Genomic DNA, 144,179 nt, shown 5'->3' on the forward strand with positions numbered 1-144,179 from the left:
ATCTAATCCTAATTACCTCCCAAAGCCCCTTCCTCCCCTTAAATGCCATCAACATATTAATTTGGGGATTGTTTCCAATGCAGGAAATTCAAACCACAGCAACATACTTTATGATTTTATTAATCAAAGGTCAAAAACAGTCCAAATTAATCTATGCTGTTAGAAATCAGGGTAGTTGTTACCTTTGCAAGGAGGAGGTTGGCAACTAGGACAGGTAAGGAGAGGACCTCCAGGTGCCAGTAAAGTCCTCTTTCTTGATCTGGGGACTGGTTACATGTGTGTGCTTAGTTTTCAAAAATTCAGACTAAGGCTGGGCGCAGAGGCTCATGGCTGTAATCCCAGGACTTTGGACAGCCAAGGTGGGAGGATCACCTAAAGCCAGGAGTTTGAGACCAGCCTGGCCAACATGGTGAAACCCCATCTCTACTAAAAATACAAAAATTAGCCAGGCGCGGTGGCAGGCACCTGTAATCCCAGCTACTTGGGAGGCTGAGGCAGAAGAATTGCTTGAACCCAGGAGGCAGAGGTTGAGGTGAGCTGAGATTGTGCCACTACACTTCAGCCTAGGTGACAGAGTGCGACTCTGTCTCAAAAAAAAAAATTCTAACAGAGCTGTACATTTAGGATTTGTGCACTAGTCTGTGTATGCTGTGTGCAAACAGACTATTGAGTATCCTAAAAAAATGTTTTAAATATTTAAATATTGTGCATTTCAATAAAAATGTTCTTAAATTATCATTTTATGCTCACTGTATAAAATCTAGACACACATGATCAGGCCTTGGTCAGTGAAACCCACAAAACCATAGAGAGTCCGTGCAATGATTTGCGGCCCCATGCAATGCACACGCACACGGAAGGCAGGTCAGAAACAAATGGAATGTTTGTGTTGGGAGGCAAGGATTCTGGGTAGCTTTTAAATATTTAAGTATTTCATTGAAGAATGTAATCTTTTCAAAGAGAATGAAAAAAGGGCCTAGAGGTATCCTACATTTCCACATAGTGTCTAACCAAAAAGTAACATACAGTCCTCGAAGGAAAAAGCTTTTTATTCACCAAAAAATTGGCCACCCAGAATAACTCCTTCCCAGAGATTTTAGAAATTGTTCAAGTGTGGTTTCTCTAGCAGAATCAGTTATTGAAACTACCGTTTTCCTTAAGGCAGAAAAGTGGAGGTCTATTCGCCACGCTCGCGGTTCAGCCAGGCTTGCGGGGAAGCTATGCCAAGCGGGGAGAGAAGGTGTCGGCGACATGCTGGGCAAACAAGCTGCAAGTATCAATTTGCTGCAAAGAAAGAAGGAAATGTGCGGGCCTGGAGGATCCTTCCTGGTGCTGATAGAATAGAATCAAAGCAGAAACACCACGCTCTAATCCCCACACAGGCCAGGCGTGGTGGCTCCTCCCTGTAATTCCAGCACTTTGGGAGGAGAATCACTTGAGCCCAGGAGTTCAAGATCAGCCTAGTCAACATAGCAAGACCCAGTCTCTATTAAAAAACAAAAAAAAAAATCCCCAAACAGCTGCAGACTCAAGAAATATGGGAGAATTCTTCAGTTTCATTGAGCAGTGAACTCTGGATTTCCCATAATAGCTATTCAGAAGAAGTCCCATGTAGTTCTCGCGAGAAATAAAACATTCCAATATTCACATATCATTGTGAAGATGTAGAATCCGTGTTTAGCAGCCCCTCCCATATGTCATCATCTTGCTCGAAAATCTTCAGTGGCTCCCCTGACTTGTGACCGCACAGCACAGTCTTGCTTTTTGTTTGTTTGTTTTTTTTGAGATGGAGTCTCGCTCTGTTGCCCAGGCTGGAGTGCAGTGGTGCCATCTTGGCTCACTGCAACCTCTGCCTCCTGCTTTCAAGCAATTCTCCTGCCTCAGCCTCCCGAGTAGCTGGGACTACAGGCGTGCGCCACCATGCTTGGCTAATTTTTGCATATTTAGTAGAGATGAGGTTTCAGTGTTTTGGCCAGGATGGTCTCGAACTCCTGACCTCATGATCTGCCTGCTTTGGCCTCCCACAGTGCTGAGATTACAGGTGTGAGCCACCGCGCCCAGCCAGCACAGTCTTAAAAGGTGTCTCTGACTGGGCTCGAAAGCGCAGGTTCAACTCACCATGCACCCGAGACAGTGTCTCCATCAGCTTCCAGGCCAAGCCCCTATTGTACCCTTCACCTGGGAACTCCCTTCACCAACTGGTCTTTCGGGTGAAGGGCTTTCTAAGCCTCAAAGCCGTGGAAGAAACCACAAGGGAAATGTTTGACAGATCTGTGTCACATAAAAATAAAAAATTTCAGTATGATTAAAAAATACAAGCAAAATTAAAACACAAACAATCGGGAAAAAGCTTGGAGAAATGCCACAAACAGATGGTTAGAATCCTTAATTTATAAAGAGCTTACATAAATGGATTTAAAAAGACAAAAATGTCCATGAATAAAAGGGTAAAGGCCATAAACAATAAAATGCAAATACAAATGGCCAATAAATGTTAGCAGGGGGCAGTGTCGGGGAGAATGTTTAATCTCTCTAGGGGCCAAAACAATGCAAAATAGCAATGAAATAACATTAAGTCAGCAAAGATACTGCTCTCTGTTAGCTGAAGTGTAAGAAGATGGCATTTGCACAGGCACTGGGGGTGTGTAAACTAATGAAGAATTTCTGCAAGCCACTTGATGAGATTCATCAAAAGCCTGAACATGTTCCTACCTTTCAACCATTTTTTTTTTTTAAACATTTCCTTAGAAACTCTGGCAAATACTTTGGTGATATTTATCATTCTCCTTTAAAATGTTCATATTTCTTTTGGTTCATATTTCCAATTATTTCCTCTGAAACTTAGTAGTTGAAGTACAGTCAAAGCGGTATGTACAGAGATGTCCACTGCAACATAAATGTGTGGTGATTGAAAGCCGGAAACAACCTCGACGTCCTACAGTCAGGAATGAGTGAGATGATTAACGATGGTTCCTTGTGATTGAAAACATCAGGCAAATAGCCTTAAAATAATCAAGAGAGACCGGGTGTGGTGGCTTACACCTGTAATCCCAGCATTTTGGGAGGCCAAGGTGGGCAGATCATTTGAGCTCAGGGGTTTGAGGCCAGCCTGGGCAACACAGAGAAACCTTGTTTCTACAAAAAAATACAAACATTATCTGGGCATGGTGGTGCATGCTTGTAGTCCCACCTACTCGGGAGGGTGAAGGGGAAGGATTGATGGAGCCCAGGAGGTTGAGGCTGCAGTGAGCCAAGATTTCACTACTGCACTCCAGCCTGGGCAATAGAGCAAGACCCTGTCTCAAAAAAAAAAAAAAAAAAAAAATCAAGAGTTCCAGATGATGTGGGAAAATGCTTATGGTACAACAGATTTGTAATAGAAATTAAGCTCTAAAATCCTTAAAGGCAAAAAAAAATCCTCACCAAATGCGCTGGAAAACACACTATAAATAGTCATCTCTGGGTGGTAAATTTGGGGGAAATTTGTGTATATGTTTCTTTACTCTTTTCTGTACTTTCCAAAACTTGTACAATGAGCAGAATTGCCTTGATAATCACTTAAAAAATTCAAAACCTGTACAAAAAAAAAAATCCTCCCTGATATCCTTTTGGTTTTCCTACTGAAAAGTTCCCTTTATGAATCTTCATAAAGTAGGTTCAATAAATTTTTGTGAATGGATGAATAAATAGCACTTTTAGTCTCTTGAGAATCGTTTCTCACCTTCTGCTTTTATGGCCCAGTTATTTGTGTTCATGTCTTTTCTCCCTTGTGATCCTGGAAGCCTCTTAAAGGCAGAAATCACGTGTCTTCATTAATTCACATCCAGCCAGGGCCTTGCACCCGGGAGGCATTCAACAGTATTATTTTTTAATGAATAGAGAATGCCATATATTTAAGTGCGTGTGTTTTAACATTAGATAAATATATTTTTAAACATGAGATCAAGATTCTGGTTGCCAAGGATTATTTAAGCCCATTCCTTAGGAAGTCAGGGAACTCCCTGAAAGCCAACAAGAGGGGATAATAGGAAGTCAGGGAACTCCCTGAAAGCCAACAAGAGGGGATAAAGATGTCATTCTAGTAGCAACTCTGTCCCAGCCTAGTTGCCATCATATGTTTACGCTAAACACACAGTCTGATCCAAGGAGTCCCCATTCTGCAACCAACAGAGCCTTGGGTGAGTCACTCATCCTTAGCTCTTTCTTCAGTGAGACGAGAGTCCTGGAATATTTCCAGCTTGATGTCATCATGGTTTCTAAAAAGCATCTGATAATGCAAGCTGGCTTAGAATTTCAAGTTGAAAGGTAACTTTAGAACACTGCAGATTGAACAAACAACAAATCTCTATTGATAATCAAATCAATACTGTGCACCAGTGATCTGGGCTTCACTTTATGTACATTTTTTACATTTATTTACATTTTCTGACCAAAAATAAATAAATACTAAGAGGCAAACTCATGACGCTGGCATAAACCATAGAATTCTTGGAGGATTGGTAAAGATTAGCAGCAAGACCACAGTAAATTATTTAAGAGATGAGATTAAATCTTTTTTCTTTTTCTTTGGAGACAGAGTCTCACTCTGTGGTCCAGGCTGCAGCACAGTGAACCTAGCTCACTCTAGCCTTGACCTCTTGAGCTCAAGCGATCCTCCCACTTTAGCCTCCCAAGCAGCTGAGACTACAGGCGTGAGCCTCCGTGCCCGGGCTTTAAATCATTTTTTAAAAGCATGTCTATGAAGGAAGGGAATGGAGAAGGCCCAGGGCTTTTCTCCTCTTGCCCCTTCCTGGATTGGGAAACCTCCAGTCACGTGAGAGAGAGTCTGCTGGCTTACAGTGACCTCTGCAGACTGCAGGGAGTTGCCTGAACATCTCTGAGACAAGGATGGGGAGAGGCCCCTTTTGCCCTCCCTGACCCCTCAAAGTCCCCCCTGCCAAGCAGGACCCTTTTACCCAGAAATGTGGTGCCAATGCACTTGGTGCATGGTATTGGAACCATTTGTTTCTGCTTGCATTGCCCTCATTAGGCTCCTAAACTTCCTGCTGGAAAAGGCCACTTGGGGTGACACGTGCCTGTAGTGCCAGCTACTCAGGAGGCTGAGGCAGGAGGATTGTTTGACACTGTTTCTAAAAAAATTAAAAAGAGAGAGAGAAGGAGGAGGAGGAGGAGGTGGAGAGGAGGAGGAGGCAGAGAAGAGGAGGCTGAGAAGAGGAGGAGGAGGAGGAGGAGGAAGAGTACACTTGGGGAGCTGAGGAGATCTGGGCAGTTCTACACCTGGGCTAAGAAATCAGCTTCCCTGAAGGTCACAGTGAGCCAAGATTGCACCACTGCAGTCCAGTCTGCGCAATGGGAGTGAAAGTCTGAAAAGAAAATAAAAAATAAAAGAGAAAAGAAAGAAAGAGAGAGAGAGAGAGAGAGAGAGGAGGGAGGGAGGGGAGAAGAGGAGAGAGGGAGACAGGGAGAGAGGGAGAGAGGGAGACAGGAAGAGAGGGAAAGGGAGAGGGAGAGAGAGGGAGAGGGAGAGGAGGAAATCAGCCTCCCCGAGTCTCCACTACACCCTGCACAGGGCAGGTGACAGCAACCAACCCAGTGCGATGTTAAGCTCTGGAGCCAGATGACCTCTATCAGTTCCCGGTGTGACCTTGAGCAAATTATTTAACCTCTCTAGATTTAAGTTTCTTTATATAAAACAATAGGGACAAGAATAGTCCCTCCTCTAATAGACTGTTGAGAATATGAAAAGACTTGAAACATTTTAAAAACTTTAGCACAATAACTGGTACATCGAGTTTAATGAGAATTTTTATCTGACTGAGGAAATTAGAGAAAGGAAGCACAGGAAGAAACTGAGGTTTACCTATTTCTTATTTTATAAGAAATTGGATCAGAAATGTGTCACTGGCTTCCCCAAAGGATGTCCCGAGGCCGTCCCTCCCCATGGATGGGTGCCGCTTCTGGCAGAGAAGTGAGGCCCTTCCGAGTCAGCAGAGCGGGGACCGCCCCACCTGGAACCGTGGCCCCTTTTCCTAGTGCCCAGGCGGCCCCCTCCCGCAGTCGGCGCTCCGGCCTGTGCCGGGTGTCCAGGAGGGCTCGCTCGGGCTCCCGCGCGCGCTCTCAGAAGCGGAGAACCGGCGCCGGGCGCGGCGACGGGGGCGCTCTCGAGTCCCCAGGCAGTGATCGGGGCCCCCGGGAGAAGGACGCGGCTCGGGGCCAACCGCAGCTGAGCCCTCGCCCTGCCGCGACCCAACCGCCGCCCAGCCTTGTGGTTCCACGGGCGAGGCGCTTCCTCTAGCTGCCGGTGGCGGGCCGAGAACCAGGGGCATGCAGAAGTGCCAGCGCCGAGGCCCACGCACGACCTGACCTCGCGTGGACTTTGGCTGGCTCCGTCACACCCATACCGCTGGCACCTCCCACCCCACCCCACCGAGGGTGCGAGCGGGTCCCTGCCCTGCCCCGCCGGGGGAGGCGCGGAGGTGTCGGTACGCGGAGGTGTTGGTTCGCAGCGGCGCCGGGGAGCGTCCGTTCGACACCGGAAGGAGGGAAGGAGGCCGGAGGCGCCTTCGCAGCGCGCAGCAGCCCTGACAGATCTGATAAAGAGGAAGGAAGCCGACAACGCTGCAGATCGGGTCTGGCAGCTCCCCAAACTGACGAGGTCCTGCAGCTGTCCCAGCCCTGCTTGCAGAAGTGGCGCCGAAAGGAGGGGAACCGCGGCCCCTGCTGGCCACTTCGGCAGGAAGGCCAGCTTTAGGGACAAGGCCAGCTGATGCCTCTTGCAGCAGGAGGTGGGGGATGCAGGGCTCCTCTGGGCCAGGGACCTCTACCTCCTGCTTAGTGCGAGAGACCTGCCCCACAGGACAACCCAAATGTACTCTTGGCCGGGCGCGGTAGCTCACGACTGCAATCCCAACACTTTCGGAGGGTGAGACAGGAGGATTGCTTCAGGCCAGGGGCTTGACACCAGCCTGGGGAACAGAGCCAGAATCCCGTCTTTTTTTTTCTTTTCTTTTCTTTTCTTTTTAAAGAATCTGTATATTCCAGCTGGACCTCTGCTTACCTGGCAACCAATTACCTTAGTTGTCAGGGGCCAGGGAGCCAAGTCCACTCTTTTGAGGAAAGCAGACACACTTTTAAAGACTGCTGAGCACTATCTGCGTATTGCTATATTGCCTAACTTTGACTGTCATTTACTAGCTGTGGGATTTTGAGCAAGTTTCTTATTTAGAGATATGATCTTGCTTTGTTGCCCAGGCTGGAGTGCAATGGCACGATCGTAGTCCACTGCAACCTCGAACTCCTGGGCTCAAGCGATCCTCCTGCCCCAGCCTCCCATGTAGCTCGGACTAGAGGCTCTCACCACCATACTCCGTTTTTTTTTGTTTTTGTAGAGACAAGGTCCTGCTATGTTTCCCAGGCTCTTGAGCAAGTTTCTTAACCTCCACATACCTCAGCTCATCCATGAAATGGGAATAATAGTCTCTATCTCATAGGATTGTTGAAGAGACTAATACATGTAAGGTGTTTAGAATAGTTCCTGGTATATAATAAGTACGTGTGTTCAATTTAAAAATTTAGATTTTCACGCAGGATGTGGTGGCTCACGCCTGTAATCCCAGCACTGTGGGAGGCCAAGGCAGGTGGATCACTTGAGGTCAGGAGTCAGAGACCAACCTGGCCAACAGGTTACAATTTTTGTATTTGTAAAAATACAAAAATTAGACGGGCATGGTGGCAGGCGCCTGTAATCCCAGCTACTAGGGAGGCTGAGGCCGGAAAATCACTTGGACCTGGGAGGCGGAGGCTGCAGTGAGCCAAGATCATGCCATTGCACCCCAGCCTGGGCAGCAGAGTGAGACTCTGTCCAAAAAAAAGAAAAAAAAAAAATCAGCGTGGGTTGTAGGCTACTGTAAGTAGTTCCTTATTCTAGGGATTTTCTTGGTATCTTTCAACTATTGAGTTCTAGTTTAATTCCACTGTGGTCAGAAAATGTATTTTGTATTTCATTCCTTTGAAATTTGTTGAGGCTTGTTTTATGGGTCGGCATATGGTCTATTTCACTAAAAGTTCCACATATACCTGAAAAGAATGTACATTCTGCAGTTGTTGGATATAGGGTTCCATATGCATCCATTAGGTCAAGTGGTTGCGTTATTCTCTGTTCTGCTATTCCTATGTGTGTACATGTGTATGTGCACACGCACGTGTTTTCCTCCTTGTTCTATCAGTTACTGAGAATTATGTTAAGATTCTCCAATTATGAGGAGGAATTTGTCCTCATAATTGGAGACTATTTCTCTTTTAGCTTAGTCAATTTTTATTTTATTTAAAGGTGTTATTAGACACAGAAATTTAGGACTGTTAAATTTTCATAGTAAATAAATTGTTCATGATCATCAATGTCCTCTATTGTAAAACATCCTTCTTCATTTCCAGTAACACTTCTTGCCTCAAAACCTACTTTGTATGATAGTCACATCTTTTCATTAACTGTGTCAATGAATTAACTATTCCATTCTTTAATTTCACCCTTCTGAGCCCATATATTTATCTCTTGTAAATAGCATATATTGGGGTTTTTTAATCCAGTTTGACACTTAACATTGTTCAGTCCATTTACATTTCATAAATTTACTAAGTGTTGGATTTACAGTTAACCTTTTGCTATTTTTCCAATTTGTCCTATCTTTTGTTCATTTGGTCCTCTTGTCCTTTCTTTTGGATTAAGTGAATTTTTTAAAACTTCCATTTTCTCCTTGAGTCTTGGATTTTTATTCTTGTAGTTCTTGTAGTAGTTAGCCTAGAAATTCTGATATTTATCCATGATTTATCATTTTCTTAAATTGGTACTTTTACCACTTCCCAAATAATGTAAGAATCTTACAAGTCCTTAACTCCACTTACCTTCCTTCCATCACTATTATTTATTTTTTGTAATTTTAGTAGAGTCACGGTTTCATCATGCTGGCCAGGTTGCTCTCAAACTCCTGACCTCAGGTGATTCTGTCTGCCTTGGCCTCCCAAAGTGCTGGGATTTGAGCCACTGCACCTGGCCTATTTTGGTGTTTTAATAGTTTTTTATGGTTGTTGCAGCAGTAGTATTGTGTTGCTGTGACCTATATCTTACCCATCAATTACTCTAAGTTTTTAATAAGTCTTGGCATCTTGTCAGACAAGTTCTCTTTCCCCATCTTCAAATATATGTTGGCTATTTGGGGGCATGACTCTTCCATATGAATTTTTGAATCAGTTTATCTAGTTTCCAAAAACACCTGTTAGGATCTTCTTGGAAAATATATTTATAAATAGTCAGAATTTAAATTTTCATGCTTTTGAGCTCTCCATCCATGAATATGGTATGCCTATCCACTGAACAAATTTCTATTAGGCCTTTCAATAATGTCTTGTACTTTTCTTCATAAAGAATTGCACTTAAAAAGATACAGGGTCTTGCTCTGTCACCCAGGCTGGAGTACAGTGGCACAATCATAGTTCACTGCAGCCTCAAACTTCTAGGCTCAAGAGATCCTCCTTCCCTAGCCTCCCAAGTAGCTAGGACTACAGACTCATGCTACCACTTTTTTTTTTTTTTTTTTTTTTTTTTTTTTTTTTTTTTCTGTAGAGACAAGGTCTTGCTGTGTTGCCCAGACTGGTCTTGAACTCCTGGCCTCATGTAATCCTCCCACCTTGGCCTCCCTAAGTGCCAGGATTACAGGTATGAGCCACCATGCTTGGCTAGGAATTGCACAGTTTGATTTGATCCTCAATCACTTAGGATCTTTATTCTTTTTTTAAAGCACTTTATTTATTAGAATAGGTAATATATTTACCAATTTCTAAAAACTTAAAAGTATACCTTGATAATTTCCCACCTATTTACCTCAGGCACCCAATTCTCTTCCAGAAAAAAAAAAAAAAACAATGTTACCAATTTCTCTATTGGCTTTCAAGGTGGTTACTATTTGTATATAGTAGTTATATTAAATTTTGTTCCTCAATCTTGCAACTAGAAATCCAGCTGAATTATTTTTAGTAGTTGTAAATTATTTTGGATTTTATACACACACACACACACCATCACCATCATCATTACCTGACAAGGGCAGTCATTTTGTTGCTTCTTTTCCATTCCTTATTCCTTTCACTGATGTTACTGCATTGGCTAGGATATCTCTAAATAAACTAGCTGTGAAAGTAGCTGGATAGTAGCTGTGATAGAGGGCAACCTTGTCTTATTCTTGACTTTAACGATATAGCTTCTATTTCATTTGCTATAGGTTCTCAATAAAAGTCTTTATCAGGTTAAAAAAAAGTTACCTATTTTGCTAAGAATGAGTAACATGAATATTTTAATCAAGTTATTTTCTGTACCTATTGAAATGATCTTATGGTTTTTTTCCTTTAACGTATTAAATGTGCTGAATCACCCATAGAAAAAAAAGTAGTCTCAAAACACTTTTACCCCAAGTTGTTGTTTATTTTCATGAGGGGGGAAAAAAGAATCCTTTATGATAGTGAAAATATACTTTATTTTTAATACCATAGCTGCCAGCAATATACTGGTGTTGATGTTCCAAAGAGAAAAGAAAATACATGCATCCTATAATAAGCTTTCATTTGCCTGTTCCAGAAATTCTAAAGAAAATACTCCAATTCTGTTCAACATGATGGCTTGAGGAGCTGAAATTTTTCCATGATAAAAATATACTTTGTGTGGCCCAAACCTTGACTATTTATAAAGGATGGAGTTTTTAAAAGCCCACATATATCAATAATGAATGCTCCCCTCTCTTTGAATTAAATGCTTAATTCAAATTAATGCAAGAAATTGATGAATCATTAAATGATGAACTTTGTATCAAAATGTTCATGAAAAAATACATTTCGATTTCCTCTCCATTTTTACTTTGTAGTTATTTTCTAAATGGGTTTAAGTACACAGAAATCAATGCTATCTACATGCAACTCCGGAGAGATTCAAAACACAACAGAAATAAAGCTAACGTGCCTAAATCCTAGAGTTGATCCACTTAGTGTAAGAATAAATGTCAGAAATCTCTTAATTGTATACAGATTGCTCAAGGATTTAAAGATAAATTGTGAAAGCCAAAATTACCAAGAAATAAAATCTTATTTGAATTTTATCATAAAAGTTAACAGTCCTAGTAAAAGACAACAGAACTGTACAGAATATCTGCATCTACATCAAAAAAAAAGGGAAGTTTTATCAGCTAGAATAGAGAGCTTTCCAACTGTTGAATACAAAAATTTCTCAGAATCTCTTGGAAAACAGATCCATTCAGACTCCAATCTCCTCACTGAAGTAAAACACAAAAGGTGTTTAAATGAAGGGGAATGGATTCACTAGTTGTAAAAATAAAATCAGATTTTTCCATTATGTCAATTCATATACTGCATGACCTGTCTACTATGAAAACTTTTATGTCCCAAATTTCTCAAGATTTTAAACTATGCTCTTTCCACAAACATACAATGGGGTTAAAGCATGTTGCTGGATCGTCCTTTTTACTAGCTAGCTTTTGTCCATTTACCAATTTCCATTTCATTTGACTAACTTCCCTGATAAAGTGGTATCTGTCTTTCTACAGAGAAAAATAATTCTGTCTTCATCAAAATCACAATAGACATGCCTTCCTCGAATTTAGAGGGATGGCCAAGTATAATCACTGGGTTAATAAAAACAGGAGAATATCCAAAATGAAAAATATTTGAGTTTCAAAATGAATTTTCATCACCATATTTTGAAGAATGGAGCTCTCTGTTAGCCCTCCACCGTGCACCACTTGGTCCACTGTTCACTGGAAAGAACAAATCTTACTGCTCTTGAATCTTTTTTATACTTTAAGCTATGAGGCAAGGTTCAGTATCACCAGAATGAATGCCAAGTTGCCACTATTTAAAAAGTAGGTGAAGAGTGATAATGCCTGCCTGTGTACTGGTGCAGATGGGACACTTTCACCCACTAAAACCACTGCAAAATAATTTCTCAATAGATAACTGACTAGTGCTTCTTCCTTGAACCAGATAAATCATACAATATTTAATTACCAAAAAAAAAAAAAAAAAAAGCGGGTACTCAAAACTTTTGATAAGCAATAAAGAGTTTTAAGAAAGGTATGGTAAAGAATCTCCCTAAGCCAAATGGATAGGACATGGAGATTTTCTTATCTTTCATACTAAGCTAATTAATGATAAGTTCAAAAAATGCAGGACACTTATAAAAAGCTGCTTCCATAAAGCCAGTGCTCACTAAATGTTAGCATATCAAAGTGGGAGAAACACTGCCCTTTTAAAGCAATAAACTTAAAATTTCAAGAAACAGCCTATGAGAAATAGCATTTCCTATACAAATTAAGTATAAAAAAATTACCAAAAATGTATTATAGTCACAATCACAGTCTTTGGAGTAGTACTTAGAAAGTCTGGTTTTGTTTTTGTCTTTTAAAAAAGAGTAAATACATAGCAAAGTTTTATTTTCGGCAAGTTCATCCTCCCTTGTTAGAGCACAAATAATTCCTGGTTTAGGACTTCAATTTTAAAAAAACCCCAAAAAACAAAACAAAAACATGCAGAGTGCTAGTCCTCAACATGGCTATTGGAAAATTTAACTCCAGGAAATGCAATGAGTGAGATCAGGCAAAACTACAGTAAAGACACACTCACCATAATTATAACTTAGTCCCAAAGGAATGAACAATCCTCTATACAAGGTAAATGGGGTGAACTGAGAAAGTTGGTGACCTGTGTTTTATCTTTTTTTTTTTTATAGGACGGATAATGCATTCTTTAGGTCATCTACATTAAATGTACTTTAGAAATAAAAATTCACTTGATATTTTGACAAACCCGCCCTTCATTCCTTAGGTTAATTTCTGTGTTAATTTTTACATTACTAATCATTGTACTGCTATAGCTAAATCAACTAAAAATCAGTTTATGTAGTGTTGCTCAAAAGTTGTACAAATAGCAAGCTCTATGATTACCTAAAAACAAGCTTTTTAAAATAAAGAAAGCAATAATGTTCCAAATGAATGGCACAGGGCACAACACATATAATAAACATATTTAGACAGAGTATCAGGTGCTCATCAATTCCTCTTATAAAGATAAAATGCTTGAGGAAGGTCTTGAGAAAGCCCTCACTCCCTCTAAACTTTTAGCTTCTACATGGTGTCAGATGTTACAATTGGTATGAAGGATAAATACTTTTAGGCAAAAGTAAAAATCTATCTACAAAGCAATATAGCAAAATCTGTAGTGACTTTTGTAGAAAGCTCTCTTCTCTGGTGGTAATAGTCGTTAGTACATATCCTGGATAGACTAAATTGAAACAGTATTTCTGATACAGTAACAATCCTTTCCTATACTTTTACTAAATATTACAAAATTCCAAAAAATACATAAATATTCCTTGTACCATGCATTATGCACCAGTTTGGGGCTGCCTGATAAAGTCGTGGCTACTATTTTAACAATTAAACATTGCACCTCAAAAGTTCTGCCATCTGTACACAGTGAATGGACACAACGGTGAGGGCTCCTGAGAGATGGCAAGCTACCTCTAAAGTGAAAAGTTTGTGGTGGAGTGTCTCCAAATTAAAGAGAGGGGAACCCGGGTAGAGAAGATAGGCAGGGTAAAATGATTTTAAAATAATACTGCTTCGGAGTGTATATTTTAAGATAACTACTATACCTTGTCTATCCTTGATCCTAATCTTTAATAACTGCATGTTCGTGCAAAATACAATTTCTGCTCTGTAAGAAGGAGTAGCCTGTTAGGAAAGCATATTCTTAGGGGAAGACATGAAGACATCTCTTTTATGAACGCAATTTTACTTGGTGAGTCTTTTGGCTACGTCACTATATGCTATTTCAACCTCCTTATCACTGGGACAGGTATTGGTGAACTCATCCCTACTGTATGCATTAGTTAGGTATCTCCAGATGCCGGTCATGTCTTTTGGAATATCAAAGTTGCGATATTTTTTGGCCACCACCTGAAATACAAAGAGATCAAAAGTTAACAGACTTATTTTCCATGTCTTGCAAGCTAGACACATCTCAGATTTGGGAGCAAATAATTAATGCTCTAAATCTTTGAGAACTGCTTCTATTTGAAAAGAAGTCATTCTAACCAGTTTTAAATAATGACCAAGACTGCAAGCTACACCAGGGATTTAGAAGTGTGACAGTGACTGCAAATAACTGCCTTGGACACCCAGAAAGACAGCCAAGTATAATCACTGGAAAATACTTCACAACACACATACACTATTTTACATCTATTTTTGTTATCTTAGGTCTTTATTTACAACTAGTGCTTATTGTTATTCTATTTAACAATGTGCCCAGCCCAGTGTCTCATATAATAAATGCTCAATACTTTTTGCCTTGAATAGAGAAAGCCAGGTGTGATCACAGAACAGAATTTGACAACAGAAGTCAGTGTGGCAAACTCCAATTCAAAGTCATGCATGATATCTTTGAATTTTTATGCAGTCACAGAAAAAAAAATTCATCTTTCTTATATTCCTCAATTTTAAGACATAATTTTCCATTTAACTAACTCTAGGGTGTTTCAACTATTGCCTAAACAGCATTGAGTTAAACAACTAGTCATATAAGATCAGAAATGTTTTGAGCACAAAGGAAATGCCATGTTAGTAAATACAATACAAGGCAATGGCAATGCGACATCACCCCCTCAGACCTACCTTGACAATATGCAGTTTGGGCAGCAGGTTGCAATCAGCTAATGTCATTTCATTGCCATCCAGAAATTTACGTGTAGAAAACTTAATGTCCTCCATACTATTTTCATCAATTTCATCAGGGAGAGGAGAATTCAGATATTCATCTAGTTTCTGCAGGGTTTTCAGGAGACCCCTCTCCAGTGCTTGGGGGGGATAAAAAAGGAAAAAGTGAGAATACTGTAAGAACGAAAACCACTCAAGTCCACATGTAGAAGCATGACTCTTTGAGTCAGTAACTAGTGTTTACTCTGACACAAGGTACTGAGAACAATACAGACAAGGCCCCTGCTCTCCTAGAGCTTAATTATGTGATAGGGTGGGGGATGAAACAAGTTTGTTCAGGTAAAAGTATAAATAAGCATAATAATGTCAAACAGTGGTGTTTGTGAAAACTTGCTAACAACAGGCCGGACGCGGGGGCTCACGCCTATAATCCCAGCACTTTGGGAGGCTGAGGCAGGCGGACCATGAGATTAGGAGATCGAGACCATGGTGAAACCCTGTCTCTACTAAAAATACAAAAATGTAGCCAGGTGTAGTGGCAGGTGCCTGTAGTCCCAGCTACTCGGGAGGCTGAGGCAGGAGAATGGCGTGAACCCAGGAGGCAGAGCCTGCAGTGAGCCAAGATAGGACCACTGCACTCCAGCTTGGGTGAAAGAGCGAGAATCCATCTCAAAAAAAAAAACTTGCTAACAACTACATGTCCCACACATGAACACAAATGCTCCAACACATTTGACATTTAAACTGGAAAAATGGATGAGAAAAGGCAAGCACACTAATTCAAATCTAGAGATTAAAAAATCTTAGAGACAGATTATTGCCCTCATTTTTAATTCCTGCTCCCCCAGGAATATTTTGATTTATCAGCAAGAAATGTGTTAAGAAATACCAATTCAAACAATCCAAACAGAAAACCTGGGATTTTCAAAACTGTCTTATAATTCACAGGAAGCCAAGAATAGCATTATCTTACACAAAAAACACAAAGGTCAAAGAGTTCAATTTTCAATACTGAACTAGGAGCCTCTTTTAACCAAATAGATTAAGATGCTCTGATTGTCATGATTCAGATTATCATGATTCTGATTGTCAAGATTCAGAAGAAAGGATAATAGAAGATCTGTCTGTTATTATTCCGTATTTTTGATGGCATTCATTAACGTGGGACAGAGCACCACTGTATATCTGGAAAGTCAAGGTTAGTGGCCCTCAGCAGAAAGGGGGTACGAATGTCATTAAAAATATGGAGTAACAACAGACAGACCTTCTATTATCCTTCTTATCCTTTACTTCCAATCCACCTTCCCGCTCACTCTCAGAATAGATGAACTTACACAGATGACTGTGGTAACTGGTCACAAAAGAAAGTTAAATATCATGAGGTGGCAAACCATGTAGTTTTAAGTCTGAATTCAGTTGTGTCCTTTAAGGAAAAAGGTAAAGGCTTACATGCTGCATCTTAGATATTTTACCAGCAATGTACATATGTCCTAACCCCAAACCTCTTCTTCCAAATTGCAGCCACCCACTCAGCCTTTGGTCCCTTCATGGTAGTCCAGGTAACACATGGTAGTCTTAGTTAGGTAAGGGGCTACAGGCATAAAAAGGAATGAATAGATTTTAGGAGATAAAAACTAACAGAGTTCAGAAACCAAAGTGAATATGGAGAAAGGGGGGGAAGATGCATTCGACAAAATATAATTGAGCCCCTACTACATGCCAAGTCTTATTCTAAGTCTTGTTAAATTCACTGTTGAATAAAGCGTAATAGGTTCCTATCCTCAGAGAGTTTAGATCTTGGGGACAGAGGGTAGTATAGAGAAGCTGGTCAAGAAAGTAAAGACTCCCAGGGTGAATGCTGGTGTCAGTTACTGAACCATTTACCTTCCCAAGGAGAAACAGATTTAGGGGCTATGGAGATGAGTTCAGTTAACATGCTGAGTTTGAGGTGCCTGTAAGACATGTGAATAGAGATGTCCAATAGACAGACAAATACGGTTTCAAGTGTCACAAACTAAGCTGGAGTAATGTGTTTAGAAGTTATGAGAAAATAAATGAACACTGAAACCATGGAGTAAAGGATAAGTAGAAGGCCTAGAGAAAGCCCTAAGGAACATCATTTAAAGGATAGGTAGGAGGAAGAGCCTGTGCAGAAGACGGAGTTTCACCATGTTAGCCAGGCTAATCTCGAACTCCTGACCTGAAGTGATCCGCCTGCCCTCGTCCTCCCAAAGTGCTGGGATTACAGGCGTGAGTCACAGCAACTGGCCAGATTTTTGAATTTTTAAACAATCTTCCATTCCTGAGAAATCCAACGTGGTTGTATTACCTTTTGTTATGTTGCTAGATTTGGCATATTTTGTTTCAGACTTTTGTATCTATATTTGAGAAAGACTGGCTTGAAATTGTCCTTTCTTTTGATGTTCTTATATGATTTTGGTATCAAGGCTCCCTGCCCTCAAAAAGCAAGTTAGAAAGTATTCCCTCTTTTTTGTTCCCTGGAAAAGTATATGCAAGTATGACCTTCCTTCCTCCAATGCTTGGAAGAATTCAACAGTGAAGCCAAATTATAAGAAATTTAAACGATATAAGAATATTCACATACTTAATTCCTCCTTGTGTCAATTTTGTTACACTGTACTTTCTGTAAATTTCTCCAATGTTTTCAAAATTATAAGCATAAATTTTTTCATAATATCCTCCAAAAATCACTTTAATGGAACATCTGTAGCAATCCTCCTTTTCATTCCTAATATTGGTTTTTGCTGTCTTCTCTCACTTTTCTTGATTTTCCTTGTCAAGGACTTATCAATTTTTTTTATTTGTTAGATTTTTCAAAGAACTAGCTTTTAGCTTGCTTGTTCAATGTCATGTTTGTTTTCTACTTCCTTATATTCTGTTCTTTAGTATTTCTAATTTTTACTTCACCAATATTGAGCTCTTTTCTTTTCTAATATAGGCTTTTGGAAATATACAATTCCCTCTAAGTACGGTTTGAGCCATATCTCACAAATGTAGACATTCTGTATTTTCATCCCTTTATTCTTTTTCAATCTGTGGATTATTTAGAAATATGATAGTTAATTTTCAAACATGTAGAAACTTTCTAGCTGTAGCTTTTTTTTTTTCATTTTTGAGACAAGGTTTCACTCCTGTCACCCAGTCTGGGGTGCAATGGCATGCTCTCAGCTCATTGCAACCTCCATCTCCTGGGCTCAAGCGATCCTCCCACCTCAGCTTCCTGAGTAGCTGGGACTATAGGCACATGCCACTGCACCTGTCAAGTTTTTTTATTTTTTGTAGACAAAGGGTTTAGCTATGTTGCCGAAGTTGGTCTTGAACTCCTGAGCTCAAGTGATCCATCCACCTCAGCCTGCCAAAGTGCTGGGATTACAGCTGTGAACCACTGTGCCCAGTTCTAGCTGTACTTTTGTTATTGATATCTATCATATTTTCTTTGATTGAGAAACATTCCACATGTTTTCAATTTTTTGGAAAAATTTTTAGCTTTGTTTTATGGCCCAGCTTTACCATCAATTTTGTTCCATGTGCATTTGAAAAACAAAAGTATATTCTGAAGTACAGTGAGATATGTATATACATATATGAGATTAAATTTGTTCACTGTATTGTTCAATTTTGTCTTCTCATTGTTTTCCTTTTGCGGTTGGTTCTAACAGTTACTAAGGAGGTAAGTTAAGATCCCACTGTGACTGCGGATTAGTCTCTCTCTCTTAGTTCTGTCAGTTTGGCTTTTATTTTCAGGCTAGTTATTTGGTAACACAAATTTAGAATTATTTTATCTTCCTGGTAGATTAACCTTTTTAAATCAGTCTGGAACATGTTTCATTATCTCATAATGCTTCTTTCCTTAAAGTCTACTTGATCCAATGTCAGTGTGGCTTTGTCAGCTTTCTTTAGGTTAGGATTTACACTATTGCATTTTTAGCTTTCCTGGATCCACATTTCATTTATGTATGTGTTTCAGATAGATAGATAGAGATAGATAGATAGATAGATAGATAGATAGATAGATAGATAGAGTCTTGCACATAAGCAACATTGTTTTTAATCCAGTTGGTAAACTTTGTTTTTTCTTTGGAATATTTAAACAATGTATATTCAATGTAATTACTAAAAACTCTGGTTTAAATCTGCCATATACTTCTTATTTGTCCACCTGTTCTGTGTTCTTTTCTTCTCTCCTACCTTCCTATGGATTACATTTTTAAAAATTATTCCTCTATTTCCACCTCTGTTAGCTTACTATACATCCTTTTCTAGTTTTTGTTTCCCTGACTCATTAAAGTTTAATTATAACTGTTGCCACTTCCAGGATAATGCAAAGAACTTGGAACTCCATTAACCTCCTTTCTGTCCTATATGGTACTATTGTTATATATTTAATTCTACTTTTTACAAATTAATTAGTTTATTTATTTATTTATTTATAGACAGAGTCTCATACTCTGTCGCCCAGGCTGGAGTACAGAGGTGCAATCTCAGCTCACTGCAACCTCTGCCTCTGGGTTTCAAGTGAATCTCCCACCTCAGCTTCCTGAGTAGCTGGGATTACAGGTGTGTGCCACCACGCCTGGCTGATTTTTGTAGTTTTAAGTAGAGATGGGGTTATGCCATGTTGGTCAGGCTGGTCTTGAACTCCTGGCTTCAAGCGATTCACCTGCCTTGGCCTCCCCAAGTGCTGGGATTACAGGCGTGAGCCACTGTGCCTGACCTGGTAATATTTTTTACTTAGGTAAATATCAAACAAATTAGAATGTGTTACCTAAGTGATAAGTGACAAGGTCAAAGATCTACCCACTTTATTATTAAATGATAATGCTAGCCATAGTCATGATCAAGTTAGCTTATTTCTTAGAGGAAACATAACCAGCAGAGGGCACTGGAACCCAGTAAAATGAAGTTGAGACATTAGCAGAGCTCAGCTGAAACTACAGAAGTGACAGAGAAACAAGCCACTTAAAAGATCAAAAACACAAAACAATAAACAAACTTTTATTAATTACATTCAGGCCAGCATAATGCATATAGTTAGCTGAAATGTAGTTTATAAATTAACAAGAGAATACAATGTCAGAAACAGCTAGGTCAGTAAGAATTCCAGGAAATGATGAAACACATTTTATGGTTATATTTAAAAGGAAAAGAGAAAAAGGAGAGAGCAGAATCTCAAGGTTGTAAAACAAGGTTTAATATGCTTTTTATTAAAGGCAGTGAATGCATGGCCGGGCACGGTGGTTCACACCTGTAATCTCAGTACTTTGGGAAGCCAAGGCAGGTAGATCATCTGAGGTCAGCAGTTCAAGACCTGCCTGGCCAACATGATGAGACCTCGTATCTACTAAAAATACAAAACTTAGCCAGGCATGGTGGTGCACACCTGTAGTCCCCGCTACTCAGGAGGCTGAGGCGGGAGAATCACTTGAACCCGGGAGGTGGAGGTTGCAGTGAGCCGAGATCATGCCAGTGCACTCCAACCTGGGCGACACAGCAAGACTCTCTCTTAAACAAAACAAACAAAAAACGACGACAAAAAAAGCAGTGAATGCAGAACAAGAACATATTAGAGTACAAGGACTAGTTCTTTGACCAGATTACAATGAATAGAATCAGTCCATGGGGAGGATAATGTTGCCTGAAATCAAACATTGAATTATTGTCTCAAATGCTATTTGAGTGTTCTGACAAGTTTTTGAGCAAATGTTTAACCTTGGACCTGCCGTAAATTAATGTTTTTCCTGAATTTTATATATATATAAATAAAATATCCTAAATTTACAAGGTTTATAACACATAGTATTCCTCAGTGCAAGGCACAGTTGTTCATGCCTGTAATCTCAGCACTTTGGGAGGCCAAGCTGGGTGGATTGCTTGAGTCGAGGGGGTCAAGACCAGCCTGGGAAACGTGGCGAAACCTTGTCTCATTTAAATACATTTTTTAAAGTCTAGCATAACATTACAATGACTCTTTTTTCTATAATTTTGGACTTAGCAAAGCACTTTTGATGAAGTTGAATTGCTATACCTGACTAGAGTGTTAGTAATTTTTCATAGTTAAGAATGTCATAACAAAGATATATTAATGAAAACAAAGAATGATGAATTACTTTGATACAATTATATTTATCAACGTAAGGTATGACCAATAAAACAGATGCAAACAGAGCTATCAAAAAGTACTAAGTAGCACCATTCAATAAACACAATACAGTTTTCAAGACTAATCATCACAAAGGAGTATGTAAAGAAAAAGAAAATGCCAAAATTAACCACTAGAAGGCAGTAGCAAGCCATCACAAAGTAGCTCCCTGTCTGTAGATAATAAGTAGCACTATTATTCTCCAATACCCTTGATGTAGTAATGCTGGTATCTCTAAGAAGCTATTTCAAAAGCTCTCAAAAAATTATTAAGTGCAACAGAGCAACACAATCGGTTTAAAATTAATTATGAAAGTCAAAACACCCTTTTTTGTCTAAGAGAACACAGTAAAATTAGAAAGATTAACACACACCAGGGTCCAAAGTGTAGGGAAATGAATACTTTCATGTTTGTGGGAATATAAACTGGTATAGACTTTTAGAGAACAATTTAGCAAAATAGAGCAAAATTTAAAATGCACAAACTTCTTGAACTATTTGGAATCTAGCTCAAGGACATTCACCAGCAGCACTGTTTATTATAATGAAGAAAAAAAAAAAACTTGAGATAATCTAGATGTCTATCAACATGGAAATGGCTAAATGAAAATCCATATTATAAAATACAAAGCAGAATTTCTAAAAATAGAGGTAGATCTATATTTTGATATAGTAACTGCATAATGTATGTACACAATACATATTTACAGAAATGTTTGCAAAATTACATAGAAAAAAAGGACATTAAATTGTTGAGGTCATGTAATACGATTAAAGAGGGGCAATTAAGTTTTATTAAATTTATTTCTATACCATTTTAACTTTTTCAGCAAGCATGTATTCTCTGTTGTTACATGATTTGAATGTGCAAAATTCAAGGCAGAAAACATTAAATGTAACAAGAGCATTTCTGTTATTGAAAAACAAGATAATTTACAATGACTACAACAAAGACTAAAAATTATAAGCACTGACATGGATAAAACTATATTTTCAAGCTACCTACCACAGTCTTAATAAAGGGTAACCTTATACAAACAAGTTTTAAGGCTAAGTTACACATCAATGGAAAACAGAAAGAAGTAATGGGTATTTAAAGATAATTTAATATACAATGCAGGCTTACTGCTACAATAATGCACAACCATCCTCTGACTTACAACACTTTTCCAGAGAGAAAGGCAGGAGTTGTGGGGAGAGGAGAAGGGAGAGGATCCTGAATAAAAAGGAACTAATCAGGACCTCTAGATTCCTTGCCTCCATCTAAAAATAGGAATTTGGACATCATGAAATATGCCTCAGAGTACATTCAACAACGCTAAGTTCACTTCTCTCTTGTGAGTATTATAAATACCAACGACTAGTTACAGTTGGGACCTTGGCCAATTACATAAATTAATACCACCACAGAACTTTAAAAAAAAGTAAGAGATCTAGGGACAGGTCATGCTTAACACATCCCCACAAAAGAAATTACCCATGAACTTCTCTTTGAATGCCTAAATGGTTACATAAACTTTTACTCCCAATCAACTTGAACATGTTACCAAAATAATTATATATGTGTTATCTATCATCAGTGTCTCCCTTTATTCTTTACATTTTACTTTTTACTTCGTACTCCAACCTAACCACTAGTCCTTCTATTTCAGTTTCACTAGCCCAAAACTGTAGCATTCAGGCATCAAATCCCTGACTTAGAATTAAGTCCTAAAAGGTTTAAAATTGTCTAAACATATTGGATTTTGAAAATATTTAGTAGGTGGTAAAACTAATCAGACTTGTCTACTCTGATTTACACCATGTAAAATGACAAATCCATCTTTGTGTGAATTGTCAGCATTTGGGTGGGGGTTGGGGGAAATAAAAAGGTGAATCACTAATTTCCTAGGATTACTAAAGCCTTTTGATTGCACTAAACAGATGTGAGACCTGCAGCAAACATACATAAGGAGGGCCCATTAAGTTCCAAAGTGATTTGAAATATTATTTTCTAAAGTATCATGGCCTCAACAGGTCCCTGTGGAGAGAAGTTGCTTGGCAACTGGAACTTTTATTTTTTCCAGTAGGTAATTCAATATAAAGCCTTCTAGATTATGTACCATGTATTATATTATGTTGTTTGTTCTTACTAGTTACAGCACTCTGAGCACATGAAGAGTAGGTGGCTACTTAAGATAGTAACAAATTGATAGGGAAAAAATAGAATACAAAGTTATACTTAAATGAGTCACTTTCTAACCTTTTTATTCCCCCCCCACCCCGCCCCATCCTCATCCCTCAAAGCAGAAGCAAACACATTTTATTCCTTTCTCCTCCTCACCAAGTGTCAGAAGAAATTTAACCACCCTCCAACTCCCAAAAAGCCACACAGAAAAATACAAACATAACCGTAACTAAGATTGTTCCAAGAAGTATGCAGCAGGAGCATCTGGGTATAAAAGGGTAATTTTATGAAAAGAACAGTTAGCTTGCATGAAGGAAGGGCAGAACAGAAAAGACACTGTCTGTGGAAAGGAGGGGCTCCAACATAATCACTTACTTAATGTATAAATTGCTTAGACAGAAACATTAGTCAGGAAAAAAAAAAAAAAAAAAGCCAATTACTAAAGAAAATTGCTTCCAAACCATGGCAGCTACCGCAATACATTATTAACAGATACAAGCCAGACCTAAGCACTAACATTTTTCCCTTTTTTCCCTTCACTGTAGAAAAACATTTCATGTAGTATTATTCCAAAAATCAAGAGCAAAAAACATTGGAATTCAATACTATTATTATAAAGTGCTGCAATTTTAAAATTTAGTAATAAAAAATAGCCTGAATAGCTTGGGAATTTGCCTACTGAAATAACATAAGGAAATTAGGAAGTATTTCACTTTTTTATACGACATTTATTCTTGTTTAACTAGCACTGACATTTTCCCCTTTGGTATTCTTGTTCCTTTGCTGACATAAACTTCTCAAAAGAACCCCACTCAAGCTAGGAAACTATCTGAAACTATGATAAATATTTTTAGGAGCTAGCATTTTTGGTTATTGGGTTACTTTCAAATAAACACTAATGTGTGCTACACAGTTTTCCCCAGAAGAGAAGAACTATGCTTAACATCCCGAAGAGAAGAGAAAATGAAATTACTGAATGCTGTAGTTAAGACAAGGTTCACTGAATGGAACCTCTTGCAAAGAGACCTCCCTACACTATACATCCATTTGGTAAATAAGATAATAAAAATAGTGTCCTTTAATAAATAAAAGAAAATTGTATCTGTACTACCTAAACAATTCTCACCATGAAAACATGACTTGAAAATGAAATTCCAGCTTGAAGATGCAGATAAATTTGGAAGGATAGTATGTCTAATTACCCTCTTAGAGCAACTCCAAAAATTGCTCTTTAAGGGTAATTAGCAAAAACAACAACAACAAAACCCTCAGACTGACTTTAGGCTGCAGGCACTCAACAATAAACATTTAGTTTTAATTTAAATTAAGCTCGACCAATCTATGCTAAACCACCACAACCACACAATCCACTGTTTCTGATGCACCATTAATTCTTTGCCTAGCTCCCCTCACAGTAACTTCTCAAAATAATATGAGATCAACTTCACTCAAGAAGCATTTTATCACACACTTAACTATATACTGTGCTACTAGCTAGAAACATGGAAAACAGCAACATAGGGACTTACTCCAGTTTACCATCCAATTTCTGACCAACCCTGAAAGACAGTTTTTATTACTTACGGGAATGGCTGGACTCTAAAGTATTCATTTATAATCACTGTCATAGTAACAGCTTGTTGTTGTTTGGGGTTTTTTTTTTTTGCAGTGTTAATTCAATTTTTTGTTTTTTACCTTCATTAGCCTCTGGCCTTGAATTCTTGATATATGCAGAGAATTTGGCAAAGATGTCCATTCCAGCAGTATTTGATTCTGGGTGTTTTGGTGAAAGCTTTAAGTACCTAAACAGAAAAAGTGATACGGATTATAGATCCTTCAAATATGAATTAGCATAAGTTCTCTCAAACCACCGTGCTAGCAGTTACTAGACGTCTTTTAATAGTTATTACTATAAGAAATACCATCATTTGTTTTCTATGGTATTTTTAAAAAGTGTTTTTTCCTTAGGAGACAGAGCTCTGATGTTTTTGTTCACATATTAATATTCTTGGCAACCACAGGGCATGTGCACTCCACCTCCATCTGATAAATTAGAATGCTGGGGAAATAGTTGACTTGTTCAGAGATTTGTGCCAGGCCAACGGGAGTCTTGGAATGAGATTGCTAGAGCAGTGCTGTCCAAGAGAACTTTCTGTGATGATGGAAGTGTTCTCTATCTTCATTGTCCAATACAGTAGCCACTAGTGTCATGTACCTATTTGAATATGAATTTAAATTAATCACAAATAAAATTAAAACTTCACTTCCTCAGTTGCACTAGTCACATTTCAAGTGCTCAGTAGTCACCAGACAGCACAGCTCACGTGCCTTCTCAAACAGCAGTGCCAACCAGATCCTTAGTATGCCCTGCACTAAACCAGCCAGAGAACCCCAAAGGCAGGAAAAGCGCCTAGGCTGGTCAAGCATCATGATCATCCATAGCAGGTTAAGCACAAAAACAGTAGGAGGCGGATCAACCGCTTAAAACCTACACCTGGGATTTCCCAAAACCTCACTTATATTACACATTCCCTAGAATATTTATGAGGGTAGCACTGAACAACAAAAAACTAAGATGTCAGAAAGCACGCTGACAAGTGTTCTATTGTGTTGTCACATTTTTCTACTTTTAGAACAGACGTAATACACCAGCTTTCTAAAACACACACACAAATACATTTTTCACATGTTTAGATTCAAAACACACATACTCTGTGTATATTTCTTCTTCAAACTGGAAAATATATGAAAAGGCTCAATTATTCATCTTCCCCTTAGCAGGACTCATGTCAGCCCCAGGAGTCAGGGCTAGAAGAATTCAGATTCTTAGCCCCATATTAGGGAAGATTAATCAGCTTGAAGGTCCTGCAAAACGTCACTAGAAAATGGACTTGGGAGCAATAAGACTTTAGAAAGAACCTTACAGTGTACTAATTATTTCAATTCATTTATTTGGACAGATTGTCTTGCCAGCTTTCTTTAAAAACGAAGGGGATATAGTTTTCAAAATTTAGTTCAGTTGCAAGTTGTGTTTCAGCTTTTATATTCATGTATCTTCCATTTACTATTTTGGATTCAGGAAGAGATGTATCTTCTAAGTATTGGGCAGAGTACTATATTGGCAAGGAAGATGTAAAGTATCTATGAACACCTATATGCTCAAGACATCTTTCTTTTTAATAGGTCTACCTAGTCTCTAGATAGCTCTCATTTTTTAAGCTTAAAGATTTATCTTATAAACTCAATTATTTACATAAAGAGTTTTTCTATAAAAAATTACAGTGAATTTCACCTGAATTTAGATATCTATATCTATCTAGACATACATTAACCGCACATCCCCAACTATAGAACCCTTTACCCTCTCCATTTTCTTTGTTTCTGCCTGAGCAGAAACAGTTAATCACAGATCCACCATCCCTGGATTTCCTCTGACTATAGAAATAAGCCTCCAGTTTAAATGTTTGTACTGCTTGTAATACAGGACCATCACTGACTCATTTCAAACAAAAAACAGCGCAGTGAACATAGTGCCTTTTCAATACATCTATGTCTTCCTGTAGCCAAGTTGCCCAAATTCTCCTTTTCCCCAACCACTATTTAGCTGTACCTATTTGCACTAATGAAGTAAGCCTCACAGTTCTCAAAATAATTTACAGGAAAAGGCAGGCTTGAATTACAGATCATTTATATATTCATCATTCATATATACAGTGTAATTCTTACAACATGCCCTGTTGTCCCTCTGAGATGAATTACTAATTTTGTACGTGTGTGTGTGTGTGTGAGAGAGAGAGAGAGAGAAAGAGAGACAGAGAGAGAGAGAGAGAGAGAGAGAGACAGAGGGTCTCCCTCTGTCACCCAGGGTGGAGTGCAGTGGCAGGAGCAGCCTCAACCTCCTGGACTCAAGCAATCCTCCCACCTTGGCCTCCTAAGTAGCTGGGACTACAGGCATGTGCCACCACACTTGGCTAGCTTTTTGTATTTTTTGTAGAGATGCGGTTTCACCATGTTGCCCAGGCTAGTGTTGAACTCCTGGGCTCAAGTGATCCTCCTGCCTCAGCCTCCCAAAGTGCTGGGATTACAGGCCTGAGTCACTGCACCCAGCCTGTACTATTAATTTAATGCACAGAATAGTACAGCTATAAGAGAATGTTCACCTCAGATCTCTCATTTAACCTAAAAGGAAATTATGTTCCAGAAAGTTTACACACTTGGCCCCCAAATCACTCAGCTAATTAAAAGTATTGACAAACTAGGCCAGGCACAGTGACTCACGCCGGTAATCCCAGCACTTTGGGAGGCCAAGGCGGGTGGATCAATTGAGGTCAGGAGCTCAAGACCAGCCTGGCCAACATGGCGAAACCCTGTCTCTACTAAAAATACAAAAATTAGCCAGGCATGGTGGCGGGCGCCTGTAATCCCAGCTTCTTGGGAGTCTGAGGCAGAATAATTGCCTGAGACCAGGAAGCAGAGGTTGCAGTGAGCAGAGATCGCGCCACTGTGCTCAGCCTGGGCGACAAAGCAAGACTCCATCTCAAAAAAAAAGTACTGACGAACTAAAACTGAAATCTCCTGTCCCCAGGTGTTTTTGTTTGTTTGTTTGTTTCTATTACAGATCAGATTTTCTCTAAAAGATAAATCAAATTCTAAACCAATAGGTTCAAAATCAACTTTTTTCCATCTTCCCCAAACTTTACATTGTAATTTATGCATTATTATTAGCTTTAGCAAATAGCTTGATCAAGCAATGGTTTTCAATTATTGTGAGAACTCATTTTAACATTTAGCAAAAGGGAGGCAAGTAATAAAAGACCAAGTGTCAATGACAGAATAGACATGAACACCCAGGGTATTTAGACTTTCAGATTAGTCCTTAATTCTCCTTACATCACAGACTTTTAATAGCAGACTAGCTGGCTGGGCGCAGTGGCTCACGCCTGTAATCCCACCACTTTGGGAGGCCGAGGTGGGCGGATCACAAGGTCAGGAGTTTGAGACCAGCCTGGCCAACAGAGTGAAACCCTGTCTCTACTAAAAATACAAAAATTAGCCGGGCGTGGTGGCATATACCTGTAGTCCCAGCCACTTGGGAGGCTGAGGCAGAAGAATCGCTTGAACCCAGGAGGTAGAGGCTGCAGTGAGCCGAGATCGCCCCACTGCATACCAGCCCGGGTGATAGTGTGAGACTTTGTCTCAGGAAAAAAAAAAAAGGGTAGACTAGCTAAGAATGTTTCTATGCTTTTAGGAAAGATCTCAGGCATTTTCTCCTTTCTGGTGTAAATGTAAAAATGAAGGCTGATTTAGCCTTATAAATTCCTTTTTTGTATGTCTCTCTCTCTCTTTTTTTTTTTTTTTTTTTTGAGACAGAGTTTTGTTCATATTGCCCAGGCTAGAGTACAGTGGCACAATCTCAGCTCACTGCAACTTCCTCCTTCCAGTTTCAAGCGATTCTCCTAAGCCTCCCAAGTCGCTGGGATTACAGGCACCCGCCACCACGTCCAGCTAATATTTTTTGTATTTTTAGTAGAGACAGGGTTTCACCATGTTGGTGAGGCTGGTCTCAAACTGCCAACCTCATGATCCGCTGTGCCCAGACTGTATGTCTCATTTTTTACAAAGGCTTAATAACATTTTATAGCATGCTCCTCCAAATCTATCTAGCTTCCTCCTATTTTATCTTTTTATCAGTAAGTTAGCTAAGTATCTAGGCTGTTTCAGTTAAAAATCCAAGTTTCAAAGTTTTTTAGCAAAGTGGTTTCTTCATTCAAGCAAGAACTAAAAAATATACACAAAAATACTTTCCCCGGGACAAGAAGAGAAAGTTCACTTTAAAACCTATAGTTACATACACCAGTAAGTTATTTAATTTGAGCTTTTCATTAGCCTCTCAATGTTAAGTAACTCTAGAGTAGACAATTGCCTGTATTTATATTTGTCATGATTAAATCAGGAAGTGTTCACAAAAAACCACTCAGTCCTCAGTACATCACATGCCAAAAACATATAATTAGAAATGCCAGATTCCAGTCTACCAGCTTGCACAATTCTTCTCCCTTTTCTCCTCATCCTATTTAGAAACAAAAGTCTTATAAGCAGAGCCTGAAGAAGACTAGCAATAAAGACCTGCGACCTCCTTGTTCTGAAAGGAAAAGGCAGTGAGACAGAATGGTTCCTGGGTGCGCCCTAGAACAATATAGCACAACAGAGGAAAGGAAAATAAATGCAGCTTGTGATCCCAGAAACCCTTCCTCCTCCCACTCATCCCCTAGAAACAAATTCTGCATGATGAAAATTATGCTAATTAATTAGCATTTCACATTCTGGGTCCATAGAGCCCACTAAAAAGAAGGCATTCCCACTTCAAACATGCTGTTTCAATGCATACAAATAAATAAAAATTCATCAGAAGAATTAAGATTCACCTCCTTTTTCAAGGAATTTACTGAATTAAGTAAGGGCGGGCACTGTGGCTCACACCTGTAATCCCAGCACTCTGGGAGGCCAAGGTGGTCGGATCACTTGAAGTCAGGAGTTCCAAACCAGCCTGGCCAACATTGTGAAACCCTGTCGCTACTAAAAATACAAAAATTAGCCAGGCATGGTGGTGCACACCTGTAATCCCAGCTACTCGGGAGGCTGAGGCAGGAGAATCGCTTCAACCTAGGAGGCGGAGGTTGCAGTGAGCCAAGAAGGCACCACTGCACTTCAACCTGGGCAACACAGCAAGGTTCTGTCTCCGAAAAAACAAACAAACAAACAAACAAAAAAGAATTCATTGAATTAAGTTTAATAACCACCTTTGGTCCCACTTGCTCACAGTCAAGTAAACTATCTTTGATTTCTCTCCTACCTTTCCTCTAAACTTGAGCTAGCTTTCAATTTTGTACTCATTAAAGCACAATCCCAATTAAAGACTTAACATTTTCCCTCTTTCACAAAAGCCAAACCCAATAAAATGAGAAGCAGAAAGCAGAGAACAGATGAAACACAGATTTCTGAAGTCATACTGATGTGGCTTCAAAAGTATCCCTGCTCTGCTACCATTAACTGTGAAACCTTGGACAAATTATTTGGATTACACCTTCAGTTTCTTCACAAAGTCTTTGCGAGGATTAACAGAGATAATCCACAAAATAACCCACAAAGCACAATGCATGACGCATAATTAGCACTTGAGTGTTATTAATAACAGCACCAGGATAAGCAACATCAAAAACAATCCTTGGTCAGGCACGGTGGCTCACGCCCGTAATCCCAGCACTTTGGGAGGCTGAGGCAGGCAGATGGCTTGAGCCCAGGAGTTCAAGGCCACAGCTTGGGTCACATGGCGAGACCCTGTTCTCAGACACCAATTGAAAGTGATCTTACTCTCTACAAAAAAATACAAACATTAGCTGGGCTTGATGATGTGCACCTGTAGTCCCAGCTACTCAAGAGGCTGAGGGAGGAAGATTATGAGCCTGGGAGGTGGAGGCTACCGTGAGGTAAGATTACACCACTGCATTCCAGTCTGGGTGGACAGAGCAAGGAGCGAGACCCTGTCTCTAAACAAAAACAAAACGAAACAAAAAAAACACAAAGTAGTAGGAAAAATTTTTACCCCTACAGGGGATTTGGCACATTGTGAACATTTATAACACAAAGATTCCCATGTATTTAAACTGAATGAAAAAGACCATCTCTGGTTACAGTGTTTCTATGAATATGCTCAAATATAATGGGGCTGGAATTTTTATATAAAAAAGCAATATGAAAATGTTTATTTTCAAGGTCCAATTTAAAGCGATGATGTCTTACAGGGCATTACATGCTAAGAATCCAGAATATTCCATATTAACTCTACTATTTCTCTTAATGTCACTTTCCCTCAGAGGGAAATGAGAAGGAATAATGAAAATTCTTTTTTTTCCTTCTTTTTTTTTTTGAGACAGGGTCTTGCTGTATCGCACAGGCTGGAATACAGTGGCATGATCTCAGCTCACTGCAACCTCTGCCTCCCAGGCCCAAGCAATCCTCCCACCTCAGACTCCCCAGTACCTGGGACTACAGGTATGTGCCACCACACCCAGCTAATTTTTGTATTTTTTGTAGAGACTGGGTTTCATCATGTTGCCCAGGCTGGTCTTGAACTCCTGAGCTCAAGCCATCCACCCGCTGTGGTCTCCCAAAGTGCTGGGATTACAGGCATGAGCCACCATGCCCAGCCGAAAAGTCTTCATTGTTGTTGTTGAAGGATATAAGAGAATATGAGGAAATGTCCATTTAACTAAAGTCATACGTATGTTATCAGCACACTAATTTTAAAAACTTAAAAATACTTGGAAGAATTCATATAATAAGCACTTCAGACAATGCTTTAAAACAAAAGTTCCCTTCATAGAGAATGAATAATAATTCAAACTGCTTGCTTCTCCATTTATAATTTAATGTTGATACAATGATCTACAGTGACACAAGAGGAAGATCATTTTCAATTAGTGTCTGAGAGCAAGTTGGCAAATATGGAACTTATCTCAGAGCTGATACTTTTAAGATTAAAAAGGTGCTAGGCATGACAGCTTATATCTGTAATCCCAGCAATCTGGGAGACTGAGGCAGGAGGATTGATTGAGCCCATGAGTTTGAGACCAACTTGGGTAACACAGCAAGACCCCATCTCTACAAAAATTTTTAAAACTTAGCGGGACATGGTGGCACACACCTGTACTCCCAGCTCCTCAGGGGAACTGCTCGAGTCTAGGAGGTCGAGGCTGCGGTGAGCCATAATGCCACACTCCACTCCAGCCTGGGCAACAGAGCAAGACCATGTCAAAAAAAAAAAAAAAACACAGACAAAAAAGGGGATCCAGAAGTGGGACATAGTGGTGCCTGCCTGTGGTCCCACTTATTTGGAAGGGTGAGGCAGGAGGATCATCCTACACAGGAGCCTAGGAGTTTGAGGCTGCAGCGAGCCAAGACAGCACTACTGCACTCCAGCCTGGGCGACAGTATAAGACATTGTCTGATGTTTTCTTGTTTTTGTTTTTAAAGTATGGCTGGGAGCGGTGGCTCATGCCTGTAATCCCAGCACTTTGGGAGGCCGAGGCGGGCAGGTCACAAAGTCAGGAGTTCAACAGCAGCTTGGCCAATATGGTGAAACCCCATCTCTACTAAAACTACAAAAAAAAAAATTAGCCAGGTGTGGTGGCAGGTGCCTGTAATCCCAGCTACTCGAGAGACTAAAGCAGGAGAATTGCCTGAACCCAGGAGGCGGAGGTTGCAGTGAGCCGAGATCGCACCACTGCACTCCAGCCTGGGCGACAGAGTGAGACTCCATCTCAAAAAAAAAAAAAAAAAAAAAAAGTTATGGCCAGGCGCGGTGGCTCATGCCTACAATCCCAGCACTCTGGGAGGCCAAGGCGGGTGAATCACCTGAGGTCAGGAGTTCGAGAACAGCCTGGCCACATAGTGAAATCCCATCTCTACTAAAATTACAAAAAATTAGCTGGGCGTGGTGGTGGACGCCTGCAATTCCAGCTACTTGGGAGGCTGAGGCAGGAGAATCTCTTGAACCTGAGAGGCAGAGGTTGCAGTGAGCCAAGATTGCACCATTGCACTCCAGCCTGGGCAACAAGAGTGAAACTCCATCTCAAAAAAAAAAAAAAAGTTATTTCCACTAAGTTGAATGCATGTTCATAATAGTACCCTATTAAGAGATATAAAGCTTCCATTTATATTCACAAATATCCTAGCTTTGATTTATTGGCATTCTAATTATATGCATAGCCTGGAGGAAAAATGAAGATATAGTTTTCTTAATGTTGGTCTGGAGATACTTTACTAGGGATGAAAGGAAAGTTAGGACTCCTGGGAAGGTAGAGATAAAAAGAAGCTCCAGGCTCTTAGAAGGGCAGGAAGGATAGTAGAGGACAGGCTTTTAGAATTTTAGTAGAAAAAAGAATTAAGAAAATAAAGTCTTAGGCTTAGCACAAGATTGTTAACCAGAGAGCAATTCTGCTCACAACAGATGAGAAGCTAGTTATACACAGAGGCATTGTTGTTCATCAGCCTTCCTGCCTACCATCCCAACCATGCACATCACAGTTCAGCCACTCTCCCAAATATACGTATATTATTAATTATAATATACATTACATACTATTTATGTGTAGTATGTGTATAATATATATGTTTATACTATGTATTTAAAATGACTCTTCTGCTGTGGAACACCTGTCATTCCTTTGTTCAACTGCTGAACATCTTTTTATTTTTTTAAATTAAGACAGTTCAAGCGCTGACTCTTCTCTAAAGCCTTTCCTGATTCCATTCACTTTCCGGTCCCACCACCATAACCACCTCTCCAACCATACTTGACTGTACTTGAGGGCAAGAACTGTGTTTTATTTACTAATATATTCACAGTGCTTTGTAGTCCATTAACCCTTTGCAGAATGAATAAATCAATAAATAAATGAATGGATCAATACTGAGTAACTGGGCCAGGCGCAGTGGCTCACACCTGTAATCCCAGCACTTTGAGAGGCCGAGGTGGGCGGATACCTTGAGGTCAGGATTTCGAGACCAGTCTGGCCAACATGGTGGAACCCCATCATTTAGTGGAGACGACATAGGGACAAAGTTTGAGTGGTCCAGATAATCAAACCAGCCACAGCATTCCCTTAAGCCAAAGCCTAATCCAGAGCAAGGCCCTAACTTGCTTCAGTTCTGTCAAGGTAGAGAGAGGTGACAAAGCTACAGAAGCAAAGTTTGAAGGTAGCAGAGGTTGGTTCGTGAGGTTTAAGTAAAGAGGCCATCTTCGTAACATAAAAGTAAAACATGAAGCAGCAAATGCTTATGCAGAAGCTGCATGCAGCCAGTTATCTAGAAGATCTAGCTGATCTATCTAGATCTTCCTTCATCACCTTCATCAGATGATCTATCTAGAAAATCAGATCTACCTTCATCAATGATCTATCTAGAATTGATCTTCTAGATAGAAGACCATTTTCAATTAGTGTCTGAGAGCAAGTTGGCAAATATGGAACTTATCTCAGAGCTAACACTTTTAAGACTAAAAAGGAGCCACGCATGACAGATTACATCTGTAATCCCAGCAATTTGGGAGACTGAGGCAGGAGGATTGATTGAGCCCATGAGTTTGAGACCAACCTGGGTAACACAGCAAGACCCCAACTCCACAAAAATTTTTAAAAACTTAGCTGGGCATGGTGGCACACACCTGTACTCCCAGCTCCTCAGGGGAATTACTCGAGCCTAGGAGGTCGAGGTGGGGGGCAGTGAGCCATAATCGCACCACTGCACTCCAGCCTGGGCAACAGAGCAAGACCATGTCAAAAAAAAAAAAAAAAAACCCAGACCAAAAGGGGATCCAGAAGTGGGTCATAGTGGTGCCTGCCTGTGGTCCCACCTATTTGGAAGGCTGAGGCAGGAGGATCATCCTACGCAGGAGCCTAGGAGTTAGAGGCTGCAGTGAGCCAAGACAGCACTACTGCACTCCAGCCCCTGGGTGACAGTACAACACACTGTCTTTTTTTTTCTTAAAAAAAATGAAAAAAAAAAAGTATGGCTGGGCGCGGTGGCTCATGCCTGTAATCTCAGCACTTTGGGAGGCCGAGGCAGGCAGGTCACAAGGTCAGGAGTTCAAGAGCAGCTTGGCCAATATGGTGAAACCCCATCTCTACTAAAACTACAAAAAAAAAATTAGCCGGGCGTGGTGGCAGGTGCCTGTAATCCCAGCTACTCGAGAGACTGAGGCAGGAGAATCGCCTGAACCCAGGAGGCGGAGGTTGCAGTGAGCCGAGATTATGCCACTATACTCCAGCCTGGGCGACAGAGTCAGACTCCGTCCCAAAAAAAAAAAAGTATGGCCAGGCACCGTGGCTCATGCCTGTAATCCCAGCACTCTGGGAGGCCGAGGCGGGTGAACCACCTGAGGTCAGGAGTTCGAGAACAGCCTGGCCAAATGATGAAATCCCGTCTCTACTAAAAATACAAAAAATTAGCTGGGTGTGGTGGTGGACGCCTGTAATTCCAGCTACTTGGGAGGCTGAGGCAGGAGAATCTCTTGAACCTGAGAGGCAGAGGTTGCAGTGAGCCAAGATTGCGCCATTGCACTCCAGCCTGAGCAACAAGAGTGAAACCCTGTCTCAAAAAAAAAGTTATTTCCACTAAGTTGAATGCATGTTCATAATAGTACTCTATTAAGAGATGTAAAGCTTCAATTTATATTCACAAATATCCTAGCTTTGATTTACTGGCATTCTAATTATATGCATGGCCTGGAGGAAAAAATCAAGATATGGTTTTCTTAGTGTTGGTCTGGAGATACTTTACTAGGGATGAAAGGAAGGTTAGGACTTCTGGGAAGGTAGAAATAAATGATCAATGATCTATCTAGATAGATCATTGATGAAGGCGGCTACACTGAACAGATTTTTAATGCAGACAAAACCTTCTATTGAAAGAAGATGTCATCTATGATTTTCATAGCTACAGAGGAAAACTCAATGTCTGGTTTCAAATCTTCAAAGGACAGGCTGAGTCTGTTAGAGTCTAATGCAGCTGCTGACATTAGGTTGAAACCCATGCTCATCTTCCATTCCAAAATTTGCAGAACCCTTAAGAATTATACTGAAGCTACTCTGCACATGCTCTATAAATGGAACAATTTAAAAAAACCTGGATAATGGCACATCCATCTGTTCACAGTGTGGTTTACTAAATATTTTAAGCCCACTGTTGAGAGCCACTGCCCAGGAAAAAAAGATTCCTTTCTAAATATTACCACTCATTGACAATGCACTAGTCACCCCAGAACTCTGATAGCAGTATACAGGGAGATCATGGTTGTTTTCATGCCTGCTAACACGACATCCATTCTGCAGTCCATAAATTAAAGAGTAATTTTGACTTTCAAGTCTTATTATTTAACAAACACATTTCAAAAGGCCATAGAAAGTGATTCCTCTGATGGATCTGAGCAAAGCAAACTGACCTGGAAAGGATTTACCATTCTAGATGCAATTAAGAACATTCAGCTAGGCCTGGTGGCTCACACCTGTAATCCCAGCACTTTGGGAGGCCGAGATAGGCGGATCACCTGAGGCCAGGAGTTCAAGACCAGCCTGGCCAAAATGGCAAAACCCCATCTCTACTAAAAAAATACAAAATTAGGTGGGTATGGCAGCAAGCACCTGTAATCCCAGCTACTCGGGAGGCTGAGGCAGAAGAATCGCTTGAACCTGGGAGGCGGAGGTTGCGGTGAGCCAAGATTGTACCACCGCACTCCAGCCTGGGTGATAAGAACAAAAACTCCATCCAAAAAAAAAAAACAAAAACGAATATTCATGATTCATGGGAGGAGGTCAAAATAGCAACATTAACAGGAGTTTGGAGGAAGTGGATTCTAACCCTCATGGATGATATTCACAGGTTCAAGATGTCAGTGGAAGGAGGAACTATGTATGTGTTGAAAATAGCAAGAGAACTAGAATTAGAAGTGGAGCCTGAAAATGTAATCGAATTGTTCTACCTTCATAATAAAATTTGAAACGATGAGGAGTTGCTTCTTATGAATGAGCAAAGAAAATGGTTTCTTGAGATAGAATCTATACCTAGTGAAGATGCTAAGAACATTGATGAAATGACAACAAGGAATTTAGAATATTACATCAACTTAGTTGTTCAAACAGCAGGAGGGTTTCAGAAGATGGATTCTAATTTTGAAAAAGGTTCTACTGTGGGTAAAACACTATCAAACGGGGCGCATGTTCTCAGGACCTCTTGAGATTAGCCTCAGGCAAAGAATATTTATTTAAAAATTTTTAAATGCTATCAAACAGTATTGCATATTACAGAGAAATCTTTCATGAAAGGAAGAGTCCATCAATGTAGAAAAATTCATTGTTGTCTACTTCAAGAAATTGCCACAGTCACCCCAACCAGCAACCACCATTCTGATCAGTCAGTGGCCAGCAACATCAAGGCAAGACCCTCATCGGCAAAAAGATTGACTGGCTGAAGGCTCAGATAACCATTAGCATTTGTCAACAATGATTTTTTTTTTTTTTTTGAGGTGGAGTTTTGCTTTTGTCACCCAGGCTGGAATGCAGTGGCACAATCTCAGCTCACAACCTCCACCTCGCGGGTTCAAGTGATTCTCCTGCCTCAGCCTCCTGAGTAGCTGGGATTATAGGCATGTGCCACCATGCCCGGCTAATTTTGTATTTTTAGTAGAGATAGGGTTTCTCCATGTTGGTCAGGCTGGTCTCAAACTCCCAACATCAGGTGATTCACCTGCCTCGGCCTCCCAAAGTGCTGAGATTACAGGCATGAGCCACCGCACCCAGCCTGGCAAAGAAGTATTTTTAAATTAAGGTATATGCAATATTTTCAGACATAATGCTATTATTGCACACTTAAAACACTACAGTATACTACTATAAATATAACTTTTACATGCACTGGGAAACCAAAAATTTCATGTGACTCATTTTATTCCAATATTCATTTTATCACAGTGGTGTGGAACCTAACCCGCAATGGTCTGGAACCATACCCTTCAGGGTATGCCTATAATTATTTTAGACCCCTCTGTCTCAATAATCCCATTCCTGGAAAATATATCTGGACATGGAGGGCAAGAGTCAAGTTAACCAGCATGAAAGGTTTGGGTCAGTAGAAACAAAACATGTCAATTTTCAGGATGATGAAACTGGAAAAGCCTAAAAGAAACAAATAATGCTTTGAACCTATGCCAAGATTATAGTATGATGCAAAACTGCATATTTGCAATTTAGGTAACTATCATTACAGTACATCCGGGACCTAGACATCTGGAACACCTCAAAGAAATAAGTAAATAAAAACTCTGAATCCTAGGGACACGGTCTGAAAAGTCGAAAATTTCCTTGGATTATAGCTTTAGAAAGTTAACTTTAAAATGAACTGAAATCAAATCTCATAGCAGTCTGTGCCACACTCCTGCTAAGATGATTCTTACTGGGTTCAGCTGAAATGTGTCTTTCCCCACTCCTTCTCCTCTTTAAACTTCTCTCTCAGTTTGAGACCTACTGCCCAGAAATAACCAGTCTTTCCTGACCTATCACACACATCCCAAATCTGTTTTTATCATGTACTCTACAGCTTAGACAAATCCCCACCTTTCTTAGTATGGCTTATTGGCCTAGCTGGAAGCCAATTCTTTTATCTGTGTAACATTAATTATAAGAAACATAGAAGAGAGTCCTAGTCATTCCAAATTAATGCTGTGAGAAAGATCTCTACAGACAAGTAACACAAGCTTCAAAGAAGTGACAATATTTTCATACATATTTTCTTTGATACTCACTTGGGAGGGCATAAGACTTCTTCAAGAAATTCCTCAATCTTATTTACATCCGTTTTGACTTCACTGTTGAAAGTTATAAATGGTGGGTGGGTCCCGGGAGCCAAGTTCTGCAGGTCTGCAGGCTTCCTGTTGGGCAAAATATTGGTCAAAATCAGATCATTTTTTACTCTAAAACACCAGTAATACTTTAAATTCTCAAAGTTGGCCAGGCACGGTGGCTTGCATCTGTAATCGTAGCACTACGGGAGGCTGAGGTGTGAGATTGCGTGAACCCAGGAGTTTGAGACCCAGCCTGGGCAACATGGTGAGATCCTGTCTCCACAAAATATAAAAAATTAGCCAGGCATGGTGGTGCACGCCTACAGTCCCAGCTACCAGGGAGGCTGAGGTGGGAGGATCACTTGAGCCTGGGAAGTTGAAGCTGGAGTGAGCCATGATTGCACCACTGCACTACAGCCTGGGTGACAGAGAGACCCTATCTCAAAAAGAAAATAAATAAATTGTCCAGGCGTGGTGGCTTACGTCTGTAATCCCAGCCCTTTAGGAGGCGGAGGCAGGTGGAACACCTGAGGTCAGAAGTTTGAGACCAGCCTGGCCAGCATGGTGAAACCCCCATATCTACTACAAATACAAAAAATTAGCCGGGCATGGTGGCGTGTGCCTATAGTCCCAGCTACTTGGGAGGCTGAGGCAGGAGAAGAACTTGAACCCAGGAGGCGGAGATTGCAGTGAGCTGAGAATGTACCACTGCACTCCAACCTAGGTGACAAAGCGAAACCCTGTCTGAAAAGAAGAGGAGGGGAGGGAAGGGGAGGAAGAGAGATCAAAGTGGTTCTAAATTTTAAAATATATAAAACTGAATAAGAAATGGTATTTTTCACCCAGGCACGGTGGCTCATGCCTGTAATCCCAGCACTTTGGGAGGCCAAGGCAGGAGGATCATGACGTCAGAAGTTTGAGACCAGTCTGACCAATATGGTGAAACCCCATCTCTACTAAAAATACAAAAATTAAGCGGGTGTGGTGGCATGCGCCTGTAATCCCAGCTACTCAGGAGGCTGAGGCAGGAGAATCACTTGAACCCCGGAGGCAGAGGTTGCAGTGAGCAGAAATCTTGCCACAGCACTCCAGCCTGGGTGACAGAGCGAGACTCTATCTAAAAAAAAAAAAAGAAATGGTATTTTTCGACCGGGCGCGGTGGCTCACACCTGTAATCCCAGCACTTTGGGAGGCTGAGGGAGGCAGATCACGAGGTCAAGAAATCAAGACTATCATGGCCAACAAGGTGAAACTCCATCTCTGCTAAAAATATAAAAATTAGCTGGGCACGGTGGCATGTGCCTGTAGTTCCAGCTACTTGGGAGGCTGAGGCAGGAGAATCACTTGAACCTGGGAGGCGGAGATTGCAATGAACCAAGATTGCGCCACTGCACTCCAGCCTGGTGACAGAGCAAGACTCTGTCTCGAAAGAAAGAAAAGGAAAGGAAAGAAAAGGAAAGGGGAAGGGAAGGGGAAGGGAGAGTACTTTTCCACTAGGTATAATAGCTGTAATAGTATTCTAATAAGAAGCAAAGCTCCACAAAATACATAATTTATGGTAAGAAAATTCTTTGATTTTTTTAACCAAAATACAAAATCCATCATTCTCATTCCAAATTAACTAAGGCACTCATTAGAGACAGGGATAGAATGAGGAGGAAAAAAATATTTTGGAGAGTGAGTCTCTGGTTTCAACTCTGGCCCCAACTAACTGTGTAAAGATGGGTAACTCATGACTTCCTTGGGCCTTTTTTTTCTTTTTCTTTTTGGCAAAATAAAGGAGAAAAGCAGCTGATTCCTGCACTCATCTTCACCTTTATAAGATTCCAAATTCTGGTGCTATTTCTTTCCCATGATTCATCGAAGTCCAGGCTTAACAAGGAAAAGGATCACCAGATTAGACTATCTAATATCAAAATTACTTCAATATATAAAAGATGGCATAATGAAAGGCAAAAAGCAACAAAGAATGGACAAAGTATTATAGTGAGTGAGAAAAGCTTAAAATCTACATTACCTAAGGATTTTGTCCAAATTCATTTCAAAGGTCATCAAAAATATCAAATAGGTATGGGTCAAAAGAAATTGATAAGAGACAGATAAAACAAGTGAACATACAGAAAAATGTAAAATAGCACAACTATAAAGGGAATTTAAAAGTAAACAATAAGATATCTTCCTCCTGTTGATTAGGAAAAATTGAAAATACCACAACACACTGATAAAGATGGTGAAACTGTTATGCTGACAACTACTAACAGCAAGAAATGTTTGCACTATCTTATTAAAAAAGCAAAATGGCTCACCCAAACCCACCAATGAATCTTTGGATCAAAAAATGAGATGACCAGATATGGTGTGTTTCCTAATGACAAAATATGAAGTATATAATATAGCATCATGAAGTATTCTTACCAAAAAAGTTGATTCTGAATCTAATCAAGCCTCCAGGGCAGGCTGGGAGCAGTGGCTCATACCTGTAACCTTAGCACTTTGAGAGGCCAAGGCAGGAGGATTGCTTGAGTCCAGGAGTTCGAGCGAGACCAGCCTGGACAACATAGTGAGACCCTATCTCTATAAAAAAATTTTTTTAATTAGCTGTGTGTGGTGGCATGTGCCTGTAGCTGAGGCTGAGCCCAGGGGGTCGAGGCTGCAGTGAATGGTGATCACATCACTGCATTTCAGTCTGGGCAACAGAGTGAGACCCTGTCTTAAAACAACAACAACAACAACAACAAACGAAAGAAAACAGCCTCTGGGGCAGCTGCTTCTGAAATCGTAAGCCAGGAGATCCTTTCACCAGGTGATCCATGATGTCAGAACTATTCTTATAATACTAAGGCATCATTTGCCTTCTTTACTCTCATTCTCCTCTCATGCACATATAAGTAAAGTTTTCCAAATTTACTTGGCTACTTGGTATATCACAAAGTAATGAATACAGAAGCAGACACAAGAAATCTCTTCCAAGATGTGCAAAAATGTAAAAGAATGCCACTCTTCTCACTATTTTTTGTTTTGGGAAATATAGTTGTTTTACATTAAAAATGTTTTATAATAAGTAGTAGGTTCATTATTGTTCTATATTTAAATGAATTAGTAAATAAATATTTTTAAAATTTCTCAGGGTTTTTTTTTTTGAGACCAGTCACCAAAGCAGGAGTGCAGTGGCACAATCATGGCTCACTGCAGCCTTGACTTCCTGGGCTCAAGCGATTCTCTTACCTCAGCCTCCCAAGTAGCTGGGACCAGAGGCACACGCCACCAAGCCCAGCTAATTTTTTTAGGATCTCACCATATTGCCCAGGCTAATTTCTCGGCTTTAATTTCTAATATAGTAAAATCAGTATATATAACCCACATAACTGAAAGCTGTTTGAGGCCTTCAATAATTTAAGAGTACAAAGGGGTCTTGAGATTATTTACAGGAAATGCAGGGAGGAGGGAAAGAGAGGACAAAGTTAAATGATACCACAAGGAAGCAATTGCTAAATTCTGGATTTGGGACAATCTACCTTTCAGCTGAATGGCATTTTTACCAGACACAGGTGGAGGACTGTTACAGATTAAGAAAAGCTTAAGAGACATCACAATCAAACATAAAAAGGAGAAACTGCTTGGATATTGACTTGAACAAAAAATCAAAAATAAAAAGATGTTTTAGAGATAACCAGGGAAATCCCAAATTGTATACTAGGAACTTCAGGAGATAAGAGCATTGTGGTTAGGGAAGAAAATGTCCACATTGTTTGAAGACATACACTGAAGTAAGTAGGGGTGAAATGACATGATGTCTAGCACTTACTTTAAAACATTTCAGCAAAGAAAATAAGAAAAAAGGGACAAAGTAAATGTGGCAAGGTCTTGATAACTGAATTGGGTTTACGGAGAAGTCTGTTCTATTCTTATGCATGTCTGAAAACTTTCATAATTAAAAAAGCAAACTTATAAAAATGTGTACTTCAAGAAAAGTAATACAACAGCACATTGTTTTAAAGAATGTTTCTCCCTCCTATTATGGCCCAGAGTTGTTTATCTTGTTATTAAGTTAGCCTGCCTGCCTTCCTTCTTCCTTCCTTCCTGACCATAATCCCAGCACTTTGCAAGGTCGAGGCGGGTGGATCACATGAGATCAGGAGTTCAAGACCAACCTAGGCAACATGAAACCCCGTCTCTACTAAAAATATAAAAATTAGCTGGACATACTGGTGCATGCCTGTAGTTCCAGCTACTCAGGAGGCTAAGGCAGGAGAATTGCTGGAAGGTGGAGGTTACAGTGAGCTGAGATCGCACCACTGCATTCCAGCCTGGGCAACAAAGCAAGACTCTGTCTCAAAATAAAAAGGAAAAGAAAAGAAAATAAAATATCTAAATATATCATGAAAGTGAAATACTTCATCATCAGAATTTTCAAGATAGAGTGGAATCAAAAAACTATAACCAGTTTATAATCTATCAATTTCCCTCGGTCTTATTCATTTATTCATATTCTCTCTCTGGCTCCATCTTTCAATTTAGGTTAGAAAGCCTCAGGTTTCTATGACTACATTCCAACCAAAGATACAAAGATTTATTTAATTATCTCAATAATTCAAAAATTTTTAACTCAAAGTCCAAGTTCTAGAGTCTATCTTGCTTCCTAAACAAAGAAAAATAAGACATATTTTCTATCAACTTCTATAAGAACCTAACCTCCAAAAGAAGACTTTTAAAAGTCAAAATCTGATTTGATTTTCAACTCTGATCCTTTCACACTGAACATTTTTTAGTCTGACAAGGTAAAGTTTTTCACAAAATGAAACAAGTTAGCCCTCCTTATTCATGGGTTCAGCATCTATGGATTCAATCAACTGAGGATCAAAAATATTTTTTTTTTTTTTTTTTTTTTTTTTTGAGACGGAGTCTCGCTGTGTCTCCCAGGCTGGAGTGCAGTGGTGTGATCTCAGCTCACTGCAAGCCCGGGTTCACGCCATTCTCCCGCCTCAGCCTCCCAAGTAGCTGAGACTACAGGCGCCCGCCACCACGCCCGGCTAGTTTTTTGTATTTTTAGTAGAGACGGGGTTTCACCATGTTAGCCAGGATAGTCTCGATCTCCTGACCTCGTGATCCACCCGCCTCGGCCTCCCAAAGTGCTGGGATTACAGGCTTGAGCCACCGCGCCCGGCAAAAATATTTTTTAAAAGGCCAGGCGCGGTGGCTCACGTCTGTAATCCAAACACTTTGGGAGGCCGAGGCATGCAGATCACTTGAGGTCGAGAATTTGAGACCAGCCTGGCCAACATGGTGAAACCCTGTCTCTACTAAAAATACAAAAAAATTAGCCAGTCATGGTGGTGGGCGCCTGTAGTCCCAGCTACTTGGGAGACTAAGGCAGGAGAATCGCTTGAACCTGGGAGGCAGAGGTTGCAGTGAGCCAAGATCGCGCCACTGCACTCCAGTCTGGGTGACAGAGTGAGAGTCCATCTCAAAAAAATAATAATAATAATATTTTATAGACAGGTAGGTAGGCAGACAGATCGATACCTGGATCTCCTGTCTCTACAAAAAATACAAAAATTAGCCAGGCGTGATGGCACATGCTACTTGGGAGGCTGAAGTGAGAGGATCGCTTGAGCCCAGGAGATCGAGGTTGAGATGAGCCATGATCACACACTGTACTCCAGCCTGGGTGACAGAATGAGACTCTGTCTCAAAAAAAAGGGCGGCGGGGCAGGGGCAGGGGGAGGCCGGTGGTTGCAGTTGTACTGAACATGTACAGACTTTTTCTTCTCATTATTCCCTAAACACAGTGTAATGACAACTTACATAGCATTTACCCTGTATTAGGTATTACAACCTAGAGATGATTTAAAGTATATGGGAGGCTATTTGGAGGTTAATATGCAAATACTATTCCATTTTATATAAGAAACTTGAGCATCTATGGATTTTGGTATCCACCAGGGGTCCTTGAACCAATCCCCCATGGATACCAAGAGATGACTGTAGACCAGGCACAGTGGCTCATGCCTGTAATCTCAACATTTTGGGAGGCCAAGGCAGGCAGATCATCTGAGGTCAGGAGTTCAAGACCAGCCTGGCCAACATGGTGAAACCCCATCTCTACTAAAAATACAAAATTAGCCAGGCATGGTGGCGCATGCCTGTAATCCCAGCTACTTGGGAGGCTGAGGCAGGAGAATCGCTTAAACCCGGGAGGCAGAAGTTGCAGTGAGCTGAGATCGTGCCATCGCATTCCAGCCTAGGCAATAAAAAAGAGTGAAACTCTGTCTCAAAAAAAAAAAAAAGACTGTTTTTTAATCTTGTCATATATAAATTGTGATTACCTGGAAAACGATTTTCTCACTCCAAAGTCATAAAACAGATCCAATGAACAGTCAATTAAATGCCTAAATGTAAGTTAATAATATAAGTCTGTTTTTCACAAGTAGTTTTTTTAAGAACAGGGTAGATTAGATAAAGGGGAAGATGGTCTTGTTAGATATGAGTTCTAAATTTCTTTTCAAAGAATCAATATGTCAGTATGTCAATTCTTCGCCTTCTACTTTTAAACTTAACTTCCTAGTAAAGCAACCATATTCTATAACCTGCTCCACCCTGACACATTCCGATTACCTGCTCCGTCACAACCACGTTTCCGGCCAAACCACTCACCCGGTCACTCTCTTTAAATTAGCCAATCAGAATTAGTTTAGACTGTGCGGTCTAACCCTAGCCAATGGGGGAAACGACACAGCAGCAGGGGTCACGTGCATCAGGGATAGGAACCCCTTCCCCTCCCTCGTCCAAGTGTGCGCTCACCATTGCTCCATCTGTAAGAGCGCACCCTTCCATATAAGTAACTTGCCTTGCTGAGAATTAAAAAGAAAATTTTATATTCGAGTGCTATTTCTTTTGCAGCACTGAAACTTTATTTATAACAGTCTCAATGCTTTAAAAAAAAAAAAAAAAAAAAAACCCGACCGGGCGCGGTGGCTCAAGCCTGTAATCCCAGCACTTTGGGAGGCCGAGACGGGTGGATCACGAGGTCAGGAGATCGAGACCATCCTGGCTAACACGGTGAAACCCCGTCTCTACTAAGAAATACAAAAAACTAGCCGGGCGAGGCGGCGGGCGCCTGTAGTCCCAGCTACTCGGGAGGCTGAAGCCGGAGAATGGCGTGAACCCGGGAGGCGGAGCTTGCAGTGAGCTGAGATCCGGCCACTGCACTCCAGCCTGGGGGACAAAGCAAGACTCCGTCTCAAAAAAAAAAAAAAAAAAAAACCAAAGAGGGTAGAGGTGGGTTAGGGTATGTGGGATAAAATAAATAACACCTATTACTTCTATAATTAATTATGAAAGTTTTTAAGCTCTCTAAACAAAAAGATTCTTAATTTTTTAAAAATTTTTATTCAACTTTTTTTTAGAGATAGGGGTCTCCCTCTCTTGCTGTGTTGCCCAGGCTGTCCTCAAACTCCTGGGCTCAAGTGATCCTCAGCTGTGAGTGGCTGGGACTAGAGAGCACGCCACTGCACCCGGCTCCCAAATAAAAATATTTATTGGGAGAGGGAGAAAGTTAGCATATCAGAGAAAGAAGAACCAAGGTTGAATAAAAAGGACTGGCTTGAAGTCCCAAATAGAAAAGCTCTGCCATTTACCAGCTTCATGACTAAGTAAATTACAACCTCTTTGGGTCTGGATTTCCTCTTTTATAAGATCTGCTTTGTCTGTAAAGATTAAATCAGGCACGTGAAAGTGAACTAAAAGTATGCAAATGAAAGTCATTACCACTTTTAGTATCACATTAACAAAGTATTATGCAGGAAATAAGATTGGCAGTTTTAATTTTAATAGAGCTGATGGTTCATAAATGGTTACCTAGCATTAACTGATTGGTAATAAACAAAGTCTGATTAATTTAGAGTTGTATATATAACCAAGGAAAGTTTAAAAGGGCATATGATTACCAATTTTCTATTAATATTTGTGATTAGTGAATAGTCTATCTTGTTTCAGTTGAAAGGCTATATATATATATATATATACACACACACACGTATTTTTTTTTTTTAATAAATAAAGCGATAAAACTATTTTCTAGGATTCACTGTTGAGGTGGCAGACAACCATGGCAGGTCCTGATTCCAAGTGAAAAATTTGAGAAGGAACTTTAGTGCCTCCAAACGTGTTAGTAGACTTCAAATAAATGGACAAGTTCTAAATAGTAATCTGATTCACTCACAAGCTATATATGAACCAAAAAGAATCTAAGATTCTTCAACCTGCAGTTCTCCCCTGGCACTCTCAGGCCTCAGGTGTTCTGTTTGACCCACAAAGGCTCATTTTACAGATATTTCACAGAAACGTAACACTGTAAGAATTGCAGTTTGAGATAAATGAAACTGAGCCGATAGGTAATGGCTAAAAATTTCAAGACATCTTTGATTTACTTCCAAAAAGGCCTTCAGTAAATATTCAACACTTGATTAAAACTCATTCAAATATTTCCCTTACGTGACATCAAGAGCAAAGTGCACAGAACTCATGCCTTGCAACAGGGTGCAAATATTCTCCGGTGTTTTGGGGTTTATTACTTTTACCCTCATCATGGTAGTCTTTCAGATGAAATAAATTATTCTGTTGTTTCCCATTTTCTTTCTAGATGAAGAAAAGGAAATAAAAACAAAAACCAAAAGGAAAAGAAAGGAATGAAAAGGAGGAATCCTATAGGAGCTAATGTTTTCAGAGACTTAAGTGGCTTAATTTCTATTAAAACATAATTCAGTACACTTGCAACAGTTGGAGGAAGCTGGGCTGGTGACTTAGTTCCAGCTGCTTGGTATGAAATGAGTGCAGCATAGATATAGGACACTAGAGCTGACTCTTGAAGATGACCTATCTGCAACAAGTTGACTTGCCCAATGAAGAAAAAAGTACTAGATATGTAGGCCTTATCTTTTAAATTGAGCTTCTTTTTTCTCCAGAAAGAGAACAACAAAAAAATTGAGTTCCTTTTTGAAGGTGCTGATTTTCAAGGCATAAAATTAATTCACACATACCAAAGAGACTACTGGACACTATATAAACATACAACAATAACAAAAAACCTCACAGAAGTTAACACCATCGAATCAGAATTATTTATTTCAGAACGCTTTACTACTATTAATTATTCTTTATACTACATTTGCTATATTCTGTTTTCACTGACAAGTCACTAATTGAACGAATTAATCATGTACTCAACAAAACAAACACACCAAGACTCTTTGTCACTAAGAATTTGTCTTTGTCCCAGTTCAACCAGTTAAAGAATTTTACTGATTTGGATTATTGTTAATTTGTCTACTTTTAATGTCAATATGTGGAAGAATACTTAAAAAAAAAAAAGCACCCATGAAAAGATTTCAAATACAGATTTCACAATTCCTTTGTTTTTGTTTTTGAGATGGAGTCTCACTCTGTTGCCCAGGCTAGAGTGCAGTGGCGTGATTTCAGTTCACTGCAGCCTCTGCCTCCGGGATTCAAGCGATTCTCCTGCGTCAGCCTCCCGAGTAGCTGGGACTACAGGCACTCACCACCATGCCCGGCTGATTTTCGTATTTTTAGTAGAGATAGGATTTCACCACATTGGCCATGCTGGTCTTGAACTCCTGATCTCAAGTGATCGCCTGCCCTGGCCTCTCAAAGTGCTGGGATTACAAGAGTGAGCCACTTTGCCCAGCCCAAATATAGATTCTATAATTTTTAACATCTTAATAACTGTTTAGGAGTAAAGTATACTGATAACAGGTTTAGAAAAACATTCACTAATAACTCTATTAATTCAGCTCTTAGCAGCCTCAACAGGATGTATCATCTTTGAAATCGCCTTGAAAAAGAACATAAAGACATAGCAACAAAGTACTCCCTCTCTATGTGTCTATGTCTCCCTTGTCTCTCAATCACACACACACACATATCCCCACTCACCCACCCACATACACACACCCCCTCAACCCACACACATTCACACACACACACTCCCACTCACACACACCCCACCACCCACACACACACCTACTACCCACCTACCCACACACACACAGACACACATACACACTCTCCACAAACACACACACCCCCCACCCACACACATTCACACACACACACACACACACACACTGGGTACACATGTGATTCTGAATGCAGTCATAAAGCACTTGAATTGGACTATTCTAACAAGTGCCTCATGTAGCTCAAGTCAATTTTACAAAGGGGAAAAATGGAGTCTGACTTTCCTGTCTGGCCAGCAGCAGGAAACAGATGATCTCTCTGAAATACAGGCCTGTTTCATTCCATTTAGTCTCTTGGCATGTGTCATTCATGCTGCTGCTACTGAAGATCATGGAAACTGAACTGATTTCTCAAGTTACTGAAGACTGTTTTCAGAAAGGTGGAACCACAGAGACATGATCATGAAAATGAAACTATCTGAAGAGTCCATTTGGGAATCAGATTTTCTTCTGAGTTTCTAACTGCCTTTTAAGATATGCAGAACTATCAGTTTCATAGTTCCATTGTAACATTTTAAACTATTACAAAAGTGAAGTTTTTTTCCCTTCCTTTTTCCTGAATTTAAACATAAGGTGACCGACTCCAAGGAAGACGAGGCAGCTTGCCCAAGGTCCCAGTGAAATCAGTGATAGAGCTCTCTCATACGCAGCCAGGTCTCACTCCTGAAATTTTCTATACTATGCCATGGCTGTTTCTCAACTGATGACATGCCAGAACATCCTTAACTCTGCCCTCAATTTTAATATTTTCACTTATATTATCTGAAGCTTTTGTTCAAATCGTTTATGTAAATCGAAATTCTTTGTGAAGCCTGGGCACTTTTTTTATCTAAACGTTCTTTAAATTGCAATATGAACAGAAAATTAGGTTTGGAAATGACTCCCACCAAAGCACTAAGGCTGCTCTGACAGGCAAGTAATGGGAGATTGTTAAAAGCCTCACAAGGGACACATGAATACTACCAGCATAGCCATTAATGCCAACTGAGATTCAAAGAGAACATGTCATACAGTGCCAGAACTAGAAACGGGCTTGTTCTTATGGATGAAATGTCATGTAACAATCATTTTTTTCAAATCATAGAGTAAGCTGCTAAGTAACTCTCAGAGGAGTTCTATTGTTCTCCGCTGGTTTGTTCTGGAGTCAGTACTTCTCACCAAGATATTAGGCAATTACCAGGAAAAGCCGGAAAATAAGCACTATAGGCATTTTCTCCCCCACAAATTTCTAAAAAGACTCACATTTAATGTTTTAAGATTAAGAATATGTTATGAAAAGTACTACAGGGATGTTTTATTCCTCTGTGATAGCTTTCATATATACTGGTGCGTTTTTGTTGTTTGAACCAATGTTCACTTTCTTGAGGTACCTTCTCTTTAAACTTTTGTTTACGACTATAAGTGTGTAAACCCATAGAAAAGATCTGGACGAGGCCAAGCACAATGGCTAAAATCTGTAATCCCAGCACTTTGGGAGGCCAAGGTCAGAGGACTGCTTGAGCCCAGGAGTTCAAGACCAGCCTGGGTAACAAAGGGAGACCCTGTCTCTTAAAAATAAAAAATTAGCCAGCTATGGTAGTAAATGCCTGTAGTCCTAGCTATGTGGGAGGCTGAGGCTGGAGGATTACTTGAGCCCAGGAGCTCAAGGCTACAAAGTAAGCCGTGATCGTGCCATTGCACTCCAGCCTCGGTGACAGAGGCAGACCCTGTCTCAAAAAAAAAAAAAAGAAAAGAAAAGAAAAAAGGAAAAGATTTGGAAGAATAAAGACCAAACCTAAAATAAATTATCTCTCTGAAGGCGAAGTTGATGACTAGGGGGTAGGGATGGTAAAGACTCATTATCATGTACTACTTGTATAGTTTTAGTTGCCCTAAGAAGCATTTTTTAGATTTACTGGAGACCTATGATTGCTAAAGAAGACCAAAAAATATATGCTTCAATTTCAAGTGCTCTCTACTGTTGATTTTACATAAAGTCCTAGGTAATAAACATATATCTTCTTTGATATTTTCTAATTATGAGGCCCTGAATGCCTACCTCCCATGTGCCACTTTTTATATATAAACACTTAACATATACACTTAAACATATACACTTACACATATTTCCACATATACACGTAAACATATATATACAAATCTGCAAATATCAATCAACCTATAGGAATAATGCCTTTAAAAAGTCTGCAAATGAAAAGTAACAGACAACTCTGAAATAGCTATAATGGGTTTACTTCCTTTTCTGACTCAGATTCCCATCGTTTATGGCGCTATTACTGGTATGTATCACAATTAAAGCACTGTATTAAACTATTCAATGAAGGCTTTTTCAAAGCATGGCAGTCAACTCACTTGCTCCAAGCCAAAAATGGAATAGGAGAAATTCATGTATTTTAGGACACAGTAAGGGTGTGTGCCTGGTGGCACAGTCTGTTTTTAGGAGTTATATTGGGAAACTGAAACTTCCTTTGTGTATACATGTATAAAAAAAACAGTAATAGAAGGGTAACTACATGACTTATTTCATTCTTACAACATCTCTGTCCAACATGAATAAGGTAATGTCTTCCCAAGAGCTTGTAGTTTTAACTCACTATTCCCAAAGTCTTATTTCTACATTTGTATACATAACTAAAGGGGTTCCTAGATGACTTTATGGTTTATTTTCAATAAATTTTAAAGTCTGTAAAATTTCAAATATATGCACTAGCAGTAAGTAAAAATATATTTTAAGGGAATGACAGGAATCTGAGTACACTAACCCAGAACTGGGAATGGAATTATAGCTATCGGGTAACTATCAGCATATGACGCTCAGAAGGGTGACATACATGAATTCTGCCACTTTATCAAGTGATAGGCTGTCAATATTTTTTTCTGGACACTGTTCATGACTTGATATATAATACGGTTTAAATTTGTGTCCTTGCCCAAATCTCATATCAAATTGTAATCTTCAATGTTGGAAGAGGGGCCTTCTGGGAGGTGACTGGATCACAAGGGCAGACTTCCCTTGCTGTTCCTGTGACAGTGAGTGAGTTCTCATAAGATCTGGTTGTTTAAAAACGTGTAACTCCTCCCCCTTCTCTCTTCTTCCTTCTCTGGCCATGAAAGACGTGTCTGCTTCCCCTTTGCCTTCTGTCATAATTGTAAGTCTCCTGAGGTCTCCCCAGCCATGTTTCCTGTACAACCTGCAGAACTGTGAGTCAATTAAACCTCTTTTCTTTATGATTTACCCAGTCTCGGGTAGTTCTTTATAGCAATGTGAGAACAGATTAATAGTTTTAAAAACAAGTATAATAGCAAATCATGTTGTGACACTTGCATCAAGAGGAATCCACTGCCAAACCCTAGATTTTCCCATTAATACAACTATTCTTAACTCTTGATTTAAATCTTTTGGGGAAGGGGATGTATCAATGTTCTTCACCTCAGACCTGTTTGCTAAAGGTTAGAATACACATTCCTGAATAAAACAGAGCTTTCTATTCATCATGGCTCTTCTCAGCCCTCTCCACTATGGAAAATAAGCCATAAAGTCATCCAGGAGAGAAAGCTGCAAACAACTCTTCACTTAGCAAGAACAGACATGGGGCCACAGATAATTGCTCTTATTTTACAATACATTTAAACAAATATGATTAAAATCATGCTATAGAAAATTATTGCTGTTCCCTGAAAAGTAAATTAAATGAAATTGACAACAATGGTATTCAACCTCCTAAAAATCCTTGTCTTTAAAGATCCAGATTATATAGGTCACACGTTTAACACATTTGGGGCCAAGATGATGTCTGCTTAGAAAGTTCTTCATGACTCCATGTTTACACTGGAAAAAAGAAGTCAAGGATTTCACTGTATCACACTAACACTTGGCTCCTGGTGCTGCTCATGAAATTTAAGGTAAACATACAAAAGTTCCTAAAAAAGACTGAGTACCACATGCAGTATACTGACAGCGTGACTTGTCCAAAATAGTTATATACAAGTTAAGTTTGTCCAAAAACCAGCAGAACTTTAATACAATACATTTCCTTTAGAGAATACACGCCATCAAGGTGAAAATAGGATCAAACCGAAAAGACAGTTTAGCTTAAGTTGACTGCAAACCGTGACCATGTCTTACCTTTTCAGGTCAACAGTCGTCACACTAAATACAACTCCTTTGAGCCAAAGAATCATGAAGAGCCTCTGGGAAAAGGGGCAGTTCCCTATGCTTTCACCATCACTGCCAGCCTGGAAAACAGAATTAAACATTAAAAAACAAGGTCAAAGTGATGACACTCAACATGACATGACTTTTTCTGAATTTTAATCAAAAGTACAAGAAGCCAGGAAAAGTTACATTGTGGAAGGAAGAGTAGAAATTTGGGTCTTTATTATTTTGTCTTTTCATTAGCCATTTTTTTTTCTTTTTTTGAGACAGGGTCTCCTTCTGTCACCCGGCTGGAATGCAGTGGTGCGATCTCAGCTCACTGCAACCTTAACCTCCCAGGCTCAAGCAATCCTCCCATCTTAGCCTCTCAAGTAGCTGGGGCTACAGGCACGTACCACCATCCTGGCTAATTTTTAATATTTTTAGTAGAGACAGGGTTTCACCACGTTATCCAGGTTGGTCTTGAACTCCTGGGCTCAAGTGAACTACCTGCCTCAGCCTCCCAAAGTGCTGGGATTACAGGCATAAGCCACTGCACCCAGCTAGCGCTAGCCTCTTTCTTTCCGTAAAAATGATCAGTCTAGGGCCAGGCATGGTGGCACACGCCTGTAATCTCAGCACTTTGGGAGGCCAAGGCAGGAGGATCACAAGGTCAGGAGTTTGAGTCCAGCCTGGCCAATATGGTGAGACCCCGTCTCTACTAAAAATACAAAAATTAGCCGGGTGTGGTGGCAGGTGCCTGTAGTCCCAGCTACTTGGGAGGCTGAGGGAGGAGAATCACTTGAACCCGGGACACAGAGGTTGCAGTGAACTGAGATCACACCACTGTACTCCAGCCTGGGTGACAGAGAGATACTCTGTCTCAAAAATAAATAAATAAATAAATAATAAAAATGACCAGTCTAGTATACTACTGCCCAAGAGAACTTAATGCATGATGGAAATGATCTATATTGCCAAAGTCCAATATGGTAGCCATTAGCAACATGTGGCTAGGGAGTACTTAAAATGGGGCTAGTTCAAGTGAACTGAATCTTTTTGTTTCATTTATTTTAAATTACAGTCATGCATCACTTACTGATAGGGACACAATCTGAGAAATGTGCTGTTAGGCGATTTTGGCATTTTACAAGCATCACAGGGTATGCTTACACAAACCTAGATGATATAGCCTACTACACACCTTGTCTACATGGTATAGCCTAGTGCTCCTAGGCTACAATGTGTACAAACGTGTATAGCACATTACTGTACTGGATACTGTAGGCAAATGGAATATAATGGTATCTGTACATCTAGACACATCTAAACATAGAAAAGGTATAATAAAAATATGAATTATAAGCCGGGCACGGTGGCTCATGCTTGTAATCTCAGCACTTTTGGAGGCCAAGGCAGGCAGATCGCCTGAGGTCAGGAGTTCAAGACCAGCCTGGTTAACATGGTGAAACCCCATCTCTACCAAAATACAAAAAATTAGCCAGACATGGTGGTGCGCGCCTGTAGTCCCAGCTACTTGGGAGGCTGAGGTAGAAGAATCGCTTGAACCTGGGAGGTGGAGGTTGTAATGAGCCGACATCATGCCACAGCATTCCAGCCTGGCAAAAGAGCAAGATCCCATCTCGAAAATAAAAAATAAAAGCAAATTACAATCTTTTGAGACCACTGGCATATGCAGCACCTGACTATAATTTATAATTTAAAACATAAACATAATTTTTTTTTTTTTTGAGACAGAATCTCGCTCTGTAGCCCAGGCTGGAGTGCAGTGGCACGATCTCGGCTCACTGCAGCCTCTGCCTCCCAGGCTCAAGTGAGTCTTCTACCTCAGCCTCCTGAATAGCTGGGATTACAGGCATGCGCCACCACATCCAGCTAATTTTTGTATTTTTAGTAGAGACAGGGTATCACCATGTTGGTCTCGAACTCCTGACCTTGTGATCCGTCCACCTTGGCCTCCCAAAGTGTTGGGATCACAGGTGTGAGCCACCGTGCCCAGCCAAACATAATACGTTTTCATAATTCAAATAGCCACGAATGACTAATGGCAACTATGTTGGACAGAACAGTAATTCCTAGTGGGTACATAACTCCTTGCCTCCGGGCAAAGGCAAAGTCTGTTACGGGTTTTATGAAATGTAAAAATCATTTTTCATTATATCAGACAGTATTCTTATTAAGGCAAAGTAAAAAGGGAAACTTGTAGGTGTGCCTGCCTCCAAAAAAATTCATTATAAATATCCCATATCCTGGCTGAGCGCAGTGGCTCACTCCTGTAATACCAGCACTTTGGGAGGCTGAGGCAGGCAGATCACAAGGTCAGGAGTTTGAGACCAGCCTGACCAACATGGTGAAACTCCATCTCTACAAAAAGGACAAAAATTAGCCAGGCGTGGTGGCACATGCCTATAATCCCAGCTGCTTGGGGGGCTGAGATAGGAGAATTGCTTGAACCTGGGAGGTGGCGGTTTCGGTGAGCCAAGATCGTGCCACTGCACTCCAGCCTAGGTGACAAAGTGAGACTCCATTTCAAAGATAAAAATAAATATCCTATACCCTGTTTTGTTTTTTATTTTTTTTTCAATTAGAGATAGGATCTTACTATGTTGCCCAGGCTGGTGTGCAGTGGTTACTCATAGGCACAATCATAGCAAACTGCAGTTTCAAATTAGTGGACTTAAGAAATCCTCCCGGCCGGGCGCGGTGGCTCAAGCCTGTAATCCCAGCACTTTGGGAGGCCGAGACGGGTGGATCATGAGGTCAGGAGATCAAGACCATCCTGGCTAACATGGTGAAACCCCGTCTCTACTAAAAAAATACAAAAAAAACTAGCCGGGTGAGGTGGCGGGCGCCTGTAGTCCCAGCTACTCAGGAGGCTGAGGCAGGAGAATGGCGTGGACCCGGGAGGCGGAGCTTGCAGTGAGCTGAGATCCGGCCACTGCACTCCAGCCTGGGAGACAGAGCCAGACTCCGTCTCAAAAAAAAAAAAAAAAAAAAAAAAAAGAAATCCTCCCGCCTCAGCCTCCCCAGTAGCTGAGACTACAGGCATGCACCACCATACCCGGCCCATATCCTGTTGTACACATTCCTACAGGGAGCAAGAAAATAACAAAAGATATATTTATAATAATCTATTTCTAATCCTACTTAATGAATGGCAATGACGAGGTAGATTTTCCTAAAAATCAGAATGGTACAAATCTTTTTTAGTCCCATCATGTGTGCCCCAAGGTGCGTTGTTTTTTTTTTTTTTTTTTTAACTTTTATTTTAGGTTCAGGGATGTTATGTGCAGGTTTGTTATACAGGTAAACTCATGTCACGGGGTTTGTTGTACGGATTATTTCATCACCCAGGTACAAAGCCTAGTGCCCAATAGTTATTTTTTTCCGATCCTCTCCCTCCTCTCATCCTCCACCCTCAAGTAGAGCCCAGAAATAAGGCCACACACCTACAACCATCTGATCTTTGACAAAGCTGACAAAAACAAGTGATGTCAAAGACTCCATATTCAATAAACAGTGCTGGGATAACTGGCTAACCATATGCAGAAGATTAAAACTGAATCCCTTCCTTACACCATACACAAAAATCAACTCAAGATGGATTAAAGACTTAAATGTAAAACCCAAAACTATAAAAACCCTGGAAGACAACCTAGTCAGTGCCATTCTGGACATAGGAACTGGCAAAGATTTCATGACGAAGATGCCAAAAACAATTGCAACGAAAGTTGACAAACAGGATCTAATTGAACTTAAGAGTTTCCGCATAGCAGAAGAAACTATCAACAGAGTAAACAGACAACCTACAGAATGGGAGAAAATATTTGCAAAATATGCATCTGACAGAGGTCTAATATCCAGCATCCATAAGGAACTTAAACTAAATTACAAGTAAAAAACAAACAACCCTATTAAAAAGTGGGCAACAGACATGAACAGACACTTTTCAAAAGAAGACATACATGCAGCCAACAAGTATATGAAAAAAAGCTCAATATCATTGATCATTAGAGAAAAACAAATCAAAACCACAATGAGATACTATCTCACCAGAACGGCAGCTATTTTTAAAAAGTCAAAAAATAACAGATGCTGGCAAGGTTGTAGAGAAAAGGCAACAGTATACACTGCTGGTGGGAGTGTAAATTAGTTAAACTATTGTGGAAAGCAGTGTGACAATTCCTCAAAGAGCTAAAAACAGAACTATCATTCGACTCAGCAATCCCATTACTGGGTATATACCCTGAGGAATATAAATCATTCTACCATAAAGACACATGCATACGTATGTTCACTGCAGCACTATTCATGATAGCAAGACATGGAATCAGCCCCAAGTTTAAAAAGGAAAGATGGGCTGAAGGAAAAGGAGAGATGGGAAGGACAGAGAGCTGGAATGCTGGAAGAGAACGTTCTGACATTGCTAGAGATCAACACAGCCTGTTGACTATGACGTCTATGGAGAGTGCCAGAAATAACTCTCCAATAAGTCATTCAAAGATGCTGGTGAAAGTACTGTTTATTACCCTAAAGTAACTCTCAAAAAATTCAGAAGTATTTCAGTAAAATGCTACATCAGTAAAAAGTCATTAATTCCTAAACTAATGGAGAGGTAAAGGGACTTTAAAAAACAAAAACAAAAACAAAAAAACATGGGCTTATAATGAAGATTCTAGAAACCTAATCAGACAGCATGGGACAGTTACAACAGAGCTTGGTTTAAAAAACAAAATTCCGATTATTCTTTATCAGTAACAAAATATACACAGAATTTGAGGGCAGAATGAATCATATTAATTCCTAATACTACATACAACTTGTACAAAAATGTACTTCCTAAAAAAGGCCTAGTTCTTAAATTTTATTGTGATTACAAATAACCTAAGGAAAACATTTAAAATGAAGACCTCAGGGCCTCATATCTAGAGATTCTGATTCAGCAGAACTCCTGGGTTGGGGCCCAGGAAGCCTTATTTTGCTATAGGCACTCAAGGAGATTTCAAAGTAAGGCACCTGCCTGCTGGATACATTAAGAAACACTGGTGTGGGAAGGTTAGGATGATATTTGGTTCTCAGAACCCAAGTCAATTTACAGCACTAAATCATCCTACTATATAACAAACTGGTGTCCGAAGTTGCCTTTCTGATGATACTGACCATTAATAGCATGGAAAGCTGATAACACACAAGTGAATTTACTACAGACAAGAAAATGTTAATACATTACCTTTCCAATTAGCTTGATAATCCAAATTTGAGATTTACTGGAAAAAAAAAAAAAACAGTAGTTTGGTAGACAAAGAACTAGTCTGACTCAAGGTCTTTATCCTCCTCCACTTAATCTATAAAATTAACTAAAATTTCCCAAGCTGCCTGTCATAGCAGTGTTAAAATCATTAAGTTGGTAAAGGAGACATAATAAAGATATTACATGTAGGAACTTAGAAACACGTTAAACTAAAAGCAGGCTAAAGATGAATGGGGACTGGCTACAGAGCAGTCACCATACATAATCTCCTACAGTGGTCTGCAGAGCCAGTCCTTGAGCATGGGCAAAAGAATCTCAGAATACAGAACAGTTCACGAAGACCTGGTCAGGACACAAATGCCCCTTTCCTTTCACAGATGACTGCCTCCTTTCTCTATAATTTTCTAGCAAATTTTCCCAATTTACTTTTGTTTCTGGTATATCAGAAGCTTGTTACACATCTCATACTCCTAATAAGCACTTTCCTTCATGCACACATAAATAAATGCGTATTCTTTAAAAAAAAGTACCTTCTTTACTAACCACTCATGACAAGTCAAATAAGAAACTTCATCATCACCATGAACAACTTTTTCCAAAGTTTTAATAGCATCAGAAAATTGGGAGCTACTAGTCAGATGAAATATTTATTTTTATTTTATTTTTGAAATTTTTAGAAGTATACAAAAGGCCACGCACAATGGGTCCCGCCCATAATCCCAACACTTTGGAAGTCAAAAGCAGGAGGATCACTTGATGCCAGAAGTTTGAGATCAGCCTGGGCAACCAAGCAAAACCCCATCTCTACCAAAAAAAATTAGAAAATTAGCCACCGTGGTGGCACTCTCCTGTAGTACCAGTTATTGAGAAGGCTGAGGTGGGAGGATCACTGGAGCCCAGGAGTTCAAGACTGCAGTGAGCCATGATTATAGCACTGCATTCCAGCCTGGGTAACAGAGCAAGACCCTGTCACTATTCAAAATATATATATATACACACACACACACACATATATATACACATACATCCATATAGATATGTATAATTTATATATATATAGTAAAACTGTGGAAAAATTCAAATTTCTTTTTTTTTAAATTAGATGGAGTCTCGTTCTGTTGCCCAGGCTGGAGTACAGTGGTGCGATCTCAGCTCACTGCAACCTCTGCCTCCCAGGTTCAGGCGATTCTCCTGCCTCAGCCTCCCGAGCAGCTGGGAGTAATAATAAATAATAAATAAGGCACCACCATGCCTGGCTTATTTATTTATTTATTCATTTTTTGAGATGGAGTTTCAGTCTTGTCACCCAGGGTGGAGTGCAATGGTGTGATCTCAGTCACTGCAACCTCTGCCTCCCAGGTTCAAGTGATTCTCCTGCCTCAACCTCCTGAGTAGCTCAGATTACAGGCGCCCACAACCACATCCAGCTGATTTTTGTATTTTTATTAGAGACAGTGTTTCACCATGTCGGTCAGGCTGGTCTCGAACTCCTGACCTCAGGTGATCCGCCCGCCTCGGCCTCCCAAAGTGCTGGGAATACAAGCATGAGCCATGCCGCCTGGCCTAATTTTTTGTATTTTTATTAGAGACGGGGTTTCACCATGTTGCCAGGCTGGTCTCGAACTCCTGACGTCAAGTGATCCACCCACCTCAGCCTTCCAAAGTCCTGGGATTACAGGCGTGAGTCACTGGGCCTGGCGAAAAATTCAAATTTCTAGAATTCTGCAAGTCAAAAACTTTCTCCTTTAATCCAAGTTAAATATAAAATTCAATTTCAACAAAGTTATAGAATCAAAATTACCCTGTTTAGTATGAACTACACTGAATACAGCCCATTGCTACAGCTGACTGAGGGCATTGTGATACAATGGAAAGCATCCTACACTGGGAGCCAGGATACGTTTATTCTACATCCAGTTTTGTATTAGTAACCATAAAAATTAACATATAGGTATCTAACGATAGCATCTGAGAAAAGTATGCCTTTAAAAAATACTTTTCACTGCTTCTAACAGTTATATTCATTGTTTTAAAAATAAATAAAAACTGAAGCACTAGAGAAAGTCAGAGTTCCCTTACCCTTGAACCACTAATTTGCTGCTTATTCTTCTACATTTTTATTTTCTATGTACATACTACTATTTTTCTTTTAATAGAGACGGGGTCTAACTATGATGCCCAGGCAGGTCTCAAACTCCTGGCCTCAAGTTATCCTCCCACCTTGTCCTCCCAAAGTGCTGGGATTACAGGTGTGAGCCACCATGCCCGGCCCATACTACTTTATTCCTTGAAAAATGTGATCACACTGTATGTAACTTGTTTTTATAGTTTATATATTTTATTTCCAACTTAATGTAACCAATCCTCTGGAGGCTGTAATGTCTCTGCCAGAATACTGTCAGAGATGGCCAGGGAGGAAACCAGGGCCTTCAAACCCTGCCAGGCCCCTGCCCCTGGGGTGGGATCAGAGGAGGCCTAACAGAGTCAGGACTTTGAACATCAACCAGTGGTAATGAGGCCACCTCCACTAGCATATCAGGGAGACACACTAGTTTCACCATGTTGGCCAGACATTTCCGTGGAGGGAAAAGGAGAAGAGAGATGGTACTGCTTTGTTATAACCAGGTGGAGACAGAAGTCCAAGTGCTCCACTGGGTTGTCTCATTTTTATATTATTATTTTTATTTTTATTTCTTTTGAGACAGAGTCTCGCTCTGTCGCCCAGGCTGGAGTGCAGTGGCATGATCTTCGCTCACTACAACCTCTGCCTCCCGGGTTCAAGTGATTCTCCTGCCCCAGCCTCCTGAGTGGCTGCAATTACAGGCATGCACCAGCACACTTGGCTAATTTTTGTATTTTTAGTAGAGATGGGGTTTCACCATGTTGGCCAGGCTGGTCTCAAATGCCTGACCTCAGGTGATCCACCTGCCTCGGCCTCCCAAAGTGCTGGGATTACAGGTGTGAGCCACCGTGCCCAGCCCCATTTTTTAGATTTAATACTTCTTGCTTTCAGAATGTGATTTAAAGGAAAAGAAAAATAAACAAACTTAATACTTCTGAGAGACTTCTGCTTCTGGAAGACAGAATTAGATGGCAGTGAGCTTCTTAGTTTTTTGCCTTATACATCTCAGACTTGGAGCCAAAAAAGCCAGCAACCATGGTGAGGAGGCTCCTTATTACTGCCGGGGTGGGGGAATGGGAGTTGCAGCTCCCATTCACTAGTGGAGGGATACACTAGTATCTATTTTTAGTAGAGACAGGGTTTCACAGTGTTGGCCAGGCTGGTCTTGAACTTCTGACCTCAGGTGATCCGCCCACCTCGGTCTCCCAAAGCACTGAGATTACAGGCGTGAGCCTCCACGCCCAGCCTATTTCCATGTTTTGAGATCATCCATCTAAGTGCCATTCCTGAAGGCCTCACTGGATGCTACTGTCCCAATAATTTTACATCTAGAAATTTATTCTATAGAAACAGTCATACAGATGTCCAAAGATACAAGAGAGGAATACTGAGGCCTTACTGTTTGTAATAGCAAAACACTAGAGACCACCCAAGCCCATCAGTAAAAGATTTGTTAAATTTATAGACCACCAACAGAGGATGGAAGTCTAGGCCACCCATTCAGCCTTTGCTGGCATGCGTGAAGATGGAGCCACAGCTTTTTCTGTGGTGTTTACAGTAGAGCAGTAATTATCTAAAAGTTTGTGATCTTGTTTAGGCTGCCCCTTCCCTGGTTCTCAGGCAAGAGGCAGCAGGATTTTGTTGGAATTTTTTTTCTCAGTCCAGGTTGCTGGCTTCTTTAGCTCCAAGTCAGGAATATAGGAGGCAAAAAAGCAGGAAATTCTATATTCCCAGAATACTTCTGAGAAGTCTCTCAGAAGTATTAGATTTAAAAGCAAAATTAAAAATGCATAACATGTGACATATCCATACAGTGGAACATTATTTGACAATTAAAAGCAATGAAGTATGGACACATGCTATAACTTGAATAAACTAAGTGAAAAGAACAAAAGACCACATATCGTATCCACAGATGCAGAACCCGCAGATATAGGGACAACTATAACGGACTTCTGCATCCACAGAGGAGTCCTGGAACCAATCCCCCGTGGATTTCAGGGGACAACTGTATATGATTCCATTTATATGAAATGTCCAAAATAGACAAATTCATACAGACAGTAGACTATTTGCTGCCAAGAACTGAGGATGGAGAAGAGGAGTGACTGCTAATGGGTACATGGTTTCTTTTTGAGGTGGTGAAAATGTTTTAAAATTGGACCCTGGTGGCTGGGCGTGATGGCTAACATCTGTAATCCCAGCACTTTGGGAGGCCAAGGCAGGTGGATCACTTGAGGTCAGGAGTTCAAGATCAGCCTGGCCAATATATAGTGAAACCCCATTCCTACTAAAAAATACAAAAATTGGCCAGGCGCAGTGGCTCATGCCTGTAATTCCAGTACTTTGGGAGGCCCAGGCAGGTGGATCATGAGGTCAGGAGTTTGAGACCAGCCTGACCAACATGGTGAAACCCCATCTCTACTAAAAATACAAAAATTAGCTGAGTGTGGTGGTGCATGCCTATAGTCCCAGCTACTTGGGAAGCTGAGGGAGGAGAATCACTTGAACTCAGGAGACAGAGGTTACAGTGAGCCAAGATCATGCCACTGTACTCCAGCCTGGGCAACAGAGCAAGCCTCCATCTCTCCCCCCAAAAAAAAAAAAAAGGGCTGGGCGCAGCGACTCACACCTGTAATCCCAGCACTTTGGGAGGCCGAAGCGGGTGGATCACGAGGTCAGGAGATTGAGACCATTCTGGCTAGCACGGTGAAACCCCGTCTTTACTAAATATACAAAAAACAAAAATTAGCCCGGCGTGGTGGCAGGCGCCTGCAGTCCCAGCTACTTGTGAGGCTGAGGCAGGAGAATGGTGTGAACACAGGAGGCGGAGCTTGCACTGAGCAGAGATTGTGCCACTGCACTCCAGCCTGGGTGACAAAGTGAGACTCCAGCTCAAAAAAAAAAAAAAAAAAAAAAAATTAGACCCTGGTAATGGTTGCACAACTCTGTGAATATACTAAAAACCACTGAATTGTATATTTTAAAGGGGTGAATTACATTGTATATGAATTATATCCAACAAGTTGTTTTTTAAATATATGCATACAGATCATAAATATAAATATATACATGCTGCAGAAGATTTTAATTTGGATTACACAGGTTTGTTTTGTTTGGTATCTTTAGTAGAGACGGGGTTTCACCATGTTGGCCAGGCTGGTCTCAAACTCTCGACCTTGTGATCCGCCTGCCTCAGCCTCCCAAAGTGCTGGAATTACAGGCGTGAGCCACTGCACCCAGCTTGGATTACATAAAGTTATGATTTCATGTTACAAAAACATATATGTCTATTATGTTTTCTTAAAAATTAGAATACCAGTCTGAGAAACATATAGTGAGATCCCATCACCACAAAAAATTTTTAAAAATTAGCCAGGTGTGGTGGCTCATGCCTGTGGTCCTAGGCTACTCAGGATGCTGAGGCAGGAGGATCACTTGAGCCTGGGAGGTTGAGGCTGCAGTGAACCATGATCACACCACTGCACTCTAGCCTGGGTGACAGAGTGAGACCCCCATCTCCAGAAAATAAAAATAAAAATAATTGGCTGGGCGCGGTGGCTCACGCCTGTAATCCCAGCACTTTGGGAGGCCGAGGCGGGTGGATCATGAGGTCAGAAGATCGAGACCATCCTGGCTAACACGGTGAAACCCTGTCTCTACTAAAAATACAAAAAACTAGCTGGGCCTGGTGGTGGGCGCCTGTAGCCCCAGCTACTCGGGAGGCTGAGGCAGGAGAATGGCGTGAACCTGGGAGGCGGAGCTTGCAGTGAGTCGAGATAGCGCCACTGCACTCCAGCCTGGGCAACAGAGCAACACTCCGTCTCAAAATAAATAAATAAATAAATATAAAAATTGAAATAAAAATAAAAATAATTTTTTAAACTCAAATAATTAAAGAGAAAACTTAATCCCACTGACAGAAATAAACATGAATCTCTAGATAGAGTCTTAGTATTCATTTGGGTTTTATTCTTATAAAAGGAGTATTTTCTTTACCTTGCTGTCTGGGTATTCTTCACTAGCCTCACACCTCTTCCCTTCACACCTCTGTGGTAATTCTTGAATTGCATAATACTGGTATTTAATCAGAAACTGCTGGATTAACTCCTATATTGCAGAATAGGGGTCAATGGCAGATGCCAAATATTTTAATGTTTTACTAAGTCAACATTAAGGAATTGCTCACTTAGAAAACCTAGTTTAATCAGTCTTTAGAATAGTCTGATTTTTAAACACCTAAGAAGAAAAGCTTTAACTTCATTCTTCTCTTTATTTATGTTTATGGAACTGAGGGTAAGCAGTGGTGATGACTGGAGGAAGAGAGACAGAAGTAAGGACCTGAAAGTAAGAACAGGCTCCTGACCATTAAATTATTTTCCTCAACATATTTTCTGGGGAGCGTATAGAGTAATGTGTTATTAAAGAATGAACTTTAAAACTTTTGGCCGGGCGCGGTGGCTCAAGCCTGTAATCCCAGCACTTTGGGAGGCCGAGACGGGTGGATCACGAGGTCAGGAGATCGAGACCATCCTGGATAACATGGTGAAACCCCGTCTCTACTAAGAAATACAAAAAACTAGCCGGGCGAGGTGGCGGGTGCCTGTAGTCCCAGCTACTCGGGAGGCTGAGGCCGGAGAATGGCGTGAACCCGGGAGGCGGAGCTTGCAGTGAGCTGAGATCCGGCCACTGCACTCCAGCCTGGGCTACAGAGCGAGACTCCGTCTCAAAAAAAAAAAAAAAAAAAAAACAAACTTTAATACCCCATTTACCTTTAGTATGAATTCTATCTAAATTAGCTGTCTGAATACACAAAATGGTTGCTTTGATTTAGACTAACTTAAAAGTCACAAAACAATGTGATAAATGAGCAAAGTCACCTGGCTTCTATTACCTATTTCTTCAGTTTTTTGTTGTTGTTTTTTTTTTTTTTTTTTTTTGAGTTGTAGTCTCTCTCTGTCACCCAGGCTGGAGTGAAATGGCACGATCTCAGCTCACTACAACCTCTGACTCCCAGGTTCAAGCAATTCTCCTGCCTCAGCCTCCCGGGTAGCTGGGATAATAGGCACCCGCCACCAGGTCCAGCTAATTTTTGTATCTTTAGCAGAGACGGGGTTTCACCATATTGGCCAGGCTGGTCTCAAACTCCTGAACTCATGATCACCTGCCTCAGCCTCCCAAAGTGCTGGGATTACAGGTGTGAGCCACCGCGCCTGGCCTATTTCTTCAGAATTTTTGCTAAACACATGCTAGAACCAAGTTTGGAGTCCAGAGGTTTTATAAGCTGTTCTTCTACAGGGTCTGCAGAGCATGTGGGAAACCACAGTTCAGAATCATACATACCTAGGTTTGAATCCCGACTTCCCTACTTCATTAGCTGTGTAATCTTCAGTAAGTGACTTAACATCTGTGAAACTTGACTTACTATATACCATGTTATTGTGGGGATCAAGTTAAGTTAGGATACACATAGTTCCTGGCAAATGGTAAGAGTTTTTAAAACGTTACTTGACCCAAAGACACTCCATGCAAAGAACTCAAGGCCTAACAACAGATTCTTCAGTTCAAGCACTTAGTGGTTAGAATCCCTAGATTGCTTTATTCTTTCAGAAAACAAGGAGAGAAGGGAAAAAAATCTAAATATCTTCCACATTAAATTTTTCCAACTGACATAGATTATGGTCCGATGCTTTAAAAAAAAAATAAGTCTACATAAAGTTTAAACAGTTCACTAAATAGAAAAAAGCAAAGATATTCTTTTTTTTTTTTTTGAGACAGAGTCTCGCTCTGTCGCTGGAGTGCAGTGGCACGATCTTGGCTCACTGCAAGCTCCCGCCTCCCGGGTTCATGCCATTCTCCAGCCTCAGCCTCCCGAGTAGCTGGGACTACAGACGCCCACCACCAATGCCTAGCTAATTTTTTGTATTTTTAGTAGAGACAGGGTTTCACCGTGTTAGCCAGGATGGTCTCGATCTCCTGACCTCGTGATCCGCCCATCTTGGCCTCCCAAAGTGCTGGGATTACAGGTGTGAGCCACAGCGCCCGGTCAAGATATTCTTTAATATGTCAAAAATCTCTGGCCATGCAAAGATTATATTATTGTTTCCTGGCCATAACCATGTCACAGAACGAACTCAATAAATAAAGTCAAATGATACATAATGGAAGAATTACTATATGTCCAAGCTCTTTCTGTGTAAATAAAACAGTTAAGCAGAGGATAGTGCAAAGACTTTGGTTGCTACCATTTCTACCATTTCCTTACTCAGCATCACCAATTCATGAAATCTGCTCTTCAGATAAAAGCTTGTACAATTTAGAGAGGAAATGATTAGCTTGAAATTACATCAGGATGCCCAATTACCAGGGCTAGATGAAACTCCAGGACAGACCATTAAGAGTTCATTCACATGGAACATTTACCTTATTGAAGACAAATCTCTCTGCTTGTCCAAAACAAGCTCTTCGCATGTATTAATCTAGTTAATCCTGATATCCTCTTGCTTAGCAGAGAACGGTGGTTAAGATCACTAATTTAGAGCCAGACTCTCAGACAACTCCACTACTGCCTACCTAAGTGACTGAACAACTGGGCCTGTTTTCCTTTTCTATAAAATGGGAATAATAACCTCACTGGATAGTTGGGAGAACGGAATGAGTTCATACATATGAAGGGCTTAGATTAGCACAACACTCAAGGAACGGGGTTGGGGGAGTTGTTTGTTATATACTTTTTCATACTTTTTGATATTTGTAATACGGACATGAATCTTTCATTTTAAAAAAGCAGGCAAACAAAAACCCTCCCATCAAAAACATGAAAATAGAGTAAAACACAAGTTAAAGAATGAATGTGGAAAAACTCTGAAGATAAAATCTTACTCATTGCCTGTATTATAACAAAACATAAAATTAAATAAAAGATAAAATCTATGTAACAGGAGTATATAAGAGTAGGATACGCAAAAACTCTCAAGAAAGTGGGTTTAAAGACTGGGCAAGGTGGCTCACATCTGTCATCCCAGCACTTTGGGAGACCGAGGCAGGCAGATCGCTTGAGCCCAGAAGTTCAACACCAGCCTGGGCAACATGGTGAAACCCTATCCCTACAAAAAATACAAAAGTTAGATGGGCATGGTGGCACACGCCCGTGATCCCAGCTACTCGGGAGGCTGAGGTAGGAGAATCACTTGAGCCCAGGAGATCAAGGCTGCAGTGAGCCACTCATGCCACTGCACTCCCGTCTACATGAGAGAGAGAGGAAAAAGTTTAAAATGTAGATTACCAGGTACCACTTCCAGATACTCTGATTCCATATGTCTGTGGTGGGGCCCAGGAATCTATAATTTTTAATAAGTACTTCAAGTAATTCTAATTTGGATGTATTTGGTGCATAGACCATATTTTCATAAACATTCACACATTGACAGAAGAAAAACACGTTTAAAAAAAAAAAAAGGCCAGGCATAGCGGCTCATGCCTGTAATCCAAGCACTTAGGGAGGCCGAGGTGAGTGGATCACAAGGTCAGGAGTTCGAGACCAGCCTGGCCAATAGGGTGAAACCCTGTCTCTACTAAAAATACAAAAATTAGCCGGGCGTCGTGGTGGGTGCCTGTAGTCCCAGCTACTGAGGAGGCTGAGGCAGGATAATTGCTTTAACTTGGGAGGAAGAGGCTACGGTGAGCCAAGATCATACCACTGTATTCCAGCCTGGGTGACAGAGCAAGACTCCATCTCAGAAAAAAAAAAAAAAAAATCAAAACTGGAATGAAGAAGTTTGCCCCATGGTTAAACTTAAACTTTGAATTCCTCGTGATGCCTTTTGGACTCAGCTCTCTGTAGGCCAGTAACTGGTCACTGTTTGATAGAGTCAAATTTGGTAAATAACAGTCTATTTCCTCCACACTATCATATCTTAAACTTGGACAAACTCAAACTAAGCCAAATAGAATGTCAAGGACAATTTTGGTGATCCAAAGTCCTTTATAGATGAAGTGCTATCGGATGGTTATATATGGTTCAGAAAATAATTACAAATGTTTTTTTTTTGAAACAGAGTCTTGCTCTGTCACCCAGGTTAGAGTGCAGTGGCGCAATCTCAGCTCACTGCAACCTCCGCCCACTGGGTTCAAGTGATTCTCCTGCCTCAGCCTCCCGAGTAGCTGGGACTACAGGCAGGCGCCACCACACCAGGCTAATTTTTTTTATTTTTAGTAGGGACGAGGTTTTGCTATGTTGCCCAGGCTGGTCTCGAACTCCTGACCTCAGGCGATCCGCCCCCCACGGCCTCCCAAAGTGCTAGGATTACAGGCGTGAGCTACCGTAACCGGCCACAAATTTTTTTTTTTTTTTTTTTTTTTTGAGACGGAGTCTCGCTCTGTCGCCCAGGCTGGAGTGCAGTGGCCAGATCTCAGCTCACTGCAAGCTCCGCCTCCCAGGTTTACACCATTCTCCTGCCTCAGCCTCCAGAGTAGCTGGGACTACAGGTGCCCGCCACCCCGCCCGGCTAGTTTTTTGTACTTTTTTAGTGGAGACAGGGTTTCACCGTGTTAGCCAGAATGGTCTCGATCTCCTGACCTCGTGATCCGCCCATCTCGGCCTCCCAAAGTGCTGGGATTATAGGCTTGAGCCACCAACGAATTTTTATTACTGTATTATACTACTAAATAATTTGGCATGTCAGGGGAAAAATAAAAAATAAAAAAAAAAGATTCTGTTGTGATGTTAGGGACCAGGGCTAATACCTGACTAGCAGAGTAGGCTGGATTTTCCATTTAGAACCTATCTAACCACAGGGCAAGTCACTTAACCTCTGTGGCTCTTAGTTTTCTGGAAAAGGCAGGTGGGGAGAGAGATTAATTTATTGAAGTTTTAACTGTAATGTAAACAACATTACATACACAAGACATATCCCTACTCTTAGGGAATCCACACTGAAGTATTTGGGGATAAAATGCCACAATGTATGCAACTTATGAGAGAAAGAGCAAATAATAAAGCAAATAGAGTAAAATGTTAACAATAGGTAAACCTGGGTAAAGAGTATCCTTTCAACTGTTTTGTTTTTGTTTTTGTTTTGTTGGGTTTTTTTTGAGACAGGGTCTTGCTCTGTTGCCCAGACTGGAATGTAGTGGTGCCATCAGAGCTCACTGCAGCCTTGAACTCTCCAGGCTGTAGTGATCCTCCCACCACAGCCTCCACAGTAGCTAGGAATACAGAAAAACACCACTATGCCTGGGTAATTTTTTAATTTTCTTGTAGAGACAGAGTTTTGCTCTGTTGTTCAGGTTAGTCTTGAACTCCTGGCCTCAAGTAATCCTCCTGCCTCAGCCTCCGAAAGCAGTGGGATTACAGAGCCACTGTGTCCGGCCTCTTACGCGTGTAACTTGTAAGTATGAAATTATTTCCAAATAAAGTGTTTTTAAAATTATTAATCTAGTTTCCACTTCAGTCCTAATAGTTTCTAACTATATTATAGCTCATTTTATTGTGTGTCATTTATATATTATCTTCAAGGGCAGATAGATATCAATCTTTTAAAGTTAAAAGCTTTTTTTTTATTCATTCCCCATCCATGTGAGGACCTACACTAAACGCCAGAGATCTGGTGATGAATAAGAGAAGAAATGGTTTCTGCCTTTGCATTACCGATAGCGTTCCAAGTCTAATCTGAATCATTTAAGAATTTCGGAATACCCTAAAAGTACAAAATTTCAATTTAGAATACAGTGAAACTCAAAATATACCCCACAACCTCACCACCATTAAAAAACCACCAGTTTAACATTTTCTCAAAAGTGACATAAACTTCTCCTGATAAATTATGGTTTTGTGAGTTTCAGTTTTATGGGCTTGCCAGTGGCTCCCCCTCTGAGTTAGTAGTTCAGCTTATAACAGTACATTTGATGTTCTCTTGCTTCAGCCTAAGTCACTGTGAATTGAAGTCATTCAAATGTTGAATGGGAGAGATGATTCACCTTCCAGTAGTTTTCAAAGGTTATCTGTTGCTGTTTCTTTTGGTAAATGACCAAGTTATGATCAATTACCTAATATAATACTTTCATTAAAAATAAAAACCATAGAGTGTACAATAGTCTTTAAAAACTAGGTCTTACAAGTCCCAGCGCAGTGGCTCACGCCTGTAATCCCAGTACTTTGGGAGGCCGAGGCGGGCGGAACATGAGATCAGGAGTTTGGGACCAGCCTGGTCAACATAGTAAAACCCTGTCTCTACTAAAAATACAAAAAATTAGCTGGGCATGGTGGCGGGTGCCTGTAATCCCAGCTACTTGGGAGGCTGAGGCAGGAGAATCCCTTGAAGTGGGGAGGTGGAGGTTGCAGTGAGCTGAGATCACGCCACTGCACTTCAGCCTGTGGAACAGTATGAGACTCCATCTTTAAAAAGAAAAAATAGGTCTTACAAAGTTCTCCATCCTCCTTTCCTAGAATGACTTCCTTACTGATGTCCTTGAGGACCCACAGCACTGCTCCACCCCCAGTCCCGTTCATCCTGTACAATAAGGCCACATAAATCTGGACCCTTATATGTGACTACAATCACATTAACCTCTACTGAAATGCTCACTGCCACATCGTGCTTCAGGTCAAGCTCAAGTCTCACTACAAGAATTCAGTTACCTTGCCGGGCGCGGTGGCTCACGCCTGTAATCCCAGCATTGTGGGAGGCCGAGGAGGGCGGATCACGAGGTCAAGAGTTCAAGATCAGCCTGGCCAATATGGTGAAACCCAGTCTCTACTAAAAAAAAAAATACAAAAATTTGCCGGGCATAGTGGCATGGGCCTGTAGTCCCAGCTACTCGGGAGGCTGAGTCAGGATAATCGCTTGAACCAGGGAGACGGCGGTTGCAGTGAGCCGAGACTGTGCCACTGGACTCCAGCCTGGGTGACAGGTGAGACTCTGTCTCAAAAAAAAAAAAAAAGAATTCAGTTACCTGTCCTTTCCATTTCTTTTTTTTTTTTTTTTTTTTTTTTTTTTGAGATGGAGTTTCACTCTTGTTGCCCAGGCTGGAGTGCAATGGTGCGATCTCAGCTCACTACAACCTCCGCCTCCCAGGCTCAAGTGATTCTCCTGCCTTAGCCTCCCGAGTAGCTGGGATTACAGGCATGCGCCACCATGCCCAGCTAATTTTGTATTTTTAGTAGAGACGGGGCTTCTCCATGTTGGTCAGGTTGTTCTCAAACTCTTGACCTCAGGTGATCCACCCGCCTCTGCCTCCCAAAGCGCTGGGATTACAGGCATGAGTCACTGCGCCCAGCTGCCCTTTCAATTTCTATCCCAGCTTCTCAAACTCTGATGTCAACACAACTTATTAGGAGATCTTGCAAAAATGCAGATTCTGATTCAGTAAATCTGGGGTGACAACCAAGATTCTGCATCTCTTACAAATTCCCAGGGAATAGCAAGCCTATACCATGTATTTAACAATTAATCATGATTTGCCTAAAGGGAAACAAAGTACTCAGAGAGAGGACAAGAGCACCTACTTTAGATAAGATGACCATGGAAGACCTCTTAGACATAAAGAATGAGAAGGAAACAGCCATGCAAAGAGCCAGTGTGACAAGACTGCCGTAAGTATATGAGAAAGTGGTGTTGGCAGGGGCCAGATCATGAAAGATTTTCTAGACCAAATTAAAGTGTTTGAATTTTATGAAAAGAGGGAACAATTTATTCATGAACTTAACAAATGTTTACCAAGTACCTACTATGTAGAAAAAAAGCATTTAATACAACGTTTAACAGCAAGGACTGAAGGCAGAGTGCCTGGTTTGATATATTGATTCTTCTACTTAAGCATGAGTGTGATATTGCGTAAGTTACTTAAACCTCTCTGGGCCTCAGTTGCTTTATACGTATAATGATTGGAAGAATACCTGCTTCACAGAGTTATCATGAATATAAATGAGTTAATAGATGAAAAGCTCTTAAAATATTGCCCAGCATGTGGTTAAGTGCTCAGTAAAACAGTATGTGCCAGAGAACATATTCCTGACTTCATGGAGCTTCCACTGGTGGGAGGGGAAAGGGGTTAAGGAACGCCAGAACAGGGTAACAGGATACCACTGAAGGGTTTTGATGGGTGAGGGTATATAAGGGCAAAATCTGATTTCCATTTAAGACAATAAATAACACTCTGCCATATGGAAAACAGGTCAGAGGCATCAAACTGATAAAGAATTGAAGCTGGGTGGCCTCTTGTGGTAGTTGTGGTGAAATGTGCTCTGGATTAGGTAAAAGCAATGGACGTGAAAGGAAAAGTATGGATTAAATTGAATTGGGATAGCATAATCCTAAAGACGTGTGGATGGTTTGGATGTGGAAAGCGGGAGAAAGAAAGAAATCAAGTAACTCCTACCTATCTGCTTTGAGCAACTGGGTCAAGGAAACCTCAAGATGGGAGTAAGGGTAGGCCTATACTTTGCTGGAGGATGGAAAGGGAAATAAATCCCTTTAAGAGATACCACAGATCTATAACCCTGGCATTTACATCTTGAAAATACTTCCCGGGTATGGAGGGCTATAAATCAAAATTAACATTGTTTACCTCAGGACAGATCTGGGGAGAGGTAGGGACAGGAGATTATTTTTATTTTTTGAGACAAACTCTTGCTCAGCCGCCCAGGCTGGACTACAGTGGCACAATCACAGCTCACTGCAGCCTTGACCTCCTGGGTTCAAGCAATTCTCCCACCTCAGCCTCCCAAGTAGCTGGGACTACAGGCACATACCACCATGCCTCGCTAATTTTTGTATTTTTTTGTAGAAACAGAGTTTCACCATGTTGCCCAGGCTGGTCTCGAACCCCTGGGCTCAAGCGATCTGCCCACTTTGCCCTCCCAAAGTGCTGGGAGTACAGGCATGAGCTACCATGCCCAGCCTGGGGGTATTAATTTTATATATTTGTGTCCTATTTGTCTTTTTATAACAAGCATGTTTTTCTTTTCTATTCTTTGTAGATTTAAGAAAATTATTTTTTAATGTTTTTACATGATAATCTTATTACTGTCTCTAATCAGTGCCAAAATGTTAAACTGCTTAAATATAATAGAACTTCTTTTGAATAAATGCTAAATGCAAAGTAGTCATTCAAAAACTACTAGATGAAATAACAAAGGGAATTAATGTCACTTGAGTTCCTTTTGAGTACTTTTGTTACTTGCTTGAAGTATATGCTGAAGATGGAAACAAAGGCTTTAATCTGTAGGAAAATCAAATCTGAAATATCTCAGCCAGAACCACTTTTTAAAACAAACTGTCAGATGTACAATGACCAGACTTTCCATCTAGGCACAATAGATCCATGACGAAAACAAGTTCTGCTTGTTCACATTCACTCATCAAAAGCCTAAAAGGAGGAACAAAGTCTATTATCTCTTCAGAATAACTAATAAACCATATAATTTAAAATATTGACTGTCTGGAGGCAACATCTCTTCTTTTTACAGAGAGGTCATCCTTTTTCTTACAAATTCTTCATCAAAGACATATTCTCTAGTGGGGGAAAAAACCTGAATGACAACAAATGAAAGAAAGAAAGAAAGAAAAATGATCAAAGCTACAGTCCTTTTTTCCTAGTCTGGATCTACCTTGATTGTATTCCCTATAAGTATCAACTACAATAAATCAAAATGTCACCAAAACGTTCTGGAAACAAGTTAAAAGCTACTATTTATTGAGTAGTGTATTTTGCAGTTGACATGCACTATATAAAACTAGTTTTATGTATTTCACAATAACCATATGAAATTAAGGGTTGTTTTCCTCATGTTTCATATGAGTTTCAGATGAGGAAACTGAGGTTCAGAGAAGCTCAGTAATTTGTCATAGGTCATACAACTGAGGAGTGTCAAAACTGAGGTTTAAACTCCAAGGTCCATACTATCTACAACCACTATGATAGTTTCTTGCACCAAAGCAAAGAAGGAGATGCTAGAATCTCACCTGCTTGATCTCAAGATTCTTAGAGAACAACCACCATCTCACTCATAGACATTACTATCAAGTAAGATAAATGACCTGAGCTACGACCCACAGAATGTAGGCCACAAATGTTTTAAATTTTCTAGCAGCCATATTAAAGACGTAAAAAGAGTACTTGCTTTGACAGCATAAATACTAAAATTGGGTCAATTCAAAATAGATCAGCATGGCCCCTGTACAAGAATGATGCACAAATTTGTGAAGCATTCCACATTTTTTTTAAAGTAAAAGAAACAAGTGTGATTAAATATTTTTATTTAACCCAATATATCTAAATTCATTTCAACACATAATCAATATAAAAAGTTATTACATTTTCTTTGTACTACATCTTTAAAATCTAGTGCATATTTCATAATTATAGTACATCTCAACTCAAACTAGACATACTTCAAACACTCAATAACCACGTATAGGTAATGACTATTGTATTGACAGCACCCGTCTAAAGAAAAGGCCTCTGTGGGCACCAACGTCATCAAGACCAGGTTCTAAGGATGATGTACCTGACTCATTAACTCAACATTCAAGCTCTCACAAACTATTTATTTATTTTTTTTCTTTTTTCACTCTGTCACCCAGGCTGGAGTGCAGTGGCGTGATCTCACCTCACTGCAACATCTGCCTCCCAGGTTCAAGCGATTCTCCTGCCTCAGCCTCCTGAGTAGCTGGGATTACAGGCACATGCCACCACGCCCGACTAATTTCTGTATTTTTAGTAGAAACTGGGTTTCACCATGTTGGTCAGGCTGGTCTTGAACTGCTGACCTCGTGATCTGCCCGCCTTGGCCTCCCAAAGTGCTAGGATTACAGGCGTGAGCCACCATGCCTGGCCTGAAACTATTTATTCTTATTTCAAACAAATTTTAATGGTTTATCTGGTGTACTGAGCCACAACAAATTACAATAGAAAATTAATGGGCTGGGCCTCAGCTACTACTCAGGAGGCTGAGGCAGGAGAATGGCATGAACCCAGGGGACGGGGCTTGCAGCGCGCAGAGATCGCACCACTGCACTCCAGCCTGGGCGACACAGTGAGACTCCGTCTCAAAAAAAAAAAAAAGAAAAGAAAAAGAAAATTAAAGGAAATGGGCTATATCAACAGAGCTAAGGTGGCAAAGGAAGAAATACAAAATACACACACACGTGCACATACGCACCCATCCACACATGCACATACACAAAGGAGATTTAGGTTCGAAAAGCACAATAGCTGAGGCCATTTAGCAGAAAAGCAAAAATAGTCTTACATGCCTCAATGGCTCCCGAGGCCATTGCAGCATTACTGAACTTATATTCAGAATGTTGACATTAATTGGCAGTTAAACCCAGCATTTTCGGGGTTTTTTAATACGGAGTTTTGCTCTTGTCCGTCAGGCTGGAGTGCAATGGCATGATCTTGGCTCACTGCAACCTCCGCCTCCTGGGTTCAAGTGATTCTCCTGCCTCAGCCTCCTGAGGAGCTGGGACTACAGGCGCCCACCACCACGCCTGGCTAATTTTTTTGTATTTTTAGTAGGGACAAGGTTTCACCGTGTTAGCCAGGATGGTCTCGATCTCCTGACCTCGTGATCCGCCTGCCTCAGCCTCCCAAAGTGCTGGGATTACAGGCGTGAGCCACCTCGTCTGGCCAAACCCAGCATTTTCAAAAGTGAAGGAAGCATTAATATATTTTAGAAATATTTTCATTTAAAATACATTTCAGAACTCAGTATTATTTTTGCAATTTTTCTATAAATCTAAAACTATTCTATTGGATTCTGTTTTTAAAAAAAATAAATTTGAGGCTTCTAGTAAAACCAGGCAGTTCCTCCTATAGAATCAACTCTGCCTGTCATAACAGCTATAACTTCCAGACAAAAACAACCACCTGAAGGCACTGGACAGTGACAGAAGCAGGCAAATATTGGAAGGCAGTTGGCAGCTGGAGGAAGGGAACCGCACTGGACAAGTTTCCCCAGTTTGTATCTTTTAGCCTTGCACCATGCAGGGCAGCTAAAACCCCAATGGAAAATTCACAGTCCTGCTGACTTTAAAAACCAAAAAACAGTCTAGAGCAACCATCACCACTGGAAAGAAAATAAAAAAGGAGAGACAGAGATGGAGAACCAGCAAGGGGGGGCCCTAAAATCTGCATAAATCTGTCTAAATCTCTAGCTGATCCGTGAAACACACACACGCACAGAGTAGGGTCCACGTAGGCCAGCTAAGAGAACTGAACTGAAATATAAACTGCCACCTACTATGGGGGGACAGTTTTGCAGCTTGAATTCAGCTAAGTTAATCAATCGGCTGCTTTAGAAAAGAAAATCAATGCTCTGAAGAGTGGCATAACAAAATTTATATATATAAATTATCATTTATCATTTGTAATATTCAAAATACAATCCAAAATTACTCCCCATAAGAAGAAACGGAAAAACCTGACCCATTCTCAAGAAAAAAAAAAAAAGGAAACAAGAAGACTACCCTAAGATGACCCAGATTCTACAGTTTGCAGTCAAGGATTTTAAAGCAGTTATGGTAACTATGTTCAAAGACCAAAAGAAAAATATGCTCATAATAAAGGAAGATAGGAAATCTCAGTAAGGAAAGAAATCACACACAAAAACGTAAATTCTAGAACTAAAAACTACAATATCTGAATTATTTTTTCAAATTACTAGATTGGCTTAACAGTAGAATAAAGAAAAGAAAGAAACGAAGAAAGAGAGAGAGAGGGAGGGAGGGATGGAGGCAGGGAGGGAGGGGAAAGAAAAGGGTCTGTGAACATGAAGACAGAACCAAGAAATTATTCAATTTGAAGAACAGGAAAAAAAAGCCTCAAAGACCTACGGGACAATATTAAAACGTTTATATTTTAGAGTTCCAGAAGGCGATAACGAAGAAAACAAATATTTCAAGAAATAACGGCCAAAATTTTCCCACATAAAGACGAATTTACAGATTCAAGTTTCACGAACATCAAGGAGATTCAATATAAATAACGCCACACCTAAGTATATCATAATTGAAATAACAAAAAGCAAAAAAAAGAAAGAAAATCTTCACAGTAGCTAGAAAAAAACAACACACGGCATACAAGGGAATAATAATTTGAATGACTGTTGACTACTCATTTGGAGTAATGGAGACCAGAAAACATGGAACGACTTTTTTTTTTTTTTTTTTTTTTTTGAGATGGAGTCCTGCTCCACCCAGGCTGGAGTACAGTGGCATGATCTCGGCTCACTGCAACCTCTGCCTCCCGGGTTCAAGAGATTCTTCCGCCTCAGCGGCCCCAGTAGCTGGGGTTACAGGCAGGCGCCACTATGCCCAGTTAATTTTTGTATTTTTAATAGAGTCAGGGTTTCACTATGTTGGCCAGGCTGGTCTTGAATTCCTGACCTCAGGTGATCCACCCACCTTGGCCTCTCAAAGTGCTGTGATTATAGGCATGAGCTACCGCCCTCGGGCCGTTTTTTTGTTTTGTTTTTCACACAGGGTCTCCTTCTGTCGCCCAAGCTGGAGCGTAGCTCTCACTGCAGCCTCGATCTCCAGGGATCAATCCATCCTCCCACCTCAGCCTCCCAAGTAGCTGGGACGACAGGCACTTGCCACTATGTCCAGCTATTTTTTCTATTTTTTGTAGAGATAGGTCTCACTAGGTTGCCCAAGAGGGTCTCCAACTCCTGGGCTCAAGTGATCTCCCACTTCAGCCTCCCAAAGTGCTGAGATTACAGGCATGAGCCACTATGCCCAGTCAAGAACACTTTTTTAAATGCTGAAAGAATGGCCGGGCAAGGTAGCTCTCGCCTGTAATCCTAGCACTTTGGGAGGCCAAGGCGGGCAGATTGCCTGAGCTCAGGAGTTCAAGACTAGCCTGGGCAACAACGGTGAAACCCTGTCTCTACTAAAATACAAAAAATTAGCCGGGCGTGGTAGTGTGCACCTGTAGTCCCAGCTACTCAGGAGGCTGAAGCAGGAGAATCGCTTGAACCCAGGAGGCGGAGGTTGCAGTGAGCTGAGATCACACCACTGCACTCCAGCCTGGGCAACAGAGCAAGACTCTGTCTCCAAAAAAAAAAAAAAAAATGCTGAAAGAATAACAACAACAATAAAAATCAACTCAAAATTCTATTTCCAGCAAAACTATCTTTAAAGAATGGAAGAGAAGTAAAGGCATTTTCAGATAAAACTATTTAGAATGTGAAAGTTTGGCATTAAATGACTTAATTTCAGAAACACGGAACACTAATTTGTGTTTATTATATTAAGCCATGATTACTTTATTTAAAAAAGAAGTTACTTAGCTGGGCGCAGTGGCTCACGCCTGTAATCCCAGCACTTTGGGAGGCCGAGGCAGGTGGATTGCCTGAGCTCAGGAGTTTGAGACCAGCCTGGGCAACACAGTGAAATCCCGTCTCTACTAAAAATACAAAAGAAATTAGCCAGGTATGGCAGTGTGCGCCTGTAGTGCCAGTTACTTGGGAGGCTGAGGCAGGAGAATTGCTTGAACCCGAGAGGCAGAGGTTGCAGTGAGCCGAGATCACACCACTGCACTCCAGCCTGGACCACAGAGCGAGACTCCATTTCCACAAAAAAAATTAAAATTAAAATTAAAAAAATAAAAATAAAAAAGAAACATGCTCCTTTATAATTAGTTATTCTCACTTTGGTTATATCAAAAAAAGTCCATCTCTGGCTGGGTGCAATGGCTCACACCTGTAACCCCAACACTTTGGGAAGCCAAGGTGGGAGTTTTGAGACCAGCCTAGACAACATAGTGAGACCCCATTTCTACGAAAAACAAAAAAAATTAGCCAGATGTGGTAATATACACCTTCAGTCCTAGCTACTCAGAAGGCTTAGGCTGGAGGATCCCTTGAGCCCAGGAGGTCAAGGATGTAGTGAGCTATGATCTCACCACAGCACTCTAGCCTGGATGACAAAGTGAGGCCCGGTAAAAAAAAAAAAAAAAGATGCATCTCAAATTTTTTCATTGTCTAGCTCTCATTTTAAAAAAATATCTGCTAACTGAAGATAAATTCACTAACTGCCAGGGTCTTCCTTTGTTTATCAACTAAAGACAAGTGTGTTGGGGAATGGGTGAAATTCTTCTGCAAGTCAAAATGCAGCAACCCACTTTCCTTAAGGGCAATTTTAAAATACACATTATACTGCAGTATAGACTAGATTCAGAAAGAATCCCAACAGTACAAGAAAACAATGAAATGTTCAAGAAATTAATACTCTTCTTCCCCATCTGTGCTTAATTTAGTGGGTGAGAGCTATTTCTGTTCATCAAGTTCTCAGACCAATTTTAACTACACATTCCACCAAGAGTTCAGTAGTAGAGTCAAAAATCCAATTTTTCCCTTTGTAAAAAACCTAAGTTCTGCAGAAAGTTTTTCTTTTTACTAGATTACATTCCAGGTGAAGTGTGAAAAAAAAAAATTACAGTTTAAGTAAACAAAAGGAAAATAAAGAATTCAGAGAGTAAATGAGATATATGGGGGACTATTTTAAAACAGAATTACTTGACATGCACAGAAAATCGGCTGTAAGGATATATATCACAATACTGCTTAATAGCCAAATTTCAGACCTCTAAATGACTAAGAACAACGGATTAATGAAGATGACAATAAATAATGAAAAACTGCAATCATGAAAATGCTATAGAATATTTCATTAACACTATAAATTAGCTCTCAATAAACATGAGTAAATTAATGAATCTTCCTCAGATGTTTTAATTTTGGACTATGTATTTTTAAATGTTCATTAAAATATATTACAAAATCGGCCAGACACTGTGGCTCACACCTATAATCCCAGCACTTTGGGAGGCCAAGGTCAGGTGGATCACGAGGTCAGGGGTTCGCAACCAGCCTGGCCAAGATGGTGAAACTCTGTCTCTACTAATAATACAAAAAATTAGCCAGATGCGTTGGCGTGGGCCTGTAATCCCAGCTACTCAGGAGGCTGAAGCAGGAGAATCACTTGAATCCGGGAGGCGGAGGCTGCAGTGAGCCGAGACTGTGCCACTGCACTATAGCCTGGGCGAAAGAGCAAGACTCCGTCTCTCCATATGTATGTATTACGAAATCAGTTTTTGTAAAAAATTATATATTCAACACTGTATTTCAGCTGTGAAAGTTAACATTCAGAATTCTTGTCTATCTTCTTGGCTGGCCTAAAACTTCAAATATCTGAATAGTATAACAGAGCAGGATGTTTCTTACTTAAATATTTTACTTCCGATTTCAATGCACAGGTTCCTCAAATACAAAGAAGGAAAATTCTATAAATTTGACTGGCTTTAAGAAAAAACAAGAAGAAGAACAGTTCTGTGTCTGCTTTATTTTAGACACAACAAACAAAATCTTTCCTTAAACTTTCTTTCAGGAGTTAATTTGGGAAATAAAACATATTCTTTCTGGTCAAAGAATTCACTCCTGAAATATGTTTTCTTTCTTTGGCAAACTGCCTCCATTCTCATGAAGAATTTGTATTGGCCCTATTTTTATTTGTTATCTAATAGATTGCTTCTAATTATGAGAATTTAATTCTCTGGATCTGATGTTGGAATCTCGGGTCTCAACTTTCTGCGTAAGCCTAAGCTTAAGCCAAGCCTGAGGCTACCTTGGTATATAAAATAATACAAACTAGACTGAACGTCACCTCCAAGAAACACACCCACTTTACAGATGAGATAGCAGATCAATTAGGATACACATAGGACTTGATCCTGGCCTTCCAGTTACATAATTTTAATATTCTAGTTCTCTAAACCAATCTGTTAAGTTTAGACCAATAGCTATATAGTGAGCAGCTAGTTACAAAACCCAAATTACATGTCTCAAGTTCAATAACTGAATACTATTTTTATCTCTGGTATTTTACTATGAGGTAATATAGAACACAATAACAGAAAATACTTAATATATTCTCTCTTACATGCTTATATTCCAATACTATGCATACCAATTTGCCCAAAAACACTAATAAATGCTTACTGAATTAATGAATTATCTCCTATACATAATGGTTTGTGGTAGGGGGTAGATACAAAAGATGAAGAAAATAGTCCCTTTGTCTTTGGAAGAACATAATTTTTTAATTTAAAATATAAAAAGAAGAAAAAAGAAAATAATCCCTTATCCCTGATCTCCTGGAATTTACATTCTAACCTGGAACAAAAATGTAATCAAAGGTGATTCAGATGAGTGGCAGAATACGAAAATGCACTAACTGCCCCAAACAGTAGGCAAGAGTAGTTCTGCTAACGGAACGACAAGGTCAGAGAAGGATTCAGAACAGATTTCAACTTAGGCTTGGAGAACATTTAGGTTTATGAACTGACCCCTAAAATCCCGAAATATGTTAAGCTAAACTTTTTACAGAATTAGTTGTATTCCAAAGTATTTATAGTAAGATACACCATAGATGTGTGTATACAGTTCTTCTCTTCAGAAGCATAGCAGTTCGTAAGGGCTTGAGTGTTTAGGCATGCTTGCAAAGGGCTCTAAGGAGGAGCACAGGAGTTGGAAACAATTATTGTAAGAATGCTTTAAGGGACTTTTCAAAGTCCTTATTTGAGAAGGACATGTGCTGTGACCAGAAACAAATTTACTCCATCATTCCATTCTACTACAATCTCTCTAACCAGCCAATCAGAAGAAATCCTATTACCATTTAGCCACACTGAGATCTGCTTTAATGGTTAAAAATGGAATAAACCAAGAAAATACTAAGTAAAACAGATGTTTCTTACAATTTACAAAGATGAGTCCAGCCTCACAGTAAAAATATGTGACAAAGTCTCAAGGATAAAACCAACTCAAAAAACAAAAAAAGAAGAAGAATTGGTGTGAGGAAAATGACAAGGTCAAGAAATTAAAGAAGCTAATTTATTTATAACCTCCTCTCAAAGGGAGGCATAAGTAGCTATGCTTCATATACAAAGCCACTTTTTAAAAATTTGTGTGCTTGTTTTACAGAAAGATTCCTTATAATTTTTTTATTCTTCTTTTAAAGAGGCAAAGGCAGGCAGACTATAGGACGAATCAGTTTGGTAAGTGAGCCAAAAGTAAGGAGGGAAAAAACAGATCCGAAAGCACTGGCTGATCTCATTAGCTTTGCTTAAGAAACTTTATAGATGTGACTTCACTCCTGGATTACACGTCTATATTTAGTTTATACCTAATATGGATAAAGTCTTGAACCAACAGCCATTTCCTCTCTCCACAAAAAGAAACTTCCTTGCCTTTTTTTTTTTTTTTTTCTATCAACAATGCAAAGTATAGACTCCTCTGAAGGGGGAGGAGGGGAGAAAGGGAGGGGGCAGAAAGAAAAGCACTCAGAAAAATAATCAACAAATTAGTATATGATTTTTATTAAACTTGAATCATTTAGACATTTCTCAATTGGAAAACAATCCTAAAATCAAAATATGTGAGGCCAAGCACAGTGGCTCATGCCTGTAATGGGAGGCCAAAGTGGGAGGATAACTTGAGCCCAGGAGTTCAAGACCATCTTAGGTGACACAGTGAGACCTCATCTCCACAAAAAATTAATTTTAAAAAAATTAGCTGGGCATGGTGGCACTGAAAGTCCTAGCTACTACTCAGGGGCCTAAAGGAGATGGATCACTTGAGTCCAGGAGGTCAAGGTGGCAGTAACCTGTGATGGCACCACTGCACTCCATCCTGGGCAACGGTGAAACCCTCTCCCAAAAAAAAATAATAATAAAAACTTTTTAAAAATGACATTCGAGTCAGGTTCCTTAACGAGTTTATAAATAAACCCTCTAAAGTACTTTATAAAATACTAATTAACCAGGCCCCCAAAATGCAAAGAGGTGAGGTAATGGAAATTTTAGTTTCCTTTCAAATTTTACCAAGAGAACTGAAAGCAACCAAACTCATCTAATGAACCATCTAGGCTCACTAGTTGTTAGTATGTTTTAGAAATATCCTAAAATATACTCTGAACTTTTTTTTCAGGGTGACTGAAAACAGAACATAAGAAACTCTGTTCGGAAAACATTCAAGTTTCAAATAAATAGAGAAAAAGAACATAAAGTTCTTGATTCAAGTTCTGAAATCCCAAAGACGTTAGTACAAATCCCAGTACTGCTACTTACTGGCCCTGCAACCATACTCAAACAATGCTCTCTCTAATTCTCATGTGCTAAACAGTACTGATAGCACCTATTTCAAAGTTTATATGAGGATTAAATTAGCTAACACACATAAAAGGCTGGCACACTGTGCCTGGCCCTATAGTAAGCACCCAATGCTATCTATTATCTCATGACCATTATTCTGGCTTTAATAGGGAAACAAAAACTTATTGATCATTTATTATGTATCTGTTTATTCTGTATAGTGATAAATTAAGTAGCTTCAGAAAAGTTATAACATTATTATAAAATGAAGATTTTAAGGTCACTTCATGATTCTTACATTATATTTTTTTGTTTGTTTTCTTTTGTTTTGACACAGGGTCTCACTCTGCCACCCAGGCTGGAGTGGAGTGGTGCAATCACAGTGGCTCAGTACAGCCTCAATCTTCCAGGCTCAGGCAATCCTCCTGCTTCAGCCCCCCAGTAGCTGAGACCACAGGCATGTACCACCATGCCCAGCTATTTTTGCTTTAATTATCATTTGTAGAGATTATATCTACGAATTACAGACATGCTAAAGTCTTTTTTTTTTTTTTTTGAGATGGAGTCTCACTCTGTCGCCCAGGCTGGAGTGCAGTGGCACGATCTCGGCTCACTGCAACCTCCGCCTCCCTGGTTCAAGTGATTCTTCTGCTTTAGCCTCCCGAGTAGCTGGGACTACAGGCACATGCCACCATGCCTGCTAATTTTTGTATTATCAGTAGAGACGGGGTTTCACCATCTTGGCCAGGCTGGTCTCAAACTCCTGACCACCTGCCTCAGTCTCCCAAAGTGCTGGGATTACAGGCGTGAGCCACCGCGCCCAGCTGACGTGCTAATGTTTTAAGCTTTATTATCCCATTGTGGTATAAGGTGAAAAATTCTAAAAACAACAATAATCTTAGAGTCTAGAAAAATTAGGAGACTTCATTTTTACTCCTTAAAAATTACTAAATATAAAACCTGTAGATCTACACTATCTCAACTTCTTTCAGACAAATTAAATAAAAAGAGCTTAATCTCTTCCTCTCTAGATGTGTTAAAAATATGAGCACATCTACATTTCCTTTAAAGAAAGCATTAAAGGCTAGTTAATATATGACCTGTTCAATTGTAAAGATAAATACCATAACAATCAATAAATAGTGAAATGTGGTAGCACAGGAAGCCAAAATCCATAATTCAAAAGTACTTTTACTTTGGGAGGCCACCGCAAGGGGATTACGTGAGCTCAGGACTTTGGGACCAGCCTGGGCAACATGGCAAGATCTCCATATCTTAAAAAAATAAATTTTGGCTGGGCGCAGTGGCTCATGCCTGTAATCCCAACACTTTGGGAGGCCAAGGAGGGTGGATCACCTCATGTCGGGAGTTTGAGACCAGGCTGACCAACATGGAGAAACCCCGTCTCTACTAAAAATACAAAAATTAGCCGAGCATGGTGGCGCATGCCTGTAACCCCAGCTACTCAGGAGCTGAGGCAGGAGAATTGCTTGAACCCGGGAGGCAGAGGTTGCAGTTAGCCAAGATCATGCCACTGCACTCCAGCCTGGGCAACAGAGCACAACTCCATGCCACAAAAAAACTATATATATATAGTTTTTTACATTCAATTTAATTAAAAATTTTTTAATTAAAATATATAATTTTAATTTTAAAAAATTTAATTAAGAGGAACCAATAAGATCCTATGTCATACATTATTCTTCTTCTTTTATGCTTTCACATTAAAAAAAAAAAGAGAGAGAGAAAAAAAGAGAAACATTCTCACTAGTAATGGACTCGCAGCTTTAGCTACAAGTCCAGAAAGAGCTGCTGAGGCCAATGGACTAAGATAGCAGAGTCCAATCTGACTGTCCTTTAGTTACCTAGTAAGTGTCAACAGGATCAGGGTTCACTAAAGTTAATTCAGGAGCAAATTCAAGCTTAACCTTGAACTTTTTTTGTACTAACCCTGCTCTTTTGATAAAGAATGAAAAGTTCCCACCTAGTTGTAGCAGCAGTCTGGCAGATGCTTCTAATCCAGGAGGTTGAAACCATATACGGTATATTGGAATATATAAACTAACCATAGGCCAAGCCAACATGGTCTTAATTCTGCATTCCTAAAGGCAAAATAGTAAGCACACAAGGCTTACTATGAGTCAGACTCTAAGGGCTTTTCTTATATTAACTCTTAGAATCTTTACAAAAGCCCAAGAAGATTATCCCAGTGGGGACACCAAGGCAACTAGCGAAGGGTAGAACTAGGATTCAAACACAGGCCACATGGCTTGGGAGTCCACACTCTTTAGCCACTACATCAAGCTTGTCCAACCTGAGGTCTGTGGGCCACATGTGGCCCAGGACAACATTGAATGAAGCCCAACACAAATCCATAAACTTTCTTAAAACATTATAAAGTCTTTTTGCTTTTTTTTTTTTTTTTTTGGCTCATCAGCTATTGTTAGTGTATTTTTTTCTGTGGCCCAAGACAATTCTTCTTCCAATGTGGCCCAGGGAAGCCAAAAGATTGGACATTGCATACTGTAACAGCATTAACACTAAAGATCCAGTCTTCCATTATGATGACTCAATTGCCTACTTGAAGTATTAATTCTAATGATCTTCAACTCCAAAAGAAACTACTTCAGCACCTAGATAGAAATACTGGCTGGGCGTGGTGGCTCACACCTATAATCCAGCACTTTGGGAGGGCAAGGTGGGTGGATCACTTGACACCAGGAGTTCTAGACCAGCCTGGACAACATAGCGAAACTCTGTCTCTACTGAAAATACAAAAAAATTAGCCAGTTGCAGTGGCCCATGTCTGTAGTCCCAGCTACTAGGGAAGCTGAGGCACGAGAATCACGAGCCCAGGAGACAGAGGTTGCAGTGAGCTGAGATTGTGCCACTGCACTCCAGCCTGGGTGACAGAGTGAGACTCCGTTTCAAAAAAAAGAAAAAGAAAAAGAAAAAACCAGTCTGCGCAACATAGCAAGACCTCGTCTCTAAAAAAAAGAAAAAAAGGCGCGATGGCTCATGCCTATAATCCTAGCACTCTGGGAGGCCGAGACAGGCGGATCATTTGAGGTCAGGATTTCAAAACCAGCCTGGCCAACATGGTGAAACCCTGTCTCTATTAAAAATATAGGCTGGGCGTGGTGGGTCACACCTGTAATCCCAGCACTTTGGGAGGCCGACGCGGGTGGAACAGAAGGTCAAGAGATCGAGATCATCCTGGCCAACATGGTGTAACCCTGTCTCCACTAAAAATACAAAAATTAGCTGGATGTGGTGGCGCGCCTATAGTCCCAACTACTCGGGAAGCTGAGGCAGGAGAATAGCTTGAACCCGGGAGGTGGAGGCTTCAGTGAGCCAAGATCGCACCCGTGCACTCCATCCTGGCAACACAGCAAGACTCCATCTCAAAAGAAAAAAAAATTGTTTTAAATTAAAGACAAATATTGGGAGCGCCTTTGTTCCTTCCGGCCTGCCCGCGCAGGTGGCCAGGGGCTGGGACCCAGACCGGGCCGCTGCCCAGGTGCGTTAGGTAGGCTCGGTGGCCAGGCAGCTCCGGTTGGGGCGGCTTACCGGGGCTGGCGGGGTCGCCCTCCCCGAGGAGCTCTGGCTCCTCAGTGGCGGGACCGGCCCGGGCCAACACCGCGCCCACCAATTCGGTTGCCGGCCGGGGGCCCCAGGCTTGTGGCCACCCGCCTCTGTCTGGAGGGCTGAATTGAGTCGAAAGCCCGCGTTGGGCTGGAAGGAGGAAACCACCAGCCTGGGAACGCTTTCGGCAAGCTACTGGCAGGGGAAATGGGGACAGGGAAGTGGGCAGGCGGGGAGACTGGAGCCGCAGATCTCCCTGGCAGGGAGGTCGTGGCCTGTTTCCTTTGACTCTGCCTAATTTCATTGTGAATCCTGATGTGACAGAGGCAATTGCTTGCTTGGATACCATATAGGTCCAGATTCCAGCTTGCACTGGAATATTTACTGACTCTCTGATAGAAGATCTACACCTGAAACATCTGTGAAGTCTTTCTAGCATCCTGTCCATGGCCTACTACACAGTTTACTTCTATTGTGTCATTTTATGAGCTGACTTGGAATATATCTTCAGATTTTCCCTGCCTTTACACATGAAAACGGTTTTGATACAGCTTTTAGATTAGAGAATGACAGCTTTTCCAGGCCATGGTGTCTGTGTCTGACTCCTTGCCTTTCATTTTACCCAATACTAGCTTAAAACATCCTCCCTGACTCCGGTACTTTTTTGCCTCCTCTCCTTCCTTCCTCCCCACCTCTTTTTCCCCCGATCCTGCGACTTTGGATCTCTGTCCTTGGAGTCCCTGCATCTATTTTGTGGATGAAAGACTACACCCAAAGGACCCAGACTGATGAGGTCACTTCTGCCCAGTCTCGTACTACTGAGACCAAGAAGAAGAAGGAGGGAAAACTGAAATGGAAGGTTTGAAAAAGAGTATATTAGTAAAGGAAGTAAGAACAGTGCTAACAAAATGCAGCAAAACAGAAATGACTGCAAACTTCTGGCAGTGAAGCAAATTCTCATCCATCTTGGGTTGCTTCTCTTGACCCTGCCTACCTGCTCCCCTGCCCTCTCTTCCTGATGAGAACTACAGGAAAACCTGTGCCCATGCCAGGGAGAAAGGGCACGTGAGGAACACAGGGATGGGCTGGGACTGACAAGCTACTCTAAGCTGCTACAGGGTCTGGAGTCTGTTGACATTACATGGTTAACTCCGTTAAAAAAAATTATATATATACATTAAAAAATCAGCTGGGCATGATGGTGGGCACCTGTAATCCCAGCTACTTGGGAGGCTGAGGCAGGAGAACTGCTTGAACTCAGAAGGTGGAGGCTGCAGTGAGCCAAGATGGCGTCACTGCACTCCAGCCTAGGTGACAGAGCGAGACTCCGTCTCAAAAAAAAAAAAAAAAAAAAAAGAAGAAAAAGAAGGAAAGAAAAATACAAATGACACTTCAAGTCAACAATCATCCCTGGCTCTGATTTTGGGATCTATGATCTCAAATATGTCAAAATATATTAACAACTTGTTACATGCAATACTGAGCAACGGTATAATCTAACACAGGGGTTCCTGCTGAGTCATCAGGACAATAGCTGCTCCCAACACTCTTAATCATAATGGCTATCAAGCCACATTCTCAGGGTCAAAACAGAGTTGCAGACTCTCCCTTAAATCTTTTTTACTTTGCAAGGAAAAACAAGTAAATCTGTTTATTTCAATCTAAAATATGAACTGAGCCCAGTCATTTGCATCACCCTCTCGGCCTATTTCTCTGGCTTCTTGCTAGGCATTTGCTTTTTCCCAATTATGTGATCTTTTATTTCTTCTTTTCCTCCCAACCTCCTCTGAAATCAAGGCTGTGCACGGAAAAAATAAAAGCTTCTATATATTCCTTCAGCAAACATTTTATTGAGTAACAATCAAATGAGTTAATATTTAATAGATGTAATGTAGTTAACACAGTGCCTGGCACATAGAAAGCACTCCATAAGTGTATATATTAGTTCAATTAAATATGAAATACTTTTCCACGCATTTAAGAAATCCAACAGAAAACAAAGTCAATGGGAACAATATCTATTCTAAATATAGGAAAACCAGGTCTTCCTAGAAGTGAAAAGGCCTCCCAGTGAGTTACAATAACTCCAGCGGAAAATATTATCCCATCTAAGATAATGGTGTATAGTGCGCCTTCCTTATAGCTCATTCATTACTGACACCTGAGGGTACATTTTCTTGCTTCCCAGAGCTTACAGCAGTTCCTAGTAGGCACTTAGTAAAGACATGTTTAATGAAAGATTTTTTAAATTTGTAGTCTCTCTATTTACCAAAAAACAAACAACAACAACAACAACAAAAACCTGCAGTGAGAGACAGTTAAAACACAAAGTAAATAAAAAGGAATTTAAGGTTTTAGTGGTGAGTCTCAAATTTGCTTGAGAGATTATTTTTAATAAAAGACAAAAAAAATCAATTTTGGCAGAAATCCAGATGTCCTAGAATGAGAGCCTTCTTACCACCACATTTAAAGGGATATCTGCCAGTAATAAAAGAAGAAAGCAACAATACAAAATCTGTGAAATGCCAGAAGATACCAGAGTATGAATTTTTTTTTTCCCCTTGAGATAGGGTCTTGCCCTGTTGCCCAGGGTGGAGTACAGTAGCGCCATCTTGGCTCACTGCAACCTTTGCCTCCCAGGCTCAAGCAATCCTCCCACCTCAGCCTCCCAAGTAGCTGGGACCATAGGTGTGTGCCTCAATACACAGCTAATTTTTGCATTTTTTATGGAGACAGGGTTTCTCCATGTTGTCCAGGCTGGTCTCGAACTCCTGGGCTCAAGCAATCCACCTGCCTCGCCTCCCAAAGTGCTAGGATTACAAGTGTGAGCCACTACACCTGGCTGAAAAAATTTTTAATACATCAAATTAAATGTTTAAGGGCAGATGTTATTCAGGCTTGAACTTCATTTTATTTATGGGGAAGACCGCTGTTAGTTCCAGCTTTAGAGAAAAAATACACAATATGTTTATCTTACGGAGAGTTTCTCTTGCAAAGCCTAACTGTGTACATGCTTCAGGAGAAAATTCTTAATACACAGCTTTTGACTTAGAAGATATTCTAACAGCTGGGTGCTATGGCTTACACCTGCAATCCCAGCACTTTGGGAGACTGAGGTGGGCGGATCACCTGAGGTCAGGAGTTCAGGACCAGCCTGGCCAACATGGTGAAACCCCATCTCTAGTTAAAAAAAGAAAAAAGAAAAAGACAAAAACTAGGCAGGCGTCATGTCACATGCTGGAATTACAATTTCAGCTACTTGGGAGGCTGAGACAGAACTGCTTGAACCTGGGAGGAGGAGGTTGCAGTGAGCCAAGAAGGTGCCACTGCACTCCAGCCTGGTCAACAAAGCAAGACTCCGTCTCCAGGGGAAAAAAAAAGAAAAAAAAAAAAGCTTATATAACGTAAGCCGTACTGCCCCATACTTAAAAGTCTAGAGTAAAAGGTTCTACCACTATGAACTGGAATCTTTTCAAACGAAGTACCGTCACACCAGAAAAAGTGAGTGGAAGGCTTCTGACAAATAGTGACTTAACAACTAATAAGGTAACACTTTCCCCTCCAAATCTATACCAAATCATCTGTGTTTAGTGACATAACCAAATTTGGTGGAATGCTATAGCTGGCAATTTCAACCAGTCCATGCTTTGCTTTCCACCAACTACCCACCAAATAGTGCTGCTAAGCAGATGATCTTTTTCCAAAGCACAGCACTTATAAATAATATTTTTAGCCAACTATAATTTACTAGCAGTAGGTTAAGGTCTATCAACTATACTTAAGGTATTTACTCATTCAATAAGATTTACTGAATGCCTATTATGAGGCAGACAATCTACTAAATATTGTGGTGGATGCAAAGATGAATAAGACAAGGAATCTGCCCTCCTGAAGCTTAGTTTATTATAGCAAAGATAAGACATACATGCAAAACTATCAACAAAATAGGTAACAGAAGAGTCACATAAGAGGCATGAAATATGAATCTTGAAAGATTAACAAAGGGAGACACATTTAAATGGAGATTTACAGGATTATAGAGAGTTTAAACAATTGGGAATGGAAGAGATGGGAAAGGTTGCTTCAGGGAAACAAGATAGCTCACATAGAAACAAAGAGTTCGATTTAGCTGGACTGTGAGACCCGGGAGAAGTAGGAGATAAATTTGTTCAATTAGTTGGAGCTAGACTATGAAAGCCATAGACTTGAATGCCAGACTATAGATTTGAACTTCTTTTTTTTTTTTTTTTTTTTTTTGAGACGGAGTTTTGCTCTGTTGCCCAGGTTGGAGAGCAGTGGCACGATTTCAATTCACTGTAACCTCCGACTCCCAGGTTCAGGCGATTCTCCTGCCTCAGTCTCCCAAGTAGCTGGGACTACAAGCATGCGTCACAACGCCCGGCTAATTTTTGTATTTTTAGTAGAGACGGGGTTTCTCCATATTAGTCAGGCTGGTCTCGAACTCCTGACTTCAGGTGATCTGCCCGCCACAGCCTCCCAAAGTGCTGGGATTACAGGAGTGAGCCAGCATGCCCGGCCAATTCTTTCTTTAGTAGAGAGCAACAAAATGGTTTTTGCACTTGCAGAGTGTGGGAGTAAGGAAACGGAGGAACCGTCTTAGCTGGTTTTTCAAAAAACATAGTGTTGGACAGTCTGGCCTATACAAAGATGAAGAACAAAATCTCTTCCTCACAGAGTTTACTTGGCCTCAAGTAAAGAAGTAGGGGAGAAGGCTGTATGAAAATTCATACAAAGAAGCAATACATACCACTGAGGGGGACCTAGTGGAATAGGTGGCCATTTGGGAGATTCCTTGAAGGACATCCATTAAACCATGTCTCTGTTTAATTTTCCACCTCTTCCTCTAATAGATCAGCATTCAACCCAGCTCTTACAGATCACACTTTTTAAAGCCTTCCCTTCATATATATCCCCTTTTACAGCTATCAACCTCTCTTCTACATAGCCAAGTTTCTTGTTAGAGTTGACTTTACACACCGACTCCAGTTTCTTACTTCCTATTTCATTCTTCTACCCGCTGTATTATGACTTCCCCACCACCACTACTCCACCAAAGCTGCTACTACTAAGGATGCAGGTAACTTCCAGGGTGTTAAATCCAACAAACACTCAGCTTGACACAACTGGTCACTCCCTCCTTACAAACCTCTCCTAGCTTCCTCCTACCTCACTCGAGTAGTTTTCCTCTCACCACTCACTACTGTTCTCCCACAGTTCCTCTTTGTTCTCCTTGTCTAGCTTCTCCTCCATTACCCAACCCCTAAGTGTTGAGAGTTCCTCAGAACTTGCTTCTAGGCATTTCCTTACTCTTTACTCATCCACAGAATGATCTCATACACTTGTTTTTTTCTTTAGAGACAGAGTCTCACTCTATCATCCGGCAGTGCAGTGGCACTGTAGCCTCTAACTCCTGGGTTCAAGTCATCATTCCTGCCTCAGCCTCCTGAAGTAACTAGGACTATAGGCATGTGACATCATGCCCAGCTAATTTTTTATTCTTATTTTTGCAGGGATGGGGTCTTGCTATGTTGCCCAGACTGGTCAAAAACTCCTGGCCTCAAGCAATTCTTCCACCTCAGCCTTCCATGGTGCTGGGATTATAGGTGTGACCTACCACTTTAAATACCAAATATTATATGTGTGTGTGTATGTCATATATACATATATGTATATCAACTATGGCATATATATATGTCATCAAGTCCCAAATGTCTCCACCTTGCCCAGCTTCTTTCTGAACAGATCTGTATATCCAACTTTCTACCAACATCTCCACTAGACATCTCAGCCATCTTATACTCAACAAGTCAAAACTTGAACTCTGTCTGCTCCTCCTCCCTCTCCATGAATGGCAGCTCTTGACCAGTGACTCTAATTACAAACCCAAGTCATTTCTCACACTTTTCTCTCTCACATACCTCCTTCTTAAACATCTTCCTATTGACACCACTTCCAAAATCTACCTCAAATCCATTCTCTTCTCTCCATCACCTCCCTAATCCAAGCCACCATCACCTTTCTTGATTGCAACGGCCTCCAGATAGTTGTCTTTATTGCCACTCTTGCCTCCCTTCAATTCATTTGCCACACAGTCAGGCTACTCATCTTAAGATGCAACTCTAAGTAGCTGAGATTACAGGCACCCGCCACCACGCCCAGCTTATTTTTTGTAGTCTTAGTAGAGACAGGGTTTCCCCATGTTGGCCAGGCTGCTCTCAGGTGATCCACCAGTCTCAGCCTCCCAAAGTGCTGGGATTACAGGCATGAGCCACCGCACCTGGCCCCTACTTAAAATTTGAGGCAAGAAGTATCCATTTTTATTTTAGATAGATCAAAATTAGCAGATAAAACATGCAACTAATTAGTGAGGGAAAAGGTAAAAGTTTGTTTTGGTTTGGTTTTTTTTTTTTTTTTTTTTTTGAGACACCGTCTCACTCTGTGGCCCAGGCTGGAGTGCAGTGACATGATTACGGATTACTACTCACTGTGGCCTCGACCTCCCAAGGTTCAGGTGATCCTCCTGCCTCAGCCCCTAAGCAGCTGGGAATACAGGCACACACCACCACACCCGGCTAATTTTCGTGTTTTTGCGTCACCATGCCTGATCAAAAGTTTCTTTAAACAACTGATAATAAGCAGTGTAATAGATTCAGTAATACTAACAACCCTTAAACTGTTAGAATACAACACAAACATTTAACTCATCTCTAAATCAATTATCTCATTTAATTTCCCACTTAAATCATTTCTTAAGCTTTTAATTCAGCTAGAATAAAAAAGTACATGAGACAAAAAAAAAGTCACTGTATTGTATAGGAAAAAAAAGGTGCTAAGAACCTACCACCATCGGCCATGGCTCATTTACTCACCATCTGACTGTCTACTTGGTTATACTGAGAGCTCCTTGAAGACAAGGGGCTCATTCTTACTCCTTTACCTCTCCAGCACTTACTACATGGAAAGTATTCAATTGATGTTTGCTTCTATTATGATTCCCTATACTGTGGCTCAACTGTTCCTAGGCAAAGACTGGTTTCTTATTATACTTGAACTATAAAATGGACATATCTTGCCTACTACATAGATATTGAAGGAAGAAATTAATACTGAAAAATAACTTTCATTTTTAGAATAGATTTCTCCTAAAGAGTACAAGAGGAGGATCTACCTTCAAACCATTTAATCAATATCCATTCTAGGTGATGGCACATTTCATGTCATACTTTCATGACATGCTTTCTTCCACCAAAGATCAAATGTTCTAAGGAAGATATAGGCAAAATCTGAGTTTCTTTTATAAAACCTAAATAAATTTTCTTTAAACCAACTTACTTAATTCAACACACATTACATATCAGATCAGCCCTCATTCTTCACTCATTCAAGTATTCTGTCATGAACAGCCTTAAAATATTATATATAAATTCTCATTAATAATTCATGCAAGCAAAAATAAAAATAAATAAATAAATAATTCATGCAAGCTTATAAAAAAAGACTAAGGGCCAGGCACGGTGGCTCATGCCTGTAATCCCAGCACTTTGGGAGACCAAGGTGGGCAGATCACCAGAGGTCAGGAGTTCAAGATCAGCCTGGCGAACAATGGCAAAACCCTGTCTCTACTAAAAATACAAAAATAAGCCAGGTATGGTGGTGCATGTCTCTAATCCCAGCTACTTGAGAGGCTGAGGCAAGAGAATCGCTTGAAGCAGGAGGTGGAGGTTGCAGTGAGCCAAGATTGCACCACTGCACTCCAGCCTGGGCGACAGAGTGAGACTCTGCCTCAAAAAAAAAAATTATCCAGGTGTGGTGGCAGGCGCCTGTAATCCCAGCTACTTGGGAGGCTGAGGCAGGAGAATCACTCGAACCCGTGAGGCAGAGGTTGCAGTGAGCTGAGATTGCACCACTGCATTCTAGCCGGAGAGAAAGAAGAAGAAGAAGAAAAAAAAAAGACTAGGACATACAATAGCAACTATTTCTAGTCAAGGGGTTATAAGTAATTTTTACTTTATTTATGCTTTTCTATTGTTTTCTAAGTTGTCTAGAGTAAATACATATAGCTTTTATAACTGGAAAAAAGACGCTTTTTTAAAAAGAGCATAATACACACAATGAATATACTAGAAAGCAGAAAGGAAATAACATTACCTTTTCAAACTTAGGACCAATATTTAAACTAAAACAGAGAAAGGCTAAATAGGGCTGGGCACAGTGGCTCATGCCTATAATCCCAGCACTTTGAGAGGCTGAGGCGGGAGAATTGCTTGAGTCCTGGAGTTTGAGACCAGCCTGGGCAACACTGAGAAACCCCATTTCTACAAAAAGCAGCCAGGCATAGTGGCACGTGCCTGTGGTCCCAGCTACTTGGAAGGCTGAGGCAAGAGGACCACTTGAGCCCAGGAGATTGGGGTTGCAGTGAGCTGTGACTGTACCAGCCTGGGCCACAGAGCAAGACTGTGCCAGAAAGAAAGAAAGAGAGAGAGAGAAAGAGAGAGAGAAAGAGAGAGAGAAAGAGAGAAGGAAGGAAGGAAGGAAGGAAGGAAGGAAGGAAGGAAGGAAGGAAGGAAGGAAGGAAGGAAGGAAGGAAGGAAGGAAGGAAAAGAAAAAGAAAGAAAGAAAAAGAAAGAAAAAGAAAGAAAGAGAAAGAAAGAAAGAAAGAAAGAAAAGAAAAGAAAGAAAAGGAAGGAAGGAAGGAAGAGAAAAGATAAAAGAAGGAAAGAAAAAGAAAAAATTTCATTTCAGTCTTGGGTGCTGTTATGGTCAAGGCTTAAATTTAATTTCTTAAGTCTAATCACCTTCTTTTTTTCCTGATTAGTCTGTTTTCACAGCTACCACTTTTTCCATTTTCCTAGGTAGCACAATAATCTAGTTTGGTTCACCTTTAGTTTTTTTGTAGAGACAGGGCCTCACTGTCTCACTGTGTTGCTCAGGCTGGTCTCGAGCTCCTGGGCTCAAATGATCGTCCTGCCCCAGCCTCTCAAAGTGCTGGGGTTACAGGCGTGTGCCACCACGCCTGGCCCACCTTTAGTTTTTAATGAATATTCAGTCTTATAATCCACCACCTGTTCTCTACTTCCAAAATAAAGTAACTGGTTGTTAGCAGAAGAAAACATGCAGAGAATTTACAAATCCTTAAAAGTTCTTAAGGCCAAGTGCAGTGGCTCATGCCTGTAATCCCAGCACTTTGGGAGGCCAAGGCAGGCAGATCACCTGAGGTCAAGAGTTCAAGACCAGCCTGCCCAACATGGTGAAACCCCATCTCTACTAAAAATACAAAAACTAGGCCGGGCACGGTGACTCACGCCTGTAATCCTAGCACTTTGGGAGGCTGAGATGGGCGGATCACCTGAGGTCAGGAGTTCAAGACCAGCCTGACCAAAATGGAAAAACCCCATCTCTACTAAAAATACAAAATTAGCCGGGTGTGGTGGTGCATGTCTGTCATCTCAGCTACTTGGGAGGCTGAGGCACGAGAATCACTTGAACCTGGGAGGTGGAGGTTGCGGTGAGCAGAGATCAAGCCATTGCACTCTAGCCTGGGAAACAAGAATGAAACTCCGTCTCAAAAAAAAAAAAAAAAACTAGCCAGGCATGGTGGTGGGTGTCTATAACCCCAGCTACCCAGCAGGTTGAGGCAGGAGAATCGCTTGAACCCGGGAGGCAGAGGTTGCAGTGAGCCAAGATCACGCCACTGCACTCCAGCCTGGGCGACACAGTGAGACTCCATTTCAAAAAAAAAAAAAGTTCTTAATTACCTCAGCTTTCATCTGATTATTTGGTTTTGTATTCGCCAATATTTCTTCAGATTCTCTATTTTCTTCTCCCACATACACAAATAAATAGCTATGCTGCACAGTGGTAAAATTCAATACTTAAGTTATTACATGTGACTGACATTTTTACAACTCTATTATAATAAGAACTAAATCTTTTCATAAGAATGAGTTATTCACATGTAAGTTGGAAGTAATAATTTTGTTACAAAAAAAGAAAAAGAAAACCTGTCATATTCCTAGCTTATTTCAGCTCCAAGAAACAGCTTGTATTTCAACTTCAAGAAAAGCAAAGACACCTACAAAAGGATGCTTAAAGGTACAAAATATATGCATGTTGCACTCAAGTCCATTCCTGGCCCTAGTTCTAATAGTTACTTATTCAAAACATTAATGTTAGCCGAGTGCGGTGGCTCACACCTATAATCCCAGCACTTTAGGAGGCTAAGGCAGGCGGATCCCGAGGTCAAGAGATCGAGACCATCCTGGCCAACATGGTGAAATCCCGTCTCTACTAAAAAATATAAAAAATTAGCTGGGTGTGGTGGCACATGCCTATAGTCCCAGCTACTCAGGAGACTGAGGCAGGAGAATCGCTTGAAACTGGGAGGCAGAGGTTGCGGTGAGCCGAGATCACACCACTGCACTCCAGTCTGGGCAGCAAGAGCAAAACTCCATCTCAAAAAAAAAAAAAAGAATAATAATGTTAAAATTTAAGATACTCGGCCGGGCGCGGTGGCTCAAGCCTGTAATCCCAGCACTTTGGGAGGCCGAGACGGGCGGATCACGAGGTCAGGAGATCGAGACCATCCTGGCTAACACGGTGAAACCCCGTCTCTATTAAGAAATACAAAAAAAAACTAGCCGGGCGAGGTGGCGGGCGCCTGTAGTCCCAGCTACTCGGGAGGCTGAGGCCGGAGAATGGCGTAAACCCGGGAGGCGGAGCTTGCAGTGAGCTGAGATCCGGCCACTGCACTCCAGCCTGGGTGACAGAGCGAGACTCCGTCTCAAAAAAAAAAAAAAAAAAAAAAAAAATTTAAGATACTCCTAGTCTACATTTGATACAATTTCCAAATACAGTATTATTTATCTGCATTAAGTTGTCACTTTCATAAATTAGACTAATACATTATCCTGCCTTTTTTTCTTTAATTTTGTTTTTGTGGTTTTATTTTAAATAAAGGAAAAAAAAAAGAAACCATATAAGGCTAATTATATGGATAGTTCTTTTCTTTTCTTTTTTTTTTTTTTTTTTTTTAAAGAGACAGGATCTCCATCTGTCACCCAGGCCAGAGTGCAGTGGCACAATCATAGGTCACTGCAGCCTCAAACTTCTCGACTCAAGTGATCCTCCGGCCTCAGCCTGCCAAAGCTAGGTCCAGAGGTACTCACTACCACTACCAGACCAGACTATTTTTTTTTTTTTTGAGACAGAGTCTTACTCTGTCACCCAGGCTGAAGTGCAGTGGTGTGATCTCAGCTCACTGCAACCTCTGTCTCCCAGGTTCAAGAGATTCTCCCGCCTCAGCCTCCTGAGTAGCTGGGATTACAGGCGTGTACCACCATGCCCAGCTAATTTTTGTATTTTTAGTAGACACGGGGCCGGGAGTGGTGGCTCACACCTGTAATCCCAGCACTTTGGGAGGCCGAGGCGGGCAGATCATGAGGTCAGGAGTTCAAGACAAGCCTGACCAACATGGTGAAACCTCATCTCTACTAAAAATACAAAAATTTAGTTTTTATAGAGATGAGGTCTCACTATTTTGCCCAGGCTATAATTTTATTTTATTTTATTTTTGAGATGGAATCTTTCTCTGTCGCCCAGGCTGGAGTGCAGTGGCACAATCTCAACTCACTGCAACCTTCACCTCCTGGGTTCAAGCAATTCTCCTGCCTCAGCCTCCCAAGTAGCTGGGATTATGGGTTCCCACAACCACGCCCAGCTAATTTTTGTATTTTTAGTAGAGACAGGGATTCACCATGTTGGCCAGGCTGGCCTCAAACTCCTAACCTCGGGTGATCCGCCCACCTCAGTCTCCCAAAGTGCTGGGATTACAGGTGTGAGCCACTGCAGCAAGTCTATGATTGTTATTTCTTATATCTTATACCAATATCTGGAACTGACCACTGAGAGATAAGAGGCAAGTCTCAAAATAAACAATATAATTAAAAGCCACAAGAAAATTCACCAGCTGATGCCCTAAATTACATTTATATGTCTTAAATCATCCTTGGACAATAGGTAACCATGACCTAATGTTACTTTCCTTCAGAAAGTCCCTTCCATTCTCTACACAAGCATCTAAAATGGGCAAACCCATCCTAGCTTACTCCTCTACTTGACCAAAATCTTAACTCATGCCTTAATCACACTTCCCATCCTGCCTACCACATTTTCCTTTTATGGACTCACAATTCCCTATTCAGGAGACATCAGAACACTGAGGCTCCACAGCTCTAATGAAACAGGAAGCGGGAAAAGATGGCTCACCATCCTTCCTTACTGGCTTCTAGGCACCTCTGCAGGCATCTTCCCAAACCAACTGTGACTTTTCGTGACAGCCAGGTTCTTCTCCCAATTGCCTCTTTCCTATCATTATTCATACTGTGTTAAGCTTTTCATGTGCTCGGTCTCCTAGGCTCAAAGCCTCCTGCGTTTTCCCCATTCTAGGCTCCTTTCTCACAGGTTTTTACATTAAACCAAAATCATCAACTTTGGCCTTTGCCAAAAGCAGCATTGTTAGGTCTTCAGGAACAGCTCAGGCAAAAAGTTACAATAATAGGTTTTCATTAACTTCATACTTTACATTCATTTCTGTCTCCTGAATTCACCCCCCGCCCCCAGAAACCTCAAATGAATGGCAAATTTAGATTCAAGGTAATGTTGTCTGAATATTGAGTTAGTTTTTGTTAATTACTAGAACAAAGTCTTCAGCATTGTTTCCTATAGAAAATTTATTTCATTTTTTCTGTTTGAAAAAACAAAGATGGGGGGAGGTCTGAAGCCTGCCCTTGAAACAAAATATAAAGAATTCCCACTTTAAACTGTCAAACAGTCCATCTGTACAATCCATTTGCACCTTTCCAAGTGCCACTGAAAAGTTATTGGATACACAGCAATCCAAAAAAATAGGAAAGTATGGGGAGAATGAAAAAGGCTAGGACAATGTATACATTAACAAAAACCCAAGTTAGGTTTTAAAAGTCTCTTCTTCAACTTTTAAATAACCTGTCTCCCTGGCACTACGGATCTGAATCACTCCTGGTTCCTTCTTACGTATCAATCTACCAATTGTTTCCTGCATGAGGAGTTTCCAAATGATGTCAAAACTCACATTCCCATTCTTGGCTATTCCAAACCCACCTATTCACCTCCTTTTTTCAAGGTCAAGTTTAAGCCTCCTTCCATCTTTCCCCATATCTCCTAGCCCAACTTAATGTGAGCCACACTTGACTCTTTAAGCATGGACCATCTTGTGTTGTTTTCTTTCCAATAAAATTTGTAAACAGTAAGAAATTAACTGTTTAATAATTTCTTACATCTTCCATAGTACTTAACTCAGTATTAGCACTTAGTTCATGCCGGTACATTCTTTAAGTCATAGTTAATAATAACTAGAAGAGACCTTAGTGATCTAGGCCAAGCCCTTCTTTTATACCTTGCTTATACAAAGTATTCTTGATACTAAGGATTCCACTATTTACTTCTTTTAAAACAGTGGTTCTTAGCCTTGGTTTAGGAATTTCCAGAAAAAAAGCCTCACATTATAATTTTTACTGTAATTTCAAGGATTTACAGAACCCCCTGATCCTACTAACAGAGCCTACATTTAAAAATAATATACTATTATCGATGACAAAAGGTGTTTTACTCTGTGTCAAGCACTCTTCCTAAAGCTTTACATAGGATGGTATACGGTTAAACCACACTTGCCAGCCTCTCTTACAGATGAAGCTATGTGACTAAGTTCTCTCCAGTAGAATGTGACCAGAAGTAACAGGTAGAACTTCTGAGCTGCAGCCCTCAAGATGTGCTTCCTCCATATTTTCCACCCCCCACTGGCAGCAGACAGTACTTGTCAGCCACCAACTTCGACAACTCAGAAGAGGACAATGCTCTGGGCGTTAGTGGACAAATAAGCTAGAAAGAGCCCGGGTCCCTTAATGACTGTGAGGAGGAAAGCCACCCTAACATCGAAGACATTCTCCTGGACTGAAGGGTAAGAAATAAATTTCCATCTTATTTGAACCATTGTTTGTGGGGAGATAACTTATTACAGCAACTTAAACTACCCTAACTAATATGCACAGATTAACAGTTTTAATCTCCTCAGTAACCATATAAAACTGTTATTATTATTATTATTATCCTGATATTAGAAGTTAGGAAACTGAAGCACTGAGAGCTTAAAAACTTGCCTGACACACTAGAAGCCAGATTCAAGTCAAGCAGTCTGGCTCCAGAGTCCATGCACATTAGGAACCTCTGCCAAATATCTCAAAAGAAACAGACTCTTATGTGTTATGCCACTCTGCACCAGATTAACTTTTTACAGCCACCACCCCAATCCCAGCAGCTTGGTGACTACTTGCCGTCCCAATTCACAGTGGCATGGCAACAAGTTTATTCCAGCCCATAAAATTCCAGCCCATAAAACTGAACTCTGCAAAGGGATTAATTTCTGTTTTCTGGTTTGGTTGTTTTTGAGACAGAGTCTTGCTCTTGTCCCTCAGGCTGGAGTGCAATGGCACGATCTCGGCTCACTGCAACCTCTGCCTCCCGGGTTCAAGCGATTCTCCTGCCTCAGCCTCCCGAGTAGCTGGGATTACAGGCAGCCGCCACCACGCCTGGCTAATTTTTGTATTTTTAGTAGAGATGGGGTTTCACCATGTTGGCCAGGCTGGATGGAGAAACCCCGTCTCTACTACCCTCACTTGTGGTTCAAAAGTTGATATTTAGTTTTACCCAAACAAAAATCTTGGTTCCCCAAATTCTGGACATAGCCAACAAGAAACACTAGTAAATATATAAAAGACTGGTGCGGTGGCTCATGCCTGTAATCCCAGCACTTTGGGAGGCCGAAGAAGGCGGATCACTAGGTCAGGAGTTCAAGACCAGCCTGGCCAACATAGTGAAACCCTGTCTCTACTAAAAGTACAAATTAGCTCCCCATCTCTACCAAAAATACAAGAAATTAGCTGGCCATGGTGGCAGGCGCCTGCAATCCCAGCTACTCGGGAGTCTGCGGCAGGAGAATCGCTTGAACTCAGGAGGCAGAGGTTGCAGTGAGGCAAGATTGTGCCACTGCACTCCAGCCCAGGTAACAGTGTGAGACTCCATCTCAAAAAAAACAAAACAAAACAAAACAAAAAAAAACTGGAAGTATTAAATAATGGATAAAAAAAGACGTGAGTAGATAAAATTACATTGGGTTTGGAGATTGGAGGCTAGAGAAAACAGGATGAAGAACCATGTTCTGACACTGCAACCATCGGGATCTCAGTAAGTGGTTTCTAATTCCAAAGCATGGTAGAGACATATATTGACAACAAAATGCTCGAAAACAGAATTCTCTGAAAGAAGGGAGCAATCTCATTTCAAACATTTGGCATCCTCTTAAGTTGCAGGCACTCTGAATCATATGCACACCCCATCCCCAAAGAATTTACTGTCTATCTAGTAGGGGAGATCTGCATATAAATATATATTCATACAAAAATTAAACACAACTAGCATTTATTTGCTCACTGTGTACTAGACATTGTTCTAAGATTGTTGCATACTACATATATTAATTTAACCCATAGGAATGTTCTACTAATATCCCAACTGTGCAGATGTGGCACAGAGAGGTTTAAGTAATGTATCCTCAGATACACAATTAGTAACTGGACATATTGGATTAGAAACCCAGGCAGTAGGCCTGATGCGATGGCTCATGCCAGCAATCCTAGCACTTTGGGAGGCCAAGGCGGGCAGATCACCTGAGGTCAGGAGTTCGAGACAAGGCTGACCGACATGGAGAAACCCCGTCTCTGCTAAAAATACAAAATTAGCCAGGCATGGTGGCGCACGCCTATAGTCCCACTCAGGAGGCTGAGAGGCAACAAGAGCGAAACTCTGTCAAGAAAGAGAGAGAGAAAGAGAGAAAGAGAGAAAGAGAGAGAGACAGAGAGAGAGAGAGAGAGAGAAGGAAAGAAAGAAGGAAAGAAGGAAAGAAGGAAGGAAGGAAGGAAGGAGGAAGGAAGGAAAGAAGGAAGGAAAGAAGGAAGGAAGGAAGGAAGGAAGGAAGGAAGGAAGGAAGGAAGGAAGGAAGGAAGGAAGGAAGGAAGGAAGGAAGGAAGGAAGGAAGGAAAGAAAGAAAGAAAGACCGACCAACCAACCCAGGCAGTAGTCAGATTATAAGGGACCTTATGCCCTTGCTAAAAGGTCAGAAATATACCGTATCTGGGCCGGATGCAGTGGCTCACGCCTGTAATCCCAGCACTTTGGGAGGCCGAGGCAGGCAGATCACGAGTTCAGGAGAACAAGAACATCCTGGCTAACATGGTGAAACCCCGTCTCTACTGAAAAAATACAAAAAAATTAGCCAGGTATGGTGGCAGGCGCCTGTAGTCACAGCTACTGGGGAGGCTGAGGCAGGAGAATGGCGTGGACCTGGGAGGCGGAGCTTGCAGTGAGCTGAGATCGCGCCACTGCACTCCAGCCTGGGCGACAGAGCGAGACTCTGTCTCAAAAAAAAAAGAAAAAAGAAATAAACCGTATCTGTTGCTGGTTCCCAGCTGGAAATATATATACCTACCAGGCTCCTCTGGGTGGAGCAGAGAGCATCTCCACTGTTGAGGATGACTGCCACTGTAAGCCTTTTTTTTTTTTCTCCCTGAGATAGGGTCTTGCTCTGTCACCCAGATTGGAGTGCAGGCACATGATCACAAGCTCACTGCAGCTTTGAATTCCTGGGCTCAAGCAATCCTCCCACCCTCAGCCTCTAGGGCTAGGGCTACCTACGGTCATGGGCCACCAGGCCCAGCTTAGTTACTTACTTATTTACTTGTTTAGAGACAGGGTCTCACCCAAGCTGGAGTGCAGTGGCATGATCACGGCTCACAGCAACCTCTACTTCCCAGGCTAAAGAAATCCTCCCACCTCAGCTGGGACCACAGGCATGTATCACCACACCCAGCCAATTTTTTGTATTTTTTGTAGAGACAGGGTGCCCAGGTTGCCCAGGCTGGTCTCAAACTCCTGAGCCCAAGAGATCTGCCTGCCTCAGCTTTCCAAAGTACTGGGGTGACAGGCATGAGCCACTGTGCCTGACAATCTTTTAAACAGTTTTTGTACAGACAGGGTTTCACCATGTTGCCCAGGCTGGTCTAGAATTCCTGCACTCAAGAGATTCATCCTCCTTGGCCTCCTAAAGTGCTAGGATTACAGGAGTGAGCCATCACAGTCCAGCTGCCTTTTTTACTTTTGGGAGGGCATCCTATCTATCCTCTAGATGTTGAGATTAAAACAAAACAAAAACAAACCAAAAAAACCATCCTGCTGTTATATAGATGACAGTTAATGGGCTCATGGGTGGACAACTCCAAAAACTTCTCACAGGGAAGATAATGTAGCTGTGAGTTCAGTCACACTATTTGAGAAGGTGTTCATCTCTCACTCTTAAATGTAAAGCTCAGTGCTAAACAGGTAGGCTCAAAGCCCCGTTACATCCCTTGGCCTTCCCCCTAGTACCACCACCAAATTTCTAATTTCTATACATGCTATGTGCTTCAACTGTAAAGTTTTCTTCTACAAACTCAGATACCTCTTGGCAGGTTAACACTGTTCAGCATACCACTCTGGACAACCACAGCCTCTGCACACTCACTACTTCTTTTTTTTTTTTTTTTTTTTTTTTTTTGAGATGGAGTCTCACTCTGTCGCCCAGGCTGGAGTGCAGTGGCACCATCTCGGCTCACTGCAACCACCACCTCCAGGGTTCAAGCAGTTCTCCTGCCTCAGTCTCTCTAATAGCTGGGATTACAGCCATGTGCCACTGTGTGTGGCTAATTTTTGTATTTTTAGTAGAAATAGGGTTTTGCCATGTTGGCCAGGCTGGTTTCAACCTCAAGTGATCCACCCGCCTCTGCCTCTCAAATGGCTGGGATTACAGGAGTGAGCCACCACACCCGGCCCACTGCTTTCAAAATAACTATATTTACAAGGGTATTTCCCCCATTTGCATTTCCCACACATAGGTTTTGAGAAGAGAACAAGAATGCCGTTTACCACATTTTACCTGTCCTTTTTTTCCCTTTCGAACAAACTGGTCTAGGGGCCAAGCACAGAGGCTCAAGCCTGTAATCCCAGCACTTTGGGAGGCCAAGGCGGGCACATCACTGAAGGTCAGGAGTTTGAGACCAGCCTGGCCAATATGGTGAAACCCGGTCTCTACTAAAAATACAAAAATCAACCAGGCGTGGTGGTGCATGCCTGTAGTCCCAGCTCCTCGGGAGGCTAAGGCAGAAGAATCACTTGACCCGGGAGGCAGAGGGTGCAGTGAGCCGAGGTCGCGCCACTGCACTCCAGCCAGGGAAACAGAGACACCATCTCAAAAACAAACAAACAAACAAACCTATCTATATCAGTGCAAAGTTCTGCTATGTTGAATCACTGGGTAGCAGAAAACATTTCACAAATGAAGTAAATAAGGCTTAAAAAGTGAAAACAAACTACCTAGGGTAACCCAACAAAGGAGTAAAAAACTGTGACTTGAACCCTGATTCTCTGCCAGCAAGCCCAATGAGAAAGGCTTACAACTAGTGGTAGGAAGGATGATTTTCAGTGGTTCACAACACAAATATGAAAAACAGAAAGGGTATGCAAGTGACTCAAGTTTGGAAAACTGCACCACGCCCCTCTGCTATTCTCACTGAAAGATGAAATTAATAGTAAGCAGGGCATTAAGCACTGATCTCTTCCTAATTCAGATACTTCATTTTTCTTGTCTTCTTTGATTAGCTCCTCCAATAGAATGCTGAATAGAGCCGTAACTGATAATAGCTTTATCTTTTTTTTTTTTTTTGAGACTAAGTCTCTCTCTGTCACCCAGGCTGGAGTGCAGTGGCTTGATCTCGGCTCACTCCAACCTTTGCCTTCCGGGTTCCAGCAATTCTCATGCCTCAGCCTCCCGAGTAGCTGGGCCCACCACCATGCCCGCCTAATTTTTCCATTTTTAGTAGAGATAGGGTTTCACCCTGTTGGCCAGGCTGGTCTCAAACTCCTGGCCTCAAGTGATCTTCCCATCTCAGCCTCCCAAAATGCTACAGCTGTGAGCCACCTCGCCCGGCCCGATAGTAGCTTTATCTTATTCTAAGTTTAACACTGTTCTAAAGTTTCACCATTGAGTATCATGTTGTACAGATTATTCATGATGCACTTTTTTTTAGTTTATGGAAATTCCTTCTTATTCCTCAGTAAAAAAAATTTTTTTTTTTTGAGACCGAGTCTCGCTGTGTCCCCCAGGCTGCAGTGCAGTGGCGCAATCTCAGCTCACTGCAGGCTCTGCCTCCAAGGCTCACGCCATTCTCCTGCCTCAACCTCCCGAATAGCTGGCATTACAGGCGCCCGCCACCAAGCTCGGCTCATTTTTTGTATTTTTAGTAGAAACGGGGTTTCACCGTGTTACCCAGCATGGTCTCGATCTCCTGACCTCGCGATCCGCCAGCCTCGGCCTCCCAAAGTGCTGGGATTGCAGGCGTGAGCCACTGCGCCCAGCCCTCAGTAAAAATTTTTAAACTCATCTCTGGTCCACTCGTTTCCCTTCTCAATGCTGCTTTCCACCCACCACCCTTCCTTTCTTTTTTTTTTTTTTTTTGAGATGGAGTATTGCTCTGTTGCCCAGGCTACAGTGCAGTGGCACAATCTCGGCTCACCACACCCTCTGCCTCCCGGGTTCAAGCAATTCTCCTGCCTCAGCCTCCCGAGTAGCTGGGACTACAGGTGCCCGCCACCACGCCCAGCTAATTTCTGTATTTTTGGTAGAGATGGGGTTTCACCATGTTGGCCAGGATGGTCTCAATCTCCTGACCTCGTGATCTGCCCGCCTCAGCCTCCCAAAGTGCTGGGATTACAGGCGTGAGCCACTGCGCCCAGCCTCCTTCCTTTCTTATATTTCAGGTTCCTTCCTACATTCTATGCACCTCAAAGTACTGTATCTGCCACTCCAAGTAACCGAAACTCTGATATTTTGGGGGTTCTATACCTGTCTGCTGTTTCAGTTCCCTGGACCAAAAAAAAAAAAAAAATCGAAAATTGACATTTGAAAGAAAATCCTAAGGCAAACTTTGTTTCAATCATTACTGAAGACTGCAGAAGTAACTGCAGATTATTTCTTCTCTCCATCTCTTTTGCTTGAGACAGGGTCTTGTTCTGTCTCCAAGGCTGGAGTGCAGTGGTGCGACGTGGGCTCACTGCAGCCTCGACCTCCCGGGCTCAAGCGACTCTCCCACCGCAGCCTTCCAGAGTAGTACAGGCGAGCAACATCGCTCCCAGCTAATTTTTGTATTTTTTTGTAGAGACGGGGTTTCGCCATCTTGTTCAGGCTGGACTCGAACTTTTGAACTCAAGTAATCCTCCCACCTCGGCCTCCGAAAGTGCTGCGATTGCAGGCGTGAGCCACCGCGCCCTGCCCTTCTCCATCTCTTAAACACACCCTGAAATGTCCTTTCTTTAAAGTAAAAACTCGGGGGGAAAAAAGAACCCAATAGTTCTAGATGACCATTTACTTTCTAGTATGTTGCCTAGCTCTGAATGAGCCTGGCTTTTTAAGTCGCTGGAAGAATCTCAAAGTGTTTTTTTAAGTTTTGAAGAAAGGAGCTGGATCCAGATGTTTATAACTTCGACTCTCTTTGGCTAAAATGAAAAGTATTAAAGAGAAAAGGAAAGGAAGAGGGGTAGTATGTGTAAGCAAGTAAGTTCCAGGACATGAAAGCTGAAGACACAAGAAGGGAAAACCAACCCTTTAAAGCCCAAGCAAGTTAAGAATTCTCTCCCTCAATTTCTTTCAAAACAAAAGGGCACACACAAGCCTTCCCGAAGCAGCAACGCCGGGGGGAGAAGCCAAAATTGTTACATCATACAGAACACTCCGCGCTTGAGAAACGAGAAAGCCAATAAATGCCCAAGACAGAAAAACACAAGTTAGGAATCTCGGTCTTTTCCGAAGGTCCAAGAGCACCTGCTCGTTAGAAAATTTGTTTAAGATTGCATCGAAAATTAAAGTTTCCGTTTCAGATCAGTGGGGAGCAAATGTTTTTTCAAAAAAGCGTTCAAAGAAGTTCGTTTGAAAGCTCATCGGGCGGCCGACTGCAGGTCGGGCTCCGGGCGACGGCGGAGCCGAGCGCTGGGGAGCGGGTGGGGCCGGGCCCCGCGCCCGGGCGGGGGTGGTGACAGGACCCGCGCGCGCCCGGCGCTGGGGCCCCGGGGCAGGCAAGTCCCGCCCGCGGGCTCTTCCCGACCCACCCGGGCGCGGGACGCTGGTCCGGCGTCCGCCAGAGCCCGCGCGGTTGGAGACGGTGGCCGCCGCCCGGGTCCCCACCCCGGACCCCTCGACGGGCCCTCGGAGGCGGGAAGGCGCCGGCGGCCCCCAGACAATGGGCCGGGGACGCGGGAGCCCGCAGCGGGACGGGTACTGGCGCCGAGCGGGGGCGCCTCGGGACGCCTCTTCCCGCAGCCAGGAGGGCGCCGGGGGCTCGGCCAGGCGGGACCGCGAGGCGAGCGCTCACCTTGACGAAGAGCTCGATGAGGGGCTCTTTGTCCTCCTCCTTCAGCCCATTCAGCGGCATCGACAACGCCATGGTCGGCTCGGCTAGGCTCCGCCAACAGCGACGGCTGCTGCTGCTGCTTGCTCCGGGACTGCTCCGGCTGCCGGTTCCCGCCGCGCTGCTCGCTGGACTGTCCGGCGTCGAGCTGGCCACAGCTTCGGCTCCTCAGCACCGCCCCACGCCCCGCGCGCGACTCTGAGGCAGCCGCAGCCCGAGCCGCTTCAAACGGCGGGGCGGGGCGGGGCGCCGGGGGCGGGGCCTCGGGCTGTAGGCGGGGCCAAGGCTCGGCGCCTTGGGACTCAGGGGAAAATAACGCGGCAGGAGCACGGGGGCGTGGCCTCGGGCGGGGAAGGCGGTGGGACCGCTCCGGAGCCGACGAAAGGACCACTGAGACGCCTCGAAGCTGGTAGGAGGCGTGGCCTGTGGGGAGGGCGGGGCTTTGGTGGGCGGTACAAAGCGCAGGCTCGGGCGGGCTGGACCCGGGTACGCTTCTCCAGGGGGCCGGTGGGCGGGGGGACGCGCCGGGGCGGGGGGGGGGGGGGGGGGGGGAGGAATTCCCCAGGGGCCCGAGCCTGACACTGCCTCCCGCCGCAGCGCCTGCGCGTCCTCTGCAGCTGCTACTGGTGCTGTGCCAGGTGACCTCATCCCTCGGCCGGCCTGAGGAAGCGAGGAGGCGCCTCCCACCCACTCCCCCGCTGCAGCACCCCAGGACTCATCGCCCTTTCCCGCAGCGGCCACCTCCCCAACTCCCTCTATTACGCCGAGTTGCCTTTTCCAAGACAACTTACCGGAAAGTTTTCATCGCCTGGGGAACACCTTTTTTTTCTGCCTCTGACTTCGTTTTTGCCTTTGACGCTCCTGATCGTTTCGATCTTGGCAGCCGGCGTATTCACAAATATTTATGAAACCTTACTGTGTTTCTGGCTCTGAGCTACCCCTTGGAGAGTAACAATTCCCAGAGCTCACGATCTTGAACTGCAATTTCTGTGCCTGCAGGCCACTAAGGACTCCCAAGTCGTTGTCCATCTTGTTCCCCACTGCCCACACCCATTTCTTCCCCCTGCTCACCTGGCAAATTTGAGTGTGCATCAGAATCACCTGGGTGCTACACGCAGCCCCGCTTTATGTGTTTCCCAGATCCTCTGGGAAAAAGAGAAATCCACATCTTAGCAAGCACCAGCACAATTCTGAAGTAGGTGGTCCACAAACCAGTTAAACTGCGCTGGGATTTAAGCCCCCGAGGGCAAGAGCTGTGCTTGCCTAGAGATTGTAGGCACCTAGTCCCGGTTTGCTGCCTTTGAGTGCCTGGGGCAAATTTCACCTCCTCTGGAAGCAATTACTTGTGCCCTTTTCTGATTTTCCGTAATACTTGACTCACAGCTACTCCTCCCAACTTCCCAGGTTGGGCTAAATAGTGAGTTCCAGAAGGCCCAGACATGGGAGGTTTGTTTCCATATCCTCGGTGCCTAGCACATATCAGAATGTTTGAACAAATTGTATGTAGGCATGAAAACACAGTGAAACTTGCAACAACTTCTTCTGCCACCCCAAAGCAAGTTGTTCAGATTTTCTCATAGAGGTTCCATGAAAGAGCCAGTGTATCCCAGTGGTCAAGAACACATGCTCTGGAGTCTGACTATTTAAGTTCAAATCCGACAAGGCAATGTCCTTAAAACCCCTAAGCCTCAGTTTCATTATCTAGAAGTGGGCGGGGCTAATTACTGATTCTTGCCTTACCATATGTTCTGCTTGGTCAGTATGGCTGTTACCTGCATTGAGACTTATTCTGTCCCTACCACCCCTGCAGGCTAGAATGTGGCATCATATTCTACTCTCTCTATGCCCGGCTAGTTCATTGAAAATAAATAAAAAATAAATTCCAGAGGCTCCCCTTAGATGGGGGCTTCAACCATGAAAATCCTGAAGTGACTGACCGGACTCTGGACTGAACCCAGTGTTAATTTTTCATAGAATCATGAACTGAAGCAAAGTTTCCATCCAGAATCCACCCTCTCTGCCCTACCAAAAAGTAACCAAATGGTGAATCAGCTCAAAGCAGATCTAAGCCAAAAAACAATTCAGCAGAAACTCAATGTGCCTGAGAATTGATCAAACTGAGGCCAGGCACAGTGGCTCATGCCTGTAATCCCAACACTTTGGGAGACCGAGGCGAGTGGATCACCTGAGGTCAGGAGTTCGAGACCAGCCTGGCCAGCATGGCGAAACCCCGTCTTTACTAAAAATACAAAAATTAGCCGGACATGGTGGCACGTGCCAGTAATCCTAGCTACTCAGGAGGCTGAGGCAGGAGAATCGCTTGAACTGGGGAGGAGAAGGTTGATGTGAGCTGAGACCATGCCACTGTACTCCAGCCTGGGCGACAGAGTGAGATCAGTCTCAAAAAAAAAAAAAAAAAAATTGAGTTAGAGGTAGCAAATATTCCCGGTGGTGAGTTGCCTGTCACAGGCTCCAACTGGCCTCACAGCACCAGGGTATGGAAGGAGGAGCAGACCAGAGTCCTTTAGGCTTCATTGACTAAACACAGATCTTAGCTGGGAGGAAGCCAGTGACATTCTCCTCCACAGAGCCCTGAAGTGATGATGATCTCCTGGGCTCCTCCTACCCAACAGAAAGCCCCCCAGGAAGAGGCTCAGACCCAGAGCCTGTGCTTAGAAACCTAGTCACAGTCACACCTACAGTTTCCCAAGTTCCGCCCTCATGTGGCTCCCATGGATGGGCAGAGTCAGTCCTGGGAGTGGGTGAAAGGGAAAGAGGATGTTTATGCAGGGGAGGCACCCTAAGCACATTGCAGTCAAGTCTCCTCTTCCAATTTTGAAATGCATGCCTGTTTTACATTCTTTACTCAGGCTTGTTTTTATGGCACACAGAAATCTTGAAGATGGGTGGAGACATGTTGTCTCCTCCCACACACCCCTCTGACCTCATCTCCTACCATTCTCCCCTTTGCTCTCCACCCCAGCTGCACTGGCCTCCTTTCTAGTCCTTGAATATGCCAAGCACACCGTGGCCTCAGGGACTTTGCACTTGCTCTTCCCCCTCTCTGGAATAGTCTTCGCCCAGAATTTCTGCAACTTCACTTCCACTCCCTTACTTCCTTTGGCTCTTTGCTCAAATATCATCTATGTCATTGTCTCAGAGAGCTCTCCCCAAATACTATTCTGTGCAACGTTGCAAGTTGCTATCTTTCACTCCACCTTCCACTTTATCTCTCTTCATAACACTTATAACCCTCTGATATATATCTACCTATTTATCTGCTTATTGTCTCTCTTTCCCCGCTAGAACATAAATGCCATAAGGGCAGGGATTTTTGGTTTTCTTTATGGCTATATTCCTGGCTCAGAAGACAGATCATGGTACACGATAAAAACTTATGGAGTGGGCTGGGTGCAGTGACTCACACCTATAATCTCAGCACTTTGGGAGGCCAAGGTTGGTGGATCACCTGAGGTCAGGAGTTTGAGACCAGCCTGACCAACATGGAGAAACCCCATCTCCACTAAAAATACAAAATTAGCCAGGCGTGGTGGTGCATGCCTGTAATCCTAGCTCTTTGGGAGGCTGAGACAGGAGAATCTCTTGAACCTGGGAGGCGGAGGTTGCAGTAAGCCGAGATCGCGCCATTGCACTCCAGCCTGGGCAACAAGAGCGAAACTCTGTCTCAAAAACAAAAACAAAAACAAAAACAAACTTATGGAGTGAGTGACTGCACGATGTTTATCCTATGGTTTCATGTACCCTTGACATACCATTTGGACTGTCATGCTCTTCCAGTCTGGGAAGCCAGGTGGTTTGTGTTTATGACTGCCACTTCACAGGGGGTCAGTAAGCCTCCTCCGAGGACACACTTTCCTCCTTCCACTTCTAACTCTGTGGTGCTGCTCACTGACTGTCTCAGCCCAGTGTGCTGCAATTTCAGCAGGAGAACGAGCTGCTAGGCACATGGACTCTGGGGCCACACTGCCTGGGGTTCCAATCCTGCCTCTGTTATTTACTAACTCAGGATACTTACTTAACCTCTCTGTGCTTCATTTTGTCATCAGTAAAAATGGATCTAAATTAGTATCATTTTCGCATCTGCAAACATGGATCTAAAATTAGTACCTATTCATATTTAATAGGATCATTGATAAATTAGTCTATGTTAAGAGCTTGGATGGTAAGTGCTCTGTAGATACTAGCTGTTGGTATTATTCCCATCTGTCCATATTCTTGACCAGTCACTGAGCTCCCCCACTACACGCCAGACACCTAGCTGGGCGCGTTCATATCCAATCATATTTATTCATCATGATCTTGCAAAGCTTAATTTTTTTTTTTTTTTTTTTGAGATGGAGCCTCACTCTGTCACCCAGGTTGGAGTGCAGTGGCACAATCTCATCTCACTGCAACCTCCACCTCCCAGGTTCAAGAGATTCTCATGTCTCAGCCTCCCAAGTAGCTGGGATTACAGGCATGTGCCATCATGCCCGGCTAATTTCTGTATTTTTAGTAGAGATGAGGTTTTGCCGGCCGGGCGCGGTGGCTCAAGCCTGTAATCCCAGCACTTTGGGAGGCCGAGGCGGGTGGATCACGAGGTCAGGAGATCGAGACTATCCTGGCTAACATGGTGAAACCCCGTCTCTACTAAAAATACAAAAAACTAGCCGGGCGTGGTGGCGGGCGCCTGTAGTCTCAGCTACTTGGGAGGCTGAGGCGGGAGAATGGCGTGAACCCGGGAGGCGGAGCTTGCAGTGAGCCGAGATCACGCCACTGCACTCCAGCCTGGGAGACACAGCGAGACTCCGTCTCAAAAAAAAAAAAAAAAAAAAAAAGAGATGAGGTTTTGCCATGTTGGCCAGAGTGGTCTCAAATTCCTGACCTTAAGTGATCCACCCACCTCGGCCTCCCAAAGTGCTGGGATTACAGGCATGAGCCACTATGCCCAACATTGCAAGGCATAATTTTCATTGTCCTCATTTTACAAATAAGGAAACTGAGGGCCAGGCACGGTGGCTCATGCCTGCAATCTCAGCACTTAGGGAGGCCGAGGCAGGTGGATCACTTGAGGCCAGGAGCTCGAGACCAACCTGGCCAACATGGTGAAACCCCATCTCTACTAAAAATACAAAACTTAGCTGGACATGGTGGTGCACACATGTAATCCCAGCTACTCCAGAGGCAGAGACACAAGAATCACTTGAACCTGGGAGGTGGAGGCTGCTATGAGCCGAGATCGCACCACTGCACTCCAGCCTGGGTGACAGAGCGAGACTGTCTCAACAACAACAACAAGAACAATTAAAACCACCAGGAAACCGAGGATCACAGGACAACTAACCACGAGTCATTCAACTGGGGAGATGGTGGAGCTAGGATTCAAACCACAGCTCTCCAGGAGCCTATGTTTCTCTTCACTACACTGTATACTAAGTCAGCACGGGAAAAGGTAGGCTCCTACCCATTCTTCAAGGCTCAACTCAAATATCCATCTGCCTTAAGAAGCTTCCTTCCACCATGCAGAGGGAGTTAGCCTTCCTTCCTCTTACCAATCTGCAGCATTGGTCTGGATTCTACATCACCTATCAGGGAAGTAAGGGTGGTGTTGCGGTTCTCAATATGGGCTTCCCCTAGCAAACTGCCAGACTCCCAGATTGGGCAAGTTATGATACCTAACCCAAATAAGTTTCCTCTGAAGCACTGGCATTGGTGATATGGTGGTGAGCATAGCTGCCTTCCAAGTAAGTTTCCTCATTGCTTCAGAAGGAAATGCAGTAGTCTGCTCTTATCTGCAGGGGACTATATTTTAAGACCCCCCCCCGTGGATGCCTGAAACCATGGATAGTAATAACCCTATATATACGGTACTGTGTTTTTTCATATGTGCATACCTATGAGAAAGTTTAACTTATAAATTAGGCACAGCAAGAGAGGAATGACAATACTACTAATAAAATAGAACAACTGAGTAAAATAAGGATTACTTAAACACAAGCACTGAGATACCTCCATAGCTGATCTGATAACCGAGAGAGCTATGAAGTGACTAATGAGCCCAAAGTGTAGACAGTGTAGGGATGCTGAACAAAGAGGGAAGATTCCATGCCAGGGTGGGATGGAGTAAGATGGCATAAGATTTCATCATGTTCTGCAGGGCACGGTGGCTCACACCTGTAATCCCAGCACTCTGGGAGGCCGAGGCAGGTGGATCACTTGAGGTTAGGAGTTTGAGACCAGCCTGGCCAACGTGGTGAAACCCCATTTCTACTAAAAATACAAAAAGTAGCTGGGCGTGGTGGCAGGCGCCCGTAATCCCAGCTACTCGGGAGGCCGAGACAGAAGAATCGCTTGAACCCAGGAGGCAGAAGTTGCAGTGAGCCGAGATTGTGCCATTGTACTCCAGCCTGGACAACAACAGCGAAACTCTGTCTCAAAAAAAGAAAAAAAAGATTTCATCATGCTCCCCAGAATGGCATGCAACTTATTTTTTATTTATTTTTTTAATAGGAGAAAAGGCATACAAATTTACTTAACATGCATACACAGGAACCTTCAGAATGAAGACCCAACTTCCCCATGAATTATAGAAGCTTATGTATCATCTTGAGGTCATAGAAAGAATGGGAGCTTGCATCCTGGTAAAACAGGCTATAGGAAGGGGAAGAAGTATTCTGTTGAGGGGCAAAGAATGATTTGATGGGGGAACAGGGATTAACTTGTAAGTAGTTTTCTTTGGAATTTAAATGATCCTTGGAGACAGTCATTATCCTCATAAAGAGACCTGTTCAGGTGTGGTCACATCTTAGTCTTCTTTTCTATATCACAAGATATAAGTTTAGCTTTCAGGGCCACAGTTCAGGAACCCTCTAAAGGAACTGCATAAACAAGGCACAAGGCCAGTCTTTTTAAGGGGCATTTATCAGTTCTATAAAGTCTATTTCAATTCCTCAAAGCAGTTTGCTCATATTTTAAAATATCCCATACTGGTCAAAAACCTTGATAAAATAACCGGTGTTTCCAATTGTGTCCCCTTTGCAGGCAAATGAGTTTCCTGGGTTCTCTTCACTGTGGCTTCCAGAACAGAACAGTAGCTTTGATCACCCTGATCACTGCACCATACTGTGGAGGCCATAGGCTCATGGTCTCCTAAAAGTTCACTGAAAAATTACTGACATGAGGCAGATTGGTTAATAGGAGAAAAGGCATACAAATTTATTTAATATATATACACAGAAGCTTTCAGAATGAAGACTCTGACATGCAACTTAAATCTAATAAATGGGACTGGGCACGGTGGCTCACACCTATATAATCCCAGAACTTTGGGAGGCCAAGATGGGTAAATTACTTGAGGTCAGGAATTCAAGACCAGCCTGGCCAACATGGTGAAACCCCGTCATTACTAAAAAAAAAAAAAAAATTAGTCAGGTGTGGTGAAGCACACCTATAATCCCAGCTACCCAGCTAATAAATGGTTTATTTCTAGAATTTTCCATTTAATATCTTTGAATTGTGGGTAACTGAAACTGCAGAAATCGAAACTGTGGATATAAAGGATACTACTATATAACAGAACCTAATTCAGAAACTCATTGTGAGGATTATATGAGATAATCCATTTAAAACATTTAATAATCAGCATTTAATAAGTGTTAGCTATTTGAGTATCCCTACTCCAAAAACCCCAAATCCAAAATACTTCACAATCTGAAACTTTTTGAGTGCCAACATGACACTACAAGTGGAAAATTCCACAAGAAAGTACTGAATACAAGCACTTAGGGAGGCCGAGGTGGGTGGATCACGAGGTCAGGAGATCGAGACCATCCTAGCTAACACAGTGAAACCCCATCTCTACTAAAAATACAAAGAATTAGCCAGGCGTGGTGGCGGGCACCTGTAGTCCCAGCTACTCGGGAGGCTGCAGTAGGAGAATGATGTGAACCTGGGCTTTCAGTGAGCCGAGATCACGCCACTGCACTCCAGCCTGGGCAACAGAGCAAGACTCCGTCTCGAAAAAAAAAGTACTGAATACAAACTTTGTTTCATGTACGAAATTATTTGAAATATATAAAATTGGCTGGGCACGGTGGCTCAAGCCTGCAATCCCAGCACTTTGGGAGGCCAAGGTGGGCAGATCACCTGAGGTCAGAAGTTTGAGACCAGCCTGATCAACATGGAGAAACCCCGTCTCTACTAAAAATAGAAAATTAGCCAGGCGTGGTGGCACATGCCTGTAATCCCAGCTACTCGGGAGACTGAGGCAGGAGAATTGCTTGAACCCGGGAGGCGGAGGTTGTGGTAAGCCGAGATCGTGCCATTGCACTCCAGCCTGGGCACCAAGAGCAAAACTCCATTCAAAAGAAAAAAAAGAAAGAAAGAAAAAGAAAAAAGAAAAAAAAAGGAATATATAAAATTACGTTCAGGCTATGTGAATAAGGTATATATGAAACATTAATAAATTTCAGCTTTAGACTTGGGTCCCATCCCCAAGATATCTCATTATGTATACTCAAATATTCCAAAATACAAAATAATCCAAAATTCGAAATCTGAAACACTTTCGGTCCCAAGCATTTATTTTTTTAATTTTTGTGGGGACACAGTGGGTATATGTATTTAGGGAGGTCCCAAGCATTTAAATAAAGGATACTTGCCTGGTTATGGTGACTCACACCTATAATCTCAGCACTTTGGGAGGCTGTGGCAGGAGGATCACTTGAATCTTTGTTTGTAGAGATGAGGTCCCACTATCTTGCCCAGGCTTGGTCTTGAGTTTGAGACCAGCCTGGGCAACATAGTGGGACCTTATCTCTATTTAAAAAAAACCCAAAAATTAGCCAGGCATGGTGGTGCACACCTGTGGTTCCAGCTATTCAGGAGACTGAGGCAGGAGGATCACTTGAGCCCAGGAGGTCAAGGCTGCAGTGAGCCACGATCACACCACTGCACTCCAACCTGGGTGATTGTGCGAGACCCTGTCTCAAAACAAACAAATAAATAAAAATAGGGCCAGGCAGGGTGGCTAGCCCTAATAACCCCAGCACTTTGGGAGGCCAAGGCAGGATGATTGCTCAAGCCCAGGGGTTTGAGACCAGCCTGGGGAACATAGCAAGACCTCAGTATCTGTTAAATTTTTTTTTAAAAATTTTAAGAAAAAAAAAAATTGCCAGGCATGGTAGCTCATGCCTGTAATCCCAGCACTTTGGGAGACCAAGGCAGGTGGATCACTTGAGGTCAGAAGTTCAAGACCAGCCTGGTCAACATGGTGAAACCTTGTCTCTACTAAATACAAAAAAATTAGCCGGGCGTGGTGGCAGGTGCCTGTAATCCCAGCTACTCAGGAGGCTGAGGCAAGAGAATCACTTGAACCTGGGAGGCAGAGGTTGCAGTGAGCCAAGATCGCACCGTTGTGCTTCAGCCTGGGCAACAAGAGCGAAACTTTGTTCCGAAAAAAAATGTGTAAGGGATACTCAACCTGTATTAAGAGTCATATCAGTGTCCTCTTCCTTGGTATACTGTGAAATTCTTGGAGGCAAGGAACCTTGCCATATACATATTTACTTGAATAAAATATTTCACTTCCTATCTGTGTGATTTTTGAGCAAGTTATGCTCTTTACATTTCATTTCTGCATATAAAGTGATGCTAATTATACTTCATGGTGTTGTTATGGAGAGCAAATGAGTTTAATAAATGTAAAGCACATAACAGTGCTTGGCATAGAGTAAGTGTTCAATAAATGTTATTATTTTACTATTATATGCATTTCTCTCTGAAAGAATCCACAACAAATTTTTAAGTGTTTACTTCCAGGGAGGAGAACTGGGGACGTGAGCCACTGCTAACTTATCTACTGTTTTGGTTCCCATTTTGTAACTTTTGTCCTAGGGGGGTATGTGTTATCTATCAACAAATTGGTTTAAACAAGGGAAAACAGGAGCCTAGCCCGGTGGCTCACGCCTGAAGTTCCAGCACTTTGGGAGGCTGAGGTGGGTGGATCCCCTGAGGTCAGGAGTTCAATACCAGCCTGACCAACACAGTGAAACCCCGTCTCTACTAAAAATACAAAAAATTAGCTAGGTGTGGTGGTGGGCACCTGTAATCCCAGCTACTAGGGAGGCTGAAGCAGGAAGGTCACTTGAACCCGGGAGGTAGAGGTTGCAGTAAGCTGAGATCACGCCATTGTACTCTGGCCTGGGCAACAAGAGCAAAACTCTGTCCAAAAAAAAAAAAGAAAAAGGAAAACCAGGCGTGGTGGCTGACGCCTGTAATCCCAGCACGTTGGGGGGCCGAGGCAGGCGGATCACTTGAGGTCAAGAGTTTGAGACCAACCTGGCCAATATGGTGAAACCCCATCTCTACTAAAAATACAAAAATTAGGTGGGTGTGGTTGTGGGCACATGTAATCCCAGCTACTCGGGAGGCTGAGGCAGGAGAATCACTTGAACCGGGGAGGCGGAGGTTGCAGTGAGCCAAGATTACACTACTGCACTCCAGCAGTGAGTAAGACTGAGTGAGACTCCTTCTCAAAAATAAATAAATAAATAAATAAATAAATAAATAAATAAATACAGTTGAAATAAACTTCTGAGTGCAATTAAGCCTGAATGCATGGACAGTTGCCTTTCCAGTTCTGTTGTAGGGAACTGGAACCTCAGGCAGGGCTTGTGTTCCCTGGCCCACCTGGTTTTCTTCCCTGTCCCGTAGTTGGGTGGAAACAGAACTAAGACTAGAACCCAGGACTCCTCATTTGGCATTTGACCCCTTTCCGTTGCTTCCCCACGAGGGACTGAATCCAGCTGCTATTCCTGGCTCTTCTCACCACATGTGCACGCGCACACCCTCACCCACACATACACACTCTCTCTCTCTCTCTCTCTCTCTCTCTCTCTCTCTGTATTAAAACCATTCGGGCTTGATGCAGATCTGTTCCCCTGGGAGCAGAAACCCGACCATCAGCCCCTTCTGCCCTGCTCGCCTTGAGACTGTCTCATCCTGGGGATATTACAGGTTTCATTTTGTCACTTGGAAGCTGCTCCAGCCAGGAAGGGAACCCGAGTTGACTTGAAGCCAGGCCCTTAATTGGATTGGATCCCCGTGGAGGCCATTAGCCTCTCGCTGCAGCTTGGCAGAGAGGAAATACTTCCTCCTCCACCCCCACCCCCACCCACGTCCACCCTGGCCAAGATCTTCCAGAGCTCTACCACCCACATAAGATACCATCTAGAGTTTCCAATTACTATTACTCTCCCTCTCATTAGGACAGCTTTGTGCTGTCTGCAGACACTAACAAATATGCTAAGTATTGTGAGCAGTCTCATTTAATCTCTTTGTCCACTCAGGCTGCACTATTTTCAGTGAGAGCCTACTGTGTGTGCTGGGCACACTTCCAGGTCCAGGACAGACAGCATCTTGGCTCTCGTGAAGATTACATTCTATTTGGGAAGGCAGACAATAAACAAATACCCGGGCAAGTATGTCTAATCAGGAGATTATAAGAGCTATAAAGAGGAGTAAAGCAGAGTGAGGGGCTGGGGAAAGACACGGGGACGGGGAGGAGGAACAGTCTCTCTGATAAGATGACATTTGAGTAAAGACCAGAAGGATGTGAGGATAATATCTGGACACACCGTTCCCTTTGCTGGCAAAGGGAACAACAAGGTCAAAGGCATTGAGGCAGGAATTTCCTTGGTATGTTGGGGGAACAGTAAAGATGCAGATGAGAGATCAAGGTCCAGAGAGTTTGGGTGACTTGTTTGCTCAGACCTCCAGCCACCAATACAGTGGCTTTTGTCCACCACTCTGCCTAGTGAACCCTGAAGAATAGCAGAGGGTTAAGAAAAAAAAAAACCTATGCAGCTGGAGGCCAGATGTGGTGGCTCAAGTCTGTAATCCCAGCATTTAGGGGGTTTGAGGCAGGAGGATTGCTTGAGCCCAGGACATCAAGACCAGTCCTGGCAACGTAACGAGACTCCGTCTCTACAAATAATAATAAAATATTAGGGCTGGATGTAGTGGCTCATGCCTGCAATCCCAACACTTTGGGAGGCCAAGGCAGGTGGATCCTTTGAGCCCAGGAGTTTGAGATCAGCCTGAGTAACATGGTGAAACCGCATCTCTACAAAATATACAAAATTAGGTGTGGTGGTGCATGCCTGTAGTCCTAGTTACTCCGGAGGCTGAGGAGGGAGAATCACTTGAGTTCAGGAGGTTGAGACTGCAGTGAGCTGTGATCATGCCACTACACTCCAGCCTGGTGACAGAGTGAGACCCTGCCTCAAAAAAACAAAATAAAATAAAATAAAAATTAGCTGGGTGTGGTGGTGCACACCTGTAGTCCCAGATAATTGGGAGGCTGTGGTGAGAGGATCACTTGAGCCTAGAAAGCCAAGACTGTCGTGAGCTGTGGTTGTGCCACTGCACTCCAGCCTGAGTGACAGAGACCCTCTCTCAAAAAACAGGGTGGCACAATGGCTCATACCTGGAATCCCAGCACTTTGGGAGGCCAAGGCAGGTGGATCACTTGAGGCCAGGATTTCAAGACCAGCCAGGCCAGCATGGCGAAACCCCATCTCTACTAAAAATACAAAAATCAGCTAGATGTGGTGGTGTGCACTTGTAGTCCCAGCTCCTTGGGAAACTGAGATGGGAGGATCGCTTGAGCATGGGAGGTTGAGGCTGCAGTGCGCTGTGATCATGCCACTGCATGCCAGACTGGGCAACACAGTGAGTGACCCTGTTCCCCTCCCCCCAAAAAAAAGGACCATCCAGTCATTAAAATATTCTGCAGCTGTTAAAAATTACAGTTTGCTTAAAGTAAAACACAGTTCATCTATATAATAGAATGATACGCAGTCATCAAAAATTATGTTTGCACCTACCGAGAGACACACACACACACACACACACACAATTATGTTGAAGGTTGCTGGAATGGAGCTGTTGACAGAATAGGCACTGATGGAGTTCACCACCAGGATGATGACATTCTGTGCCTGGTGGCCTCAGTTCATTGCAGCCTAGAGGGTCAGAAATCATCATCATCATCACCACCATCATTATTATATTATTATCCTACACTAAGTGTAGCCTATTTAGTATTACTCATTATTACCAGTATAGCCTACACTATTACCTTATTTATTCATTTATTTATTTATTTTGTGTATTTATTTATTTTCAGACAGAGTCTCATTCTGTTGCCCAGGCTAGAGTGCAGTGGCGTGATCTTGGCTCACTGCAACCTTCACCTCCTGGGTTCAGGTAATTCTCCCGCCTCAGCCTCCAGAGTAGCTGGGAATACAGGCACCCACCACCATGCCCAGATAATTTTTGTATTTTTGTTTTGTTTTGTTTTGTTTTTTGAGACGGAGTCTCGCTCTATCACCCAGGTTGGAGTGCAGTGGCACAATCTCACTTCACTGCAACCTCCACCTTTTCCTGGGTTCAAGCGATTCTCCTGCCTCAGCCTCCCAAGTAGCTGGGACTACAGGCACATATCGCCACACCTGGCTAATTTTTGTAATTTTAGTAGAGATGGGGTTTCACCATATTGGTCAGGCTGGTCTTGAACTCCTGACCTCAGGTGATCCACTCGCCTCGGCCTCCCAGAATGCTGGGATTACAGGCATGAGCCACAGCGCCCAGCCTAATTTTCGTATTTTTAGTAGAGACTGGGTTTCACCATGTTGGCCAGGCTGACCTTGAACTCCTGACCTCAGATGATCTGCCAGCGTCAGCCTCCCAAAGTGCTGGGATTACAGGCTTAAACCACTGCACCTGACCTAACCTACACTATTACTAAACGAGCACTTAATATGTGCCTGAGTGTACTTCATATGCAGTCTCACTTAATACCTATAACCTGGGTTGGGTATTACTCCCATTTTGCAGAGAAGAAAATTGAGGCTTAGCAGGATTAAATCACTTGCCCAAATCAAACAGCTTAGTAGGTAAGCAGCAGAGCTGGGATTTGAACCCGTCTGTTCTGACTCCAGATGCTGCACCTTGCTATGCTGCCTGCTCCCCTCCTATCACCCATCACCTCTCTGTGGGCAGTGCCCTGTGTCCAGCAGTCTCCCTGCTGATGCCCACTCTGCCATTTGCCCTTTGACCTCAGAATACGAAGATGACCTTCATCACAGAGAAGTGGCTCACACCACTGAGCTGGGGCACAGTTCCTATTGCCGAAAGGTGCAGGTACAGCCAGCTGTGGTCCCCAGAGCGGGCAAGGGGTGGTCTACTTCCCAGCTGCTTCCCTGCCACAACAGAGCCAAACTTAACCGTTCTTTCCATTTGCAAAGTTTGGTTTGAATAAGGACATTTCTTCTCCATTGCTGGATGCTCATGGTTCATTTATTTGGTACTTGGAGGCCTGAACAGTCAGTCCTTTAGATCACAGCTAGGTAGCAGAGGGGGCGTTAAGCTATCTGAAATTCAAGCCAGCAAATGTATTAATTTCAAAACCGACAAGTGCCCTTCTCGCTTCAAAAGAATAACCGAGTTCCCCAGCTCTGAGCCGGGCTGAGTCTCTACAGCCAGAGGAGACGCAGCAAGCGCAGGGACCCGGAAAAGCAGCGGGTCGGATGTTTTCCCAGCTGCATCCTACACCCTGGAGGTCCACCTGGCTCACTTGCTGGCAGCTTGGGAGAGACTTGCAGGCTTTGGCTTGGTTGGTTTGTTTCCCACATGGAACAGTCGCTAATCTCCTGGCGTAGAGCTAAGCTTCCTATGGCAGTGTCTGGATTTGAACCAGGACTGCAGGTCCTTGTGTGGAACACTGGGTCCTGTCTCATTGTGCCTTGCTGCATCTGAGAGCGCACCAGGGACAGTCCATTACAGAAGACAACAGCCTTGCCTGTGCTGACTGCAGACATGGCCGGGGTCCTGAGGGTTGAGCTCAACACTTATTTTTTTCCCACCTCATTTGCCTCTTAATTTTTAGGTGAGGCTTGAGAAGGAGTCTTTTCTCTTTTCTTTTTTTGAGATGAAGTTTCGCTCTTGTCACACAGGCTGGAGTGCAGGGGCACTGTCTCAGCTCACTGCAACCTCCGTCCCCTGGGTTCAAGCGAATCTCCTGCTTCAGCCTCCTGAGTTCAAGTGACTCTCCTGCCTCAGCCACCCAAGTAACTGGGATTATAGGCACCCGCCACCACGCCCGGCTAATTTTTGTATTTTTATTAGAGACAGGGTTTCACCATGTTGGCTGGGCTGACCTCAAACTCCTGACCTCAGGTCATCCGCCCACTTTGGCCTCCCAAAGTGCTGGGATTACAGGTGTGAGCCACCATGCCCAGCCAAAGGAAAGAGTCTTTGTTTGAGACAGAGTCTTGTTCTGTTGCCAGGCTGGAGTGCAGTGGTGCGCTCTTGGCTCGCTGCAACCTCTGCCTCCTGGGTTCAAGTGATTCTCCCGCGTCAACCTCCTGAGTAACTGGGATTATGGGCATGTGCCACCACGCCTGGCTAATTTTTTTGTATATTTTTTTTAGTAGAGACAGGGTTTCACCATGTTGGTCAGGCTGGTCTTGAACTCCTGACTTCAGGTAATCCACCCACCTCAGCCTCCTCAGCCTCCCAAAGTGCTGGGATTACAGGTGTGAACCACTGCACCTGGCCAAGGGAAGGAGTCTTGTCTTCCCCTGAGCCTGCCCTTATCTTTTAACTGGTGGATCCACCCCACAGTATAGGTACCAGTGTCCCTGGATTCACTCAGTAAGGCTCCGGAGAGGGCTGAGTATGTCCAAGCCGTACGAACCCATCTCTTGTTAGCATCAGTGGCCTCTCATAGCACAGTGCTGATAGATGAGGCTAAGGGAGGCTCCATCCCAGTCCCCACAGCATGTGAGGATGGCAAGGACGAAGAATGTAAGGGGTGGGACCGAAGCACCAATTCCTGTTGATAAGAAATAAGCACTACAAGAATCAGCAGCAACAGTACATTTACACGAACTAAAAGTGTCCACACAGGTTGCTCATTGCTTGCATGAAGGAAAATTGTAACTTACGCAGTGGAAGAATGAGATCACCCCTTAGCCAGGTGATCAAAATGAACATCACCCTCCCCAGGCAGACAGACATCAGGTGCTTCACGAAGTCATGCCCTGCGAAGCACACTATATCACTTTTGCAATATTCCAGCTGAGAATGTTTAGTTGAATGTGTTCATGAGGAGACATCAGATTCACCTGAGTTGAAGAACATTCTGTAAGAAAGATAACTTGCCAGGCACGGTGGCTCACATCTGTAATCCCAACACTTTGGGAGGCTGAGGCAGGCAGATCACCTGACATCGGGAGTTTGAGACAATATGGAGAAACCCCGCCTCTACTAAAAATACAAAATTAGCCAGGCGTGGTGGCGCATGCCTGCAATCTCAGCTACTCGGGAGGCTGAGGCAGGAGAATCACTTGAACCCTGGAGGCGGAGATTGCGGTGAGCCAAGATCGCGCCATTGCACTCCAGCCTGGGCAACAAGAGTGAAACTCCATCTCAAAAAACAAAATAAATAAATAAAAATAAAAAGGGTTGGGTGCGGTGGCTCATGCCTATAATCCTAGCACGTTAGGAGACTGAGGCGGGCGGATTACCTGAGCTCAGGAGTTCAAGACCAGCCTTGGCAACACGGTGAAACCCTGTCTCTACTAAAACACAGAAAATTAGCCGGGCTAGCATTAGTGGCAGCCCGCACCCGTATTCTCAGCTACTCAGGAGGCTGAGGCAGGAGGCAGAGGTTGCAGTGAGCCGAGATCGGGCCACTGCACTCCACACTCCAGCCTGGGTGACAGAGCAAGACTCCCGTCTCTTAAAAAAAAAAAAAAAAAATTATACATGTGTATATATCCACATCTATATCTATCATTTATCTCCATATATACATATAGATATGTATCCACATTTATTTTCTCTCTATATAGATGTAGATATGGATTCATATCTATTCTGTAGAAAGACAGAATAAATGTGGCAAAATGCAAAACAATTGATGAATCTGGGTAAAGCGTATTTAAGAGTTTTTTACATTACTTTTGCAAGTTTCCTGTTAGTTTGAAATTACTTTGAATTAAAATAAACAGGGGCCAGGCAAGAGGATCACCTGAGCCCAGGAGTTGGAGACCAGCCTGGCAACATGGTGAAAAATACGAACATGGCTCTACTAAAAGTATGAAAAATTAGCCGGGCATGGTGGCTCATACCTGTAGTGTCAGCTACTCGGGAGGCTGAGGAGGGAGGATTGCTATAGTCCAGGAGGTTGAGCCTGCAGAGAACTGTGATTGTGCCACTGCATCCCAGTCTGGGCAACGGAGTTAGACCCTGTCTCAAAAATATAAGTAAATAAATTAATTAAATTAAATAAACATCAAAGAGGTTCCAAGAGAGGGAAAAGCTGGATCCCCAAGTGATATTTAGGGGAATTTCCCCACTCCTGTTGGAGTTAAATGAGGTGGCAGAACTCATCCTATTACTTCTCTTTTTAAGGACTTTGTGGTGAATTAGTTGGTTTCTCTTTTGCCAACAGCCAGGAAGACACTCCAGCTCTCTTAGATCATTGTCCCAGAGGCCAAGCCACAGTGTCTGGTCCTCGGGGCTGGGCCTCCCGGGCCGGCCAGCTGGGAAACAAGACAGCACTGCTCACACACTGCATCTTTCCAAAGTGAAACTGGCAAGGGAGTCTGAGCTGCTGGGGCCCACATTGGAAAGTGGAGGAGAAAGTGCTGTTAATGCTCTTTCTAAAAAGCCACACGTATAGGCCGAGTGTGGTGGCTCACACCTGTATTCCCAGCACTTTCGGGGGCTAACACAGGCAGATCACCTGAGGTCAGGAGTTCAAGACCAGCCTGGCCAACATGGCGAAACCCCCGTCTCTACTAAAAATATAAAAATTAGCTGGGCATGATGGTTTGTGCCTTATAATCCCAGCTACCTGGGAGGCTGAGGCAGGAGAATCACTTGAATCTGGGGTGACAGAGGTTACAGTGGGCTGAGATTGTGCCACTGTACACCATCCTGGGCGACAAGAGCAAAACTCCATATAAGAAAGAAGAAAGAAAGGAAGGAAGGGAGGGAGGAAGGATGGGAGGGAGGGAGGAAGGTGGCCTCACTGAGTGCAGTGGCTCACACCTATAATTCCAGCACTTTGGGAGGCTGAAGTGGGAGGATTACTTGAGTCCAGGGGTTCAAGACCAGCTTGGGCAACATGGTCAGACCCTGTCTCTTCAAATAAATAAATAAAAAGTGTTTTAATTAGTTGGGCTTGGTGGCACACACCTGTTTCAAAAAAAAAAAAAAAAAAGCGTGGCCTCTCTTCTTGGTGCAGAAGTGCAGGGAGGAACCAGTGAGGAGCAGCTGCCTGCCCCACCTGGCCTGGGGTCCTGCAAGTTGAATGGGAGAGGAAAGCTTATTCATGTGGACACTTTGGCGGGAGGCAGCGCAAACCAGGACAGGCAGGGTCATCTTTGAAGTTTTGTTCCCTGAGCCTGGAGGTGCTCATTTCTGTGGAAACAGCCACTTGGCTGGCAGCATACTGGGGCAAGTCGGCTTTGGCTCCTTCCAGGTGGAGCCAAAGTCTCTCCAAAAGGGGTATCTCTTAAAGAGCCAGGACAGTGAATGGAAGGGGTGGGAGCCACAGATGGATTCCAAGGATAGCAAGAGGGGACTCGGGATTTCAGGAGACGGACTGTTTTGCTTTTTGTTTTTTGTTTTTTTTTTTGAGACAGAGTTTCACTCTTGTTGCCTAGGCTGGAGTGCGATGGCACGATCTCGGCTCACTGCAACCTCCGCCTCCCGGGTTCAAGTGATTCTCCTGCCTCAGCCTCCCTAGTAGCTGGGACTACAGGCACGCACCACCACGCCCAGCTAATTTTTGTATTTTTAGTAGAGACGGAGTTTTACCATGTTGACCAGGATAGTCTCAATCTCTTGACCTCTTGATCCGCCAGTCTCAGCCTCCCAAAGTGCTGGGAACAGGCGTGAGTGACTGCACCCGGCCAATTTTTTGTATTTTCAGTAGAGACTAGGTTTCACAATATTGGCCAGGCTAGTCTTGAACTCCTAACCTCAGGCAGTCCACCCCTCCCATAGTGCTGGAGTCCGTTGTTGTTGTCATTGTTTGAGACAGTCTTGCTCTGTCACCCAGGCTGGAGTGCAATGGCGCCATCTCAGCTCACTGTAACCTCCGCCTTCCAGGCTCAAGAGATTCTCCTGCCTCAGCCTCCCGAGTAGCTGGGACTATAGGCGTGCACCACCATGCCTGGCTAATTTCTGTATTCTTTGTAAAGACAAGGTTTTGCCATGTTGCCCAGGCTGGTCTCGAACTTCTGAGCTCAAGTGATCCATCCACCTCGGCCTCCCAAAGTGCTGGAGTTACAGGTGTGAACCACCTTGCCCCAGCCTATTTTTCTTTTTCTTACCTTTTCAAGATTCAACTCAAGTCCTGCAAAGGAAGATCTCCTGGATCTTGATCTTTTACATACCAGTTTCCCTGTTTTTCTGGCCTAAGGAAGGGGTCAGGCTTATACAATGGCCATCTCCCCACCCTGCCTGCAGGAGACAAAACCCAGCTTCCCGCCTTTGTCTGCCGGATGCGGGTCCCCCTGCTGAGGCCACCACCAGCTGCTGTGATTCATGGCATTGGACTAATAGGACTTCTCTCTCTCCTCCCGGCTGCCCTCCTCCTGCAGGCATAGGGCTTGGGGAGGGCGGTAGAGGCATGTTGAAAGCATTGGCTTTGGGGTCAGACTGCCTGGATTCATAGCCCAGCTCTGCCCTTTCAGCTGTGTGACCGTGGGCAAATTATTTATATCTCACTTTTCCCAACTGTAAAATGGGGAATAGCAATACCCCTCCTCCTTTGATAGATCTGTCCTGAGGATTAAACCTTGGGCAAGTGTGCACTCAGTAATGTTAGCTATTGTGATTATGCTGTCAGCCCAGAGGTGGAGGTGGGAGGAGCGAGTTCTGCTTCCAAAGGGGCCGTCTCCACACTCCTTCACTCCCAGCTACTCTTCCCCATGAAGCCCACAGATCTTTGCTTGTGCTGGGACCTCTGACCCTCTTCTCAGGCTTTTCCGGCTAGAGAAATACTTCTCATATTTCAGGATTCAGAGGCGAAGGCTCTAGGGATCTCCCACAAACACACCTCCACCCTCAGTCCAAATAAACCACTTCCTCTTCTGAATCCTGCACTGCTGGACATTGGATGCCACATTGTATTGAAATTATTTTTGTAACCCAGGGGTTCCCTCCGGGTCCCCAGTCAACAGGGGTCACCAGTTCTTTAAAGTTGCTCCCGTAGCCCCCACCTAAGCCGTCCCAACAGAATCTTCCTCTGCCTTTCCCCCCAGCCCCCAATGGCCACCCCGGTCTCAGCTCCGGGGTGAATCCAGAGGCATCTAAGCCAATCAGCTCCTTGCATTGTCTTGGTGCTATGGTTGGTATAGAGGTGACCACATGACCCAGCTCACCCAATCAGACTGAAGGTTCCCTTAAATATCTTAATGTCTGGCTTAGGAAGCCGGCCTTCTCCTTGCTGGGGAAGACCAGGGCACCTGATGCCTTAGGTGTTGTTGGCAACCATGTTGTTACCAGGAGGGCAGTTACCCTTGAGCTGAAGCCAACCTAAAGGGAGGCAGCGGTGGAGACAGAAAGTCCCGGGGTCCGTATGCCATCATTGAACCACCGAATCAGTCCGTTCCAAGGCCAAGAATCCTCTGGGACTTTCTGTTGGTAAATTAATACATTTATTTCCGCTGGGCATAGTGGCTCATGCCTGTAATCCCAGCATTTTCAGAGACCGAGGCGGGCGGATCATTTGAGGTCAGGAGTTGGAGATCAGCCTGGCCAACCTGGCAAAACCCCGTCTCTACTAAAAATACAAAAATTAGCTGGGTGTGGTGGCGCACGTCTGTAGTCCCAACTATTTGGGAGACTGAGACATGAAAATCGCTTGAACCCGGAAGGTGGAGGTTGCAGTGAGCCAAGATCCACCACTGCACTCCAGCCTGGGCAACAGAGCGAGACTCCGTCTCAAAAAATAATAATAATAAAAATAATAAGTAGGCTGGGCACAGTGGCTCATGTCTATAATCCCAGCACTTTGGGAGGCTGAGATGGGCAGATCACGAGGTCAGGAGTTTGAGACCAGCCTGACCAACATGGTGAAACCCCGTCTCTAAAAATACAAAAATTAGCTGGGTGTGGTGGTAATCCCACACGCCTGTAATCCCAGCTACTCAGGAGGCTGAGGCAGGAGAATCGCTTGAACCCAGGAGGCAGGGGTTGCCGTCAGCCGAGATCACACCTCTGCACTCCAGCCTGGGCTAGAGCAAGACTGCATCTAAAACAAGAAATCAAATATTAGCCGGGCATGGTGGTGGACACCTGTAATCCCAGCTACTCAGGAGGCTGAGGCAGGAGAATTGCTTGAACCCAGGAGGCGGAGGTTGCAGTGAGCTGAGATCATGCCAGTGCACTCCAGCCTGGGCGACAAGAGTGAAACTCCATCATACATACATACATACATACAATAAAAATAAATTTTATGTTTAAGCCAATTGAGTCGAGTGTTCACACATAATCACATTGCACAAACTCACATTTAATTGAGCGCTTGGCCCTGCGCAGTGGCTCACACCTGTAATCCCAGCACATTGGGAGGCCAAGGCAGGTGGATCGCTTGAACTGAAGAGTTCGAGACCAACCTGGGCAACATGGCGAAACCCTGTCTCTACAAAAAATACAAAAATTAGCTGGGCGTGGTGGCACACACCCGTAGTCCCAGCTACTTGTGGGGCTGAAGTAGGCAGATTGCTTGTGCTGGGAGGTTGAGGCTGTAGTGAGCCGAGATCATGCCACTGCACTCCAGCCTGGGTGATGGAAGTGAGACCCTGCCTCAAAAAAAAAAAAAAGAAAGAAAGAAAAAGAAGAAAATTATTGAGTGCTTAATATGTACCAGGCACTGTTCTGAGAGCTTTATGTGCATAGATTAGTTTAACACTCACTGCACTGTAGCCTGGGTGACAGAGTGAGACTCTGTCTCAAAATAAAATAAACCATATAGGTCACTTATGTCAGTACCTAGCACATAGTAAGGGCTAAAAAAATTAGTCTGTGTTATTATTCCCATTTTATAGATGAGGAAACCAAGGCCCAGAGACTCCATGACAAGACCCAGGACCACACAGTTAGAAGCATGTCAAACCTGTGTAACCTAGTTCTAAAGTCGGCTGTGTGAACCACATGGCTCAAACCCCCAGTGCTTGCCTGATGAGAAGCTCAGGAGAAGTGGAGGTTATAAGTCGCCCCTCCCATCAGCCTCCCAGGACTGTCTCCACTGAGTTCTCAATCTCTAGATGCCTCTAGGGTCCCACGTGTGCTGCCTACACCCCACCCCTACTCCCAGGACACTGGCTGCCCTTCCCCTCTTCACAACCACTACCAAAAGACTGGGGTACAGCAGATGGCCTGGAAAGCTTATGGTGATAGTGGAGGGAGCCACCACTAAATAACTATAAATAACTGCAATTTCAATATTAAGTAATCCTGGTTTTTTGACAAGGTCTTGGCTCTGTAGCCCAGGCTGGAGTACAGTGGCATGAGCACAGCTTATTGCAGCCTTAACCTCCTGGGCTCCATCAATCATCTTGCCTCAGCCTCCCGAGTAGCTAGGACTACAGGCATGTGCCACCATGCCTGACTAATTTTTTCTTTCTTTCTTTCTTTTTTTTTTTTTTTTTTTTTTGAGACAGAGTCTTGCTCTGTCGCCCAGGCTGGGGTGCAGTGGCCGGATCTCAGCTCACTGCAAGCTCCGCCTCCCGGGTTTAGACCATTCTCCTGCCTCAGCCTCCCGAGTAGCTGGGACTACAGGCGCCCGCCACCTCGCCCGGCTAGTTTTTTTTTTTTGTATTTTTTAGTAGAGACGGGGTTTCACCGTGTTAGCCAGGATGGTCTCGATCTCCTGACCTCGTGATCCGCCCGTCTCGGCCTCCCAAAGTGCTGGGATTACAGGCTTGAGCCACCGCGCCCGGCCTTTTTTTTTTTTTTTTTAGACAAAGTCTTGTCACCCAGGCTAGAGTGCAGTGGCACAATCTCGGCTCACTGCAACCTCCACCTCCCGGATTCAAGCAATTCTCTCCTGCCTCAGCCTCCCGAGTAGCTGGGATTACAGGTGCCCACCACTGCACCCGGCCAATTTTTGTATTTTTAGTAGAGACGGGGTTTCACCATCTTGGCCAGGCTGGTCTCAAACTCCTGACCTTGTGATCCACCCGCCTTGGCCTCCCAAAGTGCTGGGATTACAGGTATGGGCCACCGCTCCCGGCCCTAATTTTTTTCTATTTTTGGTAAAGACAGGGTCTCATATGTTGCCCAGGCTGATCTTGAACTCCTGGGCTCAAGTGATCCTCCTGCCTTGTCCTCCCAAACTGCTGGGATTACAGGCATGAGCCACTATGCCCTGCCAGATATCCTTGTTTTTAAGAATCTAGCAGGCCAGGAGCAGTGACTCACGCCTGTAATCCCAGCACTTTGGGAGGCCGAGGTGGGCAGATCACCTGAGGTCAGGAGTTCGAGGCCAGCTTGGCTAACATGGTGAAACTCCATTTCTACTACAAATACAAAAAATTAGCTGGGCGTGGTGACGCACGCCTGTAATCTCAACTACTCAGGAGGCTGAGGCAAGAGAATCTCTTGAACCCGGGAGGCAGAGGTTGCAGTGAGCCGAGATTGCGCCATTGCACTCCAGCCTGGGCAACAAGAACGAAACAAAAAAAGAGTCTAGCAAACCTTTCCAGAGACTTCTCTTGGGCCAGTCTTCCCCATGGACTTTCGGCAGGTGGCTTCTTTCTTCAGGTTCTGAGATTTCTCTACACTCATCCTTCCCTCCAGCTTTCAGTTCTTAAGCCTTCTGCCCTCCTGCCCCATTTCCTTACCCAGAGCCCTCTCTCCAGTCCTCCAGGCCATGGCCAGGAAGAGGGCAATGCCTTTCATGCCCAAGAAAGTAATCAGTGTATTTGGCCGTGCAGAACCCTCATCTCCCCAGTCAAATGCTATGGCCTGGTTTTGTTTGTTTGTTTGTTTGCTTTTTGAGACGGAGTGCCACTCTGTTGCCCAGGCTGGAGTGCAGTGGCGCGGTCTCTGCTCACCGCAACCTCCAACTCCCTGGTTCAAGCGAATCTCCTACCTCAGCCTCCTGAGTAGCTGGGATTACAGGCACGCACCACCCACGCCCAGATAATTTTTGTATTTTTAGTAGAGATGGGGTTCCACCAGGTTGGCCAGGCTGGTCTCAATCTCCTGACCTCATGATCCACCCACCTTGGCCTCCCAAAGTGCTGGGATTACGGGCATGAGCCACTGCACCCAGCCTGGCTTGGTTTTTAACCTCACATGTGTTTCCTCCCTGGGAGTCTGTGAGCACCCTGAGGCTTCACGGTGGGTGGATTCTGGCCTGTGGCTCCAGGGCCCAGCCTTATTCCAGTGAGTGTCCAACGGAGGGAGGATGGAGTTAGCGACCCCTTGACCTTCCTGTCCTGGTCCCACCTCCCAGTGAGTCAGCTTGGAGCCAGGCCTCTTGGCCTTTCCTGTTCTCCCCTCTGGCTCCGGAACAACAGCCGGATGTGAGCTGCGCCCAGGCTGTTTTGGGACTTGGCGGACTGGCAGGTGTTGGCTGACTGTCTCCTGGAGGCCAGGCCCATTGCTTGGTTCCCCACATCCCACAGCCAGCCCCTGCTCTCACCCAGAGAATGGGAGAACCCCATCCCAAGAGATGAGCAACGGATACCAGTGGATGTGTGGGTACTCAGGGCACCCCAACTCCTGAATAGAGAGTCAGAGAAGGCCAGAGGATGAACCCTGAAGCCAGAGGTCTTGGGTTAGAATCCTAGGCACATTACTTTAACTCTGCTTCAACTGCCTCATCTGTAAAATAACAGTGGGGATAATAATAGTCATTCTCTGCAAGATTGCTGAAGAGTAAGGCCGGGCATGGTGGCTCACGCCTGTAATCCCAGCACTTTGGGAGGTCAGGGCGGGCGGATCACCTGAGGTCAGGAGTTCAAGACCAACCTGATCAACATGGAGAAACCCCGTCTCCACTAAAAATACAAATTAGCCAGGCGTGGTGGCACATGCCTGTAATCCCAGCTACTCAGGAGGCTGAGGCAGGAGAATCACTTGAACCCAGGAGGAGAAGGTTGCAGTGAGCCGAGATCGCGCCATTGCACTCCAACCTGAGCAACAAGAGCGAAACTCCGTCAAAAAAAAAAAAAAAAAAAAGATTGCCAAAGAGTAAATGCATTTATATCTATAAAGCATGCAAAGGAGTGCCTAGCACATGAGAAGCACTAAGTCTGTGTTTGTTACATGAAAAACATAAATTCAATAAACATTTGCTGAGGGCCCACCATGTGCAGGCCCAGGTCAGGTGCTGGGGACACAGTGAACAAGGTGGACACTGCAGCTGCCCCCAAGAAAGGTCACTGGGCATCTCCCACAGGGGGACCAAATCAGTACGTGAAGCAGAGCCTGGGAATCTGTTAGGGCATGGCACTTACAGTGAAGCTGAAATTTCTATGAACAAGGCTGGGAGCAGTGGCTGATGCCTGTCATCCTCATGCTTTCGGAGGCTGAGGGGGAAGTATCCTTGAGGCAGGAATATCCTTGAGGCCAGGAGTTCAAGACCAGCCTGGGCAACATGGTGAGACCCTTATCTCTACCAAGAAAAATTAAAATCAGCTGGGTGTGGTGGTACATGCCTGTAGTCTGAGCCACTCCGGAGATTGAGGCGGAAAGATTCCTTGAGCCCAGGAGCTATGATTGCACCACTACATTCCAGCCTGGGTGACAGAGCCAGACCCTGTCTCTATTTTAAAAATGTTCTGGCTGGGCATGGTGGCTCACGCCTGTAATCCAGCACTTTAGGAAGTTGAGGTGGGCAGATCACTTGAGGTGAAGAGTCCAAGACCAGCCTAGCCAACATGGTGAAACCCCATCTCTGCTAAAAATACAAAAAGTAGCCAGGTGTGGTGGTGCACACCTGTAGTCTTAGCTACTTGGGAGGCTGAGGCATGAGAATCGTTTGAACCTGGGAGGCGGAGGTTACAGTGAGCTGAGATCGCACCACTGCACTCCAGCCTGGGTGACAGAGTGAAACTCCATCTCAAGAAAAAAAAAAAAATTCCCTGAACAAATAGGGAAACTGACACCTTGGGGAGGGGCAGAGAGTTGCCTGGGATCACTATATCTTGGGGATCACATTTTTGTGAGGGGCACATAGCTGCTATTGTATTATTGTTATGTCATTGTTCCCAATTTACACGGGAGGAACTGAGCTGAGAGGTTAAGTAACTTAGTTGAGATCACATGACTAGGAAATGGAGCCAAGATTGAATCCCAGCCAGCCTAGCTAACCAAACAGCAGCATGAGGCTGATCATTAACTGTCTTTTACTGAATATCCACAACATACTTGCAAAATGCATCATCTTCTTCATCCTCACACCACCCGATGAAGGAGGTACCATTAGGGTCCCCATTTCACAGATGAAGTAACTGAGACCCAGGGAGGCTGTGTGATTTACCCAGGGTCTCACTTCCAGGCAGTGGTAGAGTTGGGGTTTCTCAACACGGGGTTATGCTGCTGTCCAAGACCTCTTAATTCCCAGCTGGCTTTCCCTGGCCAGGCTAGAGCCGGTGCCATCCCCCATCCATCCCATCCCTTCTAGGGTGTACGTGCAGAGAATGCAGAAGTCATTGAACTACGGTCTAGACAAATGGGCATTATGAGCAGGGTCCTTCTGCCAAGCAGCCACAGCCAAGTGGACACTGTCCTAGACTAGCCACCTCCTCCCTCCCTCCAGCTTGACCCCAAAATCCAGGATTCTTTAGAAAGACTAGACTCTACTAGGCTGAGAACACCCCAGTGCCAACAGCAAGGGCTTCAGCTCTACTGAGCCCTCCACACACATTATGTGAAGGTGAAACTTCACAAGAACCCCAAGAAGAAGGTTCTAGTACTATCCTCATTTTGCAAGAGGCAGAACAGTAGAAGGGTAAGAGCACTGACTTGGAGCAGAGGCTGCCTGGGTTCCATCCCCTACCCGGCCGCTAGATCTGCCCGAGGTGCTGTCTTAGTCATGGCCTTGCTCACTTAACCTCTCTGGCCCTCAGTCTCTTCATCACTAGGAAGAGGACAAGACTGGTACCTACACCTCATAGGGAGGATAAAAGAACTAGAAGTATTAGGATATGCGCACAGCACATAATGAGCACCATGTGTTTGCCATTTTATGGAAACTGAAGCTCAAGAAAGTTATATGACTTGGCCTACGTCACACGAGTACCACGTGGAAGAGCCAGGACTTGGACTCAAGTCTGTCCAACTCCAAAGCAGCCCTCTCCTCACATATGCAGGGCATCAAGCTCCTTGATGGATGAGCAGAAGTTTTAGATTGAAGGAAGGTGGACATTTCAGGTTGTTCACAGAGCTAGGAATGGGCTACGTAGCAACTAGTAGTAGTTCCAGGGTGACTGCCACATCACCACAGCTCTAACATGCAGTCTGATGGACATTCAAGTCATTGGACACAGGGTTCCAAGCGCCTACTCTGTGCTAGGTCAGGTACTGGGCATTGAGAAAGGAGAAAGAAAGCACACGCAGTTCACGAAGCTCAACAATCCAGTGGAGGAGATGGATGGGCAAGTGAATCACTATGGTTCAGTGAAATAAGGGCTCTACAGTGCTGAAGACAGATGCAAAGAGTAAATTCTCCCTGGGAAGCAGATGGGGAAGGCTCCATGGAGGAACTGGCATTTGAATTAGACCTTTAAGAACCGAGCAAGGCCGGGCACGGTGGCTCACGCCTATAATCCTAGCACTTTGGGAGGCCGAGGCAGGTGGATCAGCTGAGTGATTCAAGTTCGAGACCAGCCTGGCCAACATAGCGGAACCCCATCTCTACTAAAAATACAAAAATTAGTCGGGCATGGTGGTGCATACCTGTAGTCCCAGCTACTTGGGAGGCTGAGGCAAGAAAATCAGTTGAACCCGGGAGGTGGAGGTTGTGGTGAACTGAGATCACACCACTCTACTCCAACCTGAGCGACAGAGCGAGACTCTGTCTCAAAAAAAAAGGCTGAGCAAGTTCAAGTTCAAAACAGGAAAAGTGAATCCACCCCAGACAGACGGCCTAGCAGGAGCAAGTGCAGAGAATTATAGGGCACATGGGGCATTCAGGGGAGTGGAGAGTTCCATATGCCCCTGGCAGGGCCGATGAAACTGCAGAAGTGGTTCAAGGTCACAGTAGGAGGGCCTTTCTATTGGTCAGAACTCCTGGGTTGCAAGAGACAGGAAACACAATTCCAAGAGGCTTAGAAAAAAAGAAAATCCATTGACTCAAAAAACTGAACATTCACCTCCTTTCAGAATGGAAGTTAAAAAGAAAAAACAATAGAGTGTATTAGTGTATTTGCTTCAGGTATAGCTCAAATAATGCTTTCAAGACTTGGCCTTGCCATCTCTCTGCTTCTCCTTGTGTTGGCTTCACTCTGGAGCAGGCCCTTTCCAAATGGAAAAGTGTTGGGATTACAGGCATGAGCCACCACGCCCGGCCCATTTCTCCAGATATTTATACACAGGTTCTGAACTTGAATTTCACCGGACTGGTTTAGGTCATGTGACTATGTCTAAACCAATTGCTGTATAGAGTTGGTGGGAGTGGGGGTGGAACAATTGGATTGATCAGGTTGGGGTCACATTCTAGGCCTGAGCTCCACTCAAAACATATGGACTGAGAGTGGGGGCCCAGGTGCTTCCCCAGAAATAGAGAGATTTGGAGCTCGTATGGAAAAGGAATGGATGCTGAGTGGGCAAGATGGCAGCCTGAACACCGAGGTGAAGGTCTTTTAGGTAGTGAGGAGTCAGTGAGGGCTTTAATTTGAGGACACAGCAGTTTGGACTCAACTTGGGCTTTGTGAGTGAAGAAGGGAGAAATGATGGGGACAGAGAGATTTGTAGGTGAAAGTCTCTTTGAGAGATCCTGGAGACCTGGGGCAGCAGGCATGGAGAGGAGGGGGAGAGGCAAAGGCTGCTTGGCTGGGATGCCCCAGTTGTTACTGGAAGGGCTGCTTCAAGGATCAAGACCACGTCACCCCCTGGCTACAGGCCTTCAGATGCCAGCAAGAGCGTGGGCTAAGGGCCCAGCCTCCCTGCCCCCCAACACCCATGACTAACTCTTTCCCTCCATCTGCCCCCGCACTTACTGGTCCCCACTGGGCCCCAGAGAATCTGATCCCCTATGGTCCCAGTTGTGAGGTGGTCACCTTGTCATAAGGTGGTGGTAGTGGTGGAGGCTGGGCACCTTCACCCCTCCCGGCCTTAGCAACCCCTTTCTTAGTTTCTAACCTCCCACCCATCCCCCCTGGGGCCTGGAACATCACCCCGTGGGCTCCAGGCAGGCCAGCTCCTCTCCCTGGTGAATGGAGCCATTGTAAGATCAGCCTAAGAGCTGGCAGGCACTAGCCTGGCACACGTGGCTCTCCCAGAGTCCCTGAGTCCAGCCATTCTTGGTGCTGGGTGCTTGGGCCTGCTCAGAAATGAAAGAGGAGGCCTGAGGAGGCTTGGGCTGCTATAGCAGGTTTCAGGACCTGCTGCAGCTGGGCCCCTGAATATACTATGCTCGGCTTCAGGTCTGAGGGAGGAGGCTGGGGGCCAGGGCTTGACTCTGGAGCCTTCAAAACTTTGGAGCAGGAGGGACTTGCCAGTTGGGCCCTGATATATCAGGGGCTTTTACCAAACCGAAAGCTGTGATGTGATAGAAAAATGCCAGAACTCTGTTCCTGGTGGTCCAGCCAACCCCACAGAACTCTGGAGGGAGAGGCAGGACACTGAGGCCATCCGGGAAAGAGTATGAGGTTTGGGAGTTGGTGGTGAGAAAGTGGGGAGCTTGGGACTTGGCATTTTACCACAGACTGCCTTCCAGAGCCTTCCAGACTGAGCCTGGGGTGATGGTGTCACAATACTTAGCTACTGTTTATCGAAGACTTATTAAATGGTTAAGCACTGTGCTCAGAACTTCACATACTTTATCTCCTTTAGTTTTTATGACATCCATATAAGGCAGGTATTACCATTATTCCCAGGGCTGTCATGTACTGTTGCCCAGACTGTTCACTGCACAAAGGTACCCAACCATAGATGAGTATGTGAAGGCTAAAATCCACCCAGTGCTCTACTCACCCACTCTGTTCCTGTGGGTCTGTGTTTACTATAAGAAGGTCCTCTTGTTCTTATGTTATAGCTGGGAAGTTAGGCTTTGAGAAGATGAAATTACTTGTCCAAATCTTTGTAACAGGTAAGATCAGATCTGCTGACTCCAAAACCTCTCAATGAACCACTATACCCCGTATCTTCAGGCGTATGTACTCACACTCCTCTCTGCTTTTCTTTTTCCTCAGGACCCAACTGCTCACAGTAGGCAACGTGGTAGGAGGCAAAAGCTTGGGCCGGGAGATAGGAGACCTGGGTTGCAGGCCTGGCTCCACCTTAGTATTCACCTCTCCTCTTCGCACCTCAGTCTCCTTATCTGTAAAGTGGGAATTTCAATTAGAGTTCTTTAGAAGCAAGAGAAACCAACTTGGGCTTACTGGGAAAAAAAAAAAAAAAAAGGAAGGCAGTGGAAGAATCTGGGGCTGCCAGTAGAATGGAAGGAGGAGCTAAACTAGGCCTTGGATAGACCAGAAACCTCACTCCAGGGATCCAGCAACGGACGTTTGGGCTAGATCCCTGTGGCATCCCCACGTCTACGTGAGCCCGTGAGCCCCTGTGCCTGGGAGAGGGAGTCACGCCCAGCTCATAGGGATTGCCTGAGTCAAGTGGGCTCTGGGTGGGGAGGCTCTCTGCAGGCTGCAAAGTAGATGCGATTCAGGGGAACATCGTATGTGGTTCCTGACCCAGGAAAAAGTGTGAACAAGGCCAGTCTCTGGCCCTGGCTTGCCACTGACTGACTGCCCAATGTCACATGTCCTTGGGCAAGTCACTTCTCCTTCTGGGCCAGAGTTATCTACAGAAAGAAGATGATTATCTGTAAGGCCAGTTTTTAGCTCACTAAGGTGTTAGCAACTGATTTCAGGGAATTTCAAAGATATTCCTGGGAGCAGTTGCTCAACCCGAAAGAATGAATCATGGATGGTGGAATTTCAGGCATCTATGAAGATGATGTTGGGTGGAGTTTGTGTGTGGCCACACTAAGTGGAAAAATTCCACTGCACGTAGGAGACCGAGTGGGGAGAGGAGCAGCCTGGGAACGGTATCCCGACTTCGCACCTCCAGGACCTCTGCCATGAGAGGGCTACAGAGATTCCGCTCAGGGGCAAGAGGTTAGCCACATTTGAGAGTTCGGTCACTGGAGGGGCTCCAGGCAGAGGAAGAACAGCTGGCTGATGGGAGACATGGAGCCTCCCAACCACTCCTCTCCCCATGCCTTTGTCAAACAGACACACATATTCATGGCAGCCGGCTGAGGCACTGTGCATAAAGGACATCGGTTCTCTTGTCTGGGCCTCAGTTTCTACCTCTGTCAAATGGGGATAAGGTCACTGTTGCTCTAACCTCATGGGGTCTTTCTAAAAATCAAATGGGACGAGACATCCGAAAGAAAACCGAGGAAACTTAGGATCTTGGTGCTGAATAAGGACTAGAATGTCAGTGTCATGGAGCAGGGCTTCTCTCTGTCTTCTGCACTACTGTATCCTCAGTGCAGCATGGAGCCAGCACATAGTAGGTGCTCAAAAAAATTATTTATTGAGGCACAGTGGCTCACAACTATATTCCCAGCACTTTGGGAGACTGAGGCAGGTGGATCACTTGAGGTCAGGAGTTCGAGACCAGCCTGGCCAACGTGGTGAAACCTGTCTCTACTAAAAAAATTGCAAAAATTAGCCAGGCGCGGTGGCTCACGCCTGTAATCCCAGCACTTTGGGAGGCCTAGGCAGGTGGATCATGAGGTCAGAAATTCAAGACCAGTCAGACCAACATGGTGAAACCCCATCCCTAATAATAATAGAAAAATTAGCTGGGCATGGTGGTACGAGCCTGTAGTCCCAGCTACTTGGGAGACTGAGGAAAAGAACTGCTTGAACCCGGGAGGTGGAGGTTGCAGTGAGCCAAGATCACGCCACTGCATTCCAGCCTGGGCGACAGAGCGAGACTCCATCTCAAAAAAAAAAAAAAAAATTACAAAAATTAGCTGGTGGTGCCTGCCTGTAATCCCAGCTACTTGGGAGGCTGAGGCAGGAGAATCCCTTGAACCTGGGAAGCGGAAGGGGAGGTTGCAGTGAGCCAAGATCGCGCCACTGCAACTCCAGCCGGGACGACCGAGCAACAAGACTCCATCTCAAAAAGAAAAAAAGTATTGAGTATTAAGTAATATCTATAGGTTCTTATATTCCAAGCATTGCTCTGAATTTTTGTTTTGTTTTGTTTTGCTTTTTGAAATGGAATCTCGATCTGTCTCCTAGGCTAGAGTACAGTGGCACGATCTTGGCTCACTGCAACCTCTGCCTCCTGGATTCAAGCGATTCTCCTGCCTCAACCTCCAGAGTAGCTGGAATTACAGGCATGTGCCACCATGCCCAGCTACTTTTTGTATTTTTAGTAAAGAGGAGAGTTCATCATGTTGGCCAGGCTGCTCTTGAACTCCTGACCTCAGGTGATCTGCCTGCCTTGGCCTCCCAAAGTGCTGGGATTACAGGTGTAAGCCACTATGCCTGGCCTGATTTTGTTTTTTAGAGACAGGGTCTCTCTCTGTCACCCAGGCCAGAGTGCCGTGACACAATCATAGTTCATTGCAGCCTTGAATTCCTGGGCTTAAGCGATTTTCCTGCTTCAGCCTTCCAAGTAGCAGGGACTATAGGTATGAGCCGCCACACCCAATGGTCTGAATTTTCCAGGTATTCATTCTTTTAATCTTTACAATAATATTAGTACTGTTATTATCATCCCCACTTTAGAGATAAAGAAACTGAGATGATGTCACTTGGCCAAGGCCATGCAGCTAGTAAGAGGTAGAGCTGGACTTTGAACCCAGGTAGTCTGGTTCTAGGGTCTGCTCTTAAGCATAACTCTACCTGCTGAATGGCTGGCTAAGTGAGCAAATTGAATGAATACATGAATGCATGAATGAGGATATGAATAAATGGAGCTTGGGATTCAGACTCCTCAAAACTTTTACTTTAAGAACATGAGCCGAGGCTGGGCGTGGTGGCTCACGCCTGTGATCCCAGCACTTTGGGAGGCCGAGGTGGGCGGATCACGAGGTCAGGAGTTTGAGACCAGCCTGACCAGTATAGTGAAACCCCATCTCTACTAAAAATACAAAAATTAGCCAGGTGTGGTGGCACACGCCTGTAGTCCCAGCTAATCTGGAGGCTGAGGCAGAAGAATCGCTTGAACCCAGGAGGCGGAGGTTGCAGTGAACCGAGATCACGCCACTGCACTCCAGCCTGGGTGACAGAGCGAGACTCTGTCTCAAAAAAAAAAAAAAAAAAAAAAATTAGAGGGCCGGGCATAGTGGTTCACACCTGTAATCCCAGCATTTTGGGAGGCTGAGGTAGGCAGATCACGTGAGGTCGGGAATTTGAGACCAGCCTGACCAACATAGAGAAACCCCGTCTCTAATAAAAATACAAAATTAGCGGGACATGGTGGCGCATGCCTGTCATCCCAGCTACTCTGGAGGCTGAGGCAGGAGAATCACTTGAACCCAGGAGGTGGAGGTTACAGTGAGCCAAGATTGTGCCATTGCACTCCAGCCTAGGCAACAAGAGTAAAAATTCATCTCAAAAGAAAAAAAAAATTAGCCGGGCATGGTGGCAGGCACCTGTAATGCCAGCTATTCAGGAGGCTAAGGCAGGAGAATAGCTTGAAACCAGAAGGCGGAGGTTGCAGTGTGCCAAGATCGCGCCAGTGCACTCCAGCCTAGGCGAAAGAGCAAAACTCTGTCTTAAAAAAAAAAAAAAAAAAGAATATGGGCTGAAACTTCTAGCAAGAATTCTTCTTTTTTATTATCTATCAGCAGGCTCTGGCATTTACAGAAAACATTTTACAAATGTAACCGGGTATAGTGGCTCATGCCTGTAATCCCAGCACTTTGGGAGGCCAAGGTGGGAGGACTGCTTGAGCCCAGGAGTTTGAGACCAGCCTAAGTAACATAGCAAGATCCCATTTCTACTAAAAATACAAAAATCGGCTGGGCATGGTGGCGCTCGCCTGTGGTCCCAGCTACTCAGGAAGCTGAGGTGGGAGGATGGCTTGAGCCCAGGAGGTTGAGGCTGCAGTGAGTCATGATCATGCCACTGCACTTCAGCCCGGGTGACAGAGTGAGATCTTGTCTCAAAAAAGAAAAGAAAAGAAAAACAACACCAAAAAAAAAAAACCAAAAAAACCAAAAAACAAATGCACAACGTGTTCTAATTGGTCTTGTCATTTTCCTCCAAATCTGTTCTTCCTCTTTGTCTCCTCCAGTTTCAACTCATGCTGTCATAGAGGACAAGCTGCCTAAGCTAGAAATTTTCAAGTCATAGTTGACACCTTTCTCTCTCTGACTTGGACAGTCCCTGGACCGGACCTCAAAGTCACAGCAGAAACTTTATCTGACATCAAGGTCATCCAGATGTTGACCTCTGTCATCTAACAAGTGTTACAGCTCACTGCGGCCGTTTTATGCTTTAAGATTTCATGAAAAATCGGCTCTAATATCTCACCCCGCTGTAATGGGCCTCATGGCTTGTCTGCTGTTTCAGTTAAAACCATTGCAGCAAAATGAATCAACTGAAACTTAGTGGCTTAAAGCAGTATCATTTTGGCCGGGCGTGGTGGCTCATGCTGTAATTCCAGCACTTTGAGAGGCCAAGGCGGGTGAATCACCTGAGGTCAGGAGTTTGAGATCAGCCTGACCAACCTGGTGAAACCCCATCTCTACTAAACATATGAAAATTAACTGGGAGTGGTGGCGGGCACCTGTAATCCCAGCTATTTGGGAGGCTGAGGCAGGAGAATCACTTGAACCTGGGAGGTGGAGGTTGCAGTGAGCCGAGATTGCGCTATTGCTCTCCAATATGGGGGACAGAGCAAGACTCCGTCTCAAAAAAGAAAAGAAAAAAAAAATATATATATATATATATATAATTTTATCATTACTTCTCATGGTTCTACAGGTTGACTGTGCACAGATCCACAGGATTTTTCATGTGGTTGCAGTCAGATGACTAATGGGGTTGGAGTGATCTAGAGGCTTTCTTACTCACATGTCTGGCAATTAACACTGGTTATCAACTGGGAACTCAGTTGGGGCTATTGGCCAGAACACCTACATATGGCCTCTTAATGTGGCCTGGGCACAGTTTAGCAACTGGATTCCAAGAATAAGTGTCCCAAGAAAGAGGAAGTGCAACCAACCAGTTTCTTAAGATTTGGGTCACCTCCATCATACTCCATTAGTCAAATAGTCATAGAGCCCATATTCCAGGGGATGACATACAAAAGCCCACATCTAAGCCGGGTACAGTGGCTTACATCTGTAATCCCACCACTTCAGGAGGCTGAGACAGGAGGATCACTTGAGCTCAGGAATTCAAGAGCAGCCTAGGTGACATAGTAAGACTTCATCTCTACAAAAAAAAATTTTAAGTTTCTTTTTTTTTTTTTGAGACGGAGTCTCGCTCTGTCACCCAGGCTGGAGTGCAGTAGTATGATTTTGGCTCACTGCAACCTCTGCCTCCCAGA

The 144,179-nt window shown here is 43.0% G+C and overlaps 1 protein-coding gene, 1 long non-coding RNA gene and 1 other non-coding gene across 4 annotated transcripts; 2 read left to right on the forward strand and 1 right to left on the reverse strand.

Moving 5' to 3' along the window:
- Positions 1 to 10,453: 10,453 nt before the first annotated feature.
- Positions 10,454 to 108,598, reverse strand: CLIC4 (chloride intracellular channel 4). Of its 2 annotated transcripts, XM_005544412.4 has the most exons (7): positions 108,366 to 108,598; positions 57,915 to 57,951; positions 52,655 to 52,764; positions 38,456 to 38,581; positions 24,796 to 24,902; positions 14,733 to 14,914; positions 10,454 to 14,015 (listed from the first exon to the last, which is right to left on the reverse strand). In XM_005544412.4, exons 3-7 carry the CDS (start codon positions 52,708 to 52,710, stop codon positions 13,851 to 13,853), a joined length of 636 nt encoding a protein of 211 aa, XP_005544469.1. In that variant the 5' UTR covers positions 52,711 to 52,764; positions 57,915 to 57,951; positions 108,366 to 108,598; the 3' UTR covers positions 10,454 to 13,850. The 2 variants fall into 2 exon arrangements, with proteins under 2 accessions (XP_005544469.1, XP_005544468.1); XM_005544411.3 differs by lacking the exon at positions 57,915 to 57,951.
- LOC123570940 (U6 spliceosomal RNA) lies at positions 74,176 to 74,278 on the forward strand. The gene has a single exon (XR_006695168.1). It is a non-coding gene; the product is annotated as a U6 spliceosomal RNA (small nuclear RNA).
- A 141-nt stretch (positions 108,599 to 108,739) lies between the features above and the next one.
- On the forward strand, positions 108,740 to 114,686 carry LOC135966913 (uncharacterized). Its single transcript, XR_010580634.1, has 2 exons — positions 108,740 to 108,810; positions 108,999 to 114,686. It is a non-coding gene; the product is annotated as an uncharacterized lncRNA (long non-coding RNA).
- The last annotated feature ends 29,493 nt before the right edge of the window (positions 114,687 to 144,179 follow it).

This window comes from Macaca fascicularis, chromosome 1 (assembly GCF_037993035.2).
Source record: "Macaca fascicularis isolate 582-1 chromosome 1, T2T-MFA8v1.1".
In the NCBI taxonomy this organism is placed as follows: domain Eukaryota; kingdom Metazoa; phylum Chordata; class Mammalia; order Primates; family Cercopithecidae; genus Macaca; species Macaca fascicularis.

Bases quoted from the DNA above. Each gene is read 5' to 3' on its own strand.
- CLIC4 (XM_005544411.3), bottom strand. From the start codon at position 108,437: ATGGCGTTGTCGATGCCGCTGAATGGGCTGAAGGAGGAGGACAAAGAG. The intron at 24,903-38,455 runs GTGAGTATCAAA...TTTTCTGTTTAG, and splicing joins GAAGTCTTATGCCCTCCCAA to GTACTTAAAGCTTTCACCAA. The intron at 14,016-14,732 runs GTAGGTCTGAGG...TTTGTATTTCAG, and splicing joins CCAAACTGCATATTGTCAAG to GTGGTGGCCAAAAAATATCG.